The sequence below is a fragment of the Eschscholzia californica genome, unplaced genomic scaffold (genome assembly GCF_041429995.1).
Source record: "Eschscholzia californica isolate CP2 unplaced genomic scaffold, dmEscCali1.0.p SCAF_2, whole genome shotgun sequence".
In the NCBI taxonomy this organism is placed as follows: Eukaryota; Viridiplantae; Streptophyta; class Magnoliopsida; order Ranunculales; family Papaveraceae; genus Eschscholzia; species Eschscholzia californica.
In genome coordinates, this window is record NW_028238309.1 from 54,251,155 (window position 1) to 54,395,333 (window position 144,179).

The following is a 144,179-nucleotide window of genomic DNA, read 5'->3' on the forward strand; positions in this document are numbered from 1 at the left end:
CACCATTTGTAATGAAAAGTTCTGCTAATACATGGAATTAAGAGATCATCAAAGTGAAATTCTAGATCCCATCTCCATATCCATGGTATTTTGAACTCTGCCATATAACAGAGTGCTGATAACCCTTTTGGGGTTTTTTCTGCAGTTTTTCCCTTGAGCTTTGGATGATACTCATACCATTTTAGCCAAGGGTCTTTCAGTGTATCTGGTAAGAAACTCAGTTCTGGACCGAATTTCTCCCACCAATGCAGAAACCAGAGAGGGAAACCTTTTCCTTTAACAATTTCAGGGTTAATACTGATAAACCAGGAGTGTTTCTTGATCGGATTCTGATAATAGAACATGAATGACCATGCCAAAACATAATCCCAATAATTATAGTTTTGACCATTCAATTTCAGGCTTCTGGGTCTTGAGGGGTCAAGAGCCCATTCTGTTATATGTAAGACTCTTACTATATAACACTTAGAATGTGTTATAGGAGACTTACTGTCTTTCAGATTATAATGGTGGTGTACCATTTGTACAGATTCTGTTTCATTCAAAATGGCTTCATAGATATATCTATGCTTGCCATCTTGGATAGGATAGTTTTGTACTCCCAAGTACCGTTCCTTGATGTGCCACGGATCATGTTTCCACTGGACATCTTCTAAGGATACAGATAGAATTTTTTCAGTTATTAACTTTTTAGCATAAATGATTTCCTTTTTTAGGATATCTTTAGCAGTTAGTTTCGGATTGGGTTTATCCTGAGAGGATGATCCTACTACAGGGAATTCTGATAGAGAAGAAAACTTCCCTTTTTTCTGATTTACTTTCTTCGGATATCTAGATCCTCCTGCTCCTTTATCAGGTGGTTCCATCTTTATCCTGCAAAAATTCACGGGTTAAAAAATCAGGAAGAGAGTTCTGATTTCCTTTAATATATTCAATTTTAAAATCGAATGCAGATAATTCAGATTGCCATCGTGCAAAAATTTGTTTAGAAACTAAATTTTTAACATCCTTTTGCAAAATATCTTTTGCAGCACTACAGTCAATACGGAGTAGAAAAGATTGATTTAATAAATCATCTTGAAATTTAGAAATGCATTTGACTATTGATAACATTTCTTTTTTGATGGTGGAATAGTTTTTCTGAGCATTCTTCCACATTCCAGATGCGAATCTAAGTAATTCTTCTTTATTAGTAGAAGGGTTTTTCTGTTTTAGAATACCTCCATAACCAATATCAGAGGCATCCGTTTCAACAATTTTGAACCATTGAGGGTTTGCTAACCCTAAACATGGTAATTGTTTTACTCTAAGTTTGATTTTTCGGACTGCTTGGGTATGCTGATCATCCCAAGGTAATGGATTCTTTTTAAGCCTATCATATAAAATAGCACTATCCATTGCTATATTCTGGTAGTAGTCTGCTATATAATTAAGACTTCCTAAAAATCTTTGCAATTGATTTTTGTCTCTAATTTCATCAGGAAATTTAGAGGCAAATTCAATGCTTCTGTCAATAGGGATTATTGTCCCTTGACTAATATTCTGTCCTAGAAATCTAACTTCAGTTTGAAAGAGTTTCATTTTAGGTGCAGATATGACTAAACCATTTTTTCTGATAACATCTTTTGTAATTCTAAGATGTCTAAAATGTTGATCTATATTAGATGAAAATACTAATATATCATCTATATAGACAATAGTAAAATTTGAATACGGAATAAAAATATCGTTCATAATATTTTGAAATTCTGAAGGGGCATTTTTTAAACCGAATGGCATAACATTCCATTCATAATGCCCAAAGGGTACAGTAAATGCAGTTTTATATCTATCTTCTTCAGTTAGTTGAATCTGATAGTATCCAGATTTAAGATCAAATTTAGAAAATATTTTTGCAGAATGCAATCTATCTAAAAGATCTTTTTTGTTTGGAATAGGATATCTAATCCATTTCAGAGCATCATTCAAAGGTTTGTAATTTACTACAAGCCTTGGAACACCTTTTTCCTTTTCAGCTGCTTTATTCACATAGAAAGCGGTACAACTCCATGGTGAATAACTTTTTCTGATAAGTTTCTTTTCTAATAAATCTTGAATTTCTTTCTTACAAAGTTCAAGATATTCAGCATTCATTTGACTAGGACGAGCCTTAGTCGGAATCTGAGTTTTTTCATCAAATTCAGGTTTGTAAGGTAAAGATACAATATATTTTTTCCTTTCCCAAAAAGCATTGGGAATATTGCTACAAACTTCGGTTAGAAATTGATTTTCAATTTCTTTGATTTTTAGTTTTATTTCTGGGGAGTTCAATTTCTCGGAAATATTCAAATTATGTATTTCTTCTTGTAAGAAGTTTAAATGAGCAGTTTTAGAATTAATTAAATATTCTAACTCATTTAAAGTCCTGGTTTCAGGGCTAGTAATAAATTCAAAATGTATTTTATGATTCTGAAAACTAGCATATAATCCGGTTTCATCTATCTTGTCATAAGGGAAGAATAAATTAATAAATGGAGTTCCCAGAATAACTTCTTGAGATAAATTTCGGATTAAAATAAAGGTTTGTGGAATACAGATTCCTTTATTACAAATATAAGCTTCAGGTAGCTTATAATTAATTGGCATTCTATCTCCACTTGCAGAATGTAGAGATTGTACGGTTTTTTCGAAGTATTTAGTCGGAACTAAACCTTCTCTAATACAGTTCATGTCAGCTCCGCTATCCACCAATGCTACTGCATTAGTAATGGTATATTCTTTGTTGATAACAATATTAATACTTATATACCATTTCTGATAGGTAATTTTCTGCATAGTATTTAAAAAGATAAGGTTATTATCTAAAATACTAGATGGTTCTGTGTTTAGAATAGCAATCGATTTATCTTTTGATTGATGTTTTTCAGCTAGACTTTCTAATTGAATAAGTCTGATATTCTGGTTATCTAACTCTTCTCTGATGAGTTTTATTTCAGATTTAACTATATTTACCTCACTTCTTAAATCTTGAGAAGTAGAAGGTTTTAAAGAAGTTTCTGGTTTTCCATCAAGTCTTTGAAGTACTTCTTTCATACTGTAATGTTTAGTAATATTCGGTTTCTCAAAGGAACTAGGAGAGTTTTTTGTCTGTTCTAAGCAAAATTGTAATATTTTACTTTTTAGCAGAGGGTCTGTTACTTTATCTATCATAGATATTATTTCTGATTGAGTATCCGTTAAAACATTAATACTCAAGCCGTTCATTTCTACAATGGCTTTCCAATAGTCTTGGTTTTTAGAACATTGTCCTGAACAAGGTTCCTTTTCAGATATATCTTCTGATTGGCTAGAAGATAGAAAGTCAATTTCATTGACATCCTCAGAGTCACTAGAAGATGAAGATTCTTCTTCAGTATTAGAGGTCAGGAAAACTTTGCTTAATTCAGCTTTTAGATTGTCATCAATTTTTAATTCATTCAGTTTTCTTTTTGTAGAACATTTATTAGCATAATGCCCTATTTTTCCGCATTTAAAACAAGTTTTATTACTTGTTTTTTGTCCTGATTTTGTTTCAGATTTATTAGGAATATAATTTCCTTTAAATCTTTTCTTATGTCGAGGCTTCTGATAATAAATTTCTTTATTCTGTTTGTATTTTCTTCTTTTCTTATAATAAGATTTTCGAGAATACTCTTTCGAATCTCTAGAATTCCTTTTATGAGATTTTGGATAATCAATTTTCATATCATATGCAAATTGACTACAGAATTCACCAATTTCTTTTTTCCCATGCAAATTCTGTTTTTTCAATTGGTATTGTAATTTCATATCATTACAAATTTCTAATCCAGTTTGAACACAAGTAGTAATTATATGTCCATAAGTTAGATAACTATAAGAGATGATGTTTTCATTATTTTGATCTCTTAGTCTTTGTCTAACTTTTTCAGCAAAAAGAGGAGGAAGTCCATCAATGAACTTAGCCTTCCAATATTCAGAATTAGCATCATTGCGTTGCATTACTTTACAGATAAAGACATCTTTATACCATCTAAAATGGGTTAAAGATGGACATCTAAGGTTTTGTAAAAGTTCTCGACTTTTCTCTTGCCTTTGAGGATGACTCCCCACAAAATGCAACAGAATAGTCTGAAGTAAAGTATAAACTGCATCAGGTTTAACTTGTGCAGTATTTGGTTCAGGTTTTGTAGCTGTGAAAATTTCAGTCTGCTGGGCAACAGTGAGAACATTATCCCACCATCCTTTTAAGGCCCCAACAAAACCAGTAACAATGAATTTAGCCACAGCCGAATCATCATTACCACTAGCTTTGCAAATGCTGGCATACATTAACATTTTATGAACAACTTCATAAATTTGATATTCTGAAAGACCATCAATATTCCATTCATAAATGGAACGACCATTATAAGAATTCTGATTTTGATAAAAGTCTTCCTCAAAGAGGAGATCTTGAGGAGTAGGTCTTTTATAATAGGTCTTAAAACCTGTATTAGGTTCATTACCAAGTTTATATAACATGGATTGAACTTTACTGATATCTGGCCCAGACTCAAGATCAGAGTTTTCAGTACTAGAATCTTGGCTAATAATATTAATCTTTAAATTTCTCATTCTTTCAATGATTAAATTAGCAAAGTCTATATCCTGTTTATCAGACAGTTTAAAGTCTTTGATTTCTGGACTAGGTTTAACATCTACTTCAACAATTTCTTCTTTATTTTTTGAAGTGGATTCATCCTTGGTAGATAAAACTTTAGGTGTATCCTTAAGTTTTTCTTCAATACTACTCAATTGATTATGAATAGTATTTTCAATTCTGATTAATTGACTACCAATAGTCTGAAGACTTAGATTGGTATGATTGTGCTGTTTTATGACGGTAGTTACTGATTCACTAGGTATAGCATATGGAACTGCTTCTAGTGCTTTACTTTCATTGTCATTTTTAAGAGTCAAGGCTTCAGGTGGAGGATGAATAGAATTAATCTTAGTTCCATCACTCTTAGTCCATATTTTTGTATAATCTTCTATAACATGGATAGTTTTCTGATTAGGGTACCAATTATGAAACCAAATAGTAAAGGTTGTCATTTTTTGATCCCTTTCTAACTCTTGATAATAAATATTTTTAATATTTTCAAGAGTCCTACTATTAAAGGCTGTAAAAAACCAATTTCGGAAAGCTTCATGTTTTGCCATCATGAGCTCCTGATTAAGCCACTGTCTAGGTATTGATCCTGGACTATAATCCATAAAATTTTATAAATGGAAACTCATTTCAGATTGAGTCGGAGAAGTCCTTTGTTCTTTCTCCTGTTCAGTTGTCTGTTCAACATATATTCCATGTGGAATTTGTTGATCAGAAATCTTTAATCCTCGGATGATCTGCTCTTTAAGTTCATCATTTGATACAGAGTATCTAGATAAACTACTAGGATATGAGACTTTATAGTCTTCTATCCTTTTGGCGGAAGAGCTTCTAGTTAAGCTTAGTTTACTGATTTTATTAGGGGCAAATGTTATTTCAACATCTCCCTCAGGTGTTTGGGTTATTTGATTTAAATTCCTGTTCATAATATTGACAGGTGGTACAGCATCCTGTACAACCCATTCATGTGGAAAGTCAATTTCTTCCCATTTAATTAACTTCGGAATTGCAATATTAGTAGTCAAGCAATTACTATCTATTACTATAGTCTTGCCTGGTTCACTACGCAGTATTGCGTTAGGAGTCAAGGTATTCATTACCTTATAATGAATCCTATATATTACTGATATTGTCTCAGATCCAGGGAGATAATTATATCCCTGTGTCTGAATATACAGGGACACGGCCTCAAACAGATTTCTATCTGTCAAAGATAAGGTCAAATTCGGGTAAACATTAAAATAAACCGGTCCATGGCATAAACTAGTTTGGATTATTCCCATTAAAGATGGTAAGAAATCCAAACACCTAGCATCTCGCAAATAGGATAAGATACTGGCATTTAATCCGGCCAAAGTCAAAGGTTTGAATGCTATTTGAATGCATCCAACGTGCAGGTAGTTGTATTTAGATTTTAAATACTTTTCAATATCTTTAAGACTCAAAAGTCTAAGGGTTTTGACTTCTTGGTCAAGTCCGATTGACTGTTCAAGAGTCTTGATATTATTTTGACTAATGAAATCAAAAAATCCTTTTTTATAGATTTTATTTGATTTTATTGCGGGTATGGTCCATTGATTTAATTGTTGAGTTTGGTCAAACTCTTCAATTACGGAGTTCTTTATAGAACTTTCAGTTAAGTCTCGAGAATCCAATTGATTCATTGAATTAAATTAGAGGAAATCATATAGACTTAGCATAAATAGCAGATTATGATTTTTAGTAATTTCCTTTAAAAAATTATATTCTTAAAAATATTTATATATAATCATTAAATTACACGTCTGTCAACGGTTTAAAGGGTATCAAACGATCCTCAACGCCTACCCGGCAACAACGGATCTAAACCCATTTGCGAGATGCTAGGTGTTTGGATTTCTTACCATCTTTAATGGGAATAATCCAAACTAGTTTATGCCATGGACCGGTTTATTTTAATGTTTACCCGAATTTGACCTTATCTTTGACAGATAGAAATCTGTTTGAGGCCGTGTCCCTGCATATTCAGACACAGGGATATAATTATCTCCCTGGATCTGAGACAATATCAGTAATATATAGGATTCATTATAAGGTAATGAATACCTTGACTCCTAACGCAATACTGCGTAGTGAACCAGGCAAGACTATAGTAATAGATAGTAATTGCTTGACTACTAATATTGCAATTCCGAAGTTAATTAAATGGGAAGAAATTGACTTTCCACATGAATGGGTTGTACAGGATGCTGTACCACCTGTCAATATTATGAACAGGAATTTAAATCAAATAACCCAAACACCTGAGGGAGATGTTGAAATAACATTTGCCCCTAATAAAATCAGTAAACTAAGCTTAACTAGAAGCTCTTCCGCCAAAAGGATAGAAGACTATAAAGTCTCATATCCTAGTAGTTTATCTAGATACTCTGTATCAAATGATGAACTTAAAGAGCAGATCATCCGAGGATTAAAGATTTCTGATCAACAAATTCCACATGGAATATATGTTGAACAGACAACTGAACAGGAGAAAGAACAAAGGACTTCTCCGACTCAATCTGAAATGAGTTTCCATTTATAAAATTTTATGGATTATAGTCCAGGATCAATACCTAGACAGTGGCTTAATCAGGAGCTCATGATGGCAAAACATGAAGCTTTCCGAAATTGGTTTTTTACAGCCTTTAATAGTAGGACTCTTGAAAATATTAAAAATATTTATTATCAAGAGTTAGAAAGGGATCAAAAAATGACAACCTTTACTATTTGGTTTCATAATTGGTACCCTAATCAGAAAACTATCCATGTTATAGAAGATTATACAAAAATATGGACTAAGAGTGATGGAACTAAGATTAATTCTATTCATCCTCCACCTGAAGCCTTGACTCTTAAAAATGACAATGAAAGTAAAGCACTAGAAGCAGTTCCATATGCTATACCTAGTGAATCAGTAACTACCGTCATAAAACAGCACAATCATACCAATCTAAGTCTTCAGACTATTGGTAGTCAATTAATCAGAATTGAAAATACTATTCATAATCAATTGAGTAGTATTGAAGAAAAACTTAAGGATACACCTAAAGTTTTATCTACCAAGGATGAATCCACTTCAAAAAATAAAGAAGAAATTGTTGAAGTAGATGTTAAACCTAGTCCAGAAATCAAAGACTTTAAACTGTCTGATAAACAGGATATAGACTTTGCTAATTTAATCATTGAAAGAATGAGAAATTTAAAGATTAATATTATTAGCCAAGATTCTAGTACTGAAAACTCTGATCTTGAGTCTGGGCCAGATATCAGTAAAGTTCAATCCATGTTATATAAACTTGGTAATGAACCTAATACAGGTTTTAAGACCTATTATAAAAGACCTACTCCTCAAGATCTCCTCTTTGAGGATGACTTTTATCAAAATCAGAATTCTTATAATGGTCGTTCCATTTATGAATGGAATATTGATGGTCTTTCAGAATATCAAATTTATGAAGTTGTTCATAAAATGTTAATGTATGCCAGCATTTGCAAAGCTAGTGGTAATGATGATTCGGCTGTGGCTAAATTCATTGTTACTGGTTTTGTTGGGGCCTTAAAAGGATGGTGGGATAATGTTCTCACTGTTGCCCAGCAGACTGAAATTTTCACAGCTACAAAACCTGAACCAAATACTGCACAAGTTAAACCTGATGCAGTTTATACTTTACTTCAGACTATTCTGTTGCATTTTGTGGGGAGTCATCCTCAAAGGCAAGAGAAAAGTCGAGAACTTTTACAAAACCTTAGATGTCCATCTTTAACCCATTTTAGATGGTATAAAGATGTCTTTATCTGTAAAGTAATGCAACGCAATGATGCTAATTCTGAATATTGGAAGGCTAAGTTCATTGATGGACTTCCTCCTCTTTTTGCTGAAAAAGTTAGACAAAGACTAAGAGATCAAAATAATGAAAACATCATCTCTTATAGTTATCTAACTTATGGACATATAATTACTACTTGTGTTCAAACTGGATTAGAAATTTGTAATGATATGAAATTACAATACCAATTGAAAAAACAGAATTTGCATGGGAAAAAAGAAATTGGTGAATTCTGTAGTCAATTTGCATATGATATGAAAATTGATTATCCAAAATCTCATAAAAGGAATTCTAGAGATTCGAAAGAGTATTCTCGAAAATCTTATTATAAGAAAAGAAGAAAATACAAACAGAATAAAGAAATTTATTATCAGAAGCCTCGACATAAGAAAAGATTTAAAGGAAATTATATTCCTAATAAATCTGAAACAAAATCAGGACAAAAAACAAGTAATAAAACTTGTTTTAAATGCGGAAAAATAGGGCATTATGCTAATAAATGTTCTACAAAAAGAAAACTGAATGAATTAAAAATTGATGACAATCTAAAAGCTGAATTAAGCAAAGTTTTCCTGACCTCTAATACTGAAGAAGAATCTTCATCTTCTAGTGACTCTGAGGATGTCAATGAAATTGACTTTCTATCTTCTAGCCAATCAGAAGATATATCTGAAAAGGAACCTTGTTCAGGACAATGTTCTAAAAACCAAGACTATTGGAAAGCCATTGTAGAAATGAACGGCTTGAGTATTAATGTTTTAACGGATACTCAATCAGAAATAATATCTATGATAGATAAAGTAACAGACCCTCTGCTAAAAAGTAAAATATTACAATTTTGCTTAGAACAGACAAAAAACTCTCCTAGTTCCTTTGAGAAACCAAATATTACTAAACATTACAGTATGAAAGAAGTACTTCAAAGACTTGATGGAAAACCAGAAACTTCTTTAAAACCTTCTACTTCTCAAGATTTAAGAAGTGAGGTAAATATAGTTAAATCTGAAATAAAACTCATCAGAGAAGAGTTAGATAACCAGAATATCAGACTTATTCAATTAGAAAGTCTAGCTGAAAAACATCAATCAAAAGATAAATCGATTGCTATTCTAAACACAGAACCATCTAGTATTTTAGATAATAACCTTATCTTTTTAAATACTATGCAGAAAATTACCTATCAGAAATGGTATATAAGTATTAATATTGTTATCAACAAAGAATATACCATTACTAATGCAGTAGCATTGGTGGATAGCGGAGCTGACATGAACTGTATTAGAGAAGGTTTAGTTCCGACTAAATACTTCGAAAAAACCGTACAATCTCTACATTCTGCAAGTGGAGATAGAATGCCAATTAATTATAAGCTACCTGAAGCTTATATTTGTAATAAAGGAATCTGTATTCCACAAACCTTTATTTTAATCCGAAATTTATCTCAAGAAGTTATTCTGGGAACTCCATTTATTAATTTATTCTTCCCTTATGACAAGATAGATGAAACCGGATTATATGCTAGTTTTCAGAATCATAAAATACATTTTGAATTTATTACTAGCCCTGAAACCAGGACTTTAAATGAGTTAGAATATTTAATTAATTCTAAAACTGCTCATTTAAACTTCTTACAAGAAGAAATACATAATTTGAATATTTCCGAGAAATTGAACTCCCCAGAAATAAAACTAAAAATCAAAGAAATTGAAAATCAATTTCTAACCGAAGTTTGTAGCAATATTCCCAATGCTTTTTGGGAAAGGAAAAAATATATTGTATCTTTACCTTACAAACCTGAATTTGATGAAAAAACTCAGATTCCGACTAAGGCTCGTCCTAGTCAAATGAATGCTGAATATCTTGAACTTTGTAAGAAAGAAATTCAAGATTTATTAGAAAAGAAACTTATCAGAAAAAGTTATTCACCATGGAGTTGTACCGCTTTCTATGTGAATAAAGCAGCTGAAAAGGAAAGAGGTGTTCCAAGGCTTGTAGTAAATTACAAACCTTTGAATGATGCTCTGAAATGGATTAGATATCCTATTCCAAACAAAAAAGATCTTTTAGATAGATTGCATTCTGCAAAAATATTTTCTAAATTTGATCTTAAATCTGGATACTATCAGATTCAACTAACTGAAGAAGATAGATATAAAACTGCATTTACTGTACCCTTTGGGCATTATGAATGGAATGTTATGCCATTCGGTTTAAAAAATGCCCCTTCAGAATTTCAAAATATTATGAACGATATTTTTATTCCGTATTCAAATTTTACTATTGTCTATATAGATGATATATTAGTATTTTCATCTAATATAGATCAACATTTTAGACATCTTAGAATTACAAAAGATGTTATCAGAAAAAATGGTTTAGTCATATCTGCACCTAAAATGAAACTCTTTCAAACTGAAGTTAGATTTCTAGGACAGAATATTAGTCAAGGGACAATAATCCCTATTGACAGAAGCATTGAATTTGCCTCTAAATTTCCTGATGAAATTAGAGACAAAAATCAATTGCAAAGATTTTTAGGAAGTCTTAATTATATAGCAGACTACTACCAGAATATAGCAATGGATAGTGCTATTTTATATGATAGGCTTAAAAAGAATCCATTACCTTGGGATGATCAGCATACCCAAGCAGTCCGAAAAATCAAACTTAGAGTAAAACAATTACCATGTTTAGGGTTAGCAAACCCTCAATGGTTCAAAATTGTTGAAACGGATGCCTCTGATATTGGTTATGGAGGTATTCTAAAACAGAAAAACCCTTCTACTAATAAAGAAGAATTACTTAGATTCGCATCTGGAATGTGGAAGAATGCTCAGAAAAACTATTCCACCATCAAAAAAGAAATGTTATCAATAGTCAAATGCATTTCTAAATTTCAAGATGATTTATTAAATCAATCTTTTCTACTCCGTATTGACTGTAGTGCTGCAAAAGATATTTTGCAAAAGGATGTTAAAAATTTAGTTTCTAAACAAATTTTTGCACGATGGCAATCTGAATTATCTGCATTCGATTTTAAAATTGAATATATTAAAGGAAATCAGAACTCTCTTCCTGATTTTTTAACCCGTGAATTTTTGCAGGATAAAGATGGAACCACCTGATAAAGGAGCAGGAGGATCTAGATATCCGAAGAAAGTAAATCAGAAAAAAGGGAAGTTTTCTTCTCTATCAGAATTCCCTGTAGTAGGATCATCCTCTCAGGATAAACCCAATCCGAAACTAACTGCTAAAGATATCCTAAAAAAGGAAATCATTTATGCTAAAAAGTTAATAACTGAAAAAATTCTATCTGTATCCTTAGAAGATGTCCAGTGGAAACATGATCCGTGGCACATCAAGGAACGGTACTTGGGAGTACAAAACTATCCTATCCAAGATGGCAAGCATAGATATATCTATGAAGCCATTTTGAATGAAACAGAATCTGTACAAATGGTACACCACCATTATAATCTGAAAGACAGTAAGTCTCCTATAACACATTCTAAGTGTTATATAGTAAGAGTCTTACATATAACAGAATGGGCTCTTGACCCCTCAAGACCCAGAAGCCTGAAATTGAATGGTCAAAACTATAATTATTGGGATTATGTTTTGGCATGGTCATTCATGTTCTATTATCAGAATCCGATCAAGAAACACTCCTGGTTTATCAGTATTAACCCTGAAATTGTTAAAGGAAAAGGTTTCCCTCTCTGGTTTCTGCATTGGTGGGAGAAATTCGGTCCAGAACTGAGTTTCTTACCAGATACACTGAAAGACCCTTGGCTAAAATGGTATGAGTATCATCCAAAGCTCAAGGGAAAAACTGCAGAAAAAACCCCAAAAGGGTTATCAGCACTCTGTTATATGGCAGAGTTCAAAATACCATGGATATGGAGATGGGATCTAGAATTTCACTTTGATGATCTCTTAATTCCATGTATTAGCAGAACTTTTCATTACAAATGGTGGGATGGATTTCCTATTACAGATACCCATAAACTCATTTGTCAAACTGTAATTGAGTATGAAAATGCCTATAAGGCTACTCAAAAATCCGTATCTATTTCACCTTCTGATAATATTTTCCAATTTTTATTGGATGATATTCAGAAAAAATATCCGAACCTGTCATCTGTAGATCAACAGATTAAAGCTATGGAAATAATTAAAAATCAATTCCTAGCTCATCATCAGAAGCAAGATATAGATGACTCGTCATCTCAAGAAAATCAGTATGCTGTATTGGCTGGAGAAAGCCAAGATCCGAATGAGGATTTCGATGACTCAAAATCAGCAAAATCGGACACATCAATGGCAGATTACTGGGATGCTATCATCGAAGTGCATTCTCAGAAGTTACTAAAATCTGCAAAAGGCAAACAAAAAGATCAGTAGTTTGCTACAGTTACTGTACAATTGTACAGTAAATCCGTATTTCAGTATTATTCGACAGTATCAGCATCTAGAAGACACTATTCAAAATAGTGATTGTCAGCTTAAATAGTAAAGGTCAAGACTGTTTCGACAGGAAGAGTCAAGAACTATTTTGACATGAAGAGTCAAGAACTATTTCGACAGGAAGAGTCAAGAACTATTCTCAACAGTAGAAGGCGGATTACTGTGCCAACAGTAGATGGCGGCTTACTGTGGCAAATAGTAAAAGGCAAATAGTAAAAAGTCAATTTTACTATTCACTATTCATCAGAAGACGACGAAGTAGACCTGGAAACCGGAACTGTTCCGGTCATCTAAAAATTTCTATAAATTCCGAATGTTGGTTCATTCTGAACCTAAGTTATTTTCTTCTAAGTTTTTCCTTTTCAAGTTTTTAGTTTCTTCTCTCTTTCTCTGTCAAGCTCTGTAATAGTAGTTTGTAATCAAAGTTAGAAGATTAATAAAGCCGAAGTATTTTGAAGATTAAGTCTGGTTTCTGCTCTCCCATCTTTGTAAGTTTTTCTTAATTTATTTTGAAGAATAAGTCTGGTATTTGCTCTCCCATCTTTGTAAGTTTTCTCTTTATCTCTTATGTTAAACGATCCTTCTAAAATTGGTATCAGAGCCAGGTTGGCTTAAATCCGAATTAGAGGAGAATATGTAGATATAGACTAAATACGAATTATGATAGTTAGAAATTTCCTTTTAGAAATTTGTTCTTAAAAATAATTTATTATAATCCTTGAATTATGGTACGTCACCCAAATCGCGTATGGGTTTAGATCCGTTGTTGCCGGGTAGGCGTTGAGGATCGTTTGATACCCTTTAAACCGTTGACAGACGTGTAATTTAATGATTATATATAAATATTTTTAAGAATATAATTTTTTAAAGGAAATTACTAAAAATCATAATCTGCTATTTATGCTAAGTCTATATGATTTCCTCTAATTTAATTCAATGAATCAATTGGATTCTCGAGACTTAACTGAAAGTTCTATAAAGAACTCCGTAATTGAAGAGTTTGACCAAACTCAACAATTAAATCAATGGACCATACCCGCAATAAAATCAAATAAAATCTATAAAAAAGGATTTTTTGATTTCATTAGTCAAAATAATATCAAGACTCTTGAACAGTCAATCGGACTTGACCAAGAAGTCAAAACCCTTAGACTTTTGAGTCTTAAAGATATTGAAAAGTATTTAAAATCTAAATACAACTACCTGCACGTTGGATGCATTCAAATAGCATTCAAACCTTTGACTTTGGCCGGATTAAATGCCAGTATCTTATCCTATTTGCGAGATGCTAGGTGTTTGGATTTCTTACCATCTTTAATGGGAATAATCCAAACTAGTTTATGCCATGGACCGGTTTATTTTAATGTTTACCCGAATTTGACCTTATCTTTGACAGATAGAAATCTGTTTGAGGCCGTGTCCCTGCATATTCAGACACAGGGATATAATTATCTCCCTGGATCTGAGACAATATCAGTAATATATAGGATTCATTATAAGGTAATGAATACCTTGACTCCTAACGCAATACTGCGTAGTGAACCAGGCAAGACTATAGTAATAGATAGTAATTGCTTGACTACTAATATTGCAATTCCGAAGTTAATTAAATGGGAAGAAATTGACTTTCCACATGAATGGGTTGTACAGGATGCTGTACCACCTGTCAATATTATGAACAGGAATTTAAATCAAATAACCCAAACACCTGAGGGAGATGTTGAAATAACATTTGCCCCTAATAAAATCAGTAAACTAAGCTTAACTAGAAGCTCTTCCGCCAAAAGGATAGAAGACTATAAAGTCTCATATCCTAGTAGTTTATCTAGATACTCTGTATCAAATGATGAACTTAAAGAGCAGATCATCCGAGGATTAAAGATTTCTGATCAACAAATTCCACATGGAATATATGTTGAACAGACAACTGAACAGGAGAAAGAACAAAGGACTTCTCCGACTCAATCTGAAATGAGTTTCCATTTATAAAATTTTATGGATTATAGTCCAGGATCAATACCTAGACAGTGGCTTAATCAGGAGCTCATGATGGCAAAACATGAAGCTTTCCGAAATTGGTTTTTTACAGCCTTTAATAGTAGGACTCTTGAAAATATTAAAAATATTTATTATCAAGAGTTAGAAAGGGATCAAAAAATGACAACCTTTACTATTTGGTTTCATAATTGGTACCCTAATCAGAAAACTATCCATGTTATAGAAGATTATACAAAAATATGGACTAAGAGTGATGGAACTAAGATTAATTCTATTCATCCTCCACCTGAAGCCTTGACTCTTAAAAATGACAATGAAAGTAAAGCACTAGAAGCAGTTCCATATGCTATACCTAGTGAATCAGTAACTACCGTCATAAAACAGCACAATCATACCAATCTAAGTCTTCAGACTATTGGTAGTCAATTAATCAGAATTGAAAATACTATTCATAATCAATTGAGTAGTATTGAAGAAAAACTTAAGGATACACCTAAAGTTTTATCTACCAAGGATGAATCCACTTCAAAAAATAAAGAAGAAATTGTTGAAGTAGATGTTAAACCTAGTCCAGAAATCAAAGACTTTAAACTGTCTGATAAACAGGATATAGACTTTGCTAATTTAATCATTGAAAGAATGAGAAATTTAAAGATTAATATTATTAGCCAAGATTCTAGTACTGAAAACTCTGATCTTGAGTCTGGGCCAGATATCAGTAAAGTTCAATCCATGTTATATAAACTTGGTAATGAACCTAATACAGGTTTTAAGACCTATTATAAAAGACCTACTCCTCAAGATCTCCTCTTTGAGGAAGACTTTTATCAAAATCAGAATTCTTATAATGGTCGTTCCATTTATGAATGGAATATTGATGGTCTTTCAGAATATCAAATTTATGAAGTTGTTCATAAAATGTTAATGTATGCCAGCATTTGTAAAGCTAGTGGTAATGATGATTCGGCTGTGGCTAAATTCATTGTTACTGGTTTTGTTGGGGCCTTAAAAGGATGGTGGGATAATGTTCTCACTGTTGCCCAGCAGACTGAAATTTTCACAGCTACAAAACCTGAACCAAATACTGCACAAGTTAAACCTGATGCAGTTTATACTTTACTTCAGACTATTCTGTTGCATTTTGTGGGGAGTCATCCTCAAAGGCAAGAGAAAAGTCGAGAACTTTTACAAAACCTTAGATGTCCATCTTTAACCCATTTTAGATGGTATAAAGATGTCTTTATCTGTAAAGTAATGCAACGCAATGATGCTAATTCTGAATATTGGAAGGCTAAGTTCATTGATGGACTTCCTCCTCTTTTTGCTGAAAAAGTTAGACAAAGACTAAGAGATCAAAATAATGAAAACATCATCTCTTATAGTTATCTAACTTATGGACATATAATTACTACTTGTGTTCAAACTGGATTAGAAATTTGTAATGATATGAAATTACAATACCAATTGAAAAAACAGAATTTGCATGGGAAAAAAGAAATTGGTGAATTCTGTAGTCAATTTGCATATGATATGAAAATTGATTATCCAAAATCTCATAAAAGGAATTCTAGAGATTCGAAAGAGTATTCTCGAAAATCTTATTATAAGAAAAGAAGAAAATACAAACAGAATAAAGAAATTTATTATCAGAAGCCTCGACATAAGAAAAGATTTAAAGGAAATTATATTCCTAATAAATCTGAAACAAAATCAGGACAAAAAACAAGTAATAAAACTTGTTTTAAATGCGGAAAAATAGGGCATTATGCTAATAAATGTTCTACAAAAAGAAAACTGAATGAATTAAAAATTGATGACAATCTAAAAGCTGAATTAAGCAAAGTTTTCCTGACCTCTAATACTGAAGAAGAATCTTCATCTTCTAGTGACTCTGAGGATGTCAATGAAATTGACTTTCTATCTTCTAGCCAATCAGAAGATATATCTGAAAAGGAACCTTGTTCAGGACAATGTTCTAAAAACCAAGACTATTGGAAAGCCATTGTAGAAATGAACGGCTTGAGTATTAATGTTTTAACGGATACTCAATCAGAAATAATATCTATGATAGATAAAGTAACAGACCCTCTGCTAAAAAGTAAAATATTACAATTTTGCTTAGAACAGACAAAAAACTCTCCTAGTTCCTTTGAGAAACCGAATATTACTAAACATTACAGTATGAAAGAAGTACTTCAAAGACTTGATGGAAAACCAGAAACTTCTTTAAAACCTTCTACTTCTCAAGATTTAAGAAGTGAGGTAAATATAGTTAAATCTGAAATAAAACTCATCAGAGAAGAGTTAGATAACCAGAATATCAGACTTATTCAATTAGAAAGTCTAGCTGAAAAACATCAATCAAAAGATACATCGATTGCTATTCTAAACACAGAACCATCTAGTATTTTAGATAATAACCTTATCTTTTTAAATACTATGCAGAAAATTACCTATCAGAAATGGTATATAAGTATTAATATTGTTATCAACAAAGAATATACCATTACTAATGCAGTAGCATTGGTGGATAGCGGAGCTGACATGAACTGTATTAGAGAAGGTTTAGTTCCGACTAAATACTTCGAAAAAACCGTACAATCTCTACATTCTGCAAGTGGAGATAGAATGCCAATTAATTATAAGCTACCTGAAGCTTATATTTGTAATAAAGGAATCTGTATTCCACAAACCTTTATTTTAATCCGAAATTTATCTCAAGAAGTTATTCTGGGAACTCCATTTATTAATTTATTCTTCCCTTATGACAAGATAGATGAAACCGGATTATATGCTAGTTTTCAGAATCATAAAATACATTTTGAATTTATTACTAGCCCTGAAACCAGGACTTTAAATGAGTTAGAATATTTAATTAATTCTAAAACTGCTCATTTAAACTTCTTACAAGAAGAAATACATAATTTGAATATTTCCGAGAAATTGAACTCCCCAGAAATAAAACTAAAAATCAAAGAAATTGAAAATCAATTTCTAACCGAAGTTTGTAGCAATATTCCCAATGCTTTTTGGGAAAGGAAAAAATATATTGTATCTTTACCTTACAAACCTGAATTTGATGAAAAAACTCAGATTCCGACTAAGGCTCGTCCTAGTCAAATGAATGCTGAATATCTTGAACTTTGTAAGAAAGAAATTCAAGATTTATTAGAAAAGAAACTTATCAGAAAAAGTTATTCACCATGGAGTTGTACCGCTTTCTATGTGAATAAAGCAGCTGAAAAGGAAAGAGGTGTTCCAAGGCTTGTAGTAAATTACAAACCTTTGAATGATGCTCTGAAATGGATTAGATATCCTATTCCAAACAAAAAAGATCTTTTAGATAGATTGCATTCTGCAAAAATATTTTCTAAATTTGATCTTAAATCTGGATACTATCAGATTCAACTAACTGAAGAAGATAGATATAAAACTGCATTTACTGTACCCTTTGGGCATTATGAATGGAATGTTATGCCATTCGGTTTAAAAAATGCCCCTTCAGAATTTCAAAATATTATGAACGATATTTTTATTCCGTATTCAAATTTTACTATTGTCTATATAGATGATATATTAGTATTTTCATCTAATATAGATCAACATTTTAGACATCTTAGAATTACAAAAGATGTTATCAGAAAAAATGGTTTAGTCATATCTGCACCTAAAATGAAACTCTTTCAAACTGAAGTTAGATTTCTAGGACAGAATATTAGTCAAGGGACAATAATCCCTATTGACAGAAGCATTGAATTTGCCTCTAAATTTCCTGATGAAATTAGAGACAAAAATCAATTGCAAAGATTTTTAGGAAGTCTTAATTATATAGCAGACTACTACCAGAATATAGCAATGGATAGTGCTATTTTATATGATAGGCTTAAAAAGAATCCATTACCTTGGGATGATCAGCATACCCAAGCAGTCCGAAAAATCAAACTTAGAGTAAAACAATTACCATGTTTAGGGTTAGCAAACCCTCAATGGTTCAAAATTGTTGAAACGGATGCCTCTGATATTGGTTATGGAGGTATTCTAAAACAGAAAAACCCTTCTACTAATAAAGAAGAATTACTTAGATTCGCATCTGGAATGTGGAAGAATGCTCAGAAAAACTATTCCACCATCAAAAAAGAAATGTTATCAATAGTCAAATGCATTTCTAAATTTCAAGATGATTTATTAAATCAATCTTTTCTACTCCGTATTGACTGTAGTGCTGCAAAAGATATTTTGCAAAAGGATGTTAAAAATTTAGTTTCTAAACAAATTTTTGCACGATGGCAATCTGAATTATCTGCATTCGATTTTAAAATTGAATATATTAAAGGAAATCAGAACTCTCTTCCTGATTTTTTAACCCGTGAATTTTTGCAGGATAAAGATGGAACCACCTGATAAAGGAGCAGGAGGATCTAGATATCCGAAGAAAGTAAATCAGAAAAAAGGGAAGTTTTCTTCTCTATCAGAATTCCCTGTAGTAGGATCATCCTCTCAGGATAAACCCAATCCGAAACTAACTGCTAAAGATATCCTAAAAAAGGAAATCATTTATGCTAAAAAGTTAATAACTGAAAAAATTCTATCTGTATCCTTAGAAGATGTCCAGTGGAAACATGATCCGTGGCACATCAAGGAACGGTACTTGGGAGTACAAAACTATCCTATCCAAGATGGCAAGCATAGATATATCTATGAAGCCATTTTGAATGAAACAGAATCTGTACAAATGGTACACCACCATTATAATCTGAAAGACAGTAAGTCTCCTATAACACATTCTAAGTGTTATATAGTAAGAGTCTTACATATAACAGAATGGGCTCTTGACCCCTCAAGACCCAGAAGCCTGAAATTGAATGGTCAAAACTATAATTATTGGGATTATGTTTTGGCATGGTCATTCATGTTCTATTATCAGAATCCGATCAAGAAACACTCCTGGTTTATCAGTATTAACCCTGAAATTGTTAAAGGAAAAGGTTTCCCTCTCTGGTTTCTGCATTGGTGGGAGAAATTCGGTCCAGAACTGAGTTTCTTACCAGATACACTGAAAGACCCTTGGCTAAAATGGTATGAGTATCATCCAAAGCTCAAGGGAAAAACTGCAGAAAAAACCCCAAAAGGGTTATCAGCACTCTGTTATATGGCAGAGTTCAAAATACCATGGATATGGAGATGGGATCTAGAATTTCACTTTGATGATCTCTTAATTCCATGTATTAGCAGAACTTTTCATTACAAATGGTGGGATGGATTTCCTATTACAGATACCCATAAACTCATTTGTCAAACTGTAATTGAGTATGAAAATGCCTATAAGGCTACTCAAAAATCCGTATCTATTTCACCTTCTGATAATATTTTCCAATTTTTATTGGATGATATTCAGAAAAAATATCCGAACCTGTCATCTGTAGATCAACAGATTAAAGCTATGGAAATAATTAAAAATCAATTCCTAGCTCATCATCAGAAGCAAGATATAGATGACTCGTCATCTCAAGAAAATCAGTATGCTGTATTGGCTGGAGAAAGCCAAGATCCGAATGAGGATTTCGATGACTCAAAATCAGCAAAATCGGACACATCAATGGCAGATTACTGGGATGCTATCATCGAAGTGCATTCTCAGAAGTTACTAAAATCTGCAAAAGGCAAACAAAAAGATCAGTAGTTTGCTACAGTTACTGTACAATTGTACAGTAAATCCGTATTTCAGTATTATTCGACAGTATCAGCATCTAGAAGACACTATTCAAAATAGTGATTGTCAGCTTAAATAGTAAAGGTCAAGACTGTTTCGACAGGAAGAGTCAAGAACTATTTTGACATGAAGAGTCAAGAACTATTTCGACAGGAAGAGTCAAGAACTATTCTCAACAGTAGAAGGCGGATTACTGTGCCAACAGTAGATGGCGGCTTACTGTGGCAAATAGTAAAAGGCAAATAGTAAAAAGTCAATTTTACTATTCACTATTCATCAGAAGACGACGAAGTAGACCTGGAAACCGGAACTGTTCCGGTCATCTAAAAATTTCTATAAATTCCGAATGTTGGTTCATTCTGAACCTAAGTTATTTTCTTCTAAGTTTTTCCTTTTCAAGTTTTTAGTTTCTTCTCTCTTTCTCTGTCAAGCTCTGTAATAGTAGTTTGTAATCAAAGTTAGAAGATTAATAAAGCCGAAGTATTTTGAAGATTAAGTCTGGTTTCTGCTCTCCCATCTTTGTAAGTTTTTCTTAATTTATTTTGAAGAATAAGTCTGGTATTTGCTCTCCCATCTTTGTAAGTTTTCTCTTTATCTCTTATGTTAAACGATCCTTCTAGGCTTAAATCCGAATTAGAGGAGAATATGTAGATATAGACTAAATACGAATTATGATAGTTAGAAATTTCCTTTTAGAAATTTGTTCTTAAAAATAATTTATTATAATCCTTGAATTATGGTACGTCACCCAAGTCGCGTATGGGTTTAGATCCGTTGTTGCCGGGTAGGCGTTGAGGATCGTTTGATACCCTTTAAACCGTTGACAGACGTGTAATTTAATGATTATATATAAATATTTTTAAGAATATAATTTTTTAAAGGAAATTACTAAAAATCATAATCTGCTATTTATGCTAAGTCTATATGATTTCCTCTAATTTAATTCAATGAATCAATTGGATTCTCGAGACTTAACTGAAAGTTCTATAAAGAACTCCGTAATTGAAGAGTTTGACCAAACTCAACAATTAAATCAATGGACCATACCCGCAATAAAATCAAATAAAATCTATAAAAAAGGATTTTTTGATTTCATTAGTCAAAATAATATCAAGACTCTTGAACAGTCAATCGGACTTGACCAAGAAGTCAAAACCCTTAGACTTTTGAGTCTTAAAGATATTGAAAAGTATTTAAAATCTAAATACAACTACCTGCACGTTGGATGCATTCAAATAGCATTCAAACCTTTGACTTTGGCCGGATTAAATGCCAGTATCTTATCCTATTTGCGAGATGCTAGGTGTTTGGATTTCTTACCATCTTTAATGGGAATAATCCAAACTAGTTTATGCCATGGACCGGTTTATTTTAATGTTTACCCGAATTTGACCTTATCTTTGACAGATAGAAATCTGTTTGAGGCCGTGTCCCTGCATATTCAGACACAGGGATATAATTATCTCCCTGGATCTGAGACAATATCAGTAATATATAGGATTCATTATAAGGTAATGAATACCTTGACTCCTAACGCAATACTGCGTAGTGAACCAGGCAAGACTATAGTAATAGATAGTAATTGCTTGACTACTAATATTGCAATTCCGAAGTTAATTAAATGGGAAGAAATTGACTTTCCACATGAATGGGTTGTACAGGATGCTGTACCACCTGTCAATATTATGAACAGGAATTTAAATCAAATAACCCAAACACCTGAGGGAGATGTTGAAATAACATTTGCCCCTAATAAAATCAGTAAACTAAGCTTAACTAGAAGCTCTTCCGCCAAAAGGATAGAAGACTATAAAGTCTCATATCCTAGTAGTTTATCTAGATACTCTGTATCAAATGATGAACTTAAAGAGCAGATCATCCGAGGATTAAAGATTTCTGATCAACAAATTCCACATGGAATATATGTTGAACAGACAACTGAACAGGAGAAAGAACAAAGGACTTCTCCGACTCAATCTGAAATGAGTTTCCATTTATAAAATTTTATGGATTATAGTCCAGGATCAATACCTAGACAGTGGCTTAATCAGGAGCTCATGATGGCAAAACATGAAGCTTTCCGAAATTGGTTTTTTACAGCCTTTAATAGTAGGACTCTTGAAAATATTAAAAATATTTATTATCAAGAGTTAGAAAGGGATCAAAAAATGACAACCTTTACTATTTGGTTTCATAATTGGTACCCTAATCAGAAAACTATCCATGTTATAGAAGATTATACAAAAATATGGACTAAGAGTGATGGAACTAAGATTAATTCTATTCATCCTCCACCTGAAGCCTTGACTCTTAAAAATGACAATGAAAGTAAAGCACTAGAAGCAGTTCCATATGCTATACCTAGTGAATCAGTAACTACCGTCATAAAACAGCACAATCATACCAATCTAAGTCTTCAGACTATTGGTAGTCAATTAATCAGAATTGAAAATACTATTCATAATCAATTGAGTAGTATTGAAGAAAAACTTAAGGATACACCTAAAGTTTTATCTACCAAGGATGAATCCACTTCAAAAAATAAAGAAGAAATTGTTGAAGTAGATGTTAAACCTAGTCCAGAAATCAAAGACTTTAAACTGTCTGATAAACAGGATATAGACTTTGCTAATTTAATCATTGAAAGAATGAGAAATTTAAAGATTAATATTATTAGCCAAGATTCTAGTACTGAAAACTCTGATCTTGAGTCTGGGCCAGATATCAGTAAAGTTCAATCCATGTTATATAAACTTGGTAATGAACCTAATACAGGTTTTAAGACCTATTATAAAAGACCTACTCCTCAAGATCTCCTCTTTGAGGAAGACTTTTATCAAAATCAGAATTCTTATAATGGTCGTTCCATTTATGAATGGAATATTGATGGTCTTTCAGAATATCAAATTTATGAAGTTGTTCATAAAATGTTAATGTATGCCAGCATTTGCAAAGCTAGTGGTAATGATGATTCGGCTGTGGCTAAATTCATTGTTACTGGTTTTGTTGGGGCCTTAAAAGGATGGTGGGATAATGTTCTCACTGTTGCCCAGCAGACTGAAATTTTCACAGCTACAAAACCTGAACCAAATACTGCACAAGTTAAACCTGATGCAGTTTATACTTTACTTCAGACTATTCTGTTGCATTTTGTGGGGAGTCATCCTCAAAGGCAAGAGAAAAGTCGAGAACTTTTACAAAACCTTAGATGTCCATCTTTAACCCATTTTAGATGGTATAAAGATGTCTTTATCTGTAAAGTAATGCAACGCAATGATGCTAATTCTGAATATTGGAAGGCTAAGTTCATTGATGGACTTCCTCCTCTTTTTGCTGAAAAAGTTAGACAAAGACTAAGAGATCAAAATAATGAAAACATCATCTCTTATAGTTATCTAACTTATGGACATATAATTACTACTTGTGTTCAAACTGGATTAGAAATTTGTAATGATATGAAATTACAATACCAATTGAAAAAACAGAATTTGCATGGGAAAAAAGAAATTGGTGAATTCTGTAGTCAATTTGCATATGATATGAAAATTGATTATCCAAAATCTCATAAAAGGAATTCTAGAGATTCGAAAGAGTATTCTCGAAAATCTTATTATAAGAAAAGAAGAAAATACAAACAGAATAAAGAAATTTATTATCAGAAGCCTCGACATAAGAAAAGATTTAAAGGAAATTATATTCCTAATAAATCTGAAACAAAATCAGGACAAAAAACAAGTAATAAAACTTGTTTTAAATGCGGAAAAATAGGGCATTATGCTAATAAATGTTCTACAAAAAGAAAACTGAATGAATTAAAAATTGATGACAATCTAAAAGCTGAATTAAGCAAAGTTTTCCTGACCTCTAATACTGAAGAAGAATCTTCATCTTCTAGTGACTCTGAGGATGTCAATGAAATTGACTTTCTATCTTCTAGCCAATCAGAAGATATATCTGAAAAGGAACCTTGTTCAGGACAATGTTCTAAAAACCAAGACTATTGGAAAGCCATTGTAGAAATGAACGGCTTGAGTATTAATGTTTTAACGGATACTCAATCAGAAATAATATCTATGATAGATAAAGTAACAGACCCTCTGCTAAAAAGTAAAATATTACAATTTTGCTTAGAACAGACAAAAAACTCTCCTAGTTCCTTTGAGAAACCGAATATTACTAAACATTACAGTATGAAAAAAGTACTTCAAAGACTTGATGGAAAACCAGAAACTTCTTTAAAACCTTCTACTTCTCAAGATTTAAGAAGTGAGGTAAATATAGTTAAATCTGAAATAAAACTCATCAGAGAAGAGTTAGATAACCAGAATATCAGACTTATTCAATTAGAAAGTCTAGCTGAAAAACATCAATCAAAAGATAAATCGATTGCTATTCTAAACACAGAACCATCTAGTATTTTAGATAATAACCTTATCTTTTTAAATACTATGCAGAAAATTACCTATCAGAAATGGTATATAAGTATTAATATTGTTATCAACAAAGAATATACCATTACTAATGCAGTAGCATTGGTGGATAGCGGAGCTGACATGAACTGTATTAGAGAAGGTTTAGTTCCGACTAAATACTTCGAAAAAACCGTACAATCTCTACATTCTGCAAGTGGAGATAGAATGCCAATTAATTATAAGCTACCTGAAGCTTATATTTGTAATAAAGGAATCTGTATTCCACAAACCTTTATTTTAATCCGAAATTTATCTCAAGAAGTTATTCTGGGAACTCCATTTATTAATTTATTCTTCCCTTATGACAAGATAGATGAAACCGGATTATATGCTAGTTTTCAGAATCATAAAATACATTTTGAATTTATTACTAGCCCTGAAACCAGGACTTTAAATGAGTTAGAATATTTAATTAATTCTAAAACTGCTCATTTAAACTTCTTACAAGAAGAAATACATAATTTGAATATTTCCGAGAAATTGAACTCCCCAGAAATAAAACTAAAAATCAAAGAAATTGAAAATCAATTTCTAACCGAAGTTTGTAGCAATATTCCCAATGCTTTTTGGGAAAGGAAAAAATATATTGTATCTTTACCTTACAAACCTGAATTTGATGAAAAAACTCAGATTCCGACTAAGGCTCGTCCTAGTCAAATGAATGCTGAATATCTTGAACTTTGTAAGAAAGAAATTCAAGATTTATTAGAAAAGAAACTTATCAGAAAAAGTTATTCACCATGGAGTTGTACCGCTTTCTATGTGAATAAAGCAGCTGAAAAGGAAAGAGGTGTTCCAAGGCTTGTAGTAAATTACAAACCTTTGAATGATGCTCTGAAATGGATTAGATATCCTATTCCAAACAAAAAAGATCTTTTAGATAGATTGCATTCTGCAAAAATATTTTCTAAATTTGATCTTAAATCTGGATACTATCAGATTCAACTAACTGAAGAAGATAGATATAAAACTGCATTTACTGTACCCTTTGGGCATTATGAATGGAATGTTATGCCATTCGGTTTAAAAAATGCCCCTTCAGAATTTCAAAATATTATGAACGATATTTTTATTCCGTATTCAAATTTTACTATTGTCTATATAGATGATATATTAGTATTTTCATCTAATATAGATCAACATTTTAGACATCTTAGAATTACAAAAGATGTTATCAGAAAAAATGGTTTAGTCATATCTGCACCTAAAATGAAACTCTTTCAAACTGAAGTTAGATTTCTAGGACAGAATATTAGTCAAGGGACAATAATCCCTATTGACAGAAGCATTGAATTTGCCTCTAAATTTCCTGATGAAATTAGAGACAAAAATCAATTGCAAAGATTTTTAGGAAGTCTTAATTATATAGCAGACTACTACCAGAATATAGCAATGGATAGTGCTATTTTATATGATAGGCTTAAAAAGAATCCATTACCTTGGGATGATCAGCATACCCAAGCAGTCCGAAAAATCAAACTTAGAGTAAAACAATTACCATGTTTAGGGTTAGCAAACCCTCAATGGTTCAAAATTGTTGAAACGGATGCCTCTGATATTGGTTATGGAGGTATTCTAAAACAGAAAAACCCTTCTACTAATAAAGAAGAATTACTTAGATTCGCATCTGGAATGTGGAAGAATGCTCAGAAAAACTATTCCACCATCAAAAAAGAAATGTTATCAATAGTCAAATGCATTTCTAAATTTCAAGATGATTTATTAAATCAATCTTTTCTACTCCGTATTGACTGTAGTGCTGCAAAAGATATTTTGCAAAAGGATGTTAAAAATTTAGTTTCTAAACAAATTTTTGCACGATGGCAATCTGAATTATCTGCATTCGATTTTAAAATTGAATATATTAAAGGAAATCAGAACTCTCTTCCTGATTTTTTAACCCGTGAATTTTTGCAGGATAAAGATGGAACCACCTGATAAAGGAGCAGGAGGATCTAGATATCCGAAGAAAGTAAATCAGAAAAAAGGGAAGTTTTCTTCTCTATCAGAATTCCCTGTAGTAGGATCATCCTCTCAGGATAAACCCAATCCGAAACTAACTGCTAAAGATATCCTAAAAAAGGAAATCATTTATGCTAAAAAGTTAATAACTGAAAAAATTCTATCTGTATCCTTAGAAGATGTCCAGTGGAAACATGATCCGTGGCACATCAAGGAACGGTACTTGGGAGTACAAAACTATCCTATCCAAGATGGCAAGCATAGATATATCTATGAAGCCATTTTGAATGAAACAGAATCTGTACAAATGGTACACCACCATTATAATCTGAAAGACAGTAAGTCTCCTATAACACATTCTAAGTGTTATATAGTAAGAGTCTTACATATAACAGAATGGGCTCTTGACCCCTCAAGACCCAGAAGCCTGAAATTGAATGGTCAAAACTATAATTATTGGGATTATGTTTTGGCATGGTCATTCATGTTCTATTATCAGAATCCGATCAAGAAACACTCCTGGTTTATCAGTATTAACCCTGAAATTGTTAAAGGAAAAGGTTTCCCTCTCTGGTTTCTGCATTGGTGGGAGAAATTCGGTCCAGAACTGAGTTTCTTACCAGATACACTGAAAGACCCTTGGCTAAAATGGTATGAGTATCATCCAAAGCTCAAGGGAAAAACTGCAGTAAAAAACCCCAAAAGGGTTATCAGCACTCTGTTATATGGCAGAGTTCAAAATACCATGGATATGGAGATGGGATCTAGAATTTCACTTTGATGATCTCTTAATTCCATGTATTAGCAGAACTTTTCATTACAAATGGTGGGATGGATTTCCTATTACAGATACCCATAAACTCATTTGTCAAACTGTAATTGAGTATGAAAATGCCTATAAGGCTACTCAAAAATCCGTATCTATTTCACCTTCTGATAATATTTTCCAATTTTTATTGGATGATATTCAGAAAAAATATCCGAACCTGTCATCTGTAGATCAACAGATTAAAGCTATGGAAATAATTAAAAATCAATTCCTAGCTCATCATCAGAAGCAAGATATAGATGACTCGTCATCTCAAGAAAATCAGTATGCTGTATTGGCTGGAGAAAGCCAAGATCCGAATGAGGATTTCGATGACTCAAAATCAGCAAAATCGGACACATCAATGGCAGATTACTGGGATGCTATCATCGAAGTGCATTCTCAGAAGTTACTAAAATCTGCAAAAGGCAAACAAAAAGATCAGTAGTTTGCTACAGTTACTGTACAATTGTACAGTAAATCCGTATTTCAGTATTATTCGACAGTATCAGCATCTAGAAGACACTATTCAAAATAGTGATTGTCAGCTTAAATAGTAAAGGTCAAGACTGTTTCGACAGGAAGAGTCAAGAACTATTTTGACATGAAGAGTCAAGAACTATTTCGACAGGAAGAGTCAAGAACTATTCTCAACAGTAGAAGGCGGATTACTGTGCCAACAGTAGATGGCGGCTTACTGTGGCAAATAGTAAAAGGCAAATAGTAAAAAGTCAATTTTACTATTCACTATTCATCAGAAGACGACGAAGTAGACCTGGAAACCGGAACTGTTCCGGTCATCTAAAAATTTCTATAAATTCCGAATGTTGGTTCATTCTGAACCTAAGTTATTTTCTTCTAAGTTTTTCCTTTTCAAGTTTTTAGTTTCTTCTCTCTTTCTCTGTCAAGCTCTGTAATAGTAGTTTGTAATCAAAGTTAGAAGATTAATAAAGCCGAAGTATTTTGAAGATTAAGTCTGGTTTCTGCTCTCCCATCTTTGTAAGTTTTTCTTAATTTATTTTGAAGAATAAGTCTGGTATTTGCTCTCCCATCTTTGTAAGTTTTCTCTTTATCTCTTATGTTAAACGATCCTTCTAAAATTGGTATATATATATATATATATATATATATATTCTAGAATCTGCAGTCATATGGGTCTTTAACATTATGTCCAAGAATGGATTGTCATTGTAACAACTGTTTTTCATCTTAACAAAAAAAAAAAAACTGTTTTTCTATAAAAATAATTACTTTTAGCTGCTAATTGACTATTATTTTGAGATGAAATAATTTGGTTTGAATAAAAAAAATAAATCTATTCCTTTAGGTGGTCAATATATGGACAAACAAAATTTTAATATGGACAACCAAATTGGGTGTAGAAACAATTCTCCTCTTCATCATCTATACGGCTATACTTTTCTTTGTCCTCGTCATCGTTTATCTCTCTACTTCCCTTCAATTTTCGAGCAACTTCTCTCAATAAAGAATGAGCTTTGATATCTCTTGAAGGCGGATCTGGAATATTAAAATGAAGCAGGAGAAGGTGTCTTAACATAGTTATGCCGGTTATCGGATTTCTGAACAGATTCAACATAAAATTGATTAGGGTTTTTCCTCATATCTTTTAAATCATATTTTCTGGCTTTCTAGGCTTCACGATTCGAAAATGTTCTTTTATTCGAATCAAAGTTTTGTTTGGTCCTTGATTGGATCAAACAATAATAGCTAAGGTGCTTCTTGTCACTTTTTATCACAGTCAGATTCTAAAGGCCTGGTGTTTAATTTATACAGATTTTTTCTAGATTCACATGATCTTTTGAGACGAAGTTAATATTTTCTTTTATGTATAACTGCAAGACAGCAAGAGTATAAAGAAAGTACATCAAACCACATAAATGAAGAAACACATAAAAGAGTTGTGGTTCCTAAATTATTTTCATTTTATAGTTTGCCACGACGACACCTTACCTTGAAACCTACACGAAATTTGATTGTAGTAGTCTTACCTAACTAAATGAGTAACTCTCTGCCTATAAGCCTGAAACATTAAAAATGAATAATAGAGACATCGAAAATTCATAAAATAGTCCAGGAGGTCCACGAAGAGAAAACAAAAGGTGGTTTCAAAATTTCCCAACATTCTCCTCGCAAAGAGACTATGTCCACTTTAATTGTTGTAGCTTAAAGAGCATGGATATGAATAGTGATCTAGGTTTGCAAAAGAAAGCCAAAAAATTGCAGATGGGGGTCCAACTTTAATAACCCCACGTTATAGTAGACGTGCCTAACCGTTCGGTTAAATGTATTTTCTGCTTCCCGCCCTTTTATATCAAAATGACAAAACTAACCCTCACTACTTACTGTTATAAATTAATAAGCACTGAAATTTCAGCTTTCATTTCCTCCCAATCACCGTACTCCCAAAAAGCAAATCATGACTAAGCCTAAAACCCCAAGTCCGTACTTCTTCTCTAAACCCTAGTTTTCTTCAATCTCGTTCTTCATTTGATTTTTCTCCTCTAAGGAAGTTCTTGTTACTAATCTCTTCTTTTTCATTTTTTTGTACTTGCAGATACTGTACTTCTGAACGCTGCTCGTATCGGTGACCTCAAACAATTCAAGAGTAAGTCTCAATATGAATCCAGACTCGTTTTCTTGTGATCTTCATTTATTGATTCTTTTACCGTTTTTTGTGAATCAGAGATTGCTTCAGCGTTTGATGATGGAAAAGGATTAGGAAAAACGGTTGCTGATATTAAGGACGGAAATGGCAGAGGAGCTTTGCATTTTGCAGCTGGAGCAGGAAGATTAAATGTTTGCAAGTATTTGATTGAGGAGTTGAGATTTGACGTAGATGTAAAAGATGGAACTGGTATTTTAAGTTTTTTTTTTTTTTTTTTTGGACTTTTGTTCTTCATTTATGGTTTTAGGGTTTAGGGATTACTGTAGTACTTTCAGATGGTGTATTGTGGAATTATAGGTTTTAGTTTGGATTCTTCGATTTCCATGCCCTAGGGCCCGGACGTCTTGACTTCAACTGTAAAGAAAAAATGACTGTCTTCCATAGAAAGCTATAAAGGTGTTCTACAGTTATGGGTTTTAGTTTGCTTGCTCTGCGTTTTGTTGTCTAGGCCTTTCAGCTGTGTTAAAATTGAGATTGTAGAGTTACTTTAGAGAGTTTATTTGCTTAGGCTCGGATTTTACCCAAGATTTATGTACCATTATATTATATCATGTGAAATGGAGAGGTTTATGATGTCATGATATTAAGAATATATAACGCCGATACCTTTTTTGCATTGATCAGTGGACGAGAGTTAACCCTCTTAACACTTTCATGTACCCTTTCTCTTGCCAATTTCGACTCATTAGCAATTTATTTTCTCTTCAACATTCTCGTCTTCCAGAGTTGTAATTTCTTAAGTGCAACACGAAAGTAGCTCCACAACAAGATGTCTAGTATGTTAATTCATCTTAGTTTATTAATTTCATAATCAATTGTCGAGTTGAAACTTAACTTCAAATAGATGAGCTGTTAGTTCACATCTTCCAAATACTGAACGTATAGGCAGCTTTGTTTGGTAACATAGTATCATTTTGTATCTCTATGGTTTATGGAAGTTTATAGTTATTTCTAAACTAACGTAAATATTTCCATGGAAAAATTTATTTCATCGATAGACAATATTACATCGAAAATGAATCATAATACCTTGGCTTAAATACATCTAATCATATCTTTTAGGCTAATTACACGTAAATTTTGTATTACTAACAGTAATCTACCATACATGTATAGTTATGCCTTTCTATGTGTTTTATAGGTGAGACTCCCCTGTTGCTAGCAACTATTGACTGTCATTTGAGCATTGTAAAGTATCTTCTCGAAAAGGGGGCCAATCCTGAGATATCAGATGATTCAAATCTCACTCCTTTGCATAATGCTGCGGCAAAAGGTACATTACGCTCTTTGGTGGTCAAGCTTTCTTTTGTTGACATTCATTTGTTTTTTTGGGTCACACGGAAGTAAAATTTGTTCTTACTTCAAAACCGTAAACAACTACGCAATATCTAAGAAGTTGATTGGCAGAGTCGAGATCATTTCTGGAATTAGTAGATGCCATTATTGTGATTTTCTTTGAAATTTTAAATGTTCCTGGTAACACATTATCCATTTTTCTTTGGCAATACACCTTCTATTTAACAGGACTGACCTATCATGCTTCTCTATCTCTCTAGGACACTATCTTAGACTACATGTTTATCCAATAAGTAATCTAAATATATGTCTTCTTCGCTTACAGTTTGATGTGACGTTTTTTTACAGGACATATAGAAGTAATTATTTTACTACTTTCAAAAGGTGTTCATGTAGATGCTTTAAATGACTTCGGCACACCCTTACACTATGCTGCTACTGCTGGTCAACATGGTGCCGTTAAAGTTTTACTGGACCTCAGTGCAAATGTAAGTCTGGATTAAGTTACAATTGTGTCCGTTCGTATTTCAGCGACTCAATCACAGTTGTGATTGTTATACCTTAATTTTGTGGCTTAGTTTCATTCCTCTTCTTTTCTCCCCTAACGTGCTTTTACTCCCTGAATTTTCTGCTATGTTATATTTTGTTGGTAATTGGTATCTCTCTGTTTTTGTGAAGTTAATCAATTTGCTATAACTATAAGTAAATAATCTTTTTTTATCATCTATTTGTTAGTTTCATTCATAGAATGATGATTAAAGTTAGGATATACAAGTGGTTTCAATCATAGATTGATGATTTCTTATTTTGTCATTCTTTCCATTTAGCTATAACTTGAGATCTACACAAGGACAGAACATTTACATCCCTTGGTATTCATGTATAATAATCTTTGTTAAACGGAGGTAGGCCCGTTGGAAGTTGTTTTTGTTTTCACATAACTAGATTATCTTACTCTGTATGACGATTTAGTGCTTGCAGTTTGCAGCTTTTGGCACGGTGGGTTTGCTAAATTATACAAGAATACACTTCATCTCAACTTCGACTTGTTTCACAATGTTTTTTGCTCGGAGATTTATTCACTAAATTCTGCCTCTCTTTGTCCGGTGCAGCCCAATTTAATTTTTCATCATACATTTACACCACTTCAGGCATCTATCCGTTCTAAATCGAGGCAATGTGTAGAGCTTTTACTTCAGGTACAAAACTTCCCCTGTTTTGTTGTTGGTGACCTACATTTTGTTAGTCTTACTTTCTCACTGTAAGTTATTTTGAAGCACCATCCGAAGTCAGCAACATTGGCTTTCCTGAAACCCACATTACCGAAATTGCATTGAGATCAGATGGTTTGGGGCTGCCTGACATTCTTGGAGACATTGACACTGAACTTGTGGCTCATTTTCCAAAGCCCAAACCACTCAAATCTTTGCTCTACAGCTACTTCCTATTTCATTACTAAGTGAAAACCAGTACTCTGTCATTGGATATCTATGTCTTAACGGGGTTCAGTTTCATGTTTTTTCAAGTTAATACTTCCACGATTACGAGGACACATTTTCTTGCCGTATATTGCTTCACAAGTTCCCCATTCAAAATGAACTGACCAGGATACATAATGCTAGTACACTATTTGCCAATGTATTCAGCCAACAACTTGGATAAGTTATCAACTATGATGTTTCTCCTCTATGTCTTTGATGGTGAACTTAAAATAACTTTATGGCGTTTGGATGAAAGAATCATGAGTCCTTCAGTTCACGATTCCACAGATTCATCAGTCCAAATGATTTTTTTTTTTGGTAAACAGTAAGAATCCTAAGATTCATTATTATTTGATTTTTTTTTTTATGAAAAAACGTTTTTTGAAGATACGCTTTTTTTTTCAATAATTTTTCTTCTCTTTTCAAACCGTTTTTTTTTTTTTCGATATCCATTTTTTCAAAGAACCGTTTTTTCTTAGAAATCGTATTTCCAGTTTTTTCGGGAAAAAATGTTTTAGAAAAAATGAAATGGATGTTGAAACAGAACGGAACTATGAAAATAACAGTTTTCGGAAAATACGGATCTTCAAAAAAGTGAGTTTTGAAAAGAACGAGTTTTGAAAAAAAACACCAATTTTGACAAAAATTGATTTTTGAGAGAAATTTTTTCTCAAAAAACAGATTTTGAAAAAAGTGAGTTTTGAAAAGAACGGGTTTTGAAAAAACAACACAAATTTTGAAAAAAACTGTTTCTGAAAAATTGTAATTTGAGGGGAAAAAATGTGTTTTCAATGAAATTTTTAGTAGGTTCATTTTAAGTTTGAAATTTGGGTGATGATCCAAAATCCTAGCAAACCGTACGGAGTTGGGTGAGATTTTGGTCCATTGCAAATTTAGGACTTGGGAATCCTGAAGATTCAAGAGTCTTGGAAATTTTGGTTTCGCGAAACAGACCAAGGAATCATGATTCCTACCAAATCCCATTTTTTTTTTTGTAGGAATCATACTTTGGAATCCTACATCCAAACACACCATTAGTTCTTAATAGAAGTCAAATACCATAGTCCATAGATATTAATGTGTTTTCTCCATTGACATGATATTGAAGGTGTCTTTAATCTTAATTTCTCAACTTCGTTGAAAGGACTTTTAATCCTTGGATAGTGTATAGCTGAATAAAGGTTAATGTACTTATGTACAATTCTTTATATACCTCTCCGCACTCTTCGCTGCATTGCCTCTATAACATGTAAGAAATTCTTTTTTGTTCTTTTGCCATGTACTCAGGAAGGTGCTGACCCAAATGCTGGACCATTGGGGATAACACCTCTTATACTTGCTGTCGAACAATTTCCAGAAATCGTCAGATCTTTAATCAAAGCTGGTGCTGATCCAAATGTGACAAATATTGTAAGCTTATCCACAGTAGCTCTTTGACCACATTTTTTTTTTAATTTGTGAAGTTTCTATTAAGAACTCTTCTATCGTACAACACTGCGGGAGTTTTAAGAGCCATCCTACACCTCTCTACTGTCCCAACAAGGAGATGATCCAATTGTAGGACTTTTGATGATAGGATCTCCTCGTTATGTAACTTATCCACGTCGGAAAATAGACAAAAATTGTGAATTTTGCTCTTTTGTTTTTATGTTATTTCCTTTAAATACTGATACTTTTGAAGTTGACACCATTTATAAGACAACTCGTTCAAGAAGATACTTTTTTTCTTATCGCGCTTACGAAACTCAATTTCTTACTCCAGCATGGGCTAAAGCCAGTAGAAATTGCTGCTGTTCATGGTAAACGTCAAGCAGTTGAGGTTCTCCTCCCGGTGACTTCTCGGATTCCATCATATGTGGACTGGAGTGTTGATGGCGTAATAAGGCGTGTAAATTCTAAAGAATTTGAAGAAAAGGTATCTAAATGTTACTTATTTTTATGTGTCAAAGATTATTTTTACAATATTGACAAGGTAATTGAGCTATGATTTGAAATGTGAAAAAGAAAAAGTACATGTTTCTTTAGGCAACTTTATATCTATATTCTATAGTGTTATGTCTAGTTGAGGTTATGTACCACTATAGACTATTGAACTTTAAGCGCAACTTGAACTTTCATACGTTGGAGGTAATCTATTGTACGAATTGTTATTCAATAAAGTTCTACATTTGACATAGATGAACCGGAAGGGAAAGGAGACGTTCCTTGAAGCAAAATCAAGGGGCACAGATGCATTGAAGAAAAAGCTGTATTGGCAGGCAGCATTATGGTACTCAGAGGTAGTTACTGTCTTAATGCTCTATGGTTGTGCATGTAAGACCTATATCACCAAATATGTACCTAAATAATAGCGAAAGACAAAATGTCTATTTCAGTTCATAATTTTAAAACAAGGTTCAAGGTTGAGAAACATTTAAAACTTGATCCTATTTTGCCATGCAGTAGTTTAAGCTACCCTTTGTGAATCTTGGGCGTTTCTACATCGTTTTCTTTGATCCTTTCTTGCTAACTGAATCAGTGTTTGAAATCCAATGTTTGGGGTAGTATATCCTTGTTCCTATTTTTCATGCATAGGCTTCCTTAGTGATATATGGGTAAATCATCCATATATTGTGATATTATATTTCGACTACCCATTGTTGTGTGGACTATTGTCATATGCCCCATTGTTTGAGCCCAACAAGTGACAAAGAGCATGTGCCACTATTAGACCTAGCTCTGATTGCATATAAGTTTGTGGACTTCCAGCGCAACCAATTGACGATCAGTGGAGAGGCTGAGGTATTACATTCGTACCTTACCTTCTCCTTGTTGGGCTATTCACACTTATCATCATTCTTGTCGAAGACCAGAAATCCTATTTTCTGGGATATTGCTTGTTTTTTGCCTGTTCATGTTTAGCTTTTATAATGGGATGCAGGCCAACAATATGGATCCAAGCGATGCAGCTATACTGTCCAATAGGAGCATGTGTTATGCCCATATGGGAAAAGGAGATCTTGCTTTAGACGATGCTAAGGAATGCATACTGAGGAGGCCCGACTGGCCTAAGGGTTACTACCGAGCTGGTGTAGCTCTCAATATACTGAAAGTTCGTCTCTTCGTTTTGCCCTTTTCCTTTTCATCCTTCTTAGATGAGAAATCATTTTTATTTTCTTTTGTTGCATTTATATCACAGAAGTATGATGAAGCAGCAGAAGCTTTCTTTGGAGGTCTGAAGCTTGACCCTGGAAACAAAGAGATCGAAGATGCATTCAGGTTCACTTTTATCTTTTATTATTACTTCTATACGATCTGTCCATTATTTCTCCATCGAATCTGGAAGGTTCAAATTACTTAATTGAGTTAAACAATTAACACTAGCAAATCATATTTTTTAAAATGCAAAAAAAGAAAAATCATATACATGTATATTTATGCATATGCTCTAGTAACATGTTTTATTATTTGACTTGTTTCTTTATGCTGACAGGGAAGCTTCGGAGGCTCGACTGAGCTCTATAAATGTGAAATGAATGTTATATCGGGCAGATGAGGCGAGAATTATCATAGGGCCATGATTTCACGTGCGGCGTGCCAACATGTACCCACTCTTCTTGTGTGAACTTTTTGGTGTTCTGATAGCACTTTACGTGACCAACTTATGGCATTATAACTCGAAAAATGCCTTTATGTTGGTTTACTTTTTTGTTAGTTACTCGGGGAGTACAATTTTGGCGAGTGACTCTGTACAGGCAAGCTGTTTGAGCTCCCTTGAATTTGTGTTTGTTGACCACTACGTACCACCAATATAGTATATACTTGAACTTCTTACATATTTCGTGGGCCTCACAATCAAAACAAACCATAACCTAATGGGAAATTATAAATACACTCACCATTTTTGTTATATACACTTACATCTGAAGTGTTCTTTGTCCAAGATGTGAGTGTGGCAGGTAAAATTTGGTAAGTGTATAAGTGCCACCGAGTTAGTTAGACGCTCTGTTGCCTATAGGCACATTTCACTCCCACCTCAGTGTAGATCAGGCTGGCATGGCCTGGGTAGAAGCTGGGTCTAGACTGGATGGGGGGGGGGGGGGGGGGGGGAGTTTATGTGAAGTAATATTTTATGGGCCATAATCTAGACATTTTATGCATGCTAGACTACTTCGCAAATTTGTCCACTTCAACATTAACGGAACGATTTATATATAGTTAAACTTTACATTAAGAAAAGTACTCATTAAACTCTTAATATTTTACGATACATTTATTGTTGTCCAGTGTGAGTGAAATTTTCTTCCGGTATCTCTGATTCATCGTGGTTATAACATTCTTTGAGTCTCTACAGAAAAACACGTTTTGTTTTTTATTTGCAATGATCCATTTAAGTGTCCACAAAAGTGTTGGTCCTTCATCTATTGACCGACATCGGTCTGGCTTTGATTCTTTAGCGACCTGGATGAAAGAAGCACCAAATTTTAACATATATGACACATGATGTGCAGCTAGGTTTGTATTCTTGTTTGGGTTATCTCTAGATCTTTTTCTTGATCATTTGTCTTTCCTCCCAACAAAACCAAAGTGTGGTCACAAATTTTGATGTGAGAGAGATATCAATTTTGTTTAAAACTGAAAAAGTTTATTGAATTATGGATTATTAAACTGAATGGAAGTAGTTGATTAAACAACAAAAACGGCAGTAATTGGCACCTAGTAAATAATGGAACAGAAATCTAATGAACTTAGAAAGAGACCAAAAGAACCCATGAAAATGTATATCCCAAACAAGATAATTGACAGCTCAAACCACCGGATCTAGATGGGTATCTTCAATTTTCTTTAGATTGGGACTTTAAAGGAGTAGGACCATCTGCTTTTTCTACTTGATTTTACATTATTAGAGAAAGTACAAATTTTTTTTTTCGATGAGATGAGAAATACAATTGTTGGACTCATTTGTATTAGTCCTGCTGTTAAGATACACTTTGTTTGATGGTCAACCATTAATTGATTAATCATTTAAAATTAGCACCGAATCGTGGGTCTGATTTTAGTCTCAAAGTTTTATATTTTTCATTTATTGATCACTTAAATAATCTACTTCCTTCCAACATGGAGTTGCCTACCAGTTTTAATAGAAAATACTTTTAGAGCTTTGGTCACTATTTATGTGATGTCCCAAACCTTATCTATCAACGAGTAGTTGTCTTCGGATTTGATACTGCTTGTGACGTCTTAAGCCTTACCAATATTATGCATTTATGCTCGTTTTTGGCACTTCATATAGATACGAGATTTTGTTTTTGACGAAGGTTCCACGAACCCACTTAAAAAATCTTGCCGCTTACAAACTTAGGCATACACTTATAGCACACTGAACACTCCCCCAAGGGACGTGAGACTATTTATGGTTAGGTCTAGTACTCTTTTGGAGTCTTTTCCCTCTTTATTTGTGTGAGAAATATTGGTTGATGTGATGATTATGAATATATTAAAATTGTGTAGGCACGTCTCTTGTGATCTATTATGATGATCTCACTCTTGTGACTTGCGAGAGTATCTTGTGACTTGCGAGAGTATCTTGTGACTTGCGAGTATATTAATGGGTCAAGTAAATGGAGATAATCAACACGTTGGGATGTGCTTAGCACATTCGTACACTACAAAAGAAATAATATTTAATTTTTCATTTCTACATGAACCAGAGACAAAGCTAGGTATTCAGCAGAATCACATTTTGGTTTCGAGAAATTGACCGAAAATTTTTAAAAAGAAATTGGTGCTGCAAATTTTTTTTTTTTTTTGCCAAAAATCGAATCTACGAATATAGGAGTTGGATGAAATTTTGAACGTTAGTGTAAAATAACGTTCTGCACAATCATTGTGGCTATCGTTACAATTGGTCCGATTTGGGGGACAAATTGGATCATTTAGGCCTTTAAAATCGACTTTTAATAGTTCTTTTATCATTTTTGTAAGTTTTTTTTTAGGTTCTTAGCTAGTTTTCTATTTTCCATCTTTTTGTTAAGTTTAGGTTTATGAAATTCTAATGCTATATAAAGAGGATCCGGTAGTTTTTAATTCTTCCAATTTATCTATAAAGTTTAGATATTTTACCCTATTTAGGTTTTATCGAGTTCTAAGTTTTGGACATAAATCTAATTTCTGTTTGAATTTTTAGCAGCGTCACATTCTCTCATTCAAATGTTATTCCAGATACCTAATAGATCATTACTCCTAGCAAATGCAATTTGCTCATGCAACTAATGCATACTTCAAAAGTAGAACTTCTGAATATTGAGCAAAAGTGTTGGTTTTTCTAGTCATTTTTCTATAAACCTACTGAGAAAGAAATATTCTGAGTTGTTTTATCTGGTTGGCGATCTTATTGACTTTTACTTTAGGGCACGAAAAAAAATACTTTGCAAACGTAATTCCAAAACCAAAAAGGCTCTTGATTTGGAAACTATAGCAAAACTTTCATCTATAAACGAGCAAAAGAAACGAAAGAACTTTGTTGGAGCGAGCACAAGGGACCTGCATTAGCTGTTCATACTCTGCAAATGTCCATGTGCCAAAAGTTGAATCAACACTTTCTTCTTTAACAACTCTATTATTCAGGGCGTACTCGTACCCATTTATTAAAAATTCTAATCAATTGCATTGATGAATAATAGGCTAATAGCTAATGTTGGCTCGAGGCACATATTGTTGTTAAACTGACTTGTGGTAATCTTTCTAATACAACTACATTCCATTGTTATGAATGTTTTTATGTGTTCTTTATTGTATGTGTCTGATTCAAATAGCCCCCATCCTAGGTAGGAATTCTCAACTTAATGGTACTTAGAAAGAACGAGTGGGAAGACAAAAAAAGTTGATACTTTGCCTAAGTTAACTATTCACACGGCTCGAAAACTACAAGCCAGACACTAAAAATGACATTCTGAAATATGATTAGAGTCAATTTAGACATCGATTTAGGTTCCAGATCACTATCTATAGGATTAAAGGAATAATTATTACAATTAAGTAAAGGTAGTGGCTCTTTCAACAACAAAAAATGGATAAAAATAAAAGGTTGGGGCTTGTCGCGGCTACGGGGCATCCAAGATTTCTCCATAACAAAAAAAGTTTGCTTAATTAAGATTGACTCAGAGGCACCCTTATTTTTAGTTAAAAAACAAATTTGATTGAAATTTACCTTTTTATCTTGGCCTCATCTCCACCACCACCACCACCACCACAACTTCCGACCACCATCGCCATTTCTGATATGGACCATTTGGTGATGGATACCTATTTTGGTGGAACTCTGCGATTTTTCTGATGTTCTATGATTTATAATTATGTATCGTGTAGTATAGTATCTTGGAATCAAATCGATAACTTAGTCTGAGTAATGGAGTGAACACAAAGTTTTTGGTTTCGGATTGGACCGGCCCAAGAAGCTTAAACCGACTCGACCGTTTTCCACCCCTAATTTTAATAGAACAGACTCGTAACAGTCAACCGTTGATCTTCATCGAAATAACAAGGAAGAGAGAGAGAGGTTCAGACTTGGAAAACTACATTTTCTTCTACCAAGAAAGAAAGAGAGAGAGAGAAAGAAGATCAACACGGATTCATTAAAACTGAAAATTAGGGTTTTCATTACTACATCCTCCTTCTTCAACCCCTAGTACTCTCAAGATTAACCTTTCTTTACAATGTCGGCAGCCCCCCAATCTGGTTATTATGGTTCGATTCCAGTATCAACACCTTCAAGTTCAACATCAGGAATCGAATTCATATCAAGAGCAAAAGAAAGAGGTAAATCATTAATCGCAACTCGTCGTCCATGGAAAGAACTTTCAGATCCATCTTCTTTTGATCGACCTTTAAGTTTTGGTGAAGCAATAATCCGTATGAAAAGAAATATCAGTTATTTCCGTGTTAATTACGCCATGATTATGTTAATTATACTTTTCTTGAGTCTTTTATGGCATCCGATTTCAATGATTGTCTTTCTGATAGTATTCGTTGGTTGGTTGTTTCTTTATTTCTTTCGTGACGAACCATTAGTTATATTCAATCGGACTTTCGATGATCGTGTTATTCTGGTTGTGTTGAGTATAGTCACGATTGTTGCCCTAATTTTTACTCATGTTTGGTTGAATGTTCTTGTTTCAATCATCATTGGACTTGTATTTGTTGGTTTACATTCGGCTTTTAGGGTTACAGATGATCTATTTCTAGATGAAGATGAAGTTGCTGATGGTGGATTACTTTCTGTTGTTGGTGGTACATCAAGAACTACTACTTATGGTCATGTTTGATTTCGATTCGGAGTTCGATTTCGATCTAAAGTTCTTCTGATTTCAAAGAAAAAGAGCTCAATTTGAAGGTACTTCAATTACTACTGCTTCATTGATTGATTTAGAAACTGGGGTTTTCCTCTTTGTTTATGATTCGAGTGTTCGATTATTTCTGTTTTGAATCTAACTTTTGTTTATCTAGATTGGGTTTTTTTTTGTATGATTTGTTTGTTTTGATTTTGCCTGTAAATCTTTGTATTGTTATTGTAAGATTAAAATGGTGAGCTTTAAACTGACTTCCATTGTCAGAGAAATGAGAGTTGAAGCTCAAGTAAGTCAATGATCAAAACTATTTTCGTTTCCGTTTAAGATTTATATGATTATAATCCAATTTGATTGTGAAAGTATGTGTTGAATTCTCTATTACATATCCTTATGGTGATTCGTGGTATATAATCATATATGATAATTTGCCGTTTATCGACATTATAAGAGGTAAAAGAAGGCCGTTTGCGATGCTTCGAAAATATCTGATGATATTCACATCCTTCAAAGTCTTATTAATGATTATCTGGACGAAAAAACCCATGAATTTTACCATTGATTACCACTAAGATGAGATGTGATTAGCTTATTTCTCAATAACATAGGACAGGGGCCAAATGTCTTTGTATGTTGGACTGGGGTTACAAACAGCATCCTGGAATTTGGTTGGTTAGTTTGCAATTTTTTCTCTTCGGGAGTCCGTAATTAAATAATCTATAGAAAAAATTTAGTTTTTGCAGGCACTGTTTAGTTTACGCTGGAACAGGTTAGTCTCCGACGGAACTGGTTAGTCTCCGGCGGAACTGGTTAGCGTCCGACGGAACTATTCTGTTTCTGTAGGAACTCTGCAACTTCTTCAAGAATATTATGGTTTCTTGGAAGTTGAATTTTGTTGTTCGTCAAGGTTTTTTTTGATGAGAAATATATATTAAAAGCAAACCGACAAAGTCTAACAATGTCAAACTAACTGGAAGCGAAAACAAAAGAAGGCTCGACATTCCACACTCTTTTCTGACAATTAATTCTACCCCATTTAGCTAGTGCATCGGCTTTAGTGATGATTTCTCCGGGGGCATGAGTGAATATGATCTCTGTGAACTGATTCTTGAGTTCTAGCGACTTATCTATGATCTGCTTGGATTGCCAGTGTAAACCTTCCTTCTGGTTATTGATGTAATTGATGATAGTTAGATTATCACTTTCGATTTAAATATGTTGGAATTGTAGTTGACTTGCCCATACTATGCCGTGGTGGATGGCCATACTTTCACATTCTTCTGAATTTTGTCCTCTCACGGTATCTGCGACAGCTATTATAGATTTTGCTTCTTCGTCATGAATAATGAACCCTATTTCAGCTGGTTCTGTCAATTGTGTGAACGATGCGTCTACATTGATTTTAAGAAATGGTGTCGATGGAGGGTTCCATTGTTGTTTCCTTGGTTCTTTCCTGCATTTCTTTGTTAGTAATGATTCAACTGTAAGTGGTGTGGTGGACGTATTGTTGATTCGGCGGATCATCTGTAATGAGGTTTGTTTAGATTCGGTAAAGCAGCTCTCGCATCTCGCTTTCAATATGAACCATAAAATTTTTTGTATATAAATTCGTGGTTTCCTCATCCAGTGGTTTCCAATGCTGAACCCATTGTTTAACCGTCGTCAATCGTTCTGTTCTGACCTGAAAATGAAACCATATTGCCCCGGCATAGTTACAGTGTAACATCACATGGTCTATTGTTTCGATAGCATCACAGTTAGTACAGGTGTTAATGTTACCAATATACCTGCCAACTTTGTCCCTTATTGGTAGACTGTTGGTACAGCATTTCTATAGAAATAGTTTTATCCTTGGGATCGTGTTCATGTTCCATATGAAGAACCAGTTCGTCGTATCATTCATAATATTATAATTCTCATTTCTCAAATAATTATACATAGATTTTAAGGAAAACTTACCTGATTTCGTGAGCGCCCATTTAGCCGTATCTTCCTTTTCATTATGCAAATTAATACTAAGGATAGCATTGCAAATATCATGATCAAAACAATTGTTAAGCATTTCAGTGTTCCAATTGTTGTTAGTAATTAACTGGACGACCCATTCAAGGCTAGAGTTATGCTGATTGTTAATGGGAGGGGGTGGTTCGGGATCCAGAAATCATGCCAGATACTAATCTTAGTACCTTTAGTGATGTCCCAGAAGACTAATCTATCCATTTGACTGAATTGTTCACTGATAGCTTTCCAGAGCCAAGAATGATTAGCCTTAGGGGGGGTTTAGTAGATTTGCGAAAGTACTTAGCTTTGAAGACTTGGACCCAGATGGATTGGGGGTTGTTGAGAAGCCGCCATTTGTAAGCCACGCAAATTTGACGGGCTAGGTCCTCGTCTTCCGCTTCTGGACAATCAAGACCCAGATGGATTGGGGGTTGTTGAGAAGCCGCCAGTTCAGTTTGATGAGGAAGGCTTGATTGCCCAGAAGCGGAAGACGAAGACCTAATCCGTCAAATTTGCGTGGCTTACAAATGGCGGCCCAGTTGATGGTGTGAAAGCTTTTGGCTTTTCCCTTCCAGAAAGTCTTTTGTATGGACTCGATGCTGTTTCATATGCCTTTGGGAATGGCAAAACACTGCATTTGTTATAGGGGAACGACCGCTACAATCGTAGAGATAACAATTGAGCGACCAGCTTGAGAGAGAAAATTGGTTTGCCACTTAAAAAATTTGTTCTTAATTTGGATGAGAAGGGAGTTAAAAGCTTGTTTTTTGTTTTTATCGATTGATCCAGAGGGGAGAGAAGCCCATAAGGGTGTTATAGCTGGAAGAGTGCTTAAAGAGTATGTTAAATCGTATTATCGTAAATCTTGTTATTTTTAAACACCTAAACTTTCACCTTTTCTTGTTTGTTGAGGATTCACCTTCTTCATTGACTTTTCCGTTGTGTCTTAAAAGAAAAAGAATTAGTCTTTAACTCATACTTGAGTACCATAACCCAACAATGAAAACAAGGTGTATCCCTTTCACTGAAGTTATGTATTCCTGAAAACAAGTATAAGTTTATTTCATTTCAAAATATCTTTTTCATAAGTTTCATAATTTTATTAGATTAAGATGTTCGTTCAAACATGTATCTCCTTATTGTCTCTGTGCCTATTGTCTGTGCGCCATTGTCTGTTCGCAACTAAACAACCACGTCAGCGAAGGAAAGAAGGCCGTGTTAAGTTCAACTCCAATGACAATGTCCGCAAAGCAAACGCACATGGTGATGCACTGATGCCGTGGGGAGTGGAAATGCCAAGGGGAGTGGCAATGCCAAGGGGAGTGCGGTTAACGATGAGAGTTAAGACGATACAAGCATGACGAGAATGATGATGACACAAGAACACAATGATAACGAAAAAAGTTTCAATGATGATGACAACAGAACACAATGATAACGAAAACAGAAACTTTTTCCTTTTTTTGCCCATATATTTTGCTCGTAGTTTGAGAAGCTCCTTCGACGGAAGTATCTGTGCCCTTCACTATTTCTGTGAATATGTTGTTGACAACAGGCGCTGTATCGTCGTGCCTTTGTATGACATATATTTTTTTGGGTGGCCGCCACATCTAGGAGTAGCGAAGTTAGTGCTTGATCCCACTTGTCTGAGTATAATCTTTAGAATATTTTCTTATTTTATTGTGCTTTCATATTCCATTAAGGGTCTGTTTGTTACATTGTGAAAACATTTAGATTGGAAAACTAAGTATTTCTGAGAAATTTTAAGTGTTTGGTTGAAATGCAAGGAACTAGGGAGTGCCTTTAAAAGATTACAAAATGTCAGTCTTTTCAGGGCGCCTTTAGATGACGTAGTGATTCAAAGTACGTCATTCAAATACTGCGAGAGAATATTGAAGTAGTGATGAACGATGAGTAGTGAAACAAGATCGTCGAGCTATAATTCGGATATACTTGACTGCCAATGTTAGGGTTTCCACATGGCAGAAAGAAAGAGGAAGGATGCCTTTTCTGGGTGAAACGGGTCCGATTGGACCGGTTTTTGACATACTTAGAACGAGTACCTATAATGCTGGTCGGACTCTTATATGTAAAAAAAATTCAACTAAAAGTCCGTACAAAATAAAATAGACCAACCATTTAGAAACACGTCTTTCGATCCGTTTTTTCTGTTTAAACATAATTTAAACTTTATTTAACTAAATATGAACAATCAAAAGGTTATTTTGAGGCTAATATTGTGCGCAAAAGATCAAATAAATATGATCTAACGGCAACAATATGTGCATAGAAAATCTTCCATGAAATATATTTGGTTGATGAAATAAGAGTATTTATTTACCATTTATGTGGTGAAAATGACATTTTTACCCTTAATATAGTTTTGTGAAATGGTTTACCCTTATGTAGTTAACGTGACATTTTATCCTTATGTTGCTGAAATTATTCTTACCCAATAATTCTGACTTTGAAAGTTCTTAAAAAAATGTTCTAAACAATAATGCTGATTCTTAAAGTTATTAAAAAGAGCTCTAACAATAACGATAAACTTCAAAGATCTAAGAACTTTAAAGATCTAATAAATAGTCTGGACGAATAACCCCCGCTCAGCGGAATGCATGCCTTAGTGAAGGGTCTACCTAGTATAGGAAATCACGTGGATGATGAAGGAGAAAAGATTTCCACTTTTCCTATCTTCTCGTATTTACATAAGAGTTAGATAGAGAGAGACAAAGAGAGAGTGAGTGCGTGAAAGAGAATTGTGGTGTGTGGTGAAGATAAAGAGAAGATGAAGAAGAGGAGTAAACTAACTACTAATATTTAAAGTTTAACTCTTAAATAACATAATTTTTGTTTTAATCTCAGCCATTAATTTGGACGACTTAGATTTAAAGCAGACCCTTTAAAGTTTTAAAAAAAGCTGTGGATCCTCAAAGTTATAATAAAAAGATTGTGGAACTTAACGATCTAAGACTTTAATGTTCCAGGTTTTTATAAGTTTCAAAATTTCTGAACCTTTAAAGTTTTAAACATTTATGTGCTAGAACTATTAAAAGTTTTGAGATCTTTGGGGGTCCAGAACTTTGAAGATTTAATAAACAAGTCTTAGCAAATAACATGCCCTAATGTTTGATCCAAGACCGTGTAGTGTGGGTGCGGGCCGTGTGGTGGGGGGTGTGACCTATTGATGGGCCTAAAAGATGTCCCTAAAAGGTCGATCCGCAAGTGCACGGTGGTCATTTTTCAAATGATTTTTGTTTTGGTGATGAAATAAAATATTAAAACAAATTATGAAGATGAACTCAAATGGGGAGAAAGCCTAGGGTGTAGAATACGTTCTAATCATGCATAAACATCGACTTAAATTTCATATCTTTTATGAATCAAAATATTAAGTTCTTATCAACTCTAACTATTACCTATCAACTAGCAAGTATCCACCATTAAAGAACATAGCCTAAACATGGTGGATCAAGCTTCAACAAGCATAAGTAATGAGACAAGTCAGGATTCAATAATCGACTAACAACTAAGAAGTATTAATCATTAAAGGTGTCATTCTAAATATGATAAATCAACTCAAGAGTATTAATCGATGAAGAAATCATGAACAAAGTCTAAAAGAAATCAATACATGAAACACTTAATCTATCAAAATAATCGTCTAAGAAATATGCATAATCAGAACTTCATCATAACCCTAAATTGAGAAGATTAGTTACTCATGATTATCACATACATTATAGAGGAGAAATTCATTACACAAAATCAACTATGATGTCTCTTTTGATAAAAACTCTTTAACCTCAGCTTTGGCTATTGTTATCTCTGACTCAACAGGGCATCAAGTCACAAGAGACTCTACCCTCACCACCTCCAGATCAGTAGATGAAGGGGAGGGTAAAGCTGCACTCTATGGAGTTTTTTGGGCAAAAATGCATGGAATCAAAAGAATACAACTTGAAGGAGACTCTATCAATATCAACAATATTTTGAATGGAATCCGCAACTCCACCCGCTGGACAGCTAAGCATGTTGTTAAGGAGATTAAACAGCAAATCTCCACTTTTGATAGCATCAAATTTTTGTATGTAAATAGGAAACACAACAGCTTAGCAAACTCTCTTGCCATTAACACTAGGAAAAAGGGTATTACTTACTCTACTTGTAAGTTGTAACTGTTGCTTATCTCATCATGACATCATTGTAACTAACTCTTTCAATCAATAGACGTTATGTTTGTCTTAAAAAAAAGGAGGTGTGCCAAGCCCTAAAGAAGTTGCTCCATGTTCCCTGTCCAAGATGATTATGATGAAGGCAACAAGATTATGATAAGGGATGATGAAAGATGGTGTTGATGAAGATTACTCTCACAAAATATTCAACCAAAACCCAATGAACATCACTCCAAAATTCTCCTCTCAGCCTCTCTACAATTCTCTCTTTCACTAAACATTTTGTGTAATTTGAAAGGAAAGGAGAAGAACAGTAAGTAGTAGCAACAATTCTCTCTCTGTATATATAATGATTCTCTCTGTTTTTCTCACTTCTCTCTCTCTCTCTACAATATGATTTCTAAGAAAACAGTAAGAAAAGGGAGAATAAAACTTTTATCTCTCACTACAATATGGATATGTTCTTCTCTCTCTCTACAAATATAATTCTTGAAGCTCAGAGAAGAGGAGAACAAAGCTTAATTGATGGTTTCAGTTCCCCCCAAAGAGAAGATATTTCCTGCTCTGTTCTCCCTCTGTTTTTTTTATAATGAAAGAATAAGAAGAATAACATCTTTGTCTAAAACTTTGCTAGGATTTTGCTAGGATTTTGGATTAATGAACCTAAATTTCAAACTTAAAATCAACAAAAAAATATTTCCTTTTACAAAATCATTATTTTCTTTCAAAATGATTGTTTTTTTCAAAAATTATATTTTTTCTAAAGACGTTTAAAAATACTCATATAATAATAAATCATAGGATTCTTAGTTGCCAAACAAGTCAAAAACTATTACTTGGATTCATGAATCCGTGGAATCATGAATCCCAAGGACTAATGAATCCGCGGATTCATGATTCCGCCATCCAAACACACCATCAGTCAATTCCTTGATTCAAGCTGTCTTCTTCATCCAGCCGAGACTTCCTGTCAATCGAATCCTCTTACCATCTTTGTCTAAAACTTTCTATGAGAGAATGAAAGTCGACCAACCCTTGTTCCATGAGAGGGAGAAGAAGACTAGGTTCACTTCCTCTCTTTAATATCTCTTCTCCAATCACCCTCTCTTTCTAAGGTCAGAATATCTCTCTACAAATATCCCAAATCTCCTTCTTGATTTCTCTGAGAATATTCAATCCCAACTCTCTCTCTAAATTTCCAGCTTTGACTCCACCGTTCTCTCTCTTTCTTTCCCTCACTCCTTCTCTGTTTCTAAGATTGTAGAGAGAAGAATATCTTATCTCTATCTTCAGCTAATCTCTCAATCTTCAGCAATCTTGTTAAATCAAATCAGGAAAGGAGTCTGCCCACCATTTCTTTCTCTGAAAAATATTTTGATCAGTATTCTCTCTCTCTCTAGAAAGCATCTCTGATTTCTTTCCCTATAAAATTATCTTCATTAATCACTCCTTCTGAAAACAGCAATGGAGTTTACAATATCTTCCAAAATCTAATCCAATCTTTCTCTCTATTTAGATTTCTGAAATATTCCCAGTCAGCTCTTTCGATTACTCTCTTTCCATCTCTGTAAAACCTGTTTTTAGAGAAAGAATTCTCAAGCGCTCTCTCTACTGATTTCATCAATCAACCAAATCTTGATTTCCTTCCATTTTCGAATTCTCTCTCCACAAATTTGGGGTTCAAATGTTCAATCTTCCTGAGGATTTTTTTTATTTGAATTTGTCAGCGGGTTGAAAGCCCGACCCTTTACAAAAGGAACCTAAAACGAATTAGTAAATCAATACGCATAAACTAAAAAACCAACAAAATTGACGAACGTGCAAAGAATACTAACAATGTTGAAAATCAATTATGCCTAACTCTTATAATACCACTTTTATCTTACCTTACTATCTTTTCCAGATCTGCTGGTAATAAATTCGCCCTCATTTCCACGAACCCCGTCTGAGGTTTCATTTTCGAAAGGTAGTCAGCCGCTTGATTGATTTCGCGATACACGTGGGTACTGTCACATTCTTCAAATTGCCTCCATAGTGCATGGTTTCCTCTGACCAATCGGATAACCTGCCAAGGAGGTTTCTCCCCTCATTCTTGAAAATTAACACTGCTAGAGACGAATCGGTTGCAATCTTCACTCGCCGTTTCCCGAATTTAATGGCTAGTTGTAGTCCCAATCTAATTCCTTGCAATTCGTGAGTGATAACTAATGATCTTTCTGTACTAGCCGCTGCTGCTACTATAGTATTTCCTTGTTTTTTCGCAATATAGCACCGAACCCACCCGTTGATTCGTCAAAGGACCCGTCGGTATTTATAAGGGTTTAATCAGTAGCTGGACCAGTCCACTTGCATAATGTGGCTGCCTTAAAACTCAATGGGATTGCCAAGTTCCAACTTTCGAGTATTTGTTGGGCCCCGTAAATTCCAATGGGTTTTTTTCCAAGACAACACCTTAACCTTTATATCACTGACTATAGCATTAAAGGTCTGCTGCTCTGGTTTTATCTCCCCCCGGAACACTCGATTATTTCGCTCTGTCCAAATATGGTTGAAGAACCCGTTGAAAACCAGACTTCCGATACGACCGAGTACAGAGTTACCATGAAAAGTAGTCACACACCATTCGATTTCATCAGACCAAATTCCGGTCAGATTCCTACGAATTCTGAACAAAAGTAATATTTCTGACTAAATCTTTACTAAGTAGGTGCATTGAAAGAAGATGTGTTCGTCTGTCTCCACTGCCGAAAGACACAAAGGACAAATATCATCTATGTAGAGACCCCATGCCCTGAAGCTTGCATTTTGTTTTTAATCCACGCTTCATCGCAATCCACGTAACAAATGAGTGTCTTGGAATCCTCTCCTGACACCAAACTAGATTGCACCATGGAACAATGTTCCCTTTACGCCGGATAAAATTATATGTTTCCTTCACTGTGTACTCATCTGAGCTTGATACCTTCCATACTACAGTGTCCCTATCCAGCCCCCTACTTCCACCCCTTGCAGGGTATCAAAGACCTCTCCAAAAGTGTGCCGAAGCCCTTCAGAGAAGACCCATCTACCGTTAGATAAAAAACTGAGACCAAGATATCCTCCCTCATGCTTGAACCGATTTGTCGATTGGTGGCAAAGTATTCTGTCAGTGATCCCAAGGGTGCCAAATGTCCCTCCAAAAGTAGGTCCTCGTGCCGTCATGTATAAGATATTGGACCATGCCTCTAGCCAAGTCCTTGCGACCGAGTGTCCGTCTCCAGCACCAAGAGTATGAGGTTGGCACCTTCATAGTCCAAAAATTCTTTCTCCGAATCAATTTTTGTTTCACCCATCTAACCCGTAGTGTATTTTTGTCGCTAATAATATCCCATACATGCCTGAGGTTCATTGCAATGTTCATGGTTTCTATATCCCGGAGGCCTTCACCTTTTGGTAGATAGAAATTAAGTCAATTTATCGCTGGCCTATTACTACCCTCCTCCAGACCTTTCCACAAGAAGCGGTTGAAAATGCGATTAACTTCCTTATAAACTCTCTTTGGGAGAACAAACACCGAAGACCAGAATATCAACATGCTGCCCAATATCGTCTTAATTATTAGAAGTAAACGCCCTGCATAAGATACATAACGTACCTTCCAAGATTGTACTCTATTTTGAATTTGGTTTATCAACGGTATACAATCTTTATAAGCTAGACGGGAAGCCAAAAGAGGTAAGCTGAGGTACCTAATAGGTAGTACCCCAAGGTTGAACCTCAATATCGATCCGACCAATTCCATTTGCTCCGCTGTCATGCTTGCACAAAAAAGAGAACTCTTTCCCACATTTACTGCAAGACCTGTTCCTTTGAATAGACTATTGACTGTGTTCTGAAGAGCTTGGGCTGAACCAATGTCACCTCGCATGAAAACCATTAGATCGTCTGCAAAATAGAGATGAGTAACTACCGGGTCTTTACAACGAGGATGTAGTTTCAGATTACCACTTTGTTGTTGCTTGCTGATTAGGGCTGAAAATACTTCCATTACCATAAATCACCATGAGAGAGCGGGCATCATTGCCTCAGATCCTACTTCCCTTCAAAGTAACCATGCGAGCCATCATTCACCATGACAGAGAAACGTAGGGTAAAGATGCATTCTTTGACCCAACCAATAAATCTATCTGGAAGACCAAATTTCTTTAGATTTTTTATCAAAGCTGTCCACCTGACTGTGTCGTATGCTTTCCTTAAATCTATCTTCACCGTACAACAGTCCACGCCCTGAGATCTTCCATAATCTCTAACTAATTCATGTGCTAACATAATATTATCCTGAATTAACCGATCAGATATAAAAGCCGATTGATTCTCGCTGACTAATGATGAAGCATATATCTTTAATCTATTTGCCAGTACCTTGGTGATACATTTATATATTCGTTACAACATGAGATCGGTCTGTAATCACTGAGGGACAAAGGATTAGATACTTTAGGAACCAGGGAAAGTAGGGTGGAGTTTACCTTTCGGAGGAGTCTTCCGGAACGGAAATATCTCTGTAGAGCCTGTGTGAAATCATCTCCCATTACATCCCATAGCGATATAAAAAAATAATGATCAAAATCCATCTGGACCTGGAGCCTTATCCGAACCTATGGCAGAGAGAGCTTCAAATATTTCATCCCGGGTCGGTATAGCATTTAGAAGAGTTGCCGACTCTGAATCAAGCACATTCGGAAATACAACTCCGGACAGGATTTCATCTTCCTCTATGTGGGGTGAGTCGGCTCCTAGGAGATCAGTATAGTAGGCAACAAACTTGGCGGGAATAACCTCCTTGTCAGTGATCTTCGTGAGAATTACTGGCAATGAAGTTATCAATAGAAAGAACGATTCGGTGCATTTCAAAGCATAGAGAGCCGCTACAACACACTCGAAAGATGACGCCATGTGCACATGGAAATTTTTCAGCCGTTAGATGCCCCTGGACCCATTGTGATATATCGCGCTCGGTTGCGTGGAATTAAGGACTCCTGAAAATCCCGAAATTACACCTAAGTACCCACTAGTGTCCCGAAATTTCCATCTTACCGTCGTATTGCATGCCACGTGTCTCTGGATGATCTTTAGTCAACTGCTTGGACCGAAACTTTGACTCTCTCTAATTTCCTCATCCGGACTCCGATTTGACTTTCGCTTTCGCCTATGAGTTCGTCTTGGGTTCTACTTTCCATCAGAGCATTAAACTTGGCCAAAATTATCAGAGTACCCTTTTCACCAAATGACTAGAATGCCATTGGTATGTCTCTCTCCCGATTTTATCCGTTTTTCGCGCTCAACTCCTTAGAAGACACCTGAGTAAGAGAAACACACAATTCATCAGAGTAACTGCTCTAAATAGACTAACTAGCCCAAATTAAGAGTTTCAGATGAGATATTTTCATGTCTCTTCACCTGTGCACCGACACAGAACCCCCACCAAGAAAGACCCATTTTTTTCAAAGCTACCAAAATATCAGTCATTCTAAACTATATTAATTATAGACGAAAGTGATTTTTGGTTCAATAAAGCAACAACTTAGTTGGTAAGATTCTTAGATTTAGTATCGTATTGTCATGAGTTCAAGCTCCATGAATAGCAATTTCACTTGTTTTTGTGTGGGGTGATCATACCTTGATTATCTTCACTAACATGTTTACTTTAATAGTTTACTTTTATAAATCAATTTAAATAGTTTGTACCTAGCAAATCTGATATTAAGGGCGCGTAAATCTTGTGTCTTTATTTTCCCTCACAATTGTTTATTTTCAACCTCTCATTCCCCGTATCTCAATTTTTTCTTCGTTGAAAGAAAACTTATATTACTAAAAAGTAAGAATGCGGTTACAACACATTTTAAAAATAATTTTTGGAATGTATTTCCAAAATCTATTGCCTTGAGAGGTTTGACTTGCTGAATGTGAGCTGTCGAATACCAACGTATCGTTTTTCTAGAATCGTGCAGATGTTGTATTAGACTTTGGTTGTCGCTTTCAATAATGATGTGCTTGTAGTTATGAGTAATCGCCCATCGAACTCCGGATAAAATGGTTTTGACTTCACTTTCGCTTGAAAGAGCTGAAAGAGTTTCTACTTTCGCTTCAAGGAATTTGGCATATGAATCATGAACGATAAAGCTAATTCCAGTATAATTGTTAATGTCAGTAAAAGGCGTATTTATTAATTTTGTAACCGAAAGAGTTCAATATTGAGAACATAATCATTTAGTTGTTTTAACTACACCAAGAGTGCGAGGGAATGATAAAATCTGATTAATAACTTGAGAGGGTTTACTAATGATATTCTCAAAATATTGATCACATCGTGCTTTCCGAATGTACCATAAGATAGTAGAAAAATAGGTGTCATTCGAAGTACATGAGATATTATCTAAATCCTGCCAAGATAAAATTTCAATATTTCCTTCATAAAATTTTTCTCAGTCACAAATTTGTTTATCTTATCTCTTCCGTTCCCTAACAAATCTCTATTTGAACTCTAATTTTAAATTATGTGAGAAGACAAAAGTAAAAACTCCAATTTCGGACATTGCACATGGAGAATGTAAGAGGACAATCTTTTCATTACATTACGTACAAAACACAAACATTTCATTAGCGTGTAAAGTTTGTTTTACCTCTATGTTTTTTATATGAAAAGCTTCAATTAAAATTTGGTAATGGGCCCATAATTTATCGGGTTCGGCTCAGGTTTGATTTTCCTCCATTCATCCACATCATTGGTTTAAATGTTTTCTATGTTGAACAAAAAGAATTTGTTTTCTAACCATACTTGAGTCCCGAAAACCAAGGGGTATCCATTTTATAAAGTTATGCATTATCATGAAAACAAGTAAAAGTAAATCGAACAAAAAATGGATTTATTTAAACATGTAATTTTTATTAAGTTTCAAATACAGGTTCAAGAACGTGGTGAAATTACAATATGACACAAATACAAATTTCTTTTTGTTCCAACAATGCAAATGCCGACAATGCAAATGCAACAATGCGAAGGCAATAGCAAGGCCCATGACAATGGCAATGGATATGGCAACGCCAATGGCAAAGGCAACACCAATGGTAATGGCAACAACACTAGCAATGTGAATCCCAACGCCAAAGAGAAAATGGCAACACCAGAAACAAAAATGGCATCACCAGCAACGGAAAAAGGGACACCAACAATGTACATGGCAACGCCCGCAATGGAAATGGAAGCACTGAAAGTAGATATGGTAACACCGACAACAGAAATGGCATCCGCACAAGCAATGTAATGGCAACGCCATTGGCGCTAACATTGACAATTGCAATACTAAGTAATGGCGAATAGACGAATATATTCCCTAGGTTCGCATGTTACTTCTGTTCATGGGGTACTCTTCCATCACCACCAGCTATAGGAGTACCACTAGTGATTCTGTAGAATGACAAGTGAAAAACAAAAAACTGAAAAGACAGAATTGGTGATTGATTCTCTATTTTGCAACAACATAAAAAAATATGCATTCAATCTTCGATTATTCTCTATTAATGAGACTATATGGAAAACTTATATTCAATTTAGGCTAGTTTAGTCCATCTACTAAAACTAATTACACTTTGGTGCATTTCGTGCTTCTAGCAGGGTGAAAATAAAAAGTTACGTAGATTTTTCAAGAAAAAAAATGCAGATGCATTATGATAATGTTGTGAAACACTAAACACGGTATTTTTTTCTCCTCAATTGAAATAAAACGATATGGTTGGTTATATATATATATATAAATGGGATAGCTATGGGTATTTGGAGAGATTTTAAAGAGAAAACTACGAGACGCAGGATAGTGGGTTGTTACAAATCTATCGGGGAGAGATAGACCGAGAAGGAAGAGAGAGATGTAGATGAAAATGAGAGGGAAATTATTAAAAGAAATGAAGAAAATACAAGAGAAAATCGGAAGTTACAGTTAGTTGACCGGATATTAAAGCAAGGGGGCAATTTTGGGATTTGGTCATCTTTGGATCTCCAATTTGATGAATCGATATTTTTAGGGGGCAAAACGAAAATAAAATTCATGTGATTCGAAAGATCATTTCGTTTTAGATACATTCATACTTTGGATAGCGTCTAAAATATTTTGCCATCTCTCCATGTTGCTTCTAATTCTCCCACATCTTTCTTCCACCCCTTTCTTCCTTTTTATTTGGACCATAGACGATAAATTCAGAAAGAGTATCTCCATTGTAAATTGGCTATAAACAAATCTGAACCGTTTAATGTCCTTACTTACAACGAAATTGAACAAATAACAAATAAAGTTAAAAAAAAAGTCTCTCTTATTTGTTTTAAAAAGTTTTAAGAGTCAGAACCATTAGATCAAGACATCAAGGATGATAATCCGATGATTGACTATATTTGAAGATAAATCAGATAGTTCCCTAAATTTAGGAGACACACGGTATATCAATTTATACCATTAGATTTGGAGTTTATAATCCACAAGTTTCATTATGTATAAGACTATATAAGAACAAAGAAATGAAATTTAGAAATATAATTTTCAAAAATGAAAGTAAGAAAACTCGTAACATATTACCTTCATCGAGAGAGAAAGTCATAATGATAAAGTTTCTGCAACATGACAAATAAGAAAATTCATACCCTATTAGATCATTTACTTGTAAGACAAAAAGTGAAGGAAGTAATTTCAGAAATTTACCTGATTGTATTTGAAAAACCATCTGGTTTCTTCTTCCCAAACCAAGATCCCCAATCTGTTTTTGTCATGATTCGAACTCAATTGCTATATCACCCAAATGAAAAAATAATTTGTTTTCTTTGATATGTGAGAAGATGGGATAGACCTAGCTAGTGTATTTATACATAAGAAATCATTTAGAAACTAGGGGGCCAAGCATTTTTTTGCTTGAAATGAACTAAAATGTCTTTTAGGTCAAATTAAATATTTTACCCACTTAAAATAGGATATTGGGCAAAATATTTTGTACATATTTTAGAAGTCATAAAACGACAAAATTATTTATACACAGGAAATCATTTTAAATTTTACCAACTTTTAAAATATTTTGTATATATTTCAGAAGTCACAAAACGACAAGTTATACAGTAAATGGTTTTGACGAGGATGGTTGTTCATTTCTTTTGTGGATTAATTGGCATGACAAACTAACCAAAATGAGCCTCTAAAAAGATAACCATCTTCTGTTTTAGCTTATTTTTTATTTTCTTCATCAATCAACTCTGTTGACATTTCTTTTCTTATCTACCTCTATTTCAAGTCTTTCCCCCGTCTATCCTTTAGAATATATTTAGTGATTAAATTGCATAATCCAATATCTCCTAAAATATCACCACCCACATTATCAAAACGGCACGATAAGGAGTATGAAACATCTTTCTTAAAAAAAAGGAGTATGGAATTTTTACCAACGTATCTTGCTTTTAAGTTAAAAAGAAGGGTTAACTCCATATTGACCCCCTAAAGTTGACCAATGTCTCAAAAAATCCCTGAAAGATATCCAACTTCCATTTTGGGTCTCACTATCCTTTGCCATTGTATTCTGCTCGAGGTGATCGGTCGACGACCATCATCATGAAAAAATAATAATACGGAGATATTGAGACCCAAAATGGAAGTTGGATATCTTTCAGGGATTTTTTGAGACATTGGTCAACTTTAGGGGGTCAATATGGAGTTAACCCTTCTTTTTAACTTAAAAGCAAGATACGTTGGTAATGTTCCATACTCCTTTTTTTTTATGAAAGATGTTTCATACTCCTTATCGTGCCGTTTTGATAATGTGGGTGGCGATATTTTAGGAGATATTGGATTATGCAATTTAATCACTAAATATATTCTAAAGACAAAATCTACATTTGAGAGATGCTACGAGATCTTAAATTCAAAAGGAAGACATTTTGGTGATGCTTAATACCTAAAAATGGGACATATGTATAATTGTGTCGATTATCACTAAATTCATTCTAGAGGTCCTAACACGACCAACTGTACATTTAATAATTACCGAATACCAGTAAGACCTGAAATTTGAAAGGAAATTTTTTTGGTGATGCGTCATACTCCACTATTCAAGCATATCATGTGGTTGTGGTGATTTGAGTGGTGAAATATCACGAGATCTGGGTGTGAATGTTAATCTTCAAATACATTCTAGAAGGCCTAATGTATTAAGGGTCACGGAAGATCTAATTTAAATTGGTCAAGCTGTTATGATTTTATGGAATAATTTCTCACCGAGAAGATCATGAAGATCTAATTTAAATTGGGTGTGAATGTTAATCTTCAGCTTCATGGGATAATTTCCCACGGAGAAGATCATGAAGATCTAATTTAAATTGGTCAAGCTGTTACGATTTTATGTATCTTTTTTTTTTCTTTTGAATAATTCAGCGTGTGCCTCGAACCCTTATGTACCTTTCTATGATATCTTACATAATTGGTAACTCTCGTTAGGTAACTATATATATACGTTGTTATACTCAAGAGTCCATGGGTATATAGACCAAAATAATGTTCAAAAAAAGGTATATGATCCAATCTTCTCAAAATATGGATATTTAGTCCTTTTACATTATGGACATAAATAACACATACTTTATTAAATAATACCGTCCATGTCCCTCCTCACAAAATTGCGAGTTTATTTGATTTTCCGGCTGAATCCGGAAAGTTTCTAAAGTGGAAAGGGCGTGATTTGAGGGGTTTAAAGCTGGCAACGGTATCAAATTGAAATTGAATTTCCTCTCTCTTCAAAATCGTTTTGGAAATCAAATATTCTCCCAAATCGATTGAATCCGAACACTAAAAAAATCTTAACTCTTGAAAAGGTAGCATCCTTTCTTCTTCTCAACTTTTTCTTTTCATTTTTATCAGGTGAAAAGATAAGATTGTTCATTAACACCATTTCGTTTTCAAATCTGTTGAAAAACGAATCGTCGTTATATTCAGGTGAAAGCTTTATAAATCTGTTGTTGCATGTTGATTTTATGATAAAGTATAAGTTATTTTTGACAAATACTAATCATTTATTTAATAAGAATAATTTGATGTTTTTTTGTCCATTAAAAGAAAATCTGTTGTTGAAGAAGATGTTGGAAAGAAGAAGACTAACACCAAAGAAACAACAATATCTGAGGTAATGTGTTTGAATTTTGTAGTAATTTATTGTTAATGTATGCAAAAAGTATGTATCATTTACATATCAGTGTTCAAAATTTCATATACATTTGCATTTCTTCTAAGTAGCCATTAATTTACATATATCATACTCTGCTTTTTTTTTTTAGAAGTAAATCAATAATGTATCATAAAGTATGTATACTTTACGTAATATATGGTTGCATGTACATTTCTGATCTATAATTTATTGTACAGGTTGGTGGGAGTTCTAAAAATTATAAATTGAAGATGTTATTGGGAGTCCACGAGCATGTTGAATCTGGTTGTTAACGGACTCTGATAGTTGAGAAGATATAGCTGTGTACCTGCTTAAATAACAACGCTACATGGTTATTTTATCATTAAAAAAACTTAAAACATTTGTATAAATTATGAATGAAGTAACATAAACTATGATCATGCCGGAAAAAACACACATAATATATAGTGAATACTTTATTATCCATAATAAATTACGTATACTTTACGAGACAAATAATAATGTTTTTCGATAAGATTTCATAATTTATGATAAAGAACTCCGATTTTCGAGCTCTATTAGTCAATCTTAAATTCAGATTGTTCCTTAGATGCCATACACAAAAGGTCATCTGTGATATCAAATTTACATACATTAATAATGAAACATTTAATGAAAAACAAATGAGATGGATCATAAATAACAGGTACAGATCAATAAATTATGTATAATGTATGGAAAAGTACAATTGTTTATGGTCGCGGCTTTGGGGAATAAAGAAAATTCTCCGGGAAATAAATTCTCGAGGGAATCCAGATTTTTTTGAAAGTTCTCCGGGGAATAAATTTTTATGGGGAATGCAAAATACATTTTTTTGAAAGTTCTCCTCCATCTCATCTGTTCTCTCTGCCACTTCATCTTCTCGCCACTATCTTCTCCGACGAAGGTCGCCGACCGGCCAATTTTCCGGCCGGCGACCTTCAAACATAAAAAAAAAAAAATTAAATTAAATTTTTTTTTTCTCCTCTCTCTCTCTCAATTTTTTTTCCTTTCTCCTCTCTCTCTAGAACAGATCTAGAAAGAGAGAGAGTAGATCACGACTGACCTAGGTATGTTCGTGAAGATCTACTCTCTCTAGATCTGTTCTACAGAGAGAGAGGAAGGAAAAAAAATTGGAGGAGAGAGAAAAAAATTAATTAAATTTTTTTTTATTATTTATGTTTGAAGGTCGCCGGCCGGAAAATTAGCCGGCCGGCGACCTTCGCCGGAGAAGATGATGAGATGGCGTAAAGATGAGGTGGTAGAGAGAGGTGATGAGATGGAGGAGAACTCCCAAAAATTAGAAGTCCCTTAGCAATAAAAAAACATAAAAGTCAAACTTATTTGACTAGTTTTAAGAAAAGGCTTTATTCCCCGGAGAATTTTCTTTATTCCCCAAAACCGCAGCCTTGTTTATTAGGTTAAGAGAAGTTTTATATGCTTGTCATGACCACTGTTCTGTTAAAAAAAGGACGTGTAATGTTGGATAAATTTTTCATACTTTACGCACCTTATTTCATTAATGTTATCATCTTACGTGAAATGTATGCAAATTGTATCAGAAAGTATGGTAATTTATCGTAAAGTAACTGTAATTTTTATTCTGTTACAAGAATCGAAAGGATAAACATCAAGATATTATTAGCAAATTGTATCAGAAAGTATGGAAAGTTATCGTAAAGTACCTGTACTTTATATTCTGTTATAAGAATAAGTGTGGATAATCACAAAGATCAAGAATTGTACGGACAAATGATTCTGATCTGCAAAAAAAACAAAAAAAAAGAAGAGAATTTAACGTAGATCTGATGAAATATACAATGAACATTGGAAGGAGAAATAACATACTAAAATTGAACAAATCATTAAATAAGAAATAAACATCAAAGATCTTAAAGAGTTATGAAAGTTTTAGAGAGAGAAAATATAAATCTTCCATTCGAAGCTAGTTAAGATGGAAACAGATCTTATGTAGTTGGATCACAAATGTAATATGTTCAATAATAGAGCATCGTAATTTGATAATGGAAAAAAAGAATCATCATTAGATCTTAACAATGGTGTTAAAACAAAACTGAAAATTTTAAACCTTATAAAAGATGAATGATTTTCGAGCAATCTAATGAAGATGAAAGAAAAGTTCTGAGATAAATGGAGGTTTAACAACTAGCTTCGAGTTTAAGAGAGAGGAAATAAAAAAAGTTCCGTTACAGAATATAATGAAGCTAAGATTACTTTGAATAGAAATATGATTGGAGAGAGAATGAGAAAGATAAAAAAGGAAAAGAGATATGCTACGATTTTTATGGTTAATCGGTTACATTAGATAAGGAAGGTTATATTCGGTATTAAGAAAGATTAAGTATTATAGAGATTTGTGATTTCTCTCTAGATGAGACCAAATGGACTAGATATCCATTTATATTATTATTTTGGTTTTGAAAACCTTTATAGGATTATAGAGGACTATATCTCCTATTAAGACCCTTTTTTTGGGCTATAAACTTAAAAATTCTATACCCAATGAAATACACAGAGAAATTCATTCTCATTAACACCTCTCGGTTTTCATCATCTACTGTCATCTTCATTACTAGGCTAGTCTTCTAGCTCTTCGTATCATCAAGAGTTTAATGCTATTCACATGGTATAAGAGCTATGTTTCGATTTTTTTTTCTCTCAATCTATATCATATTACCATCTCCTTTCTCATGGCTAACCCAATAGACACTTCCTCCGATTACACTCCTGCCACCCCACCACATGCTTCTCCATTGTTTGATGTTCACCATTCAGACTCACCTACCACGGTCCTTATCACTACTTTTTTGTCAGGAGATAACTATTCTTCTTGGTCTAGAGCTATAAAAATGGCTTTTCGAGCCAAGGACAAGATCGACTTCGTCGATGATTCGATTCCTAAACCATCCAATCCAGTTGAATTTCACTCTTGGGAGAGGTGCAATGACCTTGTAGGGAGTTGGATTCTCAACTCTGTTGCACCAAATATCCGGTCTTCTATTGTTGGATCAGATATCCAGTCTTCGATTCTTTACGACGACAATGCAACCGACATTTGGCATAATCTTCCAGATGGTTCTTTCAAACCAATGCTCCGAAGATTTACCAATTGAAACAAGCCATATCCTCTCTCAAACAAGAAGGTTCAGACGTCTCTTCCTATTTTACCAACCTTAAGTCGCTTCAAGATGTGCTTCAATCGCTCTTGGCCGTTGATCCTTGCATTTGTGGTCACGGAAAATCTCTCATTGACCGTGCCAATCAAGAGCGTGCCATGGAGTTCCTTCAAGGTCTTCATGACCGTTTTTGGGCTATTCGAAGTCAAATCCTTCTAATGGATTCGTTTCCCTCAATTCTACGCATCCACTCTCTTGTTAAACAAGAAGAGGTGCAACAAAGCATCATGGCTACTACCAATATGGGATCCGAGGCTGCGGTTTAGCTGTTCACCATTCTGATCACTCTCGGCCAGACCATGTTGATCGTCCACGACAGAAAAGGCAACGCCCCCACTGTGATTATTGCAAAGTTCATCACTACAAGAAAAAACAGGTCTAGCGACTATTTTTCCGGCGACGAACTGAAATTTGTCACTAAAAGCGAGTTTCAACGACGACTTGGGAAATTATCGCAAAAAAATTACTATTAGCGACCATTTCATAATTTCGTTGCTAGAATGGTCACTGAAACAAAAGAATAAATTTTATATTTCCCTCCATGTCCTAGAAAAAAAATTAACGACAGATTTTAAGGAGGAAATGACATTTCGTTGCTATAAGATGTGTTTACGACTAAATGGTTCGTCACAAAAAAATATTTTCAGTAACAATATAAATAGTTGTTGCTAATTAATTATTTTGTGTCAAACTTTGCTTTCGTCCCAAAAAAGATATCATTATGACGATATTATTTGGTTGGGGAAAAATGTTTTCTATGACCATTATAAGATTTGTTGCTAAATGTTTTCCCCAACGTTAAAGAATTGTCGCCAAAAATAACAGCAAATTTCATTTGTCCCCAATAATATTTTTGAAGACAAGTTATTTTTTGTCACATAAAATATATTTTCACGACAAGATATAGTTTGTCGCATAAAATATTTATTAGCGACGTAATGAATCTCGCCAGTAAAAGGGAGATTAATTCAATGACGACGTGACCGATTATACTCAATGAAATACACAGAGAAATTCATCCTCATTAACACCTCTCAGTTTCTATCATCTATTGTCTTCATTACTAGGCTAGTCTTCTAGCTCCTCATATCATCAAGAGTTTAATACTATTCACATAATGAAAAGACAAATTAAACATTTAATGGTGAGTTTGGATGATGTGGAATCATGAATCAGTGAATTCGTGAGTCCATCGGATTCATGATTCCACGGATTCATGAGTCCAAGTAATTCTTTTGTTCGTTTGGTAACTAATAAGAAATCAATGACTTATTACTGTTTGAATTTTTTAAACGCTTCTTTAATTTATTTATTTTTGAAGAAATCTTTTTCTTCAAATTCGTTTTGTCAAAACTGTTTGTTTTTTTTTCAAATATCGTTTTCTTCGAAAGTTCTTCATAAATTTATTTTTTTTGAAAATCGATTTATCCCGAAAACCGTTTTTTCTGTAACTGAAATTTCTTGAAAACTGCAAAAAAAATTCTGTAACACGTCCATGAGGCACTTTTATACTTTTCACTTAAATGTCTTATTGAATAGGTTACATAGAAGGTGATGAGGTGACACGTGGGAGATTATGATTGGTTATAAGCAGATGAGGATATCAAATGGGAGGCCAACTTTCTTACTTATCCACTTTATGTGATCCAAACACATGTTTTTTCTTGAACACATATTCTATAATTTGTTAAACTACTAAACAGATAACCCTCAACCAGCATAACATTTTTCAGTAACAGAGTGTTTCTCTTCTTTCTTCATAACAAAAAGTTCTCATCTTCTTCCAACACTTAGTCTAATAATGGCAACTATCACTTCCAGCACCTCATCCACTGCCCTAGTAGCACGTGCTTCCCTCGTCCGCAAGGGTGTGTCTATCGCTTCGTCGCCCGTCCTCGGTATGATTCTCTCTCCTTAGTTTCACACATTCTTCTCTTTTTTGTTTCTGAAAAGTTTTTAAAGACCTAATGAACATGACTATATATTATAACTTAACATATTATTGATTTATAATGGGCTTCAATTTGCAGGATTACCTGCTATGGCCCAAAAGGGACGCGTAAGTTGTTCGTCAGAGGAGAAGAAATCGATCAACGAGATGGGTGTTGGTATGGGAGCATCACTAGTGGCAGCAGCATCTACCTTTATGATGTCGAACCCGGCCTTGGCTTTGGTTGATGAGAGACTAAGCACTGAAGGAACTGGGCTTCCTTTTGGGTTGAGCAACAACCTTCTTGGTTGGATTCTTTTGGGTGTTTTTGCTCTCATTTGGGCTAATTACTTCATTTACACTGCCGGCCTTGACGAAGATGAGGAATCTGGTTTGTCCCTCTAAGTTAATCAATGTGATATGATGAAGAACATAAATGAAAATATTAGGGTTGGAAGTTTATATGTTATGACTTGGTTATGAAATATCATTCTTATGTTTTGTAATTCTACGTACATTACCTAATTTCCAAGCATTAGTTTTTCTTCTTCTTCTTCAATAAACCTTGAAGATGTGGCTGTTGATAAAAAATAATAGTTGTTAATTGTCCCTCATAAAGTCCACTTTAGTTGGGTGGTAACCTTTGTGTCTGTCGGGTCTCCACATTGGAGACTCTGATAAGAAGCAAATGCATCAATAAGCCGCCTTGCTTAGACAGGAGACTAAGTAGGGGAGACCGAACCTAAGAATCCGACTGTGGCTTCCGAGATCACTTTCTTTCGTGAGGGTTTCCCTAGGAGAAATCGGACAACAAGACTATTGGTGTCTATGTTACTTAGATGAATACAGATATACCAAGTACGTGTTGTATCGTATTGAGATATTTTTGTTTTAAACATCACTTGGTGATTAGGCCAAATGAGAGCACAAACACTGTCGGGTGCAGGACACCTCCGATGAACTTGCTATAAGATCCCCGGGCATCCCCTCTGGCCCTGCCTATGTTGGGTGGTCTTGGGCCTCTCTTACCCCGAAAACTAGCTCAAGAGGTAAGGCTTCTCCCACACTTATTAACACACACCATGCCCCTTCCACAACCAATGTGGGATTAACCTAACAACCTAGACTGTTGACTCCGTCGATCTCAAGCAAACCAGCCGATCCCGTGGTGCCTTTAGCGTCTTCAATGTCGCCGGACCAGTACCAATACCTTGTTAACGCCCTCGAGCAACAAAACCCTTTACAGACACCCCCTCTATAAACACATGCAATTTGCCAGCAGATGATTTGATTTGAAAAGGACTTTATATCAATAATAACACATTTATTTAACTATACATGTAACTCACACACAAAACTCTTTTAAACCCTAATTTTTGATAAAATCCTTCTACCAATGATGATCATCTGAAAGGAGACCAAGGTGTTTGAGATGAAGATGAGTCTCAGGAGGATGGCCATCATGTTTCGGTCTCTCGGGCTGTATCCACCGTCCATCATGATTCCTCACCATCCCTTTGTTCTCGTCTTGTCTCCAAAATGGTGGAACCAAGTAATGATCTTTCAAGAAATCAGAGGCTTTGTTAACTAATGCTGGATCTCTCCCACTTGCTAGCACAAATCTATGTCCCTTTCCATGGTACCTGCTCACAAATTCATTCACATCAAAACTTGTAAGTAATTACTACAATTTTTTTAAGCATTTCCTTACTAATATTGGCCGCATTCGTTTAGTAATTTTCTCTTAAATGGCGTGTCTTTAAAATTGAAGAACTGTGTCGTTATGTATGATTCTACTTCCTCATTAGTTACTCGAAGCGTCATTTGAATATTAGTTTCAGAGACACGAGATAAGTACTATGGTTAGGCAACTAAGTAGGCAAATCAGATTTTTCGTACGACAAACTTATAACAGTTACACAATAAATTCTAATTATTTGGTTCACGTCGTTCACTAATTACAATATAGGTATTGATTCTTTAAGGGGTGCTTCTATAGGCGGCTCACTTTACTGTTTTAGGAGTCCTGCTGGAGTCATTGACTTCACTAAATTCAATTTGACCAGCGCGTTTTGTAGGCGCTGTCTCAGACTGTCCATTTCGAGAACTTATGTTCTATGATTGGATTGTCGAAAGGCTTGCTTAGGGTCTCGAACGAGAATAAGTCTGATACCATTCATAATTTTTTCAAATTCGAGAAACTACGTTGTTAGTTACGAATCACTCAAAATCAATCCAAAACTAATGGGTTTTCGAAAGGTTTAGTTACTGAAAGACCTTTCAAACACTATATTAAAGATCAAACTATTAGAAAAATTAGGTTTTCAGAACGGAAGTTAAGGTCTCTTCAAAGAAAAAAAACACATATAATATCCTTCAAAATTTGATGAAGATTTCGAAAAAATATTGGAATGAATGTGGAAGAAGAAAAAGAAAGAGTCATTTTAAAAAAAAAAAAGTGTCTAAACACAAAAAACTGAAAAAGTAGGTACAGAAAGATGGCCTAGAAACCAAACGACGAGGCTAAATAGAAGCAGCCTTCTTAATTTACATAAACAAACCCTAGAAATTAAATTCCACAAAAATATCTTGTCAGTGCCAAAAAAAAAAGTTAAGACATCACGTCCTTTTCTCATCTTTATTGCGATCTAATACCTACAGGCTACACAAGATTAGCTACTCTACAAAAATTCACCCAATAATAAATCATACTCTTTAAGAGACCCAATCTAATTTAGAAATAAAGTTATGGTGATGTTTCAACAACAACAAAAAAAAAAAGTTGTTTGTCTATAATGACAAAAATTTGGGTATGTAATTTAGGCTATGAATAATGTAATAATTTGTCGGGCTTTAGGCCTCTTCGTTTTCGGGCTTTAGGCCTCTTTCATTCTCAGTTTAAAAGGTAGGCAGTTATCGTGCTCATTACATCTCCATGATGCATCAATGCCTTGTAATGACTAACGTAGACCGTAGTCGAATTCTCAAAAAAAAAATTTGGATAAATTTTCACAATTGCAAAAGCAATACTAAAAGCTCTATAGATATTAAAATTTCAAAAAGAATAAATAACTACATACTCGTCAACTTTTTATTTATTTTTTTTGTTGAAGACATACTCTTCAACTAACTTCTTAACTAAATAAATTGACCGAAAATTCTTATCACTATTTAAAATAGTGATAGTAATGATTATCTCTTTATATATTTTACTCGTATCTATAAAAGATTGAATCATAGATAAGTTTGAAAATAATTCTATAATGCGATATAAATGGGAGAGTGTTAGGAAGTAAACCCGAGCATGTTAATTATCTATAAATAATCTGATTTATGCAATATTACTATTATAGCAAATAGTGAATTTAAAATTACTAATTATTTGTTCTAAATTATAAAATTTTATTATAATTAAACAGTGTGAACTGTGTCAAACAAAAAACAGAAGTCAAACAAACATATTACAAACAATCAAGTTATAATTTTATGTTATTCAGAAACTTTAATATATCAAAAAATGTCGTATATTAATGATTAAATAGTCGAGATATTATCATAAAAACCTAGTTAGAATTTATATCGATTTCGTAATCTTCCTTAAAAAAATATATATTGTTTTTGAAAGAAAACCATATTTTATGTAAAAGATAAACAATAATAATGTACTAACCCGTCAAGCAAATGCAAGTGAGCCTCCAAATTATGAGAACAAGTTGGGTCATTTGTGTCTCTCAAGAAAGGTGAATTTCTATGATCAAGAGCTAGTTCAACTCCCACGTGCGAATAACTCCAAGGAGTAACTTCAGCCATCTTCTGCACAATTACAGGCACGTGCTCATTAAAAAATATGCCAGGTACTTTGGGTACCGTGTCGTGAACGTTCACAACCCTCAAAACCTTCACCCCTAAACCCTCCAACCTATTCTTAAACCTAACGTTCCCGACACGGGGCCCTGCAAACGAAAATACAGAAACGGGTACGCCGCGTCCATCATCCATCACATTTAAACCCGTTTCCACTATATCATAAGAACTCAATATAGCTAATGCACTACCAAGACTATGACCCGTCATCGTGATACTCAATTCTTCGTCTGGGTATTTATGTAACAACCGTCGAATCTCTGTCAAAATTTGCTCTCTTGCCGAGTACTTCCCGTATCTACACCTTATATCTTTATGCGTATAAAGATCCAAAAATCCGGATTCAACTTTAACAGTTGGGTCAGGACATGGGATTTTATCAGCGGATACAGGTTTTAAATAATCCATCAAATCTGCTATCCATTCAAGACGGGTAACCGTACCTCTCCAAGCTATTGTTATATCACGACGTCCTAAACGTTTAGATGTTTCATCATTGGATACGGCAACATACCCAATCCAATTAGCATTTGTACTCCAAACTTGAGACCATCTTGATTTTTTAAAGAAATTTGGAAGATTAATATTTGAAGTTGCATAAAGATAACGGGTCACGTCGTACCCGGAGTTTTTGATTCGGAGAGAGAGGAAGAAGTTTGCAGGCAAGAATCTGCAAGAACCACAGTATTTAGAAAACGGGTCGTAATCAAAAGCGTCGTAACAAGCTTGAGCCATATCGCCATATCGGATCAATTCGGTACGTAAAAGTGGGTCAATTGGATCAAGTAAACCGACCCAATCATCTTGACCGTGGATCTCACGCCACGTATCCGCTAATCTTTTATTTTCTACTGTTGGTTGATCCATTTCTTCTTCTTCATCCAAGTCTTCTTTGCTTGAACTCATCAGATTTTCTCTCTCTAGGGTTTGATTTTCTCTCTCTAGGTTAGTGATGATGGTGGATAAGGTATCTTCTGTGGATACTTTGAGTGAATGGTTGTTTCTGCGTGTCGAGTGAGATGGTATGGAGATTGAGTTTTGGGAGGAGAATGGTTGATGATGAAACGTATCGTACCCGTGTCCTGATTTTCTTATCAAGGGAAAGAAAACTTTGTTGAAAGAGATGGCCATTGAAATGTTTAAGGTATGTGGGAGTGAATGAAGGTGAAGCCGTGAAGGTGTTTTATTGGGGAGAAGTGAAGAATGATTAATAAAAGGATGGGATTTGAAAATATGAATTTAAGATGGTGACAGTCTCAATTCCCAAAATGTATTGTTTCTTTTTTTAGTTGAAATTCCCAAAATGTATTGTTTAGTTAGCTAGGAAAGAAAATATAAAAAATGATATACTTGTTTTCTATGAATACACGGCACCCGTACACGGCACCCGTACACGGACAAACGAATGTATCATAGGTAGAAACTTACTTAGGGCCTGTTATTCGTTAAGGTCTTTTTACTAGATCTTCAAAGTCCGGATCTTCAAAGATTTCAGAAATTTTTATTAAAACTTTGAAGGGACCATAACTTTTATGTACTAAACTATTAAGTACTAGGACATTTTTTTAAAAGTTTTGAAGTTTTTAAAAAGTCTGGATCTTTTTTGTTAGATCTTTGAAGGGTCCATTTTAATTTTAAGTCGTTCAAACACGAGAAAAATCATCTCTCTCTCCTTGTATACACATCTCCATTTTTCTCTCTCTCCCTCTCTCTCTATGTATACACACCTCCATCTTTATCTCTCTATCTGTATACACACCTCCATCTTTATCTCCTTCTTATGTGAAAATCGAATGTTCTAAATTTTTGGGTCCGTAAAACATCATAATTACTATTAAAAAGAAAAATAAATAAATAAATAAATAAAATAAAAATTAAAAAAAATTAAAAATTAAAAAGAAAGAGAAAAAGTCAAATGTTCGACATAATTATATAACTCTCTCGTTCCACATTCTTTCAGCAATACTATCTCTCAAATTACCAGCCTCTTCATTATAATCTTCATCCTGGGTACATTCTTCAATTTCTTCTTCATCTGGAGCAAATTTGTCTGAACTACATTCTCTTCGAATAAAGTTGTGCAATCCTGCACATGCTAAAACCAATTGTGCTTGTGATTTAAATGGAAATGAGGGAGCAGTTTTAAAAATTTTGAATCTCGCTTTAAAGACCCTGAAAATATCGTGCACCAATCTTCGTATTCTGGATATTTTTCATTCCGGTAATCTTTAGTGTTAGGGTGTTTCTGCAATAAACTACGTGGATTAATACTTCATTAAGAAATTTAGTACAATTAGTTAAATATAATTTGATGCTTAATTACCTTAAAGTATTCATCCCAAACTTCTTGCGGAGCGGTAATCTTACCGGTATTTGCATCCCAACCAAACCCAGAGCACGATTTCATTAATTCTCTAAGTTGTTTATACTTACCTCTCCATTTCTTAATTTTGCTACTCACATGTTCTGAAGTTTTATTACCGTTACATTTTTTATTTAGAGCTGGAATTATAACTTGGTCATAGTAATATATATGAAACAATAAATTCACATAAATTAATCTTAAAAAATAAAATAATATTTATGATATAACAATACATGTGGGAATCAAAAATAGTAATCTTTTAATGCTACATAGCAAACTGATGTTAACCTATACACATTAGTTCATAAAAAAGATATTGACTTGGACTCATAAAAAAAATGTTTAACCTATACACATTAGTTCATAAAAAAGATGTTCCTTCACTGTTACGGTACACATTGGATTCATAAAAAATATTGACTTGACCCTTTTCCATGCTACTGACATATACACATTGGATTCATAAAATCAAACCATACACAAATACACAAATACATGTATTGGCAAAAGATAACTTTTGAAATCAACAGCAACTATACACAAATACATTGGAAACTAAACCTATTTTTACTTTTGAAATCAAAAGATAACTTTTCAAACCTATGATTACTGTATTGGCAGTGAGAGAAAATTGGTGATTGCAAAAAGTGGTAGTGGTAGTGAGAGAAATAATTACCTTGCACTCTTGGAGTACCTTCTTCACCGGATGGAGAGGCAGAGAAAGAATGTGGAACAACAACCGACAAGAAAGACAGGAGGTTACTCGGTTTCACGGCCAGGGTTTAGTATGTTTTGTTTTATATAGAGAGATAAAAGGGTTTGGTTGGTTATTTTAACCCAATATTTTTTGCGTACACCCATTATAAAAAGAATTTCGAAGATCCACCTCAATTGGTAAAACTTTGAATTCAGGTAATTTGTGAGTAAATTTGTCTCCAAAAGATCTTGGGTCGGATTGTGGACTAAAAGTTTTTAATTTTGCATAAAAATTGAATAACGCTAAACTTTGAAGTTCTAAAAAAAAGATCTGTACCAATAACACTAAACTTTGAAATTCTTAAAAAAAGACCGGAACCAATAACACTAAACTTTGAAGTTCTTAAAAAAAGCTATGAACCAATAACGCTAAACTTCAAAACTCTTAAGACCTTTGAAGATCTTACAAAAGTTCTGAACGAATAACCCCCACTTATAGTGGTTTTTCGTTAAAATTTTAAGTTGTTATGAACTTAAAGCCTAGTCCTGTATAAGTTGAGATCTTACCTCCGCCTCTGCAAATTAGAGAGAAAATGTACTCTAGCGTTCTCTCTAAATCGTGCCTCGTTCCTTACATTATGGGAGTTTTTCTGATATAGTGATCAAACATAGGATCATTTTCAATGCATCTTGTTCAAATAGTTATTATAAACAATGACATTATATTTCCGACAACCAAGGATGTGTATCTGTATTCGTTTATCACTTTATCTCAAACTACATTGGAGTTATTTTTGGATTTTCGTTTAATGTTCAGTGGAAATTTTCCCTAGATTCATATGGTTTTAATGATAAGGACACGTGATAACAACAAACATTTTTGAATTTTTATTAGTGTATATCTTTAAATATCTTCTTTTTTTGTTTTCTTTATTCTGTTGCTCCCACTAGATATTGTCACACATTGGAATACTAGATAACATATAATGCAACGGGAAATGATAGAGTGTCCAGCTAGAATGCCCAGTAAAATGTCCAAATTTCCTCATTTAGAAACAAAAGCGACCCCCACCGTAGTTAAACTTTGAAAAAACCTTGTCTTTTAGTGAATTCCACGTCAGCTGGACACCTTTTTGACACCGAGCTGCGCACTCTAGCATCTCCCTAATGCAACTATAGTACTTATTTAATTGTAAATATATATTGTGATTTACAAATCCACGAATACTTAGAATTGCTTTCAACAAAAAAAAAAAACACTTGCATTTTTGTTTATAGGAGATGTCCAGAGATGTTAAAGGCAATATATTTTTTACCCAAAACTTGGTCAAAACAAATTGACCAAGTATTGCTAAGACAATGTCAAATTTGAAAGTGATTGTCACCCACCTTTCCGTTTCTCTTCTTCTGGCGAAATATCAACGACCGGAGTTCGGCCGGCGACTTCAATATTCTTCTTTTTGTTCTCCTCTTATATTTTTTTTCTCGCCCTCTCTCTCTAAACCCTCCGGAAGAGGCTTCCCTTCGCCGAAGATCTGGAAAACTAAACCTTTAAGATCTGATTTTCCAGATCTCCGACGAAGGGGAGCCGCTTCGCCAAAGAGGATAGAGACAGGGAGTAGAGAAAGAGTAGAGATAGAAGATGAGAAGAAGAAGGAAGAAAAGAAGTTGAGGTCGCTGGCCGTTTTTGTTGGGGGTGGAGAAAGAGGAAAGAAGAAAGTTTTTTTTTTATTTATTTATGAATGTCGCCGGCTGGAGATCGCCAACCGGCGACGACCTAACAACGTCAACTGTGCCGTTAGGTCAAACTTTACTTGAGGCATTGCTTCCAATGTACATTGCCTATAACCATTTTAAAGATTGCTTTAGCAAGTTTGTATTTAACAACTTTGGACATTGCCTATAAAATCTTCTTCTATAGATTAGAGAAATTTTCCTTCTTTATATATTTAGAAAAAAATTTTTGCATTATCTTTCTAAAAAGACTTACTTTGAAAACATTTAAAAAGAAAAAGAAAAAAATTGTTTTTTTTTTTTCGCAAATCTTGCAAATTAAGTTTGCATTTCTAATATCGCAAAATGAGTTTGCAAAGGTTTCCAAGTGCAAACTGGGTTTGCAAAATTTCGCGAACGCGACTTGCATTTATGGGTCCAAAACCTAAAAAATATCTAATAGTTAAAAATTGAGTTTTTTTGTTGTTGCAAAGATCACTAAATTAATAAACAAGTGCATTATTACAACACTTATGCGAAAGAAAAGATGGAACTATAGTCCAAATATAATCACAATTATGGATACGAGCCCATTTAGCTAGACTATCGGCTTGAGCGTTTCCTTCACGAGGTATATGAGAGAATTTGACACCATGGAATAGTGAAAGGAGATTTCTAATTGCTTTGATGTGAGCTCTCGACTGTCAGTGAATCACTTTATTTGGGTTTTGAAGATGCTTGATGATTGCTTGATTGTCACTTTCAACATTATGAATTTAACACTGTTGCTAGATGTCCATTCCATTCCCATTAAAATAGCTTTGATTTCACATTCTTCCTCAAGAAATGAGATTGACCGAAAAAGAACAAGAAGAAGATTATACCTTCCTCGTTACAAGTCATAATCAATTGAAGATGATTTCTCGATGAAAAGAATCAACTTAAATCCTTTCTACCTTGATGTTTTGGTTCATCTAGAGCTTTGCTTGATCTAGGTTCATCTGTCTTGGAGAAACAGACTGATATAAAAACCAATTGAACAAACCACAAATGACCAAACCACCATCGAACAAGATAGATTTCATCTTCAACCAAACCAATAAACGAATTACTTGATAAGTTCAGACATGAGATTGAACAAATCCATAAACTTGATACCTCATAAATCGAACTAGATAAATGAATCATTTCCTGATAAAATTTTAAAATAACAATAAAATTAAACAAAACCAAAAAGCAATAGTAAAAGGAAAAGTGAACACTAAACATAGACCAATTAATCCTAAATACTTTTAATATCTTGTCACATAGACAATATATCATATGCGATAACTGCGTCTTAACCACTGATCTTGAAAGGTCTTGATCTACTTTATTAGTTGAATATATTGCTTTTGACCGATGGATCTTTGGACTTATGTCGATATTCTAATACTTCTATTACTCATTCAGTTGTTGGAGAGATAGTCGAGACAAATACACATCTTGAACTTCAAATAGTATTATTTGAATTTGAGTTAGTCTCATGGCCTCATAGACCATGCTAGTTAAGGATTAACCTTATCTTTTTCTTAATTTATTAGGTTTTTTCCTAACATTTAAACAGAATTAACAAAGAAAATAAAAATAAATGTTAATTTATAATTTGCAGCTGTACTTTCAATGGTAAAACCCTTAATAACTCAAAAAAAAAAAAAAAAAAACCCTAACCTCCAAAAGCAGCCTAACCTAAAATTAAAATGATTACAAAATACATTTATCTATGTTACACTTGAAGTTCTTAATTATACTTTTAAATTGCCGTAGTTAACTATAATTTCCAATTTAATCATATTACGAAATACATTTATCTATGTTACACTTGACGTTCTTAATTATACTTTTAAATTGCGGTAGTTAACTATAATTTCCAATTTAATCATACTCTTAATTTTGCCAATCTATTCTTCTACTTTTCAAAAGATTAGGCCAGATGGGACTAAGCTGCCAAAGATGATGACATTTATATTAAAAAAAAAAGATTTTGTGCGATGATTATATGCATAAGCACTATAAACTATAGATTTTGTTTTTTCACATCGTTGGGTTTTTGAAAAACATCACAAACATTACTTTGGCACCAAAAAATAAAACTTTTTTTCCCTTCTCAAACCTCTGCTAGCTAGCACTCCAGTGAGAATCTGGATTATGATGGCCTTGTATGTGAAAGATAAAAGAAAAGAAACTAAAGTTATGGTTCTAAATGCACCTTAGAAAACAGAAATGTCGGACGTTTCTTTAACTAAAGTGGAGATGGACCTATTAAAGTAAAACCACAAACCTATTACTTATGTGATCAAAAGATGGAAAGAAATAAAACTTTTGGTAGGGTTTGGAAGCTTTTGGTATACACTTGGGTTCGGGATGGTTATTCTTGGCTTGAAAAATGTGACACTGTTGATGTGGACTCAAAAAATCATTACATTCATACCTTAGGAAAAATAACCTAATTAACTTGTTCACAAATATAAAAATAAAAGATGTGAAAGTAAAAGCAGAGCCACCAAACAAATTTAACGTGGTAAAAAACCCATCCAAGTTAGAAGGTAAAAAAATCACGGGACCTAGTCCAGAAATTTTCCACTATGATTAAATAATGGGTTACACATTTCTTCATCAAACCTATGGTGGACAAACCAATTTTTCAAGATGTGTAGAAACACTCTTGGAAACGATTCTTCCCTAAACAAATAGAGGATCAATTCTTCAAGATGCGTGGAAATACTCTTCGATAACAACTCTTCCCTAAACAAATAGAGGATCAACCAATTCTTCACCAAAACTATGGTGGATAAACCAAACAAGAAAGGGGATACAAAAGATTTCTTACTCCTTAGGATTTGAACAAATCCTAGATCACCAAAGGCTGAAGAAGATAACTACAAACTAAATTGCTTCACAAGATTAATAATCTTCTTTTCTTCAAACCAATATTCTTCTCTTTCAATCTCTCTTGAAAGAACCACTTAAGAAATCTCTCTTTCTCTGACCTCTTTCTGTTCTCATCTCTCTGATCTTTATCTCTCTCTAATCTGAGAGGATATAATCTGAAATGATTCTTTGGTAACTCTTCTAACTAGGAAAATATTTTCTGACTTGAAAGTATGAATAATTTCTTCCCTTTCATTCCCTATTTATAATGATAAATAAGTAGGTATCTATTATATTAAACAACTCGGTCTGTTATCCAGGGGATAAGTCTGACCGTCCATTTTATTTTAGAGAATTAGTTGGGAGCACATCCGACGGATAGTATAAAATCTTTTCTCCCAAAATTGGTTAGAATAACTACTATCATTTTTTTCTCCCACGTATTACATCTTAGAAACTACCAATTTTCTCAACTTTACAGTAGAAAATCATGGGAGAGATAGAAATAACTAAATCACTCTCCCACATCCTCTTAATTTCTCTCTGCCTAATTATTTTACTTAAAATTGAAATTCTCTCATTTCCTCTCCAAATTCTTTTCTCCTTTCTCTCAACAATAAATAAATTTCATTCATAAAAACAACAAAAGAAATCTCCCTAAACAAATCCTTTTCCCAATTTTCTTTCTCAAATCTTTCCTATTAGTCATTTTTAAAAATCTGATTTACCGGCGAAGCTAAGAGGGATCTGTCGCGTCCGTACGACGCGGCGGAAAACTAGTTCCAATAGAAATAGGATTCCTTTTTAGGCTTGAAATAGAAACTTCTATTTCTCCCCAAATAAGGAATAGGGGAACTTCTATTTCAATTAGGAATCCTTTTTATATAAGGACGGACCCCAACAAACTCCCCCTCCTGACTTATGAAAAGGATCCACCATTCCAAAGCCAGGAATACTACTATATAAAGTTGAAATTGATTAAAGAACTTGTTTATTCCATGATGGTTTACAAAAGAAATATAAGACTCTATTTATAGAGTTACAATACTACTAGTTTCTAATTTTACTAGTTCCTAATATATTACTGATGAGTTCGTTAGAACTCAATTACGTGTCGTCAATTTACATGAATTGATCATCACTTTTTGTTAACACTAATTAAGTTAACCAATTTTTGTAGGAATAACTAGTTCGAGGGGTGTTTGGCAATTTCATATACTATTACAGGGAATAGGTCAAAGTATGTATCAAATACGGAGAAACATGAATTATGGGGACTGGAATTATAAAATAACATTGATTCCCTACTAATGTTACTACCCCACGTGATTGCCACCATAGATTTACTATAAGTTTTTGGTTGAGAAAAGGAGTGGGACCCGCCAATTCTAATAAGAATAAACCTAATTGGTTTTGATTTTTTAGAGATTGTATCATATCATGGATTTGGCAGCCCAGAGGCAGAAAAGGAAACCCTAGAAAACCCCTCTATACATCTTATAAATGAGAACAGTAGCCGGCAATGAGAAGGCATGCGGGGACAGATTTTAAAACAATAGCCGACTTCACAAGAGGGAGAAAACCAGTAGGTGGTTTTTGGGGAACATCAACCAATAGCCGGGAATTAAAAGAGGACATCGACTAAGTCTTTTGAAGGGGCGAAGATCGACATTGAAGCATCATATGGGTGATATCTTTTTCTTTCTTTTTGATCCAACTACTTCGATTATTGTGATGTGTTGCTAAGTCCTTCACCTAGAGTGAAAGATGAAATCATGAATACAAATAAATAATATTTTATTATAATGATTCTCTTCAGTATGTGCTTTATTGTTTGAAAATATTAAACTCTGTTATTCTTTCACATGATACATTCTTCATTATTTATTCTTCTGGTTTGATTTATCATATTTAGATTTTAATCTTTAATGGTTCATACTTATTGGTTGATAAATAATAGTTGAGTTGTTATTGTTTATTTTTAAATGGGTTTAATTCTTAGGTGACTACATGCTTTAAAGAAAGATATATATATTTTCCGATATTTGGTTGCAAGAGGTATACCAATTATTGAGTTATAGATAGAGAATCATTCAGGGTTAAATATCTTTTTATGAGTGTTTTTGGTGGATTCTAAACTCTAGGATTTTTCTCACATTAATCTCTTTCCGATTGAAATATTAGTCTCACTTTATTATTTTATTTTTCATAAAAAAAAAACGAATCTCAAAGTTTCTTATTCACTAGTTTAGGATTAAAATATAGTTTCAACTTGTCTTCGTGGGATCGACCCGTACTTGCTAGGTCTACACTACATAGACCCGTGCACTTGCGGATTTTATTACAAAATACGGGTTTATTTTAGCCTATTATTTAGGTTAGTTTAAATTCGCATCAAGTTTTTGGCGCCGCTGCCGGGGATAAGTTAGGAAATTTGTTTTGATCTTGGATTAGTTAGTTTTAGGGTTTCAAATTTATTTTCTTATTTTTATTTTGTTTTTGTCTTTTTTAGATCACTTTAACTTGCTTTTCTTGTTTTTGGTGTGTAGTTCACAAAAGAAGCTAAAGAAAAGGAGCAAACAAGGAGGAGGAAATCAAGAAGACAAAGATTTTTTTATTTTAGATTTTATTTTTATTTTTGGTGAGAGAGAGACTTTTAGATTTTCTATTTTTATTTTTGTTTTAAAGTTTTGACCCTAAATTGGAGGGCTTAATTAAATTGTAACCGAAAACCAAAACGAAGCCTCGGGTCGGAACACTCGCGGGTCATCTACAAAGGTCATCGCCCGTCTTGAACGGGAGGTAAATTTCTTGAACACCCACAAATCTCCTGTCAGTGGGTATTGGTGTGAATTCGTGTGCCTAATTGCTTTGATCGAACTGTTAGTGTAATCATTCTAGTAAGGGCACTAACCCAGTTACAAGATAAGAAACGGATTTCATCACCGTTCTCTTGCCCACATAGGTAACAACATTCACGAACCCAAACCTTACTTAAAAAGCTAAAATATTATTTAGACATCAGCCCCTAAGGTATCGAGCTCATAGGACCCTTCAAAAACAACTCGGGAAATTGACTTTTATCTAGGCATTCTCAGAGGAAAGTTTGTAAACAATTCTTGTCAAAAAGGCCGCCTCGAGAAGAGGAAACGTTTGTCGAAGGAAGACGGCTGTCACAACGTTCATCGTTGGTTGTCTTCCTGGAGAATTGTTTACCGACTACTCTGATCGAGTAACCTTTATAACAGTCAAAGTGCAAGTGTTGTGGCGAAGTAGGAGCTGTCTAGCTTTTTAGGTGAATCTGACAAACCCACTTATTGCTAGATTTTGTCTAGGTTGCTTGGTGGAGTCAGCCTGATTGTGTTTGCTTTCCTATAGGTTCTTCGTAGTGATTCTTTGGTTCGAAAAAAAAAAAAAAAAAAAGAGAAAAGTTTTGAGACTATCCTTGGTCATTGGGCCTAGTGTATGCCCAATAGATATCGTGATAAGAGAGGTCGTTTCATCAGTAGAGAAGCACGTTTAAGTAATCTTTTAGCAAATCTCTCTTTGAGTGACACTATGGGTGAAAATCTAAACCAAGCCAGGGATGGAAATCAGCCTATGACACTCAGGGATTACATGAATCCCACTAGAACGTGTCAACCGTCATGCATACAGTTACCCCAATGCACGACTCAATTCGAGTTGAAACCGAGCACTATTCAAATGCTCCCTGTTTTCCGTGGGGTTGAGAACGAAAATCCCTACTACCATGTTAGGGATTTCGAAGAAATCTGTGGGACTATGAATTTCCCCAATATGCCTGACGAAATATTGAGACTTAGGTTGTTCCCTTTCTCACTGAAGGAGAAAGCAAAATCTTGGTTGTATGCCTTACAACCTCATTCCATTACTACATGGGAAGAATTGAGCAGTGCATTCCTTCTGAAATTCTTCCCGAAACACAAAACTACCTCTTTAAGGCAAAGTCTTAACAGTTTTGTGCAGCAAGAAGGAGAATCTCTCTATAAATATCTTGAGAGATTTAAAGAAATCTTACTACAGTGTCCACACCATGGTTTTGAAAAGATAAGACTAGTCCAGATTCTCTATGACGGACTAAATTACCCAACTACATCCATGGTAGAATCATTCTGTGGTGGCGGTTTTACTTATAAATCCGCCGATGATTGCATGGCTTTTCTAGAAGATCTAGCTGAGAAATCCCATCAATGGGAAACTTCTAGAGGACCTCTTACTAGGGCAAATCCTACTCCAAATACAGGTGGCATCTATAGAGTTGATAAGTCAGAACTTACACTCGCCGCCATGGCTAGAAGAATAGAAGCCCTAGAACTTGGTCAGCCTAAAGCATTCAGGGAGGATCCCACTCAGGTCATGAGTGTTGGAAATGAATCCACCTCTTATCTGTGCTCTGTCTGTGGAGACCCTTCTCATATAGGGAGCAAATGTACCCTATTTCTTAGTTCAGATGAAAGAGCACAAGCTCATGCTATCTACCAAAATTCTAGGCATGATAATCATCAGAAGTATGATCCTTTCTCTAACTCATACAATCCAGGTTGGAGAAATCATCCAAACTTTTCATGGTCTCAAGGTCAACCTCAGGGTCAGTTTAATAATTTTACCAACCCTTCAGGTTTTAGCCATCCTAGGAATCCTCCTACCAAAACGAGCACCCAAAATTCTTCTGAAAGTAAGGGGTTATTAGAGGATACTATAAAAATGTTAGCTAAGAGCCATATAGAGTTTAAGGAAACTACCCAACAGTTTATGCAAGTTACCACCCAATCCTTGACTAGTTTACAAACTCAAGTGGGCCAACTTGCTGAGGCCCTAAATCAAAGAGAAAATGGTAAGTTTCCGAGTCAACCTGAACAAAACCCTAAGGCCATACAAGATAGACGGCCAACTGACCAAGCCAATGCTATATCCACTCTAAGGAGTGGAAGAGTCGTGGAGAATAAGATAAGTGTTCCCCAGGAAAATGAGTCTGAGTGTATCCCTTTGTCTTCATCAAATAAAACCCTTAATGATGAGCCTGAGAAGGCTCCTGAGTCTGAAGAACAACCTGTAGTATATGAGCCTTACATTCCTAGAGCTCCATATCCTCAACGTCTCGTAGAGCCAAAGAAAAAGTCTCAGTATGAGGAGATAATGGAAATATTTAAACAAGTCAACATTAACATTCCATTACTAGATGCAATTAAACAGATCCCAGCTTACGCTAAGTTCCTTAAGGACCTATGTACTAGAAAGCGTAAGATGAATGTGCATAAAAAGGTCTTTTTGACTCAACAAGTGAGTTCTATTATCCAGCAAAACCTCCCACCTAAGTACAAAGATCCAGGAAGCCCTACATTACCTTGCACTATAGGGAACCATAAGATTGAACGAGCTTTGTTAGATCTAGGTGCCAGTGTCAACCTTCTTCCTTACTCGGTGTACTTACAATTAGGTTTGGGAGAAATAAAACCCACTTCTGTAGTCCTTCAGTTGGCAGATCGGTCTGTCAGACGACCACGTGGCATAGTAGAGGATGTTTTGATAAAAGTTGGCGAGTTTATCTTTCCTGTAGATTTCATCATCTTAGATACTGAACCCATTCATCATACCAAGAGTCAAATCCCTGTCATTTTGGGTCGACCATTTTTAGCTACATCAGATGCTGTCATATACTGTAGAAGTGGTCTTTTGAGATTGTCATTTGGAAATATGACGGTGGAGATGAATATTTTTAATATGGGACTTCACCCTGATGACATAGATGAGTTCAGTGGGTTGAACTTGGTAGAATTATTAGTTCAAGATGCATTACCAACAATTCAGTTGAGAGATCCTTTAGAAACTCTATTAGCACTTTTAGGCTTAGATGAGGAGGGTAGTATAAATGAGATAGATAACACGTCAGACTCTACCTCCTTGTTGGTATCTGAGCCGATTACTTTGCCAACCTTAGAGTCACCACTTCCATCGTATGAGTCAAATGTTCTACCACTGAACTATGGACCCACCATAAAAGATGATGATGAATCTTGGCTGCTCAATCTACTAAATGAGAATGATGACTCGCTTGACTTAGTCAAGGACCTGGAGTTCTTTAAGGACACTAATGACATCATCATTAAACAAATTATAGAGGGTTTATCTGAACCAACTTTGGTAGAGTTTGAGTCTGGTAACCGAGTGATTCCTTTGGAAGAACTCCGTGTACCTGTTTTAGAAACCTCTTGTTTAACTCTGGGTGTCTTTGATAGTCCTCTAGATCCTCTTGTGTCGTATCCCTCGGGAGCATGTTTAACAGATTGTGCAATACCTCACTTGGTTTCTCCTCCCTACCTAGATCCTTTCTACCAGGACTATACTCTTTCTAGTCCATGGCCAAACTTAACGACTTTATTGTCGTCTAAGTTTGGGGATTCTTACCTGATCACAATAGTCTCACGGGTACCACAACATATTTACACAAATGTGAGACTATCCTTCACTAAACACTTCGTGTCTTGGGTAGATCCACAGATGTTTCGCCTATTGGTTTATGGAGCTGTTCTTAAGGTTTGTTGAATCATCTGTTTCGTCTGGCTGAAGACGTTAAACTTAGCGCTTTCTGGGAGGCAACCCATGCATAGGACTTCTGAATCTGGTAACATCTTTCCCTAATCCTGTTATTTTGCATAATCTTCAGAACATTGAGGACAATGTTCGGTTTAAGTTTGGGGATGGGGGATTGAATTTTTAGTCCTTATTTCAAAAATTCAAAAGGGTTCAAAATTTTTAATTTTTAGTCCTTATTTCAAAAATTCAAAAGGGTTCAAAATTTTTAATTTTTGGATTAGAAACGTGAGTCTAGTTGTTTTTGCTTGTTAATAGTTATAGAGTCTAGTTGGTTGTACTATGCTTTTGCTAAAGGTTTTTCCATGAATTTCGAGTCTTGAAGTTGTCTATGCACTAGCCATGTGAGTATTAGATAGGTGAAGAGTAGACTTTTCTAAGAGAACTTAATCGATCATTAGTGGAGACTTAACCCATGTGAGATTCTGAGCCTTTTTTTTTGTTTTGAGTGATCTCTTCTGAGCTAATTCTGAGTAGAATGAAGAACTACTCAACCTCGCAATATTGAAAGAAGAACTCGTTTGATCTCTTGAGTTCAAATTTTACAACCACTAGGGATGTCATTAGGAAGCAAATCTTTCTCTTGTAGTCTGAGAAACTTGAAAGCAGTGTCAATTAGAGGAAGATAGAAACTTCATCCATCATTTAGAATCCTGAGAATAAGCCATGAAGCAAAATGAAGAGAATATTACAAAGGAAAGAATAATGTCAAGAAAGTAGTATTTGTATTATGAGTCATAAAAAAAAAAAAAAAAAAAAAAAAAAAAAAAAAAAAGAAGAAGAAGTAGAAAGAAATAGAAAAATCAAAGAAAAAATGTGTTTGTTTAGTTTAAATGTTTATCCCTTGAAGTAAATCTTGAAGATTTGAAGACGTCGAGTTCTCAGGAGTTCTAGTCACATATCATTAGTGTCTATCGACCTCTAGGAAACACTGTTACATAGTAGATCAGGTGAGAAGAGTTGGTAAGCTTCCCCATTCCATATTAGTGGTTGTTTCCTTCCTATGAGATCAGTCGTTCCCAAAAATTATAATCCGTCTTTTTCATGTGTTGAGTTTTCCTTCATATTCATACTAACACATAGAGTGAACCATTTCTGAGTGACTTACATTTTTGAGTGTATGACCGTGAGGCAGTAGTCGAGGCGAAATGTGTTGAGAAGGTAACCGAGGTCTTGTCTGCGTGTAACCGAGATGATACTCATATTGGCTGGTAACGTGCACTTCGAGTCTTGATTACTAGTGAAGGGATTTTTAGCATTTGTATGGTTTGGTCGACTTGGATTTCATTTCTACTAACTTTCGAAAGTCTACCGGATAAACATTTTTAGTCCATGTCATATTTAAACCCTTATGGATTTTTGAGATTTTTGAATTTTGTGGGTATATTCACTGCAAACCCTCACGAGACTCAACTCGTCCTCTAGGGTAACCTAGAGGTTTAACGGCTTGTTGCACGTGCTAAGTGCAATCGTGATCCCTACGAAAGTGGTGGATTAGGTATAGTTTCATTTTTCTGTTTTGCTCGGGGACTAGCAAAATGTAAGTTTGGGGATGTTTGATGAGTTCGTTAGAACTCAATTACGTGTCGTCAATTTACATGAATTGATCATCACTTTTTGTTAACACTAATTAAGTTAACCAATTTTTGTAGGAATAACTAGTTCGAGGGGTGTTTGGCAATTTCATATACTATTACAGGGAATAGGTCAAAGTATGTATCAAATACGGAGAAACATGAATTATGGGGACTGGAATTATAAAATAACATTGATTCCCTACTAATGTTACTACCCCACGTGATTGCCACCATAGATTTACTATAAGTTTTTGGTTGAGAAAAGGAGTGGGACCCGCCAATTCTAATAAGAATAAACCTAATTGGTTTTGATTTTTTAGAGATTGTATCATATCATGGATTTGGCAGCCCAGAGGCAGAAAAGGAAACCCTAGAAAACCCCTCTATACATCTTATAAATGAGAACAGTAGCCGGCAATGAGAAGGCATGCGGGGACAGATTTTAAAACAATAGCCGACTTCACAAGAGGGAGAAAACCAGTAGGTGGTTTTTGGGGAACATCAACCAATAGCCGGGAATTAAAAGAGGACATCGACTAAGTCTTTTGAAGGGGCGAAGATCGACATTGAAGCATCATATGGGTGATATCTTTTTCTTTCTTTTTGATCCAACTACTTCGATTATTGTGATGTGTTGCTAAGTCCTTCACCTAGAGTGAAAGATGAAATCATGAATACAAATAAATAATATTTTATTATAATGATTCTCTTCAGTATGTGCTTTATTGTTTGAAAATATTAAACTCTGTTATTCTTTCACATGATACATTCTTCATTATTTATTCTTCTGGTTTGATTTATCATATTTAGATTTTAATCTTTAATGGTTCATACTTATTGGTTGATAAATAATAGTTGAGTTGTTATTGTTTATTTTTAAATGGGTTTAATTCTTAGGTGACTACATGCTTTAAAGAAAGATATATATATTTTCCGATATTTGGTTGCAAGAGGTATACCAATTATTGAGTTATAGATAGAGAATCATTCAGGGTTAAATATCTTTTTATGAGTGTTTTTGGTGGATTCTAAACTCTAGGATTTTTCTCACATTAATCTCTTTCCGATTGAAATATTAGTCTCACTTTATTATTTTATTTTTCATAAAAAAAAAACGAATCTCAAAGTTTCTTATTCACTAGTTTAGGATTAAAATATAGTTTCAACTTGTCTTCGTGGGATCGACCCGTACTTGCTAGGTCTACACTACATAGACCCGTGCACTTGCGGATTTTATTACAAAATACGGGTTTATTTTAGCCTATTATTTAGGTTAGTTTAAATTCGCATCAATTACTCCACTAGTTTTTAATAGTTTTATGCTAACATATTTACAAGTTCCTAATATCTTACTAGTTTCTAATATTTTATATTTCCTAATATTATTATATGGGATATCTTATCAAATAGAAAGATATTTCAAAACTCCCCCTCAAGTTGGTGGATAGATATCGCACATGCCTAACTTGTCTACCAATTTCGAAAATATTAGACTTGAAACTGCTTTGGTAAGAACATCAGCCAATTGATCTTCAGATCGGATCTTTGGTAACTCTACAGTGTTATCTTTTAACTTTTCTTTAATAAAACATCGATTCACCTCAACATGCTTTGTGCGGTCGTGCTGGACTGGATGGTGTGCAATATCATATGCTGCTTTCTTGTCACAATATAATTGAATTGGTCTTTCAGAAGGATATCCTGAATCATCCAAGGGGAGACTTAACCATAACGCTTCACATATGTCATCAACCATTCCTCTAAATTCAGACTCTGCACTTGAACGTGCAACAACGTTATGTTTTTTACTTCTCCACGTCACAAGATTTCCACCAACAAAGGTAAAATATCCTGCAGTTGATCACCTACCATTTACTTCCCCGACCCAATCTGCATCAGTATAAACATCGATGGTTCGACAACTCGAATTTTTAGTAAACAAAATACCTTTTTCAAGGAGTCGCCTTCAAATATCTCAAAATCCGTAAACAACATTCATGTGTTTTTCACCGGAATTGTGCATAAATTGACTAACAATACTTAACGCATATGCAAGATCTGACCTCGTGTGCACCAAGTACATCAACCTTCCAACCAGTCGTTGATATCTTCCTTTATCAACCGGTATCTGATTAGGTTCCACGAACAACTTTAATCCTTCTTCGACAGGTGTATCAATCGGCTCACACGCTGACATACCCACCTCATGTAACAAATCTAAAATATACTTTCTTTGGGATAGGTAAATTCCATTACTAGATCGAGATACTTAAATTTCAAGAAAGTATTCCTTTCTGCCTTTTTATAAATAAGGTATGGTTAGGATTGCTTTTGCGATACCTGAATTCCTTCATAGTCTTTGTAAACCTTCCAAACCACGTTCTTGGTGATTGTTTTAATCCAGACAATGGCTTTTTCAATCTACATACCTTCTGATTATGTATCTCTACTATCTTGCATTCCGTTGGAAGGTCCATATAGACTTCTTCTAATAGTTCCCCATGCAAAAAAGCATTCTTTACATCAAATTGTTGTAGTTGCCAATCTAAATTTGCTGCTAACGATAACAAGACGCGAACAGTGTTGATTTTTGCAACTGGAGCAAATGTCTCTGTGTAATCGACTCCATAAGTTTGAGTGCAATCTTTTGCCACTAGTCTCGCTTTCTAACGTTCAATTGTACCGTCTGCTTTATACTTCACTGAATAAATTCACCGACATCCTACTGGATTTTTATCAACTGGACGATCAACTAGCTTCCAAGTGTCATTTTTTTGTAAGGATTTCATCTCCTCATTCATAGCTGCTTTCCATTTTGAATCGGATAAGGCTTCATGCACATTGTTAGGAATATATACAGTAGATAATTGATTTACAATGACTTATTTGATTCTGATAACCGATGATTTGACACATAATGGCTCATAGGATATTTGACTCTACTAGACAATTCAGGTCATATGTCGGTTTAGGAATACCTCTGGTTTGTCGTGACGGTAATATTTTTCTAGGTGGTTCAGAAGGTGCTTCAGGAACATCCTCGACAACTGATTGGTTTGGTTTCTTACTAATCCTTGGTTCAACGACTTCAATTGGAGATACAATTTGTTCAACGATTTCATTAACACTTTCTTCCATTACCGATTCAGGAGGTGGTAATTCTTGAATTTTAATTTCAGCTCTGATTATTTCTTTAGGAATCAAATTTACTTCAATATTAGATCTACTGTTGTTCTCTTCTACATGATTATCCGTTTCTTCGTAATCAAGAGTCAGAACTTCCTGCTTGGTTTTCTCCTCCTGAAGTTCAGATTCAGGTGAAAAATACTTAGAATCTTCATGAAAGATAACATCCAATGTAACAAACATTCGTTTAGTTTGAGGATGATAACATCTGTACCCTTTCTGATTTCAACGTACCCTACAAATACACATTTTAATGTCCTTAGAGTTAATTTTGTACGTTGGTGCTCATGAAGATGAACAAATGCTACACGTTCAAAGACACGGGGAGGTAAATTTGAAACTGTCGGAGAGGTTGTAACATCCGATAGAGCTTGAAAAGGAGTCTTAAACTCAATAGTACTAGAAGGTACTCTATTAATTAAATAGGTTGCATCAATAAGTGCTTCTCCCCAATAAGATAATGGGGTATGTGCTTCGATCAACATAGCCCTGATAACTTCCAACAAGTGACGATTCTTTCTTTCCACGACCCATTTTGTTGAGGGGTATTTGGACAAGTAGTTTGATGAACAATACCATGAGAATCCAAATAAGTTTGAAGTTCATGATCCATATACTCTCCTTCGTTGTCACTACAAAGTATCTGAACATTTGTGTTGTACTGAGTACTAAACAACTTATGAACCTTCTGAAACAATAACTTTACCTCACTTTTAGATTTCATCAAACACACCCAAGTCATCCTAGTACAATCATCAATAAAGGTAACAAACCACCGTGCCCCACCCAAAGTAGGAACCTTAGATGGACCACAGACATCGGAATGTAAGATCATAAAAGGAGTTGGACTTTTATTTAAATTTAACGAAAACGATGCACGATGACTTTTTGCAAGTGCATAAACCTCACATTGAAAACTTGAAACATCACATTTAATAAATAACGATGGAAATAATTTCTTAAGGTAACCGAATGAGGCATGCCCCAGACGCTGATGCCATAATCATATTTCATCTTTATTTTTTATTTCAGAATTGTTCGTTACTAATGTTTGACGTAATTTACTAGAGTTTTCAGATACTAAATCCAAGTAATACAACTTTCCTCGCCTAACACCATGACCAATTGTTTGCCTTGTCCGGATGTCCTTAAATACACAAAATTTAGGCCAAAAGATGACAACACAAAATAGAGTGGTGGTTATTTGAGACACTGATAATAAATTATGTTCTAAAGATGGGACAACCAAAACAGAGTCTAAGTTCAATATATTCGTTAGAGTTATAGGTCTATCCCCTACAACAGGGGCTGAGGTGCCATTGGCAGTCGAGACATATTTATGTGAAGATTGGTTAATGGTTGAAACCTGTCTAGAATCAAAAGTCATATGATCTGTAGCACCAGAATCAATTATCCAAGTACTATTCGAAACATGTGTAGACATATTTAAAGTCTTGCCTACATTACCTGTAGTGGCTACTTTCGATGAAACTTGCTTAGCAGTTGGGTCTAGGATCTTCTTAGAGTTTTTCTTTCTATTATAATCCCACCATTCTGGATAGCCTAATAGTTCATAACAATGACTTTTGGTATGACCAATTTTGTTGCAGTGAGTACACTTATAAGTAGTTTTGTCAGATTGACCAACAACTTTAGCAAAATTTGACTTTGCTTTATTGTGAGTGATTATTGCAGAAGCATCAGTAGCCCTTCACTTTAACTAAACTGGAAAAAATAATATGAAGATGAAGGCTCTTTCCCTTTTAATCAATACAAATTCACAAAATAAATTTAAGACCGTTGGCTCTGGTACCAAGTTGAAATTGATAAAAAAAACTTGTTTTATTCCTTGTTGATTTACAAAGGAAATATAAGACTCTATTTATAGAGTTACAATATTATTAGTTTCTAATTTTACTAGTTCTTAATATCTTACTAGTTTTTAATAGTTTTATGCTACTATATTTACTAGTTCCTAATATTTTACTAGTTTCTAATATTTGATATTTTCTAATATTATTATATGGGATATCTTAACACATAGAAAGATATTTCAACAGTTTCTGTGCTCAGACCTTGTGGTCTAGGCACGACACGACACGACACGGCCCGTTGATCACCTACTTATTTGTATCGTAAGCACTTGGTTCACCATGCTCTGCGAGACGCTCTTTATTTTTTCCTTTGTCTTTTTTCATCTTTTTATGTCATTTTTGCTCTCTCGTCTTTAGTCATCTTAGGTTTCCATTTGTCATTTGTTTAATCTGTTATTCTCTCAAAAATTTTAGATATCTACGTGGGAATTGTCCCTTGACTGTTGGAAAGATCAGAACATATCACTAAGGTAAAATCTTTATAGAATTATCATGTCGAAGTTGAACCAACCAGCTTGGGCTCCACGACTTTTTTGCTTATTTCGGGTTTGTGGGGGCACGTGGCCCAGCCTACAACCCCTCAAGTGATCTCACCAATACAGTGATATCAATGTATGGAGTTGTTTTACTTTCTTTCGATTCTGGCGAAAGGGAGAAAGTTTTAAGGTTACTGATAAGAAGTTTTTGAGCAATTTTCGTGTTCTGTATTCTTCGTAACAACATCAAATCTCAAAAAGAAGAGATACAGAAGGATAAATGCTGAAAAGGCACATTAGTCATGCGAAATAAAATGTTTAGCCAGGATATATCTAGGAATAGTATATTAATTTCCTAGAGTAAGTTTTGACAAAAAAGTTCCCATTTTAGATTTGAATATACTTTAAAGGAATGCTAATTTGAATATTCAACTACAATAAAATACTTCATCAATCTTAGATTTATTTATTTTTGCCATTCACATCTCATGCCCAATGATAGCTTATTTACTGTCCTTTTTATTTGGCTACAAACTTCATTATTCCTCACAAGTTAATTTACTAATTAAGAAGTCATGTGCACTTAATACATACTATATGTATATATGAATGGACAGTTTCATGATATATATATGCCGGTTGGTGTCTTTCGACAAGTCATCGAGAGATTAACAGTTGACAAACTGGTAGTCGACAAACATATGACCAGCGGCAATTCCTCCACCGTTGGTGTCAATCGACCTGAAAACAGGTTCATCCAAATCCAACCCTCCATTGGCACACTGGTCCACAATTCTCACCGTCACGGCAGCACCAGTTGCTCTGTTTGTCACCTGCATTAATACAGTAAACAAGTCATTCCATAGTCTCATCACTTCCCTAAAAAAAAATTGAAGTTCTACAAGTGCCCATACAACTAAATTTTGTGGGGGTATTGGGGTTCATGTGGGAGAGGGGCGCCTTTAGGAATAATGGGTAGGCGCCTATTTAGTCGTGTCAGGCCCAGAGTAAGTTAGGGTTGGGCCAGTTCTATAGCACCTAAAACCAACCCAAGAGCCCAACATCCTACTTCAACGAAGGGAAGTTCATAGGCATGTAAATTAACTCCAACACCATAAATTACACGGGATAATTCAAGAGGATCAAAGGATAGAACCAATGACCTCTTCTTCTTTAAGGTGTGCCCGACTATAAAATCGTATTTTCGGAAATTTTGGCTGCAGATGTTAAATACAAGTTCATATTTGAAAGTTTATATTTTTCATATTATTAAAGGAGTTAATGTATGCAACAACTAATTTTGTAATACAAAATATATAAAACTGACACCTAAGAATGAAAAACAAAGTTGGAAAAGTTAACAAAAACTTTTCTTGAATGTTTAGAAACTTACCCTCAAGCACCTGCCACACGAGTCACGACCACGAGGTCCAACAGGGCCGCAGAAGGCAGTCCAACCATACCTTTGTCGCCACTCAAGCGGCTGACCGGCATCCCAAGTAGCACAGTAAGCGCTAACTCTGTTAAGATCCCATCCATTTTGGGCAGCATTGTAGATATGATAAGTCGACCGAACATTTTGAGCACTTTGTGCAACCACAGTGGTTGCAATTGTGAGACAGACTAGGAAGATGATGCATATATTTTTGGTTGCCATAATTCTAAGTTTTCTTGAGTTGAGAGGATTGTCTTAGATGTCTCAATTTATAGAGTGGGAAACTAGGGCAAGAGAGGGTAATTCTAGGGAAAATTCATCTCTTTGATTTTGACTGGGATATTGTCAAGAAAAGTAACACACTTGGGACCTATTAAGTGGCTAATATAAAATCTTGTGGAATTATTTGTTAACATTTTTTATAATAATCCAAACTAGCAGAGAGCACATCATCAGATCTTGTTGAGTTTTCTATATCAAACGAAACTAATTTCGGATAAGTCACTTAGGCTGCTATTGTCATATATATTGACTGTGGAAAGTCAAGTCTGGCTGCTTAAATTTCTTGACTCATTTTGGTCAATAATAATCGAGAACCAAGCAAACAATTAGCCTGTGTACCGATAAATTAATTGCGTTGCAAGTCAACAAAAGTTTAGGACAGACGAAACAATGATCCAATGTACAGATTATAATAGTTTTTTTTCCAAGTCAGATCTGAAATCTGACTCAATAAGATCTATACTAGCTGTAATTCAGATTGTAGAATTTCGTTTTTGTCTGACTCACGATCTTCGTGTAAATGACTGATTTGTGTACATTTTCGATTCACTTGATTCAGACAATTCAAATACAACCATTAAGACGATCAAATTCAGACAATGAGAAGAAAAAATCAATTGATACCTCAGAAATCGCCATCTAAAGACTAGTGGTATAGTTAAATATTGTCTTCAATTTAGACACAATGAGAATAGTCTGAGATGTTGAGTTTCATTTTGTTATTTTATTCATGCAGGAATTTGATTACCATTACCAAGGGGCCAGGGTAACCATTTGATTTTCATAATTTATTCTTTAATATTGAATCCCTAAACTAGCTTATTTTATAGTTTTATCATATAATTCTAGTTACACTAGTTTGTCATTGACATAATTGAATTGCAACAACAAAAAAGACATAATTGAAAAAAATGTTGTTTTACAAAGACATTTGTGCAAGCATTTACAATAACAGTCTTTTTCTTACTTCTCGCTGGTTCTTTGTTTCGAGAAACTATAACAGTAGAAGTACTTTCTTGTTTCAGTTGTGATAAGTATGGATTGTTATCGTCTTTTATACAACTTGTACATATTCCCATCGTTGTAATTTACTAATTTTATCATGTTTTGGCGATCAGATAAAAGATCTGAGGGAAGGATGAAGAGAGTTGGATCTTGTTCTGGTGCCCGACCCGAGTCTACAATCGAGTAGAGTGTGTCGATGTCAAAATTTGTCAATATGGTATCAGCCAGAATAGTGAATCCACAAGGTTAGATCACGTCGTAATTGACGAATCTGCGTCGTTGAATCCCGCTCCCACTCTTTTGAACCTGGGTGGAAACCCTGCAAGGAGCTCGGAAACCTCTTCAACGCTCAAGACAGTCAAACTGCCCTTGCAGTTAAAAGAATTGAATACTGAATGAACCGTGGATTCGTACCTTGTTCGAGGTAATTTGGTGCCCTTTAATAGGTTGCTTTGACCAACTGTTGATAGATGGTGATGATGAGGCGGTTGAGATCCATGGTTTGGGATTGAAACTACTTTCCCGTATTAGAAGACTTAGGGTTTCCCTTTGAAGCTATCTTGTATCTTGGATATTTAGGAGTTCCTCTGTTTTAGGATCCTAGGTGGATATCTTCTGAGTTGATAGATCTTCTAGGAGATGTTTACTCCTTTAGAGATTCTTGAAGCCAAAGTTAGTTAAATACTCGAGATCTACATCGACTAAGATCTTTGATAAGATTCGGGATTAAGTCCGTAAGCGTAAGGCACGCTTGTACCTCCCCATATTTCGGGATTAAGGATAACTGCTTACTTAGACGTCCCTGGCTTTCTCGCAAATCCCAGGGTAAACCTGGTTGTATTTGAGTCAGGGCTTACGACGCCTAGGACTATCGTACCGACCCCCTAGTTCTGTGCTTAAGTGGCAAACATCTTTTAGATTCATCCTCCTTGTTGACTTGACGCGAATTGACTCACAAGTTTTTGGTGTTCTCTTGACTCATTGACCCCAGTCAACTGTTGTAGAAATTGGATCTATTTTTTGCCAATTTGAGAAACCAAACGTTGTCCCAATCAGGATCAAGACGAACCATTGGATTGGTCTCGTCGAGCTCTTGAAGTTAGACATAAAGTTTGTCAAAATCCAATTTCATATGAATGACTTATCATTGATTTACTTGGGGAATATATAAGCATAACTACAACGTGTACTTTTATTATTAGTACCGTATTGGATAAATAACAAAAGCTTTACATCTTTATATAGAATTTTTTCACATACTAATAATAGATTCTTTGAGACGATGGGCGCTTGGCGTGGGTTGCACCACACAGACCGCGCATCGCACACGCGTACCCCTATAAATACCATAAGATTTCAGCAAACAAATATATCATAATTTTTCTAAGCACCACACAGACTATCATAACTAAGAGATACCATCTTTAACTTGATAGGTAATCCCGTTTTATCCTAGGAGACATACACCATTACTCTTGGTACTAATATACGGAGTATAAATTGTCTTAATTAAGGATTATCCTCGACTCGGATATTTATTACATTTAATTTTGATTTTAATAATCATAACTAAGGGGTACCATCTTTAACTTGATAGGTAATCCGTTTTATCCTGAGGGACATACACCATTACCTTTCGTACTTATATACGAGGTGTAAATTGTGTTAAAGACAGAGGTATCTTCGACTCGGATATTTATTACGTTTAATTTTGATTTAAATAATCATTGTTTTCATATTTTTTAATTAGTTTAGAGAAGATAACTCTTTTTTTGATTTATCAGAAGAAAAGAAACAACCAAAGTGGTTGTAATCTGCTTTGTTTAAACAGAAAGATTAAGATTTATTATCTTAAAAGAGAACTAGGGGACATCATATCTATGGGTCCTAGGCTTATAGTATTAGGACATAGCTCTAAACAAAATTTGTAGGTTTCATACCCAAAGGTAATAGAAAATAAGTTATCCCAAATATATATTGAATCACGACGTTTTTCTTTATTCATGTGGCACTATACTCTCAATTTTTTGATTTTATATTTTCCTAGTAAGGACTTCAAATTTGAATTTGCATATACTTTATTGAATCACATTTCCTAATTTATCTTGTTCACATCTTTTACAATAATAACATCTTATTGCCTGCCCCTTTTATTTTGGCTACAAAGTACAAACTTCATTATTCCTTATAAGTTAACTTCTTATGATGTCATATGCACTCGATGTAATATCACACAACACAAAAGAAAAATACAATATTTTAGATATGCATATAGTCTCCGTAGAAGAAATATGGAATTGTCAGTCTCAACAGTTAACGAACTGGTAGTTGACAAACATATGGCCAGCAGCAATTCCTCTGCCGTTGGTGTCGATCTTCCTAAACACAGGTTCGTCTAAATCCAAACCTCCATTTGCACACTGGTCGACAATTCTCACAGTTATCGCAGCACCGGTCCCTCTATTTGTTACCTGCACTTCAACAAGTCATTTTTCCACTTAATACACAACAAAAAACCAACACCAAAGCCTACATAAGAGATGGCCAATATGAGCAATTATGAGGATACACACTAAACACACATGTATTACTACTAAAAATGATTTTCCGGTATAGATTTTGTGTAAGAACTTTAACAGTTTGTTAGGCGACTATAAGAAAACGACTCAAATGCCATCTCTACGAAGATCAGAACATATGACTTCTGAGTTTTGTGGGGATGTGAACTACTGGACCAAAGGCCCATTTGCTTTGTTACCCTTATTTGTAAACAAATAACCCAACACCCCAAATAAAGGTGTTGATTTAAGATGAATTAGGATGAGGATTGGGTAAAACAAATACAGGATTTGTTTAATGTCCCCATACGTACCCTCAAGCACCTTCCACAGGAATCCCGACCACGAGGCCCTACGGGGCCGCAGAAGGCAGTCCAACCATACTTTTTTCGCCATGCGAGCGGCTTGTTGGCATCCCATGTGGCACAGTAAGCGCCAACTCTGTTAAGATCCCATCCATTTCGGGCTGCATTATAGATATGGTAAGTAGAGCGAACATTCGAAGCACTTTGGGCAACCACAGTGGTTGCAATAGTGAGACATATTAGGAAGATCATGCACATATTTTTCGCAGCCATCTTTGAAAATTTTGTTGTGGAGAGATAATGTTAGATGTCTCAATTTATAGGAGAGAAGGCAAGGAGATCAGAGGGAAAGAGTCATTTGTTATTCTTAATAATATTTGACTGGGACGTGATGCAAGAAATATAAGACTAGTTCCAACAATGTTATTACTAGGTATCTCATTAAATTTTCCTTTGACAAGGTCAAGTTCGAAATTAAGAAAACTAAAGACTGGTCGACCAGATGAGATTTGGCCGAAATATTATTTTGTAAAGCGTAAGCTCGAAATCAAGAAAGACTACTTCTTTGAGATTCATGTGGATAATCGACGTACTTTGCTGTTGTGTGCCAATTGATTTAGTCATCTCTAAGAAGAGCTCATATTGTTATCTATAGTTTATTTATTTTTGTATAATTACATAGATTAAACTACATTGGATAATCTTTAGACGTAGTTTGCTGGTGTGTACCAAAGATTTTGTTCGTTAAAATCGCAGTTTGCGTAATATATTTAATTTACTTTACAAACATAACAAATTTATTTGGACTTAGTACTTTTTTATGAGGATTGGACTTAGTACTTATTGAATATATTTAATTTACTTTACAAACATAACAAATTTATTTGTACTTAGTACTTATTGTTATAAAAGTGAACTGTTAAATGTTCACATATATAGCACGGAAAAAGGGTATTAAACAATTGTTATGTCGTTGAAGGTTATCCATTTGTTATAAAAGCGAATGGTTAAATGTTCACATATATAACACGAAGAAGTAGAAGATCGTAGTAGAAGATAGTGACTATTTGTTCTGAATGTGTAAGAAGGTAATAGAACTTGGTTGTGCTCCCTTTAAACCTAACAGTTGAAGGTGAAGAGAGTTTCAAACAATTGTTATGTCGTTGGCTAGGAAGTAATGAGGAAGAAGGGGTAATTGAAGTTCGGAGTTATGTTATGTGGTTTATGTGGAAAGCTAGAAATATTGTGTTTTCCAAAGTATACTAACCGACGGGTAAAAAATTATTAAAGCAATTCAAGACATGCACACTGAATTCTCCAATGGAAACACCAATATGGAACATCATATGGATCATTTGGTGGTGAAAGAAGTGGATTGTTGTAAGCGGCGTCCAAGAGGTGTATTGAAAATCAATTTCGATGAGGCGTATTGCAATAATATAGCGGGAGCAGCTGCAGTGTGTAGAAATGACGAGGGGAACTTTGTAATGGCTCTATTGTGTAGAGCAAATGCATCTTCGGCAATGGAGGCCGAGGCTATTGTAGCTCGCTTGGCGGTCCAACTAGCGCTTAATTTGCCGGAATATGGTTAGGGGGATGCAATGACTATTATAATGGCTTGTTCGATGGAGAAGGACAACATCCCACAGAGAATCAGACCCCTTATCATGGAGATTACAGAGGAAGCTTCGAGGCTACAAAATAATGACTTCCTTTTTTTATAATCGTGAAGCTAATAATGTAGCTCATACTCTTGCTAAACGTGCTTATAGTAGTGATCTAAATCAAACTACGGAAATCTATCAGATTCCGAGTTATCTTGTAAGTCAGTTGAAGACAGATTTGTCCAACATGAATTCAAGCTCTAATAGCTAATAAAATTGAGGTATTAACCTCTTTTCACCCAAAAAAAATATAGCACGGAAAAAGGGTACCAAATTAGGTTTATCTTTGCATCATACGGAAAAGAATTGTGGAGAATATGAATAATTTTGATGTACTCATACAATCAAGATAGGTAATATGACGATATTCGTTTATAAACGCACTGAATAAGCAATTAGGAAGGCCGTTGGTTTAGGGAAATAAGAATATTATCCAGGGTGAAATATTTTAAACGGAAGATGTGAAATTTAGAAGTTTTTCTGGAGAAATGAAATATTTCTTCTTCTTGTTCTTCAATTCCGACCACCATCTCACGAGTCACGTCACCATCACCACCACCATTTTCTCTTCTTTTTTCTTCCTCCTTCTCTCTAACCTCTCTCCCTCTCTGACCTGTTGCTCTTTCTCTCTCCCTCTTTCTCCTTCTCTCACTGCCTTCTCACTCTCTAGCTCTCTCACCCCCTCACAGTCCATCTCCTCTCTTATTCTCTTTCACTATCTATCTCTCCTTCTCACTGTATTAGCTGCCAAGTATGAAGAAGCAAGGGAGGATAAGCTGAGTAGCCAACGTGAAAATTTCAGTGATATGGTGGCTGACAAAGAGAAGAAGAGAAAGCAAAAATGTAGTGCTCCTACTAATATTTAGGGTGCCTATAGTAACACCCATTTAATACCCCACTTCATAGAAACCCTAGCCCCACTTTGTCCCCTCCTTTTCCTTTCTTTCTTTTGAAACTTTAGCAGCCTCATTTTGGGTTAGAGAGAGAGAAATAAAGATTTTGGGATTTTCTAGTGAGAGAAAGTTAGAGGAAGAAGAAGGGTTTGGAGCTTGGTGATTTATCTTTCTTGTTCTTCACTTGGGGCTTATTTTGCTTGGGATCTAAGGTAGATTTCTATCTCTCTAGGGCTTGAATAGCCATTTTTATAGATAAACCCTAGACAAATTAGATGAAACTACAAACCCTAGATTTTAGTATTACTTGAACATAGACTAGGGTTCTTGACACAAATATATATACTAGAAGTAGTAGATTTATATTCCTACAAACTTATTTTTTTGGGGTCTCTTTGAATCTCATCTATGTGTTAGATTTTGAGATTATTTGCTATAATGACATACTTGATGAACCATACAATCTTCATTTACATTTTCATGCTAGATTCATGTATTACAATAATATTTAGGGCTAGACCTCTTTATTTGCCATGATTTTAGTATATAACTCTTATAATTAGATGCCTCTCACTATTGGACAATACTCTTTATATAGATACATGAACATGTGCTAAAACTCAACATGATATGAGAATTTTAGGCTATTATCATCATTGATTCATTACTTGCAAACATTATAAATATGAAACTCGTATGTCGTAACATACTAATGAATATGATTTTGATTTATGTATGTTGTGGTGTGATGCTATTGTATGTGTGTGATGTGATGAAGTTGGTGGAGGGTTGTGAGAGTTTTGTGGTTGGTTCGACCCTCTCTACCGGATGTGATATAGGTATGGAGCGTATGGGGTCGGCGCTAACACAATGGATGACCTTGTGGACCACACTCTCATACAACGTAGATACCAACTTGTCACATTGCTTTTGGTTGTTTATTACAAATGGTGTGATATTATGTATGTGTGACGTGATGGAGTTGGTGAAGGGTTGTAAGAGTTATGTGGTTGGTTCGACCCTCTCTACTGGATGTGATATAGGTATGGAGCGTATGGGGTCGGCGCTAACACAATGGATGACCTTGTGGACCACACTCTTACATAAGGTGGACACCAACTCGTCATGTCGCTTTTTGTTGTTTGTTACATATGTGGTACACTTTATTTCTAATGGTCACAACTCAGATACTATGCTTGGACATCTTTACATGATATGTGGTTGTCTATTTGTTTTGGTAGCTCTTGAAACTGTCTATTGAGGCTTTAGAGGTTTCGAAATCTACTTGTTGGGGTCTGACCCAACCTTTTATTTTTCAGGACAAGGAAATCGGGAAGTGCCACCTGCTTGAGTCATAGTTAGCCTTGGAGGAGTTTCTTTAGTGGTTTTCGGTCTTTCTTTAGGTAGTTATTTGGAGTTGTATCTCCTAAACACTTGGTGTTATTTATGTTTTATCTTGTCCGACATTTGTGTCGATGACTTAGAGACATCCTGTGAGTTTTGAGAAACTTGGTAAAATTTTATTAGATGATTTATTGTTACTTTTTGAGCTTCATGTTCGATACTATTTGTCTCCTTGATGAGTATATCGTATATGTTTACTGTTCTGCGGAGAAATGCTTTAAGTTTAGGTTTTCATGGCGGCCGACGTGGAAATCTGGATTTGGGGCGTTACAAAGTGGTATCAGAGCTCTAGGTTCATAAATCCTAGGGATTGTGTCTAGGGCTATTAGACAGTTAGAAGCGGTAGTGGCACTTTAATCTTTTTTTGGTTGTTGTGCGTGACAATAATTTAGTTTATCTCCTTATTCTTCTCTTCATTAGATTCATGGACGGAGATGGAGTTATTGGTAGGGGACGTCGTAGTGCTCGCATCCGAGGCCGAGGTACAGGCCGAGGTGTAGGCAGGGGGACAGGCCGAGGTGCAGGCAAGGCGATAGGTCGAGGAGTCCTTGCCGAGGAAAGAGGATCAACAGGAACTGTGGGTACAACGGCGCAGGCTGAGAGCAGTGCAACTCCAGTTCAAAATCCGAATGGAGGGGCAACGGTGACCATTGACGCAGCTGCATTGCAAGATTTGATTAACATTGCAGCGGGAGCGAGATCGGGTTCAGGTTCCAACACGGGAAACAGGAGGTCTTGTGGTACCTGTGGTGAATCAGAGACCACCGACTGAGATGACTTGGGTGCAACATTATCACCATTTCACGAAGATGGGGCCACCTGTATTTGATGGAACCGCGGGACCTTTAGGAGCACATGCATGGTGCCAGAAGATGGATAAGATTTTGCAGAATCTCGAGTGCTCAGATGTGTATAAGCAGAGAATGGCAGTGTTTCAGTTGGAAGGAAATGCCGCTTCTTGGTGGGATACAGAGGCTCGGTTAGTAGATCCTATGGCTATGACATGGACACAGTTTAAGGATGTATTCAAGGCAAATTACTTTCCATATTCAACACAACAGAAAGTATCAAAAGAATTTCAAAATTTGAAGCAGGGAGAGAATCAGACAGTCTTAGAGTATGAGCAAGAGTTTCATCGACTGTCATTGTTTGCAACTCACTTGATCCCTACTGAACAGTATAAGATTGAGAGGTTTGTGAATGGGTTGCTACCTAACATTGCGAGACAAATCATTGGGCAACCTAGTTTTGACACTTATCAGAAAGTGGTGACATGTGCTAAGGCACAAGATGACTACATTCAAGAGATGAGGAAGCAGAGGAGTGGCAAGGGAGAGATGGGACATAACCAGAACTGGAGTGGTAATAACAACAAGAACGGTGGTAAGAATCGAAGTGACCGCTATCATGGACAGCGTGATGGCAAGAGGCCTCGTACAGATCGGGATGATAGAGCAGTGGTAGCAACTGGTGGACAACCAGAACCACTGAATGGCAACTGGGGAAGACAGAGAGCTTTCCAGGGAATTTGTTACACTTGTCATGGGCAGGGTCATAGAGCAGTTGATTGTCCTAAGAAGAATGAGACTCGAATTGGTAATCAAGGGCGACAACATGATCATAATCAACAAGGGAGGTTGCAGGGACGGGGTCAGCAGCTGCAGCTGAATGCCGTAGTTCCTAGGGATGTTGGAGCACCTGCTGAGGTGGTTGAAGGTACATTTCTTATTCATAGTAATCTGGGAAGAGTATTATTTGATCCTGGTGCCATGGGTACATTTATTTCTACTTCTTTTGTACGCACTTTGCCTATTGTGTTAAATCGATGTGTGAGCCCTTTTGTTGTATCGTCACCTTGGGGTGGGTCTATAGTGATAGACCACATTTGTCGGGGGTGCATTATTAAATTAGGTGAACGAGAGTTTGCTTCAGACCTCTTTGTACTTCAGTTAGTTTACTATGATGTCATCCTAGGCATGGATTGGCTTGCTTCATATCATGCACTTGTGGACTGTTTTGCCAAGACGGTCACATTTTCTCTTCCGAGTGTTGGTTGTGTCTGGACTTACGAGACAGATGAGGGAGATGCACTTGGGTAACGTGGAACTGATAGAGCATCCGGTGATGGGTAAGACGCTAGAGATGATTGATGTGGTATGTGAGTACCATGGGGTGTTCAGCTATATACCAGGGTTGCCACCACGCAGAGAGGTTGACTTCTGCATAGAGTTGGAACCGGGTACTGCACCGATAGCTAAAACTCATTACCGAATGGCTCCAGTTGAACTACGTGAGCTCAAGGACCAGATTCAACAGTTACTTGACTTGGGTTTCATACGCCAGAGTAGCTCCCCGTGGGGTGCGCCTGTTCTTTTTGTTAAAAAGAAAGACGGATCGATGAGGTTGTGTATTGATTATAGGGAGTTGAATAAGGTTACTGTGAGGAATAAGTACCCTTTACCGAGGATCGATGACTTATTCGATCAACTGAGAGGATCCAAGTGGTTTTCGAAGATTGACTTGAGATCAGGGTATCATCAGTTACGGGTTAGAGAAGAAGACATTCCTAAGACTGCATTTGCGACACGTTATGGTTCTTATGAGTTTTTGGTTATGCCTTTTGGTTTGACTAATGCTCCAACAGCTTTCATGGATTTGATGAATCGGGTATTTCGAGATTTCTTAGATAAGTTTGTCATCGTATTTATTGATGATATCCTTATCTACTCTAGAACTAAGGAAGATCATGAGGATCACTTGCGACAAGTACTAGAGAGACTGATGGAACATCAGTTGTATGCTAAGTTCGAGAAGTGTGAATTTTGGCAAGAAGAAGTAAAGTTCTTGGGTCATGTTATTTCTAGCATCGGAGTATCAGTCGACCCTTCTAAGGTCGAGGCAGTGCTTAATTGGAAGCAACCCACATCTGCGACGGAGGTTCGTAGTTTTCTGGGATTGGCTGAATATTACAGGCGGTTTATCAAGGGGTTCTCGAGTATTGCAGGTCCTTTGACGAACCTAACTAAGAAGGAAGTTCCGTTTCGATGGTCTACAGAGTGTGACTTGGCATTTCAAGAACTAAAGACGAGATTAACTACTGCACCAGTTTTGACCATTCCTGAGGGTGGTGTTCGGTTAGTGATTTACATTGATGCTTCAATTCAGGGTTTGGGTTGTGTTCTTATGCAGAGTGATAAGGTGGTTGCCTATGCTTCGAGGCAGTTGAGACCGCATGAGCGGAATTATCCAACTCATGACTTAGAGTTGGCAGCTATAGTGTTTGCTTTGAAGATTTGGAGACATTATTTGTACGGAGAAAAGTTTGATCTCTTTACCGACCATAAGAGCCTCAAGTATCTATTCTCGCAAAAGGAGTTGAACATGCGCCAACGCCGATGGTTAGAGTTGATGAAAGACTATGACTTCTCGCTACAGTACCACCCGGGTAAGGCTAATGTAGTAGCTGATGCATTAAGTTGACAACCAATTGGTATCATAGCCGCATTGATGATGAATCAGTGGAAGATGTTGGAGGATGTGGCAACATATGACATTGATATGGTTGGGTCAGGAGTTGACTTGTTATTTCTGGGTAGTATGGTTGTTAGGCCATCCTTGCTGGACCGTATTGTGGATGTGCAAGTTAACGATGAGTGGTGCCAGAAACAGGTTTCGTTAATGCAAGAAACTGAAACTGAGTTCAGTACAGGACAGGACGGAGGATTGAGGTTCCGAGGGAGGTTATTTGTACCGGCAGATCCGGTCTTGAGACGGGATATATTAGACGAGGCACATCGGAGTAAGTACACTGTTCATCCTGGTGGTAACAAGATGTACAAAGACTTAAAGAGGCAATATTGGTGGTCCGGAATGAAGAAAGATGTTGCTGAACATGTAAGGAAGTGTGAGGTGTGTCAGATGGTGAAAGCAGAAAATCGACATCCGTTGGGACTTCTAGAACCGTTGCCTATTCCAGAGTGGAAATGGGAGAACATATCGATGGACTTCATCACAGGTTTACCGCGTTCGAGTCGAGGCTTTGATGCCATTTGAGTGATAGTTGATAGGCTGACTAAGTCGGCTCACTTCTTACCAGTGAAGACGATAGATAGTGGAGATCGACTGACACAATTTTACATTAAGGAGATTGTCAGGCTGCACGGAGTTCTAGTGTCTATTGTGTCAGATAGAGATTCATCCTTTACTTCTCGGTTCTGGAAGAGTTTCCAGGCTTCTATGGGAACATCATTACACTTTAGCACCGCCTTTCACCCTCAGACGGATGGGCAGACAGAGAGAGTCAACAAAGTACTCGAGGATATGTTACGGTGCTCGATACTAGATCTTGGTGGTAGTTGGCAAGATCACTTGCCCTTGGTAGAGTTCGCATATAATAATAGTTACCAATCTAGCATTGGCATGGCTCCTTTCGAGGCATTATATGGGAGGCCTTGTCGATCACCATTGTGTTGGACAGAGGCAGGAGATGCTAAACTAGATGGACCAGAGGTGATTCGGGATACTTCTGAAAAGATTGCGTTAATTCGGAGTAGGCTCAAAGCAGCTCAGAGTCGTCAGAAGAGTTATGCTGACAAACGACGTAGAGATTTGGAGTTTATCGTTGGAGAGGAGGTGTTATTGAAGGTGTCACCTATGAAGGGTGTTTTACGGTTCGGTAAGAAAGGAAAGTTGGCTCCCAGATACATTGGACCTTTCAGGATAGTGGCAAAGGTGGGCAAAGTAGCTTATCGTCTTGACTTGCCTGCAAGTTTGGCAGGAGTGCACAACGTATTTCACATATCGATGCTTCGGAAGCATGTGAGAGATGAGGATCAACATTTGGTGGTTAACTACCATGATTTAGAGCTCCAACCAAATGCATCATATGAGGAGGAACCAGTTCGCATCGTTGATCGAAGAGAGCATGTGCTTCGCCGAAAGACTATTCCCATGGTCAAAGTTCAGTGGAATCATCACAATGATAAAGAGGTTACTTGGGAGCGCGAGGATGATATGCAACTCCGTTATCCTCATCTCTTCCTCTCACCAGGTACGTTCAATTTCGAGGACGAAATTTTCTTTTAGGAGGGGAGATTGTAGTGCTCCTACTAATATTTAGGGTGCCTATAGTAACACCCATTTAATACCCCACTTCATAGAAACCCTAGCCCCTCTTTGTCCCCTCCTTTTCCTTTCTTTCTTTTGAAACTTTAGCAGCCTCATTTTGGGTTAGAGAGAGAGAAATAAAGATTTTGGGATTTTCTAGTGAGAGAAAGTTACAGGAAGAAGAAGGGTTTGGAGCTTGGTGATTTATCTTTCTTGTTCTTCACTTGGGGCTTATTTTGCTTGGGATCTAAGGTAGATTTCTATCTCTCTAGGGTTTGAATAGCCATTTTTATAAATAAACCCTAGACAAATTAGATGAAACTACAAACCCTTGATTTTAGTATTTCTTGAACATAGACTAGGGTTCTTGACACAAATATATATATTAGAAGTAGTAGATTTATATTCCTACAAACTTATTTTTTTGGGGTCTCTTTGAATCTCATCTATGTGTTAGATTTTGAGATTATTTGCTATAATGACATACTTGATGAACCATACAATCTTCATTTACATTTTCATGCTAGATTCATGTATTACAATAATATTTAGGGCTAGACCTCTTTATTTGCCATGATTTTAGTATATAACTCTTATAATTAGATGCCTCTCACTATTGGACAATACTCTTTATATAGATACATGAACATGTGCTAAAACTCAACATGATATGAGAATTTTAGGCTATTATCATCATTGATTAATTACTTGCAAACATTATAAATATGAAACTCGTATGTCGTAACATACTAATGAATATAATTTTGATTTATGTATGTTGTGGTGTGATGCTATTGTATGTGTGTGATGTGATGGAGTTGGTGGAGGGTTGTGAGAGTTTTGTGGTTGGTTCGACCCTCTCTACCGGATGTGATATAGGTATGGAGCGTATGGGGTCGGCGCTAACACAATGGATGACCTTGTGGACCACACTCTCATACAACGTAGATACCAACTTGTCACATTGCTTTTGGTTGTTTATTACAAATGGTGTGATATTATGTATGTGTGACGTGATGGAGTTGGTGAAGGGTTGTAAGAGTTATGTGGTTGGTTCGACCTTCTCTACCGGATGTGATATAGGTATGGAGCGTATGGGATCGGCGCTAACACAATGGATGACCTTGTGGACCACACTCTTACATAAGGTGGACACCAACTCGTCATGTCGCTTTTTGTTGTTTGTTACATATGTGGTACACTTTATTTCTAATGGTCACAACTCGGATACTATGCTTGGACATCTTTACATGATATGTGGTTGTCTATTTGTTTTGGTAGCTCTTGAAACTGTCTATTGAGGCTTTAGAGGTTTCGAAATCTACTTGTTGGGGTCTGACCCAACCTTTTATTTTTCAGGACAAGGAAATCGGGAAGTGCCACCTGCTTGAGTCATAGTTAGCTTTGGAGGAGTTTCTTTAGTGGTTTTCGGTCTTTCTTTAGGTAGTTATTTGGAGTTGTATCTCCTAAACACTTGGTGTTATTTATGTTTTATCTTGTCCGACATTTGTGTCGATGACTTAGAGACATCCTGTGAGTTTTGAGAAACTTGGTAAAATTTTATTAGATGATTTATTGTTAATTTTTGAGCTTCATGTTCGATACTATTTGTCTCCTTGATGAGTATATCGTATATGTTTACTGTTCTGCGGAGAAATGCTTTAAGTTTAGGTTTTCATGGCGGTCGACGTGGAAATCTGGATTTGGGGCGTTACAAAAAAATGCACGAGAAGGACAGGAAGTCGAACAAGAAAGATTTCAAGTCTTAGCTGTGATATTTGTAATTTGTACGTGGTAATTCAGAGTATCTGCATATTTAAAGTGACCTGAGTGGTGTTGTAGTAACTAATGAATCAAATCTATGTAACCATTGCATCAAAAAATAATATGTTCACGTTTTCTTCCCTTCTCTTACTAAAGGACAACTTCATCAAATGGTCATCAACCCACCAATAGTACTAAACTACTATTCCTATCCTTGAGAGAGTACCTTTCAACAGTTCATCTAGCAATTTCGTCATCTATTTGAAACTGTAGATTCCGAAACATGGTTTCCCAACTCAAAATTTTGAAGTTTTATGATGAAAATTGTGGTTATCCAAAATTAAGTTGTTTTACATCTTTGAGCCATTTCATCGAGCACAAAGTGAACATCATTTAGAAAGCAAAAGTTTCTCCAAAACAAAGAGGTTTAAGAAAAAAAGAAATACCTGGCTTTCCATGATTTTCCACTTAGAATGGGATGAGAAAAAACGATAGAGAGAGAGGGAGACACAGGTGAGAGAAAGAAATAGAGAGATATGCAAATGATGATGGTGGTTGTTGGATTTGGTGATAGGAAAAAAAGATAAGAGAGAAAGATTTGAAAAAAAAATTAAAGTCGCCGACAATGAGATTTTATTTAACAATCAGATTTTATCTGGGGTTCAAAGACTTTATAAAAGATTTGTCAACTTTAGTTGATCAATATATTTTCTGATTGTTAAATAAAATTTTGTTCACTATTTTTTCTCATCTAGAGAGAAAACACAAATCCCTAGATTACATAGATTACATATTAATTTATAATACCTATACTAACCTTCTTTATATATAAAATCTGATTTACATTCTAAAATCCAAAATATCTTTTTTCCATTTTTATCTCCACATTCTCTCTCTAATCACGTTTAAATTCAAAGTAAATTTCATCTTCAATATATTCCGTAACTGAAATCGGGAAACTTTCTTTCTCTCTAAAAACGAAAGCTCCAATAAACCTCCATTAAACTCACCAGCAGCAGTACAAACCTCTATAATTGTTTCATCTTCATTACAGCAGCAGTAAAAACCTCCATTGTTTATCTTCATTAGAGCTGCTGAAATCATCTTCTTCATCGTTAATGAGGTAAAACACTTTCTGTTTTATATGATTTTATATTATGTTTCAGTTTATTATAACAGATTCTCCCTCTAAAGTTGATCATATATGATTTTGAGTATAAGTTTCAAAGATTTTTTGTACTAATTCATAGAAACAATCGAATGTTTGATGTTTATTTTCTTTCTCTCTCTTAAAATTTCATTTATGTTTTTGATCTTGATGTTCAATCCTTCAACTCGAGTTTTTAATTATTGCAATCAATCATCAAAGTAGATATCTTTAGATTTGTAGTTTAAGCTTAATGATATTCTCATTTTTTTCTTCAGATATGGTTTTCAATCCGTACGGATTTATGAAACATTTGTTCTTTCGTACAGTTACTCATAACAGAATTTACAGTACATGTACTTTAGCGTAAATTACCAGATGAAATTTCAAAGAGAATCATCAAATCAAAGTGAGTCAACGAAACTAATGGAGAGTACATGGATGGACACCATTTTTGAACCAGAGAAGATTTTGTATTTTTTTTGTAACAGAATGTAAAGGATGTGTAATGTAAAAGAAATTATGTGTAATTTATTGAACAAGACCCACATACATTTGATAAATTATGTTGTATACTTGCCAAATGATGGTTTCCTCGTCATAAATAATACATAATTTACGTATTTGTTTCATAATTTGTATTCTATGTGTATTTATGTATGAGTAAAAACGAAAACAAATGTTGCTTTAATGTTCCCAGAAAAATATACTATTTCCAAATCTGAAAGTTAAGTGAGAGAAAGTGATATATATGTTTTGTATGTTAACCCCCAAATCACGCTAAATATTGATCCCAAAAAATATACTATTTCGAAATTTGAAAGTTAAGTGAGAGAAAATTGATTTGAATCGAAAAAAATTTACATAGTAAGAGAGAGAAAATTTATTTGGTTTCGAAATCTGTAAAGAGAGAGAAAACTGATTTGGTTACGATTTTTGTTTTGAATCGATTTGGAAATAGATTTGCTTTCCAAAACGGTTAGAAGATAGAGAAAAATCAATTTCGGATTTATACGTTAGCTGCTTTAAATCCCCTAAATCACGCCCACATTAGAAACATTCCAAATTCACCCTGGAAAATTAAAAATCCCGTGATTTTTGTAGGAGGGACATGGACGGTAGTTATCTCATAAAGAATGGATTATTATGTCCATAATGTAAAAGGACTAAATATCCATATTTGGGAAGATTGGATCATAAACCTTTTTTGAATATTATTTTGGTATATATACCCACAGACCCTATTGTAAAGTAAAGGTTGGCAAGATGATTCATCCTAGCCTATTCATCCTGACCGGGACCAGGATTGCTTAGATGCTTGTGTCCCTGGGGGCATTTTATACCCATAAAAAAATTAAATAACAAGATTATTGATTTTAGTAAATATCATTAATTCTCTCTCTCTTGTGACAATTAAGGGTAATGGTTGTGATGGTAATGGGCACGATCGATATCTCTCATGTGCGATTGTAATTCAGTTGTTGTACACCCTCATTGTTAAGACACTACTGATGGTTCATGGTTATAACAATAGCATTTTACTGAAGGTAAACACATTTGTCTATAGGCGGTAACCGATGTACCAACTGAAACTTCAATGAGTTGTAAGCAATTTGCTCGTTGTTATCCCGTAAGACGCAACTAGTTTCCGGCGAAAATGGTGGTTTTCCGGGAACGGTTTTCCGGCGACAATGAAGGTTTTCCGGCAAAAAGCGACGGGTGTCAATTAGTATTTTATTTATTTTGTATTATCAGTTATTTTGTTGACCTTTAGGGTCTTTTCATCCGTGATCTTTAGGATCCTTTCATCTTTCTTCTTTCTTATTTTCGTCAGTGTCTAGTCCAATTTCTCTCACTTCATGAGGCACTTTACATTCGAAATTCTGAGAATTTACTTGTGTAACTCTCATGCTGCTGAACCGAGAGAAATAAACAATTATATCCATGTAACTTGTGATTTAATCACTCATGAATGAAAAAGGTTTCAATGGTTCAAAAAAAAAGACGCAACTAGTTATATTAATAGCATCTTACCAACGTGTAAACACATCCACTGATCTCAACTACGATTTCGATGTACTCTTCACTCACAGACCTTTTGCATAGCCAGTAAGATGTAGTTGATCGTTATCCACAATCTCTTATCAGTAGTAGTATACCTGTTTCAAAAGTCACGACCACAACCTTGTCGAGTGAAACCCTACCATAGAGAGAGTTGGAGATGAGACTAGATGAGACATAATCGCTAACCGCCATTAATTGATAGAATGAGGTAGAATAAGTTCAAGAGAAAGAGGAAAAAGAATGACAGAGAATGTATTGGTCTTGCATCGAGAGAGAGACAAACAGAAACAGGTAGAGACAAACCGTTAGAGATAACTTATGGTGGTCTTCGGTGTTACGTCGTCGGAGGAAATGGAGAAGAAACAAGTGCGCCCAACTAACAATTGATTTAGTCAATCTATCACTTAAAAGATAATGATTGTACATATTGAAAATAGGATTAACCATTTTAGGTTTGTGTTTTTATGTGATGTGTTATAGTGAGTGGGCTCAAATTATATTTTTGTAGAATATGTAAGAGTTAATTCCTGTTTGGTCCCTATTTTGTGACTAGCTTTCTTTATGGCCCCCTATTTTTTATAAATTCAAATATGACTCCCTATTTTAGTGTAAATGTCATAAGTACCCTTCCTATATAGGGGTGGGAATCGGGTCGGGTTCGGGCACCCATGGGTACCATAAGTCCGGGCTCAGGTGTTTCGGGTAAGTAATATCAAAGATCAATTGACTTAGCGGGCGGGCTCGGGCCAGGCAGAATCTGTAATTCCTTGACCAAAGCCCGCCATGGGCACTAGCCCATCATAATAGGCAACTCGGGAATCGGGTGGGCCAGGGTTCGGGTCATTCATCAAAAAAATATCAAAAACTTAAAAAAACATAAACAAAGAAAATCTCTACAAACGCGAACCCAAAAAGTTGAAAATTTTATATTTTCTAAACAAATTTTCTTCAACATTTGCATAGATCATCAACTTCTACTAAGAATTTAAGATACAAACATAGATGGTGAGAGGGATATAGAAACAAAAGGATACAAAGATAAATATACAAATTTATGCAAAAGAGACAGAGATTGAGAGAGAGGGAGAGAGAAAATATAAAGAACACAGAGAAACCTACGACGTTTAAAACAAAGATGATAAGTTACAGATCCAAATAAAGGCTTTAACCTTTAAGTAAGACCAAATACAAGACTAATAATTAAGAAAAAGATGATTTAGAAGCAGAGATAAGATATTATTCTTCATTTTCAAACCTATATTATAGTATAATTAATATTCACAACAACCCTCAAAATATATGGTATTATTCTTAGTTATTAGCAAAGGTGATTAAGAACACTAGATTTCTCCACCTTCTTGTTTTCCTCTCTCTCTCTCTCTCTCTCTCTCTCTCTCTCTCATTCCCGGTTTTTCTCTCTCTCCAACTCTCTGTCTCATTTCTTTCCTGTCTGGTTTAAGTCAAAGAGAAGAGGTAAGGGAAAGGGTTACTTTATACCATTGGAAACCCTAAAATAAAAACTAAATCTGACCATCCACCGACCTTTAATCTAACGGACCTAATAAGTCGGGCCTGTGACTCGGGCTATGTACTCGGGTGAGGGTTTTTTTTAGTAGAGCCCAAGCACGCCCACCAAATTTTGACGGGTCGGGCAGGCAGAGCCCGTCTTGGGCTTCAGGCTGAACGTTTCTCTTTCGGACTCTTTCGGACTCTTTCGGACTCGGCGTTCCGGGCCGGGTTTCGGGCTCTCGGGCCAAATTCCCATCCTTATTCCTATATACTCCCTCAGTCCAAAAAGAATGACCTATTTTGAAAACTCAACTTTTTAAGGGAACATCATTAATTGGATTTTGACTTTAAAAAATAACATGATTTTTTCAATTGTAACCTCATTAACTTTTGTAATTTACAATGAAAAAGTTGAATTTACTTTTAAATAAAGTTGTCATTAAATTTATAGTAATGGGTATTGTTGGAAAGAGCGAAAAATTCTTTTCTTTATTTTTAGAAACCGGACACTAAAATGGGACAACCCAAAATAGAAATTAGGTCATTCAATATGGGACGGAGGGAGTATATTTTTTCAAAATAAAATTAGTTATAATACAAGAAATTCTACCTCACATCTCTCTCCATCTCACATCCTTTTCCACCTCACCTCTCTCTTTCTCTCTCTCTCTCTCTCTCTCTCTCTCTCTCTTTCTCTCTCTCACACTCTCTCTCTCTCTCTTTCTCTCTCTCTCTCCACCTCACCGTTCTCTTCAACTCACCTCTCTCTCTCTCTCTCTCTCTTCAACTCACCTCTCTCTCTCTCTCTCTCTCTTCAACTCACCTCTCTCTCTCTCTCTCTCTCTCTCTCCAACTCACCTCTCTCTCTCCAACTCGGTTTGTTCTTGAAGAGAGCGGTGACCTTGGTGAAGAAGAGGAAGTGAGTTAGAGAGCGAGAGGTGAGTTTTAGAGAGAGAGAGAGAGGTGAGTTGAAGAGAGAGGTGGGGGTGGAGAGAGAGAGAGAAAGAAGTGAGGTGGAGAAGGATGTGAGGTGGAGAAAGATTTGAGGTGGAATTTCTTGTATTATATTTAATTTTATTTTGAAAAAATATATATAGGAATGGTACTTATGACATTTACACTAAAATAGGAGTCATATTTGAATTTATGAAAAATAGAGGGTCATAAAAGAAGCTGATCACGAAGTAGGGGGCCAAATAGGAATTTACTCAATATGTAACTCAATCAAATGATCAAACTTCTAGTGACATTTTCAACAAAAAAAAAAAAAAAAAAACTTGTAGTGACATGAGAGGAACCACTTTTGGGCCTGTGGGTGGTATGTGCCCTACAAGCCCCTTACTGCCATCCATCCAGACTCTTCGTAAAGAGTTGCAAAAAGATTAAAAAATATCAAATTTTTAATTAAATAAAATAAATTTTATTTTTTAATTTAAAAAAAAAAAAAAACTGGACTTTCTACCCAATCTCCTATTTATCATATTACTCAAAAAAAAAAAAATATAAATACAGAGATAGAGAGACAAAACAATTAAACTACATTCATGTCCACCACTTTATATGTTGAATTGTTCATTGTAAATCATGGGTTTCAGGAACTGAATATGAATATGGGTAAGCATCTGCAACCACTATCTCTAATTTGGATCTACACCTACCAATCTCTGCTTCCTGGATACCACTGTTTCAAATGATTTTCCTAAACTATATATCAACTACTAGATCAATTAAATATTTCAAGAAAATTAATGAAATATAATAATACAAACTAAAAAGTATTATAATATTAGAACCCATTAGCATGCACATGGCTATGTCCCCTCTTCCTAATTCACTTGATTCATTAATTCTTTTTTCTTTTCTTATTAATTTGAATCCCAACAAAAGAATCAAAATTTTACATATAAAAGATAAAAATAATACAAAAGAATATTTATAATGTCAAAAAAATAAATAATAAATAATACCCACAAACTTATTTTTAATCAAATAATTGGAAAACCACACAAAAGAATGACAATAAACAAACAAACAACAACAGCAAGGAAGATGAAAAAAGAAGAATTAATGGGTAATTAAACAAACCATAATAGATTAAACAAGCTTCTAAAACACAGCCCAATCTTTGAAACCAAGTACATTAATTTCTTTTTTTCTTAGAATTTTGTCTAATATATATTTATATATATCAACCAAAAGTACAGACACATACAAACACCCTAATCCATTCGTTTAACACCGCAAATTCGTTGTCGTTTGGCATTCTCATGATTTGGTAGAATCAAATGAGCAGGCATGGTGTTTTAATAAACATTTTATTTAGCTTCTGTTCTTGCATTTCTCCACTGCTTTTGGTGCTGAAAATATTCAATTCACATCAATGAGTTAATTAACAAACTAATTATGAATTAAGACATTACAAAATTAAACAAAATGAAAATAGATTAAAGTCATTTATATACTAACCAAGTCCAATTGCCTCCGATCCTTTCATGATACGTAAACGTTTGCATGAAGCAACAAACATCCTGAAAAATGGGAATTAGTATAAATAATTAGCTTAACTTGTTTATTTTGCATGTAACATTATTTTATTTTTTCATTTTATAATAGGGTAGCACTAATAATGTGGCTTCTTAATTGTGTTTGTGGGAATAGCTCTCAGGAGCAATAGGTACTTTAATAACATGTTGTGTAATATCTAGGGCATCTCCGACACTTATTGTCATTAATGTTTCTGATCAGTTACATGTCTACAAACTTAACAATTACTTAGCCGACAGGTGTATAGGCAAATACTGTTTTTTTTTTTTTTTTTGTTAAATAGGGCAAATACTATTTAGCACTCATTGTCTTTCAACAAAAATAAAAATAAAAAGGCATATGTTACGCTCAAAATTGTGGCATGTAAGGGGTCGAAAGTGTCATGTGTACAAAAGTACACTAATAACCAAGTACATAACTATTTTATCTAGAGAACTTACTGCCATGGCACATCTCCAACGAGCATCCAATCACCGTCTTTGTCTTCATAAGTTGGTACATACTCTGAACCGTTTAAGAGATCCATCAATTTACTCTCATTCATAAAATCTTTCATTCCTTGGGTTTCGCAATTACCTTCATCATAAGAAAAAATCGAAAAAAGAAAACGTCTTAAAGAATATCAAAAAAGTAATTTCATTATAAATTATTAGGTCCATTAGATAGATCAATGATGTTATAATTAGGTGTAAAAGAAGTACTAAGATTTTACCAATGGTAAAGGAGCTAAACATTTTGCCAAGAGCACGAGAGAGTTCTTGGTAACTTTTGTAGAGCTTCAAATCAACCTTTCTAAGATATGGTGCGCCATCCAAGCTAACCTTAACGAAGGCTGCGTTATTATTAACCTTGTCCTCTTGATCACTGCTGTTCTTTTGAACGGACAGGATGTTCTTTCTATATGATCGGACCGGTGGCCATCCGACAACCTGTGCCCTATAGGATATCACATGTACATTTATGATTAACTTCATTAATTAATCTCACATATCAAGTACACTTGTTTTTTTTATTATATTAAAATTACTAGCTAATATATTACTCGTTTCTTAAGAATTTGTTCAATTAATCTATAAATGAATGGAAGGAATTAACCTAAATTTTATAAAAATATGAAGCAATTTCATGTATTTTTTGGGAATATAAATTTTAAGAAACATGCAATTTTTAGTCTTGGTATATCTAAGATTGGTATGGTCTGTGTACCATTTTAATTGATAAGTCTTAAATATTGTCATATTAAAAATGAAAAATTGAATTGAAGAAGTTCAAAAAAAAAAGTGATTAGTTATTAGTAGGAATATTTCTAAAGCTCATATTTCCTTGCTTTAATTATTTGCAAAAAATTGTGGTCCAATTTTTATTTTTCTTGAATTCAAACTTTTCTCATTCCTAAAGTTGTGGTATATATGGCAAATCCGATCTCGAACCATTTAGTTGGCGAGTAAGAACTTTGTACAATTCGCTCTCGATTTAGAAAAAGTACACTGAATCAAATGCTTAAAGAGTACTATAACGAAAAATATGAAACAAGTCTGTTTGTTTTACAGAATTTATTTTGTTTTCTAAATATTTGGTATCCTTAATTAATGCATGCAAATTAGTGAATTAAAAAAATACCTATTCATATAATTATAACTCATTAAACTAAATAATTATTTATGAAATTCAAGAAACTAAATAAAAAGTTAAAATAGAGAATTGTGAAGCTATCTCTGGTGGGGTGGTAACATGTGTATTTATCTACTAAACGAACATACTACGGTTGTCTGAATTTTACTGTATAAAAAGAAAACTTACTTGAATGAAGGTGGCTTCGAGGTGTCGTTGTTAGAACAAGGAAGCGAAATATTTTGATTCTTAGATTTTGGAGTATTAATCTTTTGATCCATCATCTCATGATCATCATCTACATGATCAGATTCTACTTTTGATGAATCAAGTTTAAGTTTCAAATCAATTGTCTCAAAAAACCCTCTCTTTCCTGAATTCTTCCCATTCTGATCATCTTCATTTTCCGATTCTCCTGGTAACCCTAGAGACAACCCAAGACGTAATTCAGTTTGCTCAAAGTTCATAAAACTTAGATCCTTCTGTCTCTTTGCTTCTCTTAGCATATTACCTCAAATTTTACCCTACCCTCTTTAATTTGATGATCTTCTCTTCTCTTCAAGTACTTCAATTAATTAGGGTACTATTTTATTTTTCTTGTTTTTGGGTTGATCTTCAAGAAGAAGAAGAAGAAATATAGAGAGAGAGAAAGTGATGGATGGATGGATGGAGATAATAAAAGCTTAGGTTTTAGAACTAATGGTAATTGAGTGTCTAGAGAAAGTGTATTACATGGTGAGTATGGAATATTTATAAATGTGAATAAATTAATTATTTTTTATTTCTCATAGAAAATAAAAAGTTATTATTTTATTCTAACCATTATGATTGTGACACGTGGATTAATATTATTAGCTAGAAGAGTCACTGATTTACCGGGAGGAGATGTTGGATGTTGACGTCATAGTGATTAAAGTTGGAATGAATAATGATTGTGGACATTGAAATGAATGGTGGAATGGATTAAAGGACAACCCACTTGAAGTGAGAGTTTGGCTTTTTGTTTTTGTTTTTCTTTTTTTTTTGTTTGTTTTTGTTATGGGCACTACTATTGACAAAACAATATTAAGACATTTTTACATTGACCCCAGTTCGATCATCTCCAATGAGACACTCTAACAAAAGCTCTAAAGTCTAGTTGTCAAGTGTCAATATGGAGACACTCTAAATCTTTTTATTCTTTAATGGATATCTCTAAAATCTCTCTACTTAATACACATGTCACACTTAAATTGAAATTCGAAAAAGTAGTTGAAAAGAAAATGTTTCTATTGATTGAAATTTTAAAGTGACATTTAGAGAGTCTCAAAGAGATACTCTAGTTTTAGAGCATCTACGATGAGAGGCTCAATCTCTAACACTTAGAATGCCACATATGGTTTTTTGGAGTTTTTGTCAAAAATCATCTCTAATGGGACACTTTGTTTGACACCATATTATGAGGTAGACACATTTATTATAGAGTGTCTAGAAAGAGAAACTCTAAAACTAGAGTGTCTATTTGAGACTTTCTAAATGTCAATTTAAAACTTAAACCAATAGAAACATTTTCTTTTCAATTACTTTTTTCATGTTCAATTTAAGAGTGACATATGTATTAAATTTAAGTAGAAAGATTTTAGAGATCTCCATTGGAGACCAGAAAAAATTAGAATGTTTCTATATTGACACTTAGGAAAGAGAATTTTTATTTTACACTCGACAACTAGACATTAGAGTTTTTGTTAGAGTGTCCCATTGGAGATGCTTTAAACTGTCTCTCTTGAGTGTCTCTAACTCTCTATAATAAATGTTTCCACATCATCATGGAGTGTGAAATAGAGTGTTCCACTAGAGAAGGTTTTTTAATAAAATCTCTAAAAAACGTAAGTGACACTCTAAGTGTTAAAGCATCTCCAATGCAAAACTCAAAAAAAATCTCAATTTGTCCTATTTGTCAAGTTCCAATTGAGATTCTCACTCCTAGGTGTCGAAAATAGAGATCCTCAATTCTTGTATGTCTCCAATGCAACACTCTAAACTCTTTTATTTTACTTACGTGTCATGGTTATTTCTGTAAAAAAATAATTAGTTATTTTGGAAATATACGAAGACTTGATTTCTATTGGTTGAAATTTAAATATTGATGAGTTGGACAATTAGAGATATCTCAAGAGGACACTCTGAAAATAGAGTGTCCTCTTGAGATATCTCTATTCCACTCTCGACACATCATCTTTGAGATCTTAGTTGAGTTTTGCATTGGAGATGATTTTTTAAGAAAAACTCAGAAAATCCTATGTGGCATTCCGAGTTTCTAAGATTTAGTTTTGCATTGGATCGAGATGCTCTTAAATGAGTATCACATTGGAGATGCTCTTAAACACTGATATTAAGAATACGTCCTCATGATACATAAACGGTTTCCATGAATGCTACTTAAAAGTGATTGCGGACCTCGTGCTCTAGGAAATACTATAGAGAGAATAGATACGATTAACCGAATGAGAATGGGGCAATGAGACAAATTAAGCAAAGATTCATGGTTAGTTGTGAATGAATAAAATTCGAGGTGCATAATTGATATTTTTATTCCTTAATATTTGATAATTGATAGCAATAAATCATATGATCCAAATTATAATTGGGACCAGCAACACAGTCATTTGGAACTATTGATGACACATAGGTGATGAATTATGGATTTGGATAACCAATTTCTAACCGTTATTTCAGGAAACATGTCGCACTTCATTAACAAGAACTGGTTTGGGATGGGTCCAGACGTCCAGTACAATCAAATTCTAATATCTTATGGGCAAAACTTAATATACATATATGGGACCCAATACCATTATCCAAGGCTCTAAGCCTTTTTTTTTTTTTTTTTTGTTAAACAGGCTCTAAGCCTTAGTAAAGGTGTTCTGCTTATAGAAATTTTATTGTAATTTTGGTTAGACGAAATTGGACTGAAGACCAAGTTATTTTTATTTTTTCAATTAAAAAGATAAGTTATATATTTTTTTGGGTAAAAGTCTAAAATTTATATTTTGTTAAAAATTTATATATTTGTTTTTTATTTGATTAAAAATCTAATATTTTTTGCAAAACTCTTTGCAAGACGTTGCAAAGTTGTAACAAAGTGCTGCAAAACTGTTGAAAAATTAAAAAAGTGTCTAGCGAGCTGAAGACTAAACGAAATTAACTGATCATTTTTTACCAAAATGAAAAATTAAAAAAGTTTACTTTATTTGATTAAAAAATTATAAGTCATTGTAGCATCTCCCTAATTTCTTTTATAACTAAATTAGGAAAGTAAGGTTAATTTGTCTTCTAGGTAAGATAGCAAAGGATTTAATTGTAACTTACGACCACAAAATATGGGTTACAGAAAATAGGAAATGACTTTTTAGGTAGTAAATAGTTTCAATGTAGCTAAAAAAACCCTAATCTTTCACTATTAACTATTTTCTATCATAATATTAAGGCTAATCAGAGGTTAGGTTTAAAATAATTTCATTAATTATTATTAAGGTCGAAATTTTAAAACAACTTTTTCATTATTCCCGTATTACCCTTTTCGAAATTTGCTCTCTCTCTCTCTCTCTCCTTACGGCTGCAACTCGATGGAGAAAACCTAGGGCATAAATTTTCGATCGAGAAGACGAAGAGAAGACGATGATTTGAAGTTATACTTTCTTCCTTCATTGATTCATAACTATTTAGGTCTTCGTCTTCTCTTTAGTTTTCTTTTTATACAAATAATTAGGGTCGGCCGAAGTTATCTGCTTCATCTTCATCTTCACACTCGTTTCGTAAGTTCATCATCTTCATCTTCTTTACTGTAAGTTCATCTTTTTCATCTTCTTTACTGTAAGTTTGTTTTATTTATATAATAGATTATAAATTATCTTTTGATTTGTTTGTTGTTTATTTTCCTCTATCTACTTGATGAATCTTCAGCCCTATATATGAATTGCTTTTGATTATACTTTTTGATTTGTATTAGAACATTACTTTTGTATTTGCAGCATTCTTAACAGATTTTTGATGAATCTTCAAACCTAAATCTGAATTTTGTTCTGCAAATGGTGTTTGCACAATTTGCATCATTGTTAAATTTTTTGTTTTCATGGTCAGGTGATGGATTTAATTGAGTCATCTTGTGTGTCATCTTGTTTTACTCAAGCTAGTTCTTCATCGAAGTTGTTCCAACATCCTCTCCGGTCTGAATCTTGGGGATCTGTGTTTACAGAAGTTGGTCAAAAGTTTGAAGGAGGTGCTGATCAATTTAGGTTTGCATTGAATAGGTATTCCATCAAATTTGGTTTTGGGTATAGAATGAAGAGGAACCATGCTCATCGGGTAGTAGCAGTATGTCCGGTTCAGGATTGTGGGTGGAAGGTTCATGGTTGTTCAAGGTTTGGTATATCATCGTTATTTTATTTGAAGAAATATGTTCCTGAGCACACTTGTGGTGGAGGTTTTACTGATATAAACAAGCCAGCAGTTCATTCTACTGTTGTGTCTAATTTGATAGAAAGTGAAGTAAAGGTTGATCCAAAGAAGAAAAACAAAGCTATTATTACTACTTTTCAATCAGATTATGGTATTAAAATCCCATACCATATTGCTTACAATGCAAAGAAAAAAGCACTTCATTCTGTATTTGGTGATGAGGAATCTGGATATGCTAAACTTGATTGGTATACGAAGTCCATTATGAAGTGGAATCCTGGTAGTTATGTGCAGCTACAACTTGATATGGACACTTATCAGTTTGAGAGGGTTTTTATAGCATACGAGGCTTGTATTCATGGTTTTAAGTACTGCAGGCCTGTTATTTGGATTGATGGGACGCATCTTAAATCCAAATATAAGGGGACTTTGCTAATTGCTTCTGCGAAGAATGGTAATGAAGGTATGATTTCTAAGTTCATGAATTTATATAGTATGTGTTATAAATAGTTAAAAAGAATGGTAATGAAAGTATGATTTCTGAGTTCAAGGTTTCTGTATGCACACCTGATTGGGAACAATGTGTGGTATGCAAACACCTGTTTGCATGTGTTTGTTATGCAAACAGTTGTTAGCATCTGTGTGTTCTGCAACCATATTTGCAAATATATGTCATGCAAACATGTTTGCATATTCAACCTCTGCATATATATGTCATGAAAACATGTTTGGTATGGTTTTTTAAGTTGATGAACTTATATAGTTTTGTTTAACTAGTTGCAATTTATTTATTTAACTACATTTTCTTTTCAGGATTTTTTACTATTGCTTTAGAGAATTTGGCTCGTGTTGTTGATAGGAGTCGTACATATACTTTCTTGTCTGACCGTCACCCGAGTATTATCAAAGGAGTTGGTGATCTTTTTCCAAATGCACACCATAGTTATTGTGTGTGGCACATTAGGAACAACTTAGTTAATGCAATTGGTTATGGTTCTCAAAGAGCAGATTACATTGAGTCTTTGTTGTATCGGGCTGCTCGTGCGTTGACTAAGGATGAATTTAACATTCATTTTAAAGAGATGGAGTTAGTAGGTGGTAGACGTTTGACGGATTTCTTTAAGAATTGCCCATTTGAAAAGTGGACAAACTCTTATTTTGTCGGTAAAAGGTATGGCGAGGTTTGTTCATCCTTGTGTGAGAGTTATAATTCATGGATTAGGGAGGAAAGGGGCATGTCGATAGTTCTAATGTTAGAAACCATTCGTGTACGAATGATGAAAATGATGCAAACAAGACTTGAACTAGCTGAAAAATGGACTAGTTTGCTGTGTCCAGAGATAGATAAAATCATAAGACAAAGGCGAAAGTTTGGTTATACATGGAAGGTTGTAAAATCATCGAAATTTGTATATGAGATCTTTTCAACACCAAGTCAGTTAGTTGATTTGAGTTCGTTCTACTGTTCGTGTTTGAAATGCAAGTTGAATGCATACCATGTGAGCATGCTATAACAGCTATCAAGTATGATGGACGACCTATGGATAAATTTGTTGAAGAATATTTTACCACCGAAAGCTTCAAGAAAACTTATGAACACGCCATTAACCCCATTCCAAACAGTGATGAACCCAAGGAGTTTTCAGCAAATGAGATGATAATCCATCCACCATCAAATAAGAGACAACCTGGTAGGCCAAGGAGTGTGAGAATTGAGAGTGCTGGAGCAGCCAAGTTTAAGAAGAAGAGAAAATGTGGACGTTGTGGCAAGTTATCGTATCACAACAAAAGAACGTGTGCAGCAATATTGAATTAAGATTAATTTTGACATTCATTTCTTTATTGTTTTTCTTTATTGTTAATGTAAAGGATTATTTGACATTTGAATATGAACTTTTTTCTGGTTAAATGTAATGCGAAGATAATTTGCTTAAAACTGTTGCAGGTACACTTTTTTAGGTTTGCATGTAGGCACCTGATTGGAAGTGTAGCTATGCAAATGTGTTTGCACATTCCACTATTGCACATTCCATTTATGCAAACATGTTTGCACATTCCACCTACGCAAACGTTTGCACGTTCCACCTATGCAAACATGTTTGCACATTCCACCTATGCGAATATGCTGCACATTCTACCTATGCAAACATGTTTGCACATTCCACCTATGCAAACATTCTACCTATGCAAACGTGTTTGCACATTCAACATATTCAAACGTGTAGATTCCACCTATGCAAATGTGTTTGCACGGTCCATCTATGCAAATGTTTTTGCACGTTCAGCATATGCAAACATTCTACCTATGCAAACGTGTTTGCACATTCAACATATTCAAACGTGTAGATTCCACCTATGCAAATGTGTTTGCACGTTTCATCTATGCAAATGTGTTTGCACGTTCAGCATATGCAAACGTGTTTGCACATTCCATCTATGCAAAAGAGTTCCAACTATTGTAAGCATATAAACGATTTGTTTACAAAAAAAATTTGAGTTGTTCGCATAATCATTTTGTTTTTTTTCATAAATTTTGATGGGTGTTTGTTGCTTTCGATTTTTAAATTTAAGTTCAATATTTTTGACGGGGGTTCGGGGGCGTAGCCCCCGATTTTTTTAGAAAAATAAATTTGTTTTGCTCTTAACAAATTTTATATTATTTTGGCCAACATTTAGTAAAAATATCTTTGACGGGGGTTCGGAGGCGTAGCCCCCGATTTGTTTTAGAAAAATAAATTTGTGTTTTGCTCTAACAAATTTTATAAAAAATATATTGTTTTGGCCTTAAAACCTACCAACATTTAGTAAAAATACTAGTTTTCAATTGTCAAATATGCATACAATTATGCAAACATCAATATAGTTTGGAAATTATCAAATATTCAATCAATATTGCAAACATCTATAGTTAGGAAATTATCAAATATGCAAACAATTGGTTGCATACTTCTGTATACTTGTTCTATTCACATACATCAATCAGCATTTTCATCACTAACTGTTCCTTCAACCCAGGGTTTGTTTGTTGAATCATTCAAGATTGCAGCTGCAATTTCAGCTCTCTTCCTTGAAGCCTTCTCTGGCATTTCTTCCGGCCAGTTTGGCTTAATCAAAGGACTGTCTCCATTTTTTATAACATCAGCATACAGAAGCACATACATTGCACAATCAATCCTACATTATATTATTCACTAATTAGTACTCATCATTTATATGCTAAAACAATGAAATCAAAATGATTTTTTATACTCACGAGTTGTTCTGTTTTGGGCAGTTAACTTTGGTTATCTTTGGACTTGATTTCAGTGGTTCTTTAGTTAGTCCAGCTTCATTGATCATGTCAACCAACATGACTGCGAACTTCTTTGCATCCTTCGCACTTCTCATACTTAATTTTGGAGTTTTCTTCAAAGAATCATAATGATACCATACTCCATCAACTCTATCAAAAATAACAAGATGCCAATGGCAACCTTCCTTACTCTTGTCATCAATAGTTGTGTTTAATGGGAACAGGAACCAGTCACGTTTCTTCTTAAAAGCTTCTTTGAGTTTCTTAGCAAGTAGTTGTGACATGTTCCGTTGCGAAGCTTCAAATTGCATTAAAGTCTACATGTAAATTAACGTTAATCTAATTAGATAAATAATCCAAAACTAAATACAAAATATAGTAGTCTGAAATATCTTACCCATATTGTTGAGCTGAAAACTGCCATATACTTGACTATTCCCACTCTGTATTCTAGATACCAATCAATAATTTGACTATCAACAAATTCGTTCATAATCAAACTCTCGATTTGTTCTCCACAGATCAACAACTGTTGGTTTTTATCCCAAGCAATTGAACTACAAAAAAATATTCAAACAAAATCACTTATTTTGCAACCACTTGCAACACTATTCTGCAACCATATGTTTTGCATCCAATGAGTTGCAAACAACTGTTTGCAGGAAAAAAGATGCAACCAACTGTTTGCACATACAGAGTTTGCAACTAATTGTTTGCAGATATATGGTTGAAACTGCAAATGCATACACTGAGGAAAACACTTTGAAGAAATGTACTTACTTCTTGTCTGCCAATGCATAGAATCCTTTAATTGTTTTGAGTTCCTCTCTAGTGAACAAATTCCATATTTCAGAACTTTCCCATTTTTCAAAATCTCCACTTCCTTTCTTACTAGCTTCAATTTCTTTGTTACTAGTTTCACTTCCCTTTTGACCATCTTCAATTGCTTTCTTTTCTGCAATTCCCTTTGTTTGAGCACTAATTTTCTCAATTGATGAAGCTGCTTTCTTTTCTGCACTTTCATTAGTTTGAACACTAACTTTCTCAATTGATGAACCTCTTGATTTGTTTTTAACTTTTAACTTCTTTGTCTTGACTTGATTGGTTGGTGTCACGAAGTCTGAAGTTTCATTGAACTTTCTTTTTTGATACTTAGACGTATCAACTTCTGTGTTCAACTTAGTCATTTCATGACTAACAGTAACATTCTTCTCCATACTCATTGTATTTGACTTTGAAGCCACTTTTTTTTCAGGGCTCTTCATTTTTGATGTGTTCTCCTCAACCTCCTCATTGCACTTAGCTTCTATTGCAGTTTTTAGTTCTTCAATATCTTTATTTAGAATCATGTTTGATTCTCTTACACAACATATTTCCTCCTCCAACTTCTCGATTTCTTCATTTTTTATCTTTAAATCTTCCTTCAACTTCTCAATTTCTTCATTTTTTATCTTCAAATCTTTCTTTTGATCTTCACACTGAACTTCTAATTTTTGAACTTTATCTTCAAGATGTTTCAAATTAGAAACATCAATTTCATCAGGCATAGTCAATATCCCACCAGAAATTAGAAGTTCTTCACTTTCTGAAAGAGGCACAAAAAAATCTTTGGAGAGCTGAAATTCAAACAATGTATTTTGCAAATTACAAAATGCATTCAACATCGCAAACAATCTATGAAAAATACAGTATGTAACCCTAGTACACAAGTTAATGATTTGCAAAAGTAAACATAATATACCTGGTTAGCTGTCAGATCTTCCAGAGTATCAAGAAAATCTAACTTCATGTGGTCAAGACTCCATCTAATAATGCGAGGACATCTGTCCTTCTTTTGATGTACTCTTCTATAAAGATTAGAATGTTCGCAGAACCAGAACTGCATAATTTGAACACAAACATATTAGGACGAGAAAACTATGTAAATTTGCATAATGTGAATGAAGATGAACAAAAATTAATTTACCGGTAAAAGAAGAAGACATCCTGAAGCTTTTGCTGGTCTGTTGACATTCTCTTCAATCGACTTCATCATGTAATTGTAGACGGTAAAATGTCTACGGGTCGGAAAGTCTGACAGTCAACGGGTCAACGGTCAAGGTCTTGTCGGGTCGGGTCGGATGCTTCGGGGACCGGCCACGTGTCGAAAAGAACCTGCACACAAAAAGAGAGAAGAGATCGTGAAGCCTCTGGGACACCGGGATGGTGCCGGCCTAAGGGGGCTCCGACGGTCAAGTCAGATACTCGGTCAAATATAAATAAGAAAGTCAAAGTGGGCAATAGAAGGGTAACCGTTGTCGGAGTGCTTAGGTGTCGCGGCTCGTGAAGTTGTCGGAACAGATCCCCACGGTAGTGATTTACTTACGGTAATTAAGAGAGTGATGGTAATGAGGTATCGTCGTTAACTCGCTGGTCGTAAAGGAGACTTGCAATAAGGTGCTGATCGTAAAGGGATCCGCAATAGAGTGCTGGTCGTAAGTGGATCGGACGGTGAGGATGAATGAAGATGATACGCCTAGCGTCTTATCGCTAGATGAATGATGCGATAAGGAGGTGGTGGTATTAAGATGGTGATACTGCCAGCTAGTTACTGCTGGATGGGTGTTACCGTCAGCTCCTTACCATGGGATGGAGGATATTTCAGACCAGAGGGCTCTTATGCAACAAGGTGGTGGTCGTATGATGTTGATACGGTTAGCTAGTTGTCGTTCGAATTGTGACTATCAGACCCCTATCTCCCAATTTCTAAGACAATGAGTTAGAGACTTTGAGAGGATCAGAAGATCTTTGAGATGCTTATGAGAGAGCAAGTGAGTAAAGAGAATAGATTAGGTTACTCGAGTACTGTTGTCGAATATTGGATGCCTTGGTCTGGTTGTAGCCTCTTGTATTTATAGTGGTAGAGGAGGGTCGTCTTGATGACGGTCAGCTCGTAACCGATGTAATTATTCTGTGACATTACTCATGGAAGTACGTTAAGAGATAGGGGATCTGACGTACTGACCGTCAGATGAGAATTCGAATCTCTTGGGGGACGGTCAGGATGCTACCGCGTGTGCGATAAGCTACTGACCGGTAACGTCCGTCTTTAAGTGGAAGATGCAGAATATTCACCATTAGTGCGGTTATGGATTGCGCGATAACCTTCTAGCCGTCAGATAGCTTAGTACTAGGAGGTGGTTATTGCGCGACACGTGTCAGATACGCTTAGTGTTAAGCGGGTATGGATCTGGTGATCATGCTAGCGTCTTGGGCCGTTACCGGGCCTCCTTATCAAGCTTCGCGGATTTTATCCTTACGAAGCGGTTGTTCATAAATTCTTCGGGCACCTCGTGGGGCGGATATTTGCCCATACAATTTGCCCCCCACTCTCTAAGTCCGGATGCGGAGTTAGAGAGTAGTGAGGTATGACCGTGTCAGCGGAGGAGTGCGCGTCTCGATCATATTTTACTAGCGGGAGTGCCACTTTGCATCGTAGCGATGGCAGTTTCGAGGTTGAGTGTCCTGCTCGTATTATTGGGGTGCCGGTAGGTTTCGGATACTTGGTCTGTCAGAATCGCGGGAAGATTCGTTTGACGGAAAATTGGTCGCGAGATGGGGTGCCACGCGAAAAAATCAGATGTTTCGGGCGCTGGCAGTACGTTGTTGGGCGCCTGGCGCAATGGGGGCGCGCGGGGCGCCCGGAGTGCGACCAGGGCGCTCCTGCGCATGGGCGCCCGGAGCGCTCCTGTGGGGGCGCACAGGAGCGCGCCACTTGGCGCGCGCTGGGCGTTTGAGGAACGCCCAGCGCGCTCCTGCGCGATCGCACAGGAGCGCGCCACGTGGCGCGCGCTCGCACAGGAGCGCGCCACGTGGGCGCACGCTGGCCGTTGAACGGCCAGCGCTCTCCTGCGCGCGGGCTGGCCGTTCAACGGCCAGCGCTCTCCTGCGCGCGGGCTGGCCGTTGATCGGCCAGCACTCTCTTGCGTGCCGACCGTCCGGACGGCCAGCTTCTTCCGGCGCGTTTGCCGTTCGGACGACAAATGGTCTGTCGCACCTTGTTTGGACGATCAGCTCTCTCCGTTTTGTTTTGTCCGAGTGTCGCCCACTCGGTTCCCGCGTATGCCTCAGACATGTCTTGGGTCCTTGGGACGCCTATGTTTTTCACGTATCAGTGCGCAAATGTATTTGCGCGAAAGACTACCTTGCGGGAAGGAGTTGGGGGGTACCCCTTGGGTTGGACCCTATAAAAAGAGGTGTAAGGCCATTTTTTCACTTGCCATTTGGAGCTTGGAGAGAGATTCTTGGGATTCTTCACCTTCATAAGGTATTTTTCTCTTTCCTACTTGATTTTGTTGAGTTCTTTGATTGAATTTTAGTGTTCTTCAATTATTTTTGAATCGTTCTTGAGTGTTTATAGCGTTTGATCTTCAAAGTTACTTTCCTTATTTGTTGGCATGTGTTTTTGAGATTCATACCTTGAGTTAGTTGTTGCTAGGTTAGATACCTTGACCGAGTTGTTGCTATGTTCGATACTTTGACTGAGTTAGTGCTAGGCTTGATACCTTGAGTGAGTTACTGCAAGGTTTGATATCTTGAGTGGGTTGCTGCTAGGTTTGATACCTTGAGTGGGTTATCACTTAGCTCGATTAACTGACTGCACACACCAAACTAAATATTGCATACCAAGCCAGCTATTGCTCACTTCCTTAGCCTCAGTTAGTCGTTGTTGGATCTGAAACCTTGTCCATTTTCCATACAGACTTTGCCTTCTGAGATGAGTCACCGTCAGCACGGTAGTTCCTCTGATCCGACTAACGCGCCAGAACCTTCCGAATTTAGACGGATGTTGGCGCGGAAAAGCGCATCCTTGAAGCGCTTATCTGAAAACCCGGCCTCCACTATTACGGAGGAGGGGCTTCAGAATGTGAGATTCATGTATAACATTCCCGGCTCTATAGAGCTCAGGCTTCCTCAACCCGATGAGCTGATTGACGAGGATCATGGCGGCTGGACCGCACTGTACACGACTCCTTTCTCCATGGGATTTAGATTCCCCATCCCCCGCTTGGTTCACGGGGTCTTAGATCATTTCGAAATAGCTCCTTCGCAGCTCATGCCTGGCGCGTGGAGGCTTTTGTTGTGTTTGGAAGTGTTGGCCTACCTACAAAGCGTAGATCTCTCAGCGAACGATGTCCTCCGCTTCTACCACTTGGCGAGTCACTCTAGGGACAAGGGTCGGTATGGCATCAAGCCGCGAAAACCTGGTGTTCTTTTGATCACTGGTTTGCCGGATACCGATCGAAAGTGGAAAACCAATTATTTTCTTGCACGTGGTGACCTGGTGTTCGGTGACCGGGGGATAGGTCAGATTCCTTCCCGTTGGCAAGACGCCCGTAAGTATGTTACCATTTATTTTGAGTACGCCATGTATGTTGTTGCCTAATGTTGTATCACCTTCTTGACAGATTGTACGTTCAATAATCAGAACGTTGCGAAGCTTCGTGGCTGGAAAGAGAGGATCTCCCAACTGCTGGAACGACGTGACCCCGAGAGAAGTAGCGCTTTCCTTCTGTCTCATTCTCTTATTTCATCAACTCCTCTGTGGGATTTCGTCCCTGGTAGAACTTTGGTTGGTCAAGTTCCTCCTCCTGCTGCGGCTGTCGAGATACAGAGTGCGCTTCGTCATTCCCAAGAGGTGTTTAGTGCGCCGATCTTATTCTCACCTCCCGCAGCGAGTACAGAGTCTTTTTCATCGTCAGAAATGGTGGGTTCCGGCTACATCCCTGGTGCTTATGCGGACATCCGGAAGGGTGGCCAGAGGAAGAGGTCCAAGGCAGGTACCGGTTCGAGTTCTCTTCCTCATTCTTCTTCGTCTACTCCTGTTACCGAGGAGGCCCCAGCTTCAGAGCCGGTTTATTCGGCGATACCTCTGTCTGGGTCTTCTGGTGAGGTTCCCATGTGGAGGCATCATCCTTCTGCTTCTCCTTTTGATGGTTCCACCTTTTTATCTACTGGAGGGGACCAGCTGCTCTCTTCTGAGGATCATCAGAAGTTCCTTGCTTATGGTCCCTGCGGGGGTGCAGACTATGGTGTTTCGCACCAATACCAGGTATTTACCTCTTACCCCAGTTGCAACTATTTTTTGTTATATTTACATGCTCATCTTTGTTTTGGGTCTTGGTAGGCTCTCATGGCATCGATCTCCTCCCGTCGTCAGTTGAGCGAGAGTGTTGACCGAGTTGCAGAGTTGACGGGATCATTCTCCAGGTTGCAGACTCGCTACGACAGCCAGGTGGTTTCCTTTCAGGAGCAGGGTGACAGGATGCGTGCCCGGGAGAGAGAGTTGGAGGATCTTCGGGGGCGGTACACTGTGTTGGAGCGAGAAGCGGCGTACAACCAACAGCTAGTTGATGAATTTCCCCGTGAGAGAGATCAGATTGCGACTGACGCGGCGTTACGAACTCGTGCAGACTTGTTCGTCGAGTACCGCGAGCATGGGCCCGACAAATGGGATATGGATGATAACATAGAGGCCTGGCGGGTTCGTTACGAGGAGCTCTTGGCGGAGAAGCGGGCGGGAGAGATGACGATAGATATGGATGAGGTGATGAGGGGCGATGATGCAACTGGAGGTAGTTCGCCTCATTAGTGCTTTCCTTTACTTGACTTGTCTAGAAATACTATGTGCGTTGTTGATTTCTTTTCTATGTGACGAACCATATTTGGTCGTCGTCGTGTGTCGTGAGGCGTTCAGCCCTTTTGTTTGGGCGACACACGTCGGATATATGTTGTTGTTGACGAACTATATGTAGTCGTCATCGTGTGTCGTCAGGCGCTCAGCCCTTTTGTTTGGACGACACGCGTCGGATATATGTTGTTGTTGACTCTTGGTTCAGCTAGACTTCTGGATTTGTATTTTAACGGTTCAAGTGAACCCACTGGATTTCTTTAAGACTCTTCCTTCAAGGATACATTTGTTATTGTTGTTTTTCTCCTTAGTTGAGTGGTTATGCTTATGTAGGGAAGACGACTAGCGCCTTATTGCGTTTAGGTGTCGGCAAGTAACTTATTGTCTCATCTTGGATGGATTACCAATCATAATTTATACCAGTGATACGGTCAGCACCTTACTGTGTTCAGGTGACGGCTAGCAGCTTGTCGTCCTAACTTGAATGGATTATGAATCCTAAGTTATACACGGGATACGGCCAGCACCTTACTGTGTTCAGGTGACGGCTAGCAGCTTGTCGTCCTAACTTGAATGGATTATGAATCCTAAGTCATACACGGGATACGGCCAGCACCTTACTGCGTTCAGGTGACGGCTAGCAGCTTGTCGTCCTAACTTGAATGGATTATGAATCCTAAGTCATACACGGGATACGGCCAGCACCTTACTGCGTTCAGGTGACGGCCAGCTGCTTGTTGTCCCAACTTGAATGCTAATTTACATACGGGATACGGCCAGCACCTTACTGTGTTCAGGCGACGGCTAGCTACTTGTTGTCCCGTCTTGGATGGGTTTCCAATCTTCACTTATAAAAGTGATACGACCGACACTTTATTGTGTTTTGGGATCGTCTAGCGACCTACTGTTTTCCTCCAGACAAGTAATTAGATGCCCTTGTAGTGAAATGACATCGATATTGATAAAGTTTAAACACAAGTAATTACTGGATAAATACTTGAGATTTTATTTCTAAATTTTTGTTTACATCGGAAGTGATATCTTAGATTTAAGAACATTACATTGAACTTGAGGAATAAGTGCGGGACTTTGTTCCTTCTAAATTAATTTTGATGAACAGTACGTTGATCTTGTTGTTGTCAAATGAAGAAGTGTTCGTCATTCAACTTAGGTGCCTGGTGATTTTAGTTGCCTGTTGGACAGGTGAGGGTTGTTTAACCCGTATTGTTCTTCAGTTTCTTCATAGTCTTCTTATAGTATCCTCATGCCCCCCAATCGAAGTGCGGAACTCTTCTGGTGGTTTGGACTTCGACTCTGACGTCCAGCCTCTTATTGTTTTTGCTACTTTGTTGTGTCTTGGAGACAGTTCCTGTCATCACACGTAGATAGTGAGGGGTGGTTGTTGGCGTAGCCAACAACCCTCCGACGCCCAAGTCAGTAGGTGATCTTTTGGAAAAAAGGCAAAATAGGAGAAGTTTCAAGGTTAGAAGTAGTACCTTCGTAAGTGAACGGCATTCCAGCTATTGCCTATGTTTAGGCCATCTTTTGATTGAAGTTTGTAGGCTCCTTGTCCCACTACCTTGGTAATGAGGTATGGGCCCTCCCAAGTAGGGGCTAACTTGCCAGCTCCTGTTTCCTTAGTATTTTGAAATACTTTCCTCAGAACCCAGTCGCCAACTTTGAATGTTCGAACCCTGACGTTCTTGTTGTAATGTTTGGCTGCTTTCTGTTGATATGCGGCATTCCTGATTGCCGCCATGTCCCTTACCTCGTCTACCGTATCTAGGTTATGGTTAAGTAGCTCCCAATTGCTTTCTTCTGTGGTCCACTGGTATCGGGCAGAGGGAACTCCTGTTTCAGCTGGTATTACCGCCTCACAACCGTATGCAAGTGAAAATGGGGTTTCCCCAGTTGGGGTCTTTGAAGTGGTTCTGTATGACCACAACACTCCTGGTAGTTCATCTGCCCATGCCCCTTTAGCTTTCTTGAGTCGTTTTTTCAGTGAGTTCATTATCGTTTTGTTTGACGATTCTGCTTGCCCATTGGATTGAGGGTATCTAGGAGTCGAAAAACTTAGTTTGATTCCCCACTCCTTGCAGAAGTCTTGGAAATCAAAGCTGATAAATTGTGAACCATTGTCTGTGACAATCTCCTTGGGAACTCCAAACCTGCAAATGACATGTTTCCAAACAAAACTTTTTACCTCGCGATCTCTGATTTGGTGGTAGGCTTCGGCTTCCACCCACTTAGTGAAGTAGTCTGTGACAGCAAGCATGTAGACTCTCTGGCCTGGGGCTGTTGGTAGTTTGCCTACTATATCCATCCCCCATTTCATGAAAGGCCATGGGGATAGAATCGAACTTAGCTTCTCTGGAGGGAGGTGGGAAGTTTGGGCGAACCTCTGGCAGTTGTCGCAACGTTTAGCATAGTCAGTAGAGTCTGCTCTCATAGTCGGCCAGTAGTAACCTGCAGTCAGTGCTCTGTTGGCCAGGCTGCGACCGCCAGAGTGGTTACCGCATTCCCCCTCATGTAATTCCTTGAGGACATACTTGGATTCCTCTTGGGTGATGCATTTCAAGTAAGGCCCAGAGTATGATCTCTTAAGGAGCTGGCCGTCCATGATGCAAAACCTTGCAGCTTTGACTTTGAGCCTTCTAGCTTCATTTCGATCCTGTGGCAACTCATCGTTAGTTAAGTACCTGATTATTGGTGTCATCCAGGTCTCTTCTGCATCTGTAACCGCTACCTCTGAAGGCTTTGTTTTCCATACTGCCGGCCACTGAAGTAGCGTTAGGGGTATTGTCTGTGCATCCTTGGTTGGAATTGATGACCCTAAATTGGCCAAGGCATCAGCGTGCCCATTCTCGAGCCTGGGTACCTGTTCAAAACTAACCTCGGTGAACTGACTTTGTAGTTCTTTTACATGCGACACATAGGCTGCCATCTTCACGTCTTTGGCCTGGTAGGTTCCTTGTAGCTGGTTAACTACGAGTTGGGAGTCTGATTTTATCGCAAGTTTCTGGACTCCCATCTCCTTTGCCAAGTTCATACCTGCGATCAAGGCCTCGTACTCTGTTTCATTGTTGGTGGCTTTGAACCCGCATCTTATTGCTTGTTGGATTAGGTCACCTTCTGGGGAGGTGAGAACAACACCAAGTCCTACTCCATTCATGTTGCTGGAACCATCTACTGATAAGGTCCATTTGAGTTGGCTATGTTCCTGTAGATGGAGCAATTCTCCTTGTGCCTGCACTAAGGTGTTAGGTGTAAAATCAGCAATAAAATCGGCCAGTACCTGAGATTTGATTGCTGTCCTTGGCTGGTAGCTGATGTCATGTTCGCTTAACTCCACTGCCCATTTGGTCAATCTCCCAGACAGCTCTGGTTTGTGAAGAATATTCTTCATTGGGAAAGTTGTAACCACCACAATTGGGTGGCATTGAAAGTAAGGTCTCAGCTTCCTGGCTGCAGTAACAAGGGCAAGGGCTAGCTTCTCTAGTTGGCTGTATCGGGTTTCAGCATCGAGCAATGACTTGCTTGTGTAGTAGACTGGAAGCTGCTTACCGTCTTCCTCACGAACGAGTACTGCACTTACCGCTGTCTCTGAAACAGCAAGGTATATGAACAGTTTCTCTCCATCTTTTGGTTTGGAGAGCAAAGGTGGAGAAGTGAGGTATCTCTTCAGCTGTTGTAGAGCTTCTTCACAGGCAGGTGTCCACTCGAAATTTTTTCCCTTTCGTAGAGTGGTGAAGAACAAGTAGCATCTCTCGGAAGACTTAGAAATGAATCGGCTAAGTGCCGCCACTCTACCTGCAAGCTTCTGGACATCCTTTATGCATTTCGGGGAAGGAATACCCATCACCGAATTGATCTGATCTGGGTTGGCTTCGATCCCCCTTTGAGTCACCATATAACCTAGAAATTTTCCAGAGGACACACCGAAAGAACACTTAGCCGGGTTTAGTTTCATATTATACCTCCTGAGTACCTCAAATGCTTGTTTGAGGTGTTCCAAGTGTTGTTCTGCTACTAAGGACTTGACCAGCATATCATCGATGTAGACCTCCATAGTGTCGCCTAGCATGTTGGCGAACATTTTGTTTACGAGCCTCTGGTAGGTGGCACCTGCATTTTTTAGTCCAAAAGGCATGACTTTGTAACAGAATATACCTCTCTCCGTGACGAAGGCGGTTTTCTCCTGGTCGTTTGGATGCATAAGGATCTGATTGTAGCCCGAGAATGCATCCATGAAGCTCAAGAGTTCATGTCCGGCTGTGGCGTCTACTAGCATGTCGATGTGAGGTAGTGGGAAGGAATCCTTCGGGCATGCTTTGTTCAAGTCTGTAAAGTCAATACATACCCGCCACTTACCATTTTTCTTTTTAACGACCACCACATTAGCGAGCCAATCCGGATAGTGTACTTCTCTTACAGATCCGATATCAAGTAGCTTCTGGATCTCCTCGTTGATCACCTTGTTGCGTTCTGGTGCGAATTTCCTTCTTTTCTGTCTGACCGGGGTATGGGAAGGGTCTACCTGTAATTCATGAACTATTATAGAGGGGTCTATCCCTGTCATATCTGCATGAGACCAGGCAAAACAATCAGAGTTATCGGTTAGGAATTCAATGAGTTTTTCTCTGAGAGTAGGAGCTAGCTGTGCTCCAATTTGGACTTTGTGCTCTGGGATGTTGGGGTTAATTTGGACTTCGTCTAACTCCTCCATGTTTGGTTGGTTGAGGTTTGAGTTGAGGGGCACTTTGTTCTGTAATTGCTACAAGGGCTTCTTGGGAGCCTTCATTGTGTTCTTGTAGCAGTTCCTGGAAGCTCCTTGGTCTCCTTTGATTTCCCGTACTCCCCAAGGTGTTGGAAACCTCAATACTTGGTGGTATGTTGATGGTACTGCCCTCATCTCATGGATCCAAGGTCTTCCAAGGATCATGTAATAAGCTGATGGGCAGTCCAGTACCACAAAGGTGGTGCTAAGGTTAATTCCTCCTGCATATACCGGTAGCACGATTTCTCCCAAGGTATACTTCTGTTCTCCACTAAATCCTATAAGGACAGTAGAACGTCGGCAGATGCTCGATTCTTCTAGTCCCATTCCTAGCAAGGCATGAAGAAACAAGACATTAGTGGAGGATCCGTTATCAATAAGTATACGTTTAACTAACACATTTGCAATAGTGAGAGAGAGGACGAGAGCGTCATGATGAGGGTTGACGAGCCTTGAGACTTCGTTGTCAACGAAGCTGATGGTTTGGTTGGTGAAAGTTAGGGTTGACGCCTCTGTCGAGTGGGCAGTTGGATTTGCTACGATTCGTGCACTCCTTTTGGCTGCTGAGTGGCTTACTCCACTCACTTCTGAGCCACCTGTGATCATGTTGCAAGTCAATGTTGGAATCGGCTCCTCTGGCTCTTTGGGTCGAGCATCTGCTTGGGACATGGTTTTCTTGCCTTTATCCGTCAGTAAGTCGGTGAGGTGACCCCTCTTTAGGAGCTCAGCAACTTCAAGCCTGAGGGCAATGCAATCTGCAGTAGTGTGCCCATGGTCCGAGTGGAATTCACACCACTTGGAAGTATCCCTCTTGTCGCTTGGCGTCTTTGTCTTCCCTGGCCACCTTACCGTGTTACCCATCCCCTTCATTACAGCAATCACCTCACTTGGTTCAATATTGAGGTTGTATTCTGGAATCTTGGTACGGATGGGTCCTTGCGGTTTCTCGTTTTGACGATTAGGTGGAGGGTTGAATGGCCTCCTGTTCTCCCTTGGAATTGGTCGTCTGGTTGGGTATGGATCATTGCTCTTGGCTTCTGACCGTCGTTCATATCTTCTGGAGTGACGGTCTCTTGACCTATCTTCCTGTGAGTAGTATCTGTTCCTGTGGGCTTCGTCTTCTTCCCACCTAATTTCAACCCAGGCTCTGGAAAGAACATCCTCCATTGTTGTGCAATTGAACTTGGTGAGCTCTTTGTACAACTCCCCATCTGGCAGTAAACCTTTCCTGAATGCATCAACTGCTGTCTCCTGGTTGCAGTAAGGAATTGACACCTTCTCCCGATTGAATCTTCCCACATACTCTCTGAGTGGTTCACCTCTTCGTTGTTGGATTCGGTAGAGATCACCAGAGAGTTTCTCCAGCTTCTTACTGCTTGCAAATTGCTCGACAAAGGTGTCTGTGAGCTGGGCAAATGAAGCGATTGAGTTATGGGGGAGGTTAGTGTACCATTGCAGAGCTGGGCCAATCAGACTAGACCCAAAACTCTTGCACATACACGCTTCCCGCAAGTCCCTTGGAATCGCAGCAGTAAACATCCTCTGTTTGTAAGAGGCTATGTGATCGTCCGGATCAGAGGTGCCGTCATACATCTTCATGTTGGGGAAAGTGAACTTTTTGGGCATCTCTACCAGAGCAATTGCATCGACGAACGGAGAATCGGCATAGCTCTGAGGAAGACTCTTCTTGAAGGGGGTTGGGACTCCTGGAATTCTAGTGATCAGGGCCTCCATTTCAGCTAGCCTCTTTGCTAAAGCTTGCTCTAAAGGGGTACATGTATGTGAAAACAATAAGGGATTAGAAGCCATGGTGGGTTGAGTAGGCATAGGGAAGATAGTAGGCATAGCAATATTAGAAGATGAGTAAAGAGGAGCAGCCATGGTCTGCTGTGGAGTGAGAGGTTGTTGAAAGGTATGTGTTGGAGCCATGAATGGAGCACTTGCGGATCCTGTCCCTACTTGGCTGGTGGTGAAGCCTGCAGTAGTGTTGTGAGGGGGTGTTGGGCGATTAGATGGTCCTCCTACTTCAGAACCGTTGGGAGGTGGTCGATTGTCCCCCAAACTTTGTCTTCTCGGAACCACCAACTCGGTATTTCTTTCTTGCAGTAGCATGTTCTCTGCCCGGACAGTAGAGTTCTCCTCCTCCAAAGCTCTCAATCTTTCGGCGTTTTCTTGCATCTGGGCAGTGAGTGCAGCAAGTTGTGATGAGAAATCCACAGAAGCGTTGGACATGTCTCCTTCCATGGTACTTGTCTTTTCAGTAGTTAGTGGCTGGTCCCCTTCCTCTAGCGCCAAATTGTAGACGGTAAAATGCCTACGGGTCGGAAAGTCTGACAGTCAACGGGTCAACGGTCAAGGTCTTGTCGGGTCGGGTCGGATGCTTCGGGGACCGGCCACGTGTCGAAAAGAACCTGCACACAAAAAGAGAGAAGAGATCGTGAAGCCTCTGGGACACCGGGATGGTGCCGGCCTAAGGGGGCTCCGACGGTCAAGTCAGATACTCGGTCAAATATAAATAAGAAAGTCAAAGTGGGCAATAGAAGGGTAACCGTTGTCGGAGTGCTTAGGTGTCGCGGCTCGTGAAGTTGTCGGAACAGATCCCCACGGTAGTGATTTACTTACGGTAATTAAGAGAGTGATGGTAATGAGGTATCGTCGTTAACTCGCTGGTCGTAAAGGAGACTTGCAATAAGGTGCTGATCGTAAAGGGATCCGCAATAGAGTGCTGGTCGTAAGTGGATCGGACGGTGAGGATGAATGAAGATGATACGCCTAGCGTCTTATCGCTAGATGAATGATGCGATAAGGAGGTGGTGGTATTAAGATGGTGATACTGCCAGCTAGTTACTGCTGGATGGGTGTTACCGTCAGCTCCTTACCATGGGATGGAGGATATTTCAGACCAGAGGGCTCTTATGCAACAAGGTGGTGGTCGTATGATGTTGATACGGTTAGCTAGTTGTCGTTCGAATTGTGACTATCAGACCCCTATCTCCCAATTTCTAAGACAATGAGTTAGAGACTTTGAGAGGATCAGAAGATCTTTGAGATGCTTATGAGAGAGCAAGTGAGTAAAGAGAATAGATTAGGTTACTCGAGTACTGTTGTCGAATATTGGATGCCTTGGTCTGGTTGTAGCCTCTTGTATTTATAGTGGTAGAGGAGGGTCGTCTTGATGACGGTCAGCTCGTAACCGATGTAATTATTCTGTGACATTACTCATGGAAGTACGTTAAGAGATAGGGGATCTGACGTACTGACCGTCAGATGAGAATTCGAATCTCTTGGGGGACGGTCAGGATGCTACCGCGTGTGCGATAAGCTACTGACCGGTAACGTCCGTCTTTAAGTGGAAGATGCGGAATATTCACCATTAGTGCGGTTATGGATTGCGCGATAACCTTCTAGCCGTCAGATAGCTTAGTACTAGGAGGTGGTTATTGCGCGACACGTGTCAGATACGCTTAGTGTTAAGCGGGTATGGATCTGGTGATCATGCTAGCGTCTTGGGCCGTTACCGGGCCTCCTTATCAAGCTTCGCGGATTTTATCCTTACGAAGCGGTTGTTCATAAATTCTTCGGGCACCTCGTGGGGCGGATATTTGCCCATACAGTAATTATGTATTACAGTAGGCCATGAAATTGAGTTTATACCTTCCATTGACCTCAACAAGTTCGTGAATGATGTTTGTATAGTCGTTCCAGCTTGTGTTGCAAACAGGGAAGAGGAAGAGATATGCATGATCATCAACTTCACAAAATCTTCTGTGTTCTCGTTTTCTTCTACAAAGAAATTTTCAATTGCTGATTCTATGGTTGTTGTAGAAACTTTATACGCCTTCCCGAAATATCTACTAACAAATTCTTCATCCTTTTTTTCCTTCAAATGGTGAAACAAGTACACCTTCTTTTGGCATTCCTAGCAGAATAGCCACATCGCCTACCTTGAACTCTATATCTAACTCACCAAATTCAAATTTTCCTTTTTCTACGTTGTATCTTTTGACCAACTCATAGATAACTGATATTGGTCGTTCTAAATTGGCTGCTTCTATTTCTTCATCATAGAAAGCTTGAAAAAGTGAACCAAAAGGAGTTTCCGAAAGTGAATTACAATGTTCAAATTTCATTTTACGACCTATCTTTTTCATGAACATTGTTGTTTTCCTCATTGTGCTCCTGTAGTTGTAAGTGTGATATTCTTTTTTCACAACTTTTTTACTAACTGTTTTCATCACTTTTGAAGTATCTGATACCACAATATCTGTACTATCGGATTGCATTGGCTCGGTACTTAGGGGTGGGAAAAAGATCCGGAAGACCGCTATCCGACCCGTTCGACCGAGATAAAAAGTGTCCATGGACACCCGATGGTCATAACGGTCAGTGTCCGACCGGCCCGAAAGAATTGGCGGGCGGTCACGGTCAAAATTCTATGTCGAAGGACCGACCACTAACCGACCGACCAATATAGACCGTCTAAATAACCGACCGGTACGAGTGGCCGAATAGGTTGACCGACTAAACTGTTCTCATTTTTAGAAGTTGACCGTTGAATTTTATAGACATATGAATATATGATGGTCGTTGGCTATAGTCATACAGTCCTCTAGAAGACCAAACATTAGTACATGGCTTAATTATATCTTGTCAAATGATGATCAACTGTGTTTTTTTCCTTTTTATATTTATTTTTGATTTCTTGGTTAAACATCTTTATTTGTAAGTAATTTTGTTTGTGGTAATAAAAATAAAGTTCTGAATTTAAGTAAATTTTATTGGAAAATCCGGACCGAGATCGTCCGGTGTCCGACTGGCCCGGTAAAATAAACAGTCTTGGACGGTCAATGGACAAAGAATTCTTGTGAGTGACCGTCCGAGTAAATAGGTGGTCACCAACAGTTTTTATCCGAGTCGACCGGTTCGATGAAGTTAGAGTCCGATACCGACCGGTCCGGACCGATTCCCACCCCTATCGGTACTATCTGATTTCACCATCTGATTTCCTGCTATTTTAGCTTTCACCATTTTCTGCATAATCAATCAAGAGAACCAATTTTCAGCAGTAAACAAAACTGTTTTCAGAACCATTTTTGCAGTTTTTACTAATGCAAATAGTGTTTGCATAACTCATTTAAAATAGTTCTAAGCAACAATGTTCAAATACTTCAGTTTATACTAATGCAAATAGTGTTAGCAAAGGGTTTGTAAACTCTAGTTACAGATCTATTTTTGCAAATCATGATCTCAAAAATCATTCAAAAACCACGATCAAATATTTTCGGTTTACAAACCATATTTGCAGATCTACAACTGCAAATAGGGTTTGCTAGTCAAAGATATATTAGGTTTTAAAGACATTAGGTAAATCTGCTACTTTAAAAGTTGTTTGTAAACAAAATTCATAAACACAAAATCAAATAAATAGGGTTTACAAATCTAAAGAAATCGGAACAGAAAGTTGGATAGAACCAAAAGAAATCGAAACATTTAGTGAAGATATACTTACTTTAGTGTTGATTTAGTCGATTGTAGAGAGATTATAACCTTTAGAAACCCTAAAATTCGAGGAAGAAGATGAAGAAGAACGAAGACTTTCGAATGGGAAACTGAAAAGTCGCTGAATCGCGAGGGAAAGAAGAGAGATTTGATTTTTTTATTTCTGAAAATCACTTTATATATGTTGGACAGGCGCGTCATTTCGAAATTTGTTAAGGGCAATTACGACGATTCAGATTTTCGGGACACTTTCGGGATTTTTTTGACCTCTTTGATAATTTCCAAATGTTATGTGTCTTTCCAACTATTATGCATATTTTTTTGACCTAAATAGTTATTAACTCTACAGAAAATTGACTGAGACATGTGTTCAACACGATATTTTTAAGACAAAATTAACCCACTCTCATGTTAGACATGACATGGAGTCGAGGACGACCAAGACCTAGTCCACACCCAAACCCAATATATAATGTAACTAAAGATGTTCTAATGTAGTTGTATGTAGATGGGCCTTGTAACATGATGTTTGTAGACTTTCTGCAAAAAGAGAAAAAGCAAAACAAAAATTTAAAATTTCTTATTTGTACCAATGGTGTTATAATCCGTAGAAGCACTTTTTTGTTAAAAAATAAAGGACCTTCTTAAATAACTCATAAGTTTAAATTAACTTATACTTACTCTTCAATCTCAAGAAATATAACTCACACAATTAAGTAGCAAAATTTATTCTATCAAATTAGACTTTTGATTGGAAAATTGGGAAAAGATTTCTACACTCTTTAAAGGATTGACAAAATTGTTTGATTGTTGAACCAAAATTACTTTTCTTTTTATCTCATACATTAGCATTTTTTTGGTTGGGGGAGCATAACTCCAAAAAGAATAAACTTCTCACTCTACATACACAACTTGGTAGATTAGATTAGATTGATTTGTTGGTTACTTGGTTTTTCTTTTCTTTTTTTCTTGGAAGGGTTACTTTTTTTTGGTTGTTGAGATTGGAAGGGTTACTTAGTTAGTTTAGTTAGGGTTGATAGTAAGATTTTTTTTTTTTTTTTGTTGAAATGGTTGATTGTAAGATGAATACAAAAGTGGGTAGGGGCTATAGATAGAAAGACTAAGTCAACCAAAGAGAAAGAAGGAGAAGAAGAATAAGAAGAGTGTGAGGAGATTCATTGAGGAGATTTGGTAAAGTATTGGTGAGCTCAAGGGACCCACACAAAATAGTGCCACCATGTGACAGTGTTGGCTTGTCGACTAGAGTCAGACTATTTCCCATGTGCATTGCTGGTTGGGCCACCTTTCTCCTCACAAGTCAGACCCGCCCATAAATATAATTTACTAGTTATTATTATTTTTGTTGAAGAATTTACTATATTAATGAGCTATCTCTGTTGTTTTTTTTTTTGATAAGAGCTATCTTTGTTGTTGTTTCAACAAAAAAAAATATATCTTTGCTGTTTACTTGCTATTAATGGTGATATAGTTCCTGGGTAAATCGCCCAAGGAAGGATGCTTAATCTGTTATTCGGAATGATACTTAATACGTTATCGGTGCATAAACAAATACTTGATAAAAATTTATAATTTTTGTACTTACAGAAGTAGACTTTGTGAGAATAATTTCACATGGGAGAATTGACAACTAGTAACCAAAAATATAATGTATAGGTTATCTCTCCTCATTGTCAATTGGGTTTGAGTTGGATGACTACAAACTTAACATAGTATTAGAACTAGGCCCACACGTGATACGCTTAAAAGCCGCACATGTTCCACGTCAGCTGAAACAAAAAAAAAATGTGTTAGACTAACCATGCCACACGTGAGGGGGCGTATGAGAATAGTCCCACATAGGAGAAGGAGTAACTAGAAACCAAGAATATAAGTCCTCTCCACTCATTGCCAATTGGTTTAGCTTTTCATACCTTCGACTAGAGAGATTTAGACATCTTACCAGACCTTTGTTTATAGAGAGGGAGAGGAATTCGACGAGACTTCTTTCCAGACTTTCGGCTAAAGAGGTAGAGATCAGGCCAGACTCTTCTTCCCAGGCCTTTGTTAGAGAGAGATTTGGAGAGATGGAGAGGGACCTGAGAGGTTTTCACTACTGTTGAACAGCCAAAGGAAAAACGGAAGAAACCCTAAAATGGTTTGTACCCTTTTTTTTATTTTAATTTTATCTAGCAAGAATGATAAAGGTTAAGGTTCTTTTTGGTCAAATAAATGGTTCAAGGGTATAAAGGTCAAAATGTTATTTCAGACCTAATGATTCTGACTTAGAAAAACAAACATCCAATCGGTAAAATTATTCAGCTAATTTAGATTCAACCATTTCAGTTCAGCCATTTCAGATTCAGACACATAAAAAAACAAACACAACCTTAGTAATTTTTCTGAAAGACGAAGATAAATAAAATTGTTCCACAATTCTATGATTTCTCAAATTCAAAGTGATAAAAGAAGAAACTACAACAAATGCAGAGAATGTCAGAATAAAAATTTGAATAGTATAACTGATGCTAGGGGACTTTTCTCGTAAGATATTGATCGCCTTGTTTGATGTACAAACAGCAGTGTAGGCAAAGTGTGTCCACAAATAGGATTTTACCTTTTGACCAGAGATATTTCAGATCATAAATCGTCACGGGTAAGTTTTCTGAAGTTAAGTCTTCAGTCTACATTTTGTGCTTATTTATAGACAAAGAATAACCACAGTGTTTAAACTCGTGACTTATGACATGCGTGGCATCAGGGAAAAGATCCCGCCTATCAAATATAATTTAATCTCGTCTATGAGATGATAGTCAGTCTCGCCTCTAAATCGCTCACTCACATGGGAGGTTTGCACTTTGCACCATCAAAGGACTTTATCTATTATGTTTGTGGTCATCCAACTCAAAACCAATTGGTTTGGAGTGGAGTACTTAGACATTATATGTTTAGTTGCTGGATACACATTTTTCATATGGGACTATTCTCACGCGCCTCCTCATGTGTGACATTCCTTTGACCATAATACGTGTTATTTTTTGGGTGACATGGAGACCGTGTGGCTTGTAAGCCTATCTAGCTATGCTGCTATGTTAAGTTTGTGATCATCCAACTCAAAACCAATTAGCAATGAGTGGAGAGGACCTAGACATTATATTTTTGGTTGCTAGATACCCATTCTTCCATGTCAGACTATTCTCACAATATTATTTTTTTAATCAATACTCAATTATGATACAGTATGTTTTTTTTTTTTGTTGAAATAATTATGATACAGTATGTTGTTATAAGCTTTTACAGTTTCTTGTAAATACCAGATGTGGAACTATTGCTAGCTAAAGTTTGTACCTAGCTCGAATCCTTCTCATTATATAACTAATCTTTGAAAGTTAGTATCTCATTCATATGCGGTCGCTTTAATGCCAACCTTAACCTGAACTACAGACGATAAGAACACAGTAGTGCAATTCTAGTTTCTAGCTAGTCATTCTGACGAGTGAAGCCTATTCAAATAAGCATAAAACGCTTCCAGTAGGAGACTGATTCCAACATAATCTTTGATCGTATATGCATATATCCATTTTCCTCGGCTCTATATATAATTTTGAATCTATCATCTACTTGTCTACTGATAATCGTGTTTAAAAAAACTTAATAATAGGTTTTTGGTGCTTATAGAACTAATGCATCTTTGTTTTCTTTAAATATGAGGGTTCTCATCAATTTATTATAAACTAGGTTTCCTCCCCGTCCTACGGACGGGGAAGATCCCTCTTGGCTAACGCCTGAGAAAATAAATAAATTTAGATTACAACATTCTTGGAAAGAGAATAAAGAAGATAATGGAGAATAAATAGGGAGAGATATTAACAAACAGTTGTAAATCTGACTGAAAATGGTGAGGGAGAGAAATACGTGGGAAGGAAGTTAAATGGGAGAGAAATACGTGTGAAGTTAAATGGTGAGGGAGAGAAATACGTGGGTAGTTATGTAGGGATATCCTAACCACTTTTGGTCGTTTTATACTATTACCCTTCTATTTTGAAGGGATTTACACGAAAAGGGATTTTATAACACCCATTAGATGTGATCTTTATGAAAATCTCAATAAAAATAGACGGTCAGACTTATCCCCTGTATAACCAACTGAACTGTTTTAATATAATAGATAGATTATTTTCTTATTTAAATTTGTCAAGGATGGTCAACTGAGGTACAACTTCATTATCTTTATAATTTATTCCCAATAATACTTGGGACAGGAACCAAAATTACAGGAATGGAATCGAATTAATATAACATTATTGAATTCTTACTAGTTTAAAATTACAAAAAGAAAGAATTACAGAGTAACATAGACATCCCTAATTTCATTAAATTTAAGTTCATTAGTTGGGGTCAACCTATGAATTCTTTTATTTTTTTTAAATAGACATATGTAAAACTGGAATAATAATAATAATGTTTGTTTAATCTGTGTATTAATTTGGGTAAATCAAAACATTTGCGTTACACAAACGAAAAACAACAATAAGGTCGTGTTTACTATTTGAGTTATCTTATGAAAGAGGCAGATACAATTACTGAGAGATGAATTTGTGGCATGAAGATGTTATTTTTTTGAATTTGGGACATAGAACGACTTTGACTAACTTTAACATTCAAAAAGTAACAAAATAAAATAACAATTAATGTTAGTTAACTCTTG

General features: G+C 35.8%; 9 protein-coding genes, 2 long non-coding RNA genes and 1 pseudogene across 12 annotated transcripts; 6 read left to right on the forward strand and 6 right to left on the reverse strand.

Moving 5' to 3' along the window:
- The first annotated feature begins 30,322 nt into the window (after positions 1–30,322).
- Positions 30,323–37,267, forward strand: LOC147559091 (uncharacterized). Its single transcript, XM_086660878.1, has 12 exons — positions 30,323–30,375; positions 30,492–30,542; positions 30,621–30,791; positions 31,744–31,875; positions 32,247–32,386; positions 33,011–33,097; positions 34,667–34,789; positions 35,142–35,294; positions 35,557–35,658; positions 36,300–36,470; positions 36,558–36,637; positions 36,852–37,267. Exons 1-12 carry the CDS (start codon positions 30,354–30,356, stop codon positions 36,892–36,894), a joined length of 1,275 nt encoding a protein of 424 aa, XP_086517004.1. The 5' UTR covers positions 30,323–30,353; the 3' UTR covers positions 36,895–37,267.
- A 3,665-nt stretch (positions 37,268–40,932) lies between these two features.
- LOC147559092 (PRA1 family protein F2 pseudogene) lies at positions 40,933–42,065 on the forward strand (annotated as a pseudogene). Its single transcript, XR_015234491.1, has one exon. The product of XR_015234491.1 is annotated as a PRA1 family protein F2 pseudogene (transcript).
- Positions 42,066–54,767: 12,702 nt separating this feature from the next.
- On the reverse strand, positions 54,768–56,736 carry LOC147559093 (uncharacterized). Its single transcript, XR_015233583.1, has 3 exons — positions 56,609–56,736; positions 56,486–56,520; positions 54,768–55,326 (listed from the first exon to the last, which is right to left on the reverse strand). It is a non-coding gene; the product is annotated as an uncharacterized LOC147559093 (long non-coding RNA).
- A 7,252-nt stretch (positions 56,737–63,988) lies between these two features.
- Positions 63,989–64,741, forward strand: PSBW (photosystem II reaction center W). The gene is made up of 2 exons (XM_086660880.1): positions 63,989–64,203; positions 64,336–64,741. Exons 1-2 carry the CDS (start codon positions 64,107–64,109, stop codon positions 64,638–64,640), a joined length of 402 nt encoding a protein of 133 aa, XP_086517006.1. The 5' UTR covers positions 63,989–64,106; the 3' UTR covers positions 64,641–64,741.
- Positions 64,742–65,521: 780 nt separating this feature from the next.
- On the reverse strand, positions 65,522–69,428 carry LOC147559095 (phospholipase A1-Igamma2, chloroplastic-like). Its single transcript, XM_086660879.1, has 2 exons — positions 67,906–69,428; positions 65,522–65,878 (listed from the first exon to the last, which is right to left on the reverse strand). The coding sequence occupies exons 1-2, from the start codon at positions 69,228–69,230 to the stop codon at positions 65,626–65,628; spliced, it is 1,578 nt and encodes a 525-aa protein (XP_086517005.1). The 5' UTR covers positions 69,231–69,428; the 3' UTR covers positions 65,522–65,625.
- Positions 69,429–80,160: 10,732 nt separating this feature from the next.
- LOC147559096 (uncharacterized) lies at positions 80,161–87,138 on the forward strand. The gene is made up of 2 exons (XM_086659147.1): positions 80,161–81,463; positions 86,984–87,138. Exons 1-2 carry the CDS (start codon positions 80,161–80,163, stop codon positions 87,136–87,138), a joined length of 1,458 nt encoding a protein of 485 aa, XP_086515273.1.
- Positions 87,139–89,951: 2,813 nt separating this feature from the next.
- On the reverse strand, positions 89,952–91,276 carry LOC147559097 (pathogenesis-related protein PR-4-like). Its single transcript, XM_086660881.1, has 2 exons — positions 90,902–91,276; positions 89,952–90,341 (listed from the first exon to the last, which is right to left on the reverse strand). Exons 1-2 carry the CDS (start codon positions 91,163–91,165, stop codon positions 90,177–90,179), a joined length of 429 nt encoding a protein of 142 aa, XP_086517007.1. The 5' UTR covers positions 91,166–91,276; the 3' UTR covers positions 89,952–90,176.
- Positions 91,277–94,321: 3,045 nt separating this feature from the next.
- Positions 94,322–106,481, reverse strand: LOC147559098 (pathogenesis-related protein PR-4-like). The gene is made up of 3 exons (XM_086660882.1): positions 105,888–106,481; positions 95,103–97,609; positions 94,322–94,701 (listed from the first exon to the last, which is right to left on the reverse strand). The coding sequence occupies exons 2-3, from the start codon at positions 95,364–95,366 to the stop codon at positions 94,537–94,539; spliced, it is 429 nt and encodes a 142-aa protein (XP_086517008.1). The 5' UTR covers positions 95,367–97,609; positions 105,888–106,481; the 3' UTR covers positions 94,322–94,536.
- LOC147559099 (uncharacterized) lies at positions 97,714–99,224 on the forward strand. Its single transcript, XR_015234492.1, has 2 exons — positions 97,714–97,862; positions 98,970–99,224. It is a non-coding gene; the product is annotated as an uncharacterized LOC147559099 (long non-coding RNA).
- Positions 106,482–112,694: 6,213 nt separating the features above from the next.
- On the reverse strand, positions 112,695–115,568 carry LOC147559100 (auxin-responsive protein IAA16-like). The gene is made up of 5 exons (XM_086660883.1): positions 114,989–115,568; positions 113,901–114,124; positions 113,629–113,764; positions 113,111–113,172; positions 112,695–113,001 (listed from the first exon to the last, which is right to left on the reverse strand). Exons 1-5 carry the CDS (start codon positions 115,303–115,305, stop codon positions 112,964–112,966), a joined length of 777 nt encoding a protein of 258 aa, XP_086517009.1. The 5' UTR covers positions 115,306–115,568; the 3' UTR covers positions 112,695–112,963.
- Positions 115,569–122,209: 6,641 nt separating this feature from the next.
- On the reverse strand, positions 122,210–122,817 carry LOC147559101 (uncharacterized). The gene is made up of 2 exons (XM_086658017.1): positions 122,490–122,817; positions 122,210–122,410 (listed from the first exon to the last, which is right to left on the reverse strand). The coding sequence occupies exons 1-2, from the start codon at positions 122,810–122,812 to the stop codon at positions 122,212–122,214; spliced, it is 522 nt and encodes a 173-aa protein (XP_086514143.1). The 5' UTR covers positions 122,813–122,817; the 3' UTR covers positions 122,210–122,211.
- A 4,457-nt stretch (positions 122,818–127,274) lies between these two features.
- Positions 127,275–129,495, forward strand: LOC147559102 (uncharacterized). Its single transcript, XM_086657729.1, has 3 exons — positions 127,275–127,903; positions 127,976–128,619; positions 128,695–129,495. Exons 1-3 carry the CDS (start codon positions 127,285–127,287, stop codon positions 129,157–129,159), a joined length of 1,728 nt encoding a protein of 575 aa, XP_086513855.1. The 5' UTR covers positions 127,275–127,284; the 3' UTR covers positions 129,160–129,495.
- Positions 129,496–144,179: the final 14,684 nt, after the last annotated feature.

What these genes read in the sequence shown, in the direction of transcription:
- LOC147559091 (XM_086660878.1), top strand. Translation starts at nt 30,354, where the DNA reads ATGACTAAGCCTAAAACCCCAA. An exon ending in AGATGTAAAAGATGGAACTG is followed by an intron (nt 30,792 to 31,743) that starts GTATTTTAAGTT and finishes TGTGTTTTATAG; the next exon opens with GTGAGACTCCCCTGTTGCTA. An exon ending in TACTGGACCTCAGTGCAAAT is followed by an intron (nt 32,387 to 33,010) that starts GTAAGTCTGGAT and finishes TGTCCGGTGCAG; the next exon opens with CCCAATTTAATTTTTCATCA.
- PSBW (XM_086660880.1), top strand. Translation starts at nt 64,107, where the DNA reads ATGGCAACTATCACTTCCAGCACCTCATCCACTGCCCTAGTAGCACGT. An exon ending in CGCTTCGTCGCCCGTCCTCG is followed by an intron (nt 64,204 to 64,335) that starts GTATGATTCTCT and finishes TTCAATTTGCAG; the next exon opens with GATTACCTGCTATGGCCCAA.
- LOC147559095 (XM_086660879.1), bottom strand. Translation starts at nt 69,230, where the DNA reads ATGGCCATCTCTTTCAACAAAGTTTTCTTTCCCTTGATAAGAAAATCA. An exon ending in CACTTGCATTTGCTTGACGG is followed by an intron (nt 65,879 to 67,905) that starts GTTAGTACATTA and finishes ATTTGTGAGCAG; the next exon opens with GTACCATGGAAAGGGACATA.
- LOC147559096 (XM_086659147.1), top strand. Translation starts at nt 80,161, where the DNA reads ATGAGTGTTGGAAATGAATCCACCTCTTATCTGTGCTCTGTCTGTGGA. An exon ending in ATCAGATGCTGTCATATACT is followed by an intron (nt 81,464 to 86,983) that starts GTAGAAGTGGTC and finishes ATATTTTTCTAG; the next exon opens with GTGGTTCAGAAGGTGCTTCA.
- LOC147559097 (XM_086660881.1), bottom strand. Translation starts at nt 91,165, where the DNA reads ATGGCAACCAAAAATATATGCATCATCTTCCTAGTCTGTCTCACAATT. An exon ending in CGTGTGGCAGGTGCTTGAGG is followed by an intron (nt 90,342 to 90,901) that starts GTAAGTTTCTAA and finishes GTATTAATGCAG; the next exon opens with GTGACAAACAGAGCAACTGG.
- LOC147559098 (XM_086660882.1), bottom strand. Translation starts at nt 95,366, where the DNA reads ATGGCTGCGAAAAATATGTGCATGATCTTCCTAATATGTCTCACTATT. An exon ending in CCTGTGGAAGGTGCTTGAGG is followed by an intron (nt 94,702 to 95,102) that starts GTACGTATGGGG and finishes GTTGAAGTGCAG; the next exon opens with GTAACAAATAGAGGGACCGG.
- LOC147559100 (XM_086660883.1), bottom strand. Translation starts at nt 115,305, where the DNA reads ATGCTAAGAGAAGCAAAGAGACAGAAGGATCTAAGTTTTATGAACTTT. An exon ending in GTTTAGCTCCTTTACCATTG is followed by an intron (nt 113,765 to 113,900) that starts GTAAAATCTTAG and finishes CTTATGATGAAG; the next exon opens with GTAATTGCGAAACCCAAGGA. An exon ending in GTTGGAGATGTGCCATGGCA is followed by an intron (nt 113,173 to 113,628) that starts GTAAGTTCTCTA and finishes CCCATTTTTCAG; the next exon opens with GATGTTTGTTGCTTCATGCA.
- LOC147559101 (XM_086658017.1), bottom strand. Translation starts at nt 122,812, where the DNA reads ATGTCACAACTACTTGCTAAGAAACTCAAAGAAGCTTTTAAGAAGAAA. An exon ending in TGCCCAAAACAGAACAACTC is followed by an intron (nt 122,411 to 122,489) that starts GTGAGTATAAAA and finishes AATATAATGTAG; the next exon opens with GATTGATTGTGCAATGTATG.
- LOC147559102 (XM_086657729.1), top strand. Translation starts at nt 127,285, where the DNA reads ATGAGTCACCGTCAGCACGGTAGTTCCTCTGATCCGACTAACGCGCCA. An exon ending in TTCCCGTTGGCAAGACGCCC is followed by an intron (nt 127,904 to 127,975) that starts GTAAGTATGTTA and finishes CCTTCTTGACAG; the next exon opens with ATTGTACGTTCAATAATCAG. An exon ending in GTGTTTCGCACCAATACCAG is followed by an intron (nt 128,620 to 128,694) that starts GTATTTACCTCT and finishes GGGTCTTGGTAG; the next exon opens with GCTCTCATGGCATCGATCTC.